Source organism: Salvelinus alpinus, chromosome 36 (assembly GCF_045679555.1).
Source record: "Salvelinus alpinus chromosome 36, SLU_Salpinus.1, whole genome shotgun sequence".
In the NCBI taxonomy this organism is placed as follows: domain Eukaryota; kingdom Metazoa; phylum Chordata; class Actinopteri; order Salmoniformes; family Salmonidae; genus Salvelinus; species Salvelinus alpinus.
The window spans coordinates 4,706,480-4,844,196 of record NC_092121.1 but is presented as its reverse complement, the minus strand read 5'-3'; the positions used below and the strand labels follow the sequence as shown (position 1 = coordinate 4,844,196).

Genomic DNA, 137,717 nt, shown 5'->3' with positions numbered 1-137,717 from the left:
CCTGGGCTTTTCACGCATGACAGTGTCTAGGGTTTACCGAGAATGGTGCGACAATCAAAAAACATCCAGTCAGCGGCAGTCCTGTGGGCGAAAACAGATTGTTGATGAGAGAAGTTGAAGGAGAATGGCAAGAATCCTGCCTAGTGTCAATGGTACAGGCTTGTGTCGGTGGTGTAATGATGTGGGAAATCTTTTCCCGGCACGACGTTAGGTCCCTTGATACCAACTGAGCAACATTTGAACGCCACACCTTGTAGAATCAATTTCCCAAAGAATTCAGGATGTTATGGTTCCAAAGCAGGGTCCGCCCCGGTACTAGATGGGTGTACCTAATAACCTGACCACTGAGTGTACATGTCATTAAGGCCCTAAACCATGGCAAGGAAGGTGCCCAACAAGGCCAATGCAGGCATCCCAGTAAAAACAGTGAATGGTGTACAGTAGAGTAGTGTCGGCTATATTCAGAGACTGCTACTAAAGATCACGTGAGAAGGCAATAAACCGTGTCAACATTATGGCCCATCTCCATGACAATCTGTGGGACCCCAGTTATGAATCAAATGGCAGCCTGGTTTTGTGGTTAAGATAATTGACTTTTGTAGTTATTCGAGTATTATGTGAAATGTTGTACTGAGAACTAAAGCCTTGGATGTAACTTACCCAGATAATACTGTGCAGTACATAGATTGTTGAAATGAGCCCCAGCCTCCTGAAAGTCGCAAGATTGCCAGGTCTGTTTTTTGTGGGTTGTGCTTCATGGGCCTACATGGTTTTAGGTGATGCCTTGCGCGGGCGGACACACACACACACACACGTATAAACACACACACCATCTAAGGTCTGAGTCCTAACTTTAGATGTGTAACTCTAATTTCCTCTCAACTCTCCCACAGACATCACTGCTGTATGATTTGAATGAGAGACCTAGTTACACATGCATGTTTGTTGGGTTAGGATTCCCTGACAGAGTAAAGGACATCCACTCATAATGAGGGGTCTATGCCTTATCTTAATTCTAAACATGTGCTTTTAGGGTAGTGTCCTGTTCCGTAGTTATGCTTCTTCCTGTACGATCAAAGCTTTTCTACAAGAAGTTATACTGTGTATTGTCTTGTAGCAACCATTTCCTGTTAGAATGAGTCAATCTTCTTTAGTGGACAGTTTTTCATCTGCTAGTTTGTTCTTACAGAATGCCATACTAATTACACACTTACTACCATATATCTTATGTTACCAGTCATATGTCAACTCTATCCACTTGTTATAACAGTTCCATTATAAATAGCAAAGAAGCACTTAAATTGGTATGGAACAAGACCCATGTTGAAATGAACTGGTTGAAAGGAAATGAACGGACACCACGCTGCAATGACACTCCACAGAACAGTGATAACCGCACATTCAAATGATCTCTGTTGTGGCTTTATGATTGTCAGAGTTATAAGGGTTGGTGCTAATGATCCGTTATGATTCCCTTCGAAGGAGCATGGTCATTTTCATAACATCTTTATGTGAATACAATGACAGGCTGCCTGTGTGTGACGCGTCACGCGACCCTTGTTGTTTTCATCATTGTCGATTATGCAACTTGAGACAGGGAACATCATTTAGAATACATTTTTGCCTCTGTAACTATTTTTGAAAGTTCTTCAAGTAGTTCCATATGGTGAAACAATTGGTAAGGGATCTGAAGATTATTCAAACTTTGTATCTAGGGCTAAAGCTCAAGAAAGCATGCACTCGTTTACCATTATTCCAACCATTTAATGGCGGTGCATTTGGAAGCAGTTAGAGGCATCTATGTAACCACATAATAGCCACTCTATCTTACTAAAGTGTTGTAACCCTCCACACTCTTGTCTTTGGTGCTGGCGGACATAAAGGACATTTGGAATGCATAGGCATCAGGCTACTGCCATTTCTTATATTTCACGACTTGATTTCATGTCAACTACTGCTCATGTTTACTCACTCAGTTTAACAAGCTCCATAACAGTAATTAAGTCATTTAGATGTTGTATTTTGTGTTATCATTGTGGCTATGATGATGATGTAGAGTTTTGGTTATTAAGGCTGTTAGTAAGTAGCACCAATAACCGTTTTACTTCAGTGCTGACGCATGGATTGGTTTCTTCAAACTTTCCCCACAATTTATTCTAGCTACAATTTGTTGACTATAGGGTTGATGCTGGGGCTGCTGCTGGTGATGATACTTGGTTGATACCTTTAGTGGTTTAAAACCTAATCTAGCTACATTAATTACTACAAGAGGCTGCGGTTATAATATTGCCTTTGTTCTGAGCCTGAAATATAGCCTGACTTCATGTTCATCGAAATGACCTTGGTCTGGTCCGTCAATTTGACCTTTTGACAACTGTTGTGTATTATTAACCACATGCTGCTTAACATTGTGTCGGAAATGATAGAAACGTGGTTGACGGGTGTTGATTCCAATTAACAGCAAGCGTCAAATGTGATAATATTTTCGATATTATTATTATTTTTCGAGTAGTTAATTATGCCACAGATCGAGTAAGATTAAACAGGCGTTTCTTCCCGTGCGTAAAACTCAAGATTAGAATGTAAGGGTTAAGTATTGACGTTAATGGCAGTGAAGCGTGAAAATGGGAATCACACTTCTCCATGTAGTTCAAGGGGGGATTATTTACATTTACATTTAAGTCATTTAGCAGACGCTCTTATCCAGAGCGACTTACAATTATGCCCAATCTCACGTTTTTTTGTACAAACAAATAAAAACATGTATTTTTTTCACGCATGTCAGACCAGCTCTTTGAAATGTAATTTAAAAACTCAACCAAAATCTACTGTCAAAAATATAGATTATTCTACTAATTTACTATACAGGAAAATGTATGTTTGCCTCCCTATTATATTCATTCCTCTATAATGGTGACTCAGCATGCAAGGTCCATATCTGGACAATGTTTCATGTGCAGAAAATATCAATATGGTGAAGATATATTTACACGGAAAATAGAAAACAAGGTGAAAATGCCTAGTGTCCAAGAAGTGTAGGCTAGTACAATACTGCAACCATGTCTGCTGTAAATTAAAGCATGTTGCTTGCATCTGCGCAAATATTCAGTTCACAAAATGTAGGCCTAGAACACCTTTTCAACAATGGACGAGGTTACTTTGTTTAGCATGTATTGTGCTCCACGAATCCACTTTAGAAAACATAAATAGCCTACCATTACGTCATTGAATGTTGTTTTTCATAAGAAAAATGTATCCGAAAGCCTCATTGAGGACTTAGACCTCATTGCGAAAGAGTGGCCCCTCAAATAAAACTGTTCAGCCTCAGGTCCTGAAGTAGTGACTTGAGGTGAAACGCCCAACCTGTCCCCTTGCAACAAATGGTGGTACTTTAGAGATTGCAAATACTGTACAAGGCTGCTTTGACGTCTGGTTCATATTTCAAGAAACTGTTAGTTAGTATATGGAAAGTATTCGTCGATAATTCAGTTTTTAGTGTCTTGTTTTCAGTATGCTGATGCCATATTTATGTCCATTGTTCACATAAATGTAATCTAATGTGTCGGGGATCCGGCATTTTCATCAGGAAGAAAAGCTATAGGCTACGTATCTTCTCAGTACAGAGGGTTGGAAATATTTGAGAACCAAGCCAAATGGGTCAGGCGCAGAAACACACAAGGGTGTAAATGTGAGGCCATGGCAACACGCCATCTCTGCCAAGTGCTCAGGGAACAATGGGAAATTACATGACATTTGCAGAGTTAAGTATGCTGAATAATTGGCATTTATTTGTGTATTAGGAATTATTTTGAGTTTTTAAATATTTGTAGCATACATGATCAGACAGTTCTTGGGTGTAAATAAATAAATAGCGGCATGTGTACACACACAACCATATTGTGTTGGGCTGTTGGCTACTACTTTCATCACACTTTTAAGGCCTTATCATTCTCAAATGTTGAATATAGAACTCTTAAATTCCATGATATGGTTTTGGTAAAACAAAAAAAAAATGGTACACATTTCAAAACGCCCAGGGTTGTTACCTTAATAGTCCACACACACAAGACCGATTTTTGCCTGACTACATTCACCTTTTTTTTGTGCATTTTTTTTTACTGAGACCTATTCATGTTTGGTGATGCATTATAATTACGCACGACACGTTCTCCTCAATAACTTTAGAACCTGCATGATATCATACTTATTCCACAATGTAGCCTAATAGTCTAATGTATTATTTCCAAACGGTATAGCCTACTGTATTCCAAAGTAATTCATACTAAATAACGCTAGTTATTGTAAAGATTTTTGTTTTGAATATGTTTTATGGACAAGTCGTTAGAAATTGAATATATTATCGTTTTCAAAGCATTGGTAGTACATTTTCTTTTTCCCCCTAGGAAATATTTCACCTGAGTTTATTTGCACGTGTACACCACTCTTTCTATTGTTGTCTGTCCCGCGAGGCATTCCCCTTGTCAGTTGCACAATTACGCATAGTTAATATTACTTAAGTTACAAATCAGTTTTGAAACTTACCATTCCTTATTCCTGGATTTGGGTATAGGAAAATGCCTTTTATTTTCGTGGAGAGCGAGAGAACCGTGAAATGCACCGACCCTTTTGTGAAGTCATTATGAGCCTCGACAACTGGGCAGGAAGTTTGACAATAAGTGTTATTAAGGCATTTCCTGCGTACAGTAGCTCTGTGCGCAAGTACAGCGTGTGCCATTAGGCGAAGGCTTTGCACCTTCAGGAGCCAAGGCGCGTGGCATCGACGCGGTAAGCATGAGACATGACATAGCAGACAAACGCGCCAAATACAGCATAACATACTGCAATCGCATCCTGCACTATTGCACAATTATTCAAGAGTAGTCTTAATATACGTTTGTAAACCGTAGAGGCACGATTACATTCTTAATAAATGATCGTATAAATCATGTATTAATTGAGCATATATAGGCTAGCCTAGTCACTTGCCCTGTGGACTGTAGGTCTATCTTTGATTCAAATGAAAGAAAGGTGCTGGTTACAAACGTTATATGCTATTTTTGTGCCTTGTGTGTCTGTGATGATGACACACAGACAGAGGCAGCCTTGAACTTGAGCATTTGCTCAGGCATGGGCGGGTCTGGTCGGTGGCGGCCTAAACAGAGCCTTCAGGGAGGGCCAGACTCACTTTAAACTTGGCCTTGACCTTGAGGGCCTATTCTGATCCCTATGTAAAGACTACTGTCTGGGGGCTGTGTGCGTGCGGGTGTGTTTGTGTGTGTGTGCGCGCGTGCGCGCGCGCGTGTGTGTGGTGAGGGTTGGAATGAGTGAGGGGAGGGGGCTGTTGCATTAAAATAATCTGGGTAAAGGCTAAAGATGATGGAGATAGTCTTTTTACCTATCCCATTTAAACACTAGTTTTTGCCTATTTTTATTGCTTGAAACATTTTCCTTATAGTTGTTATTGTTTGAAACATTGTCCGTATCGGTGGACTTTTTGCGTCTCTCGCTGACGCAGGGCAACCATTAGATGCATAACTGCGCCATTGAGCTGAAATGTACATTTCGTTACCTGATAGCAATTCCAGAAGCAGATTGACATATGTTTTCATAGAACTAGATAACACCAGTCCTACCTTCAACATGGCAGAGTCGGAGAGGTAAAGGATTTTCCATTGCAGCATAAGGACATTTCAGATAAAACACCACTTTTACGCACACGCCCATAAGCATTTGCCCACTTATTCAATTTCGCTCAACACATTTGTGAACATGCGATAGCTTTGAAAAAGCTATACGAGCAACCAGTAACAATTTACTTATTCATTGTGTTTTCCATGTCGTTCTCTAAAAACTAGGTGTAGCATTTGACGTATGGGCATAGCCTACACAGATTTTCCGAACTAAGACCCACTTCATGGCAGAATGAAAGGGTACTTTGCTTTTTTCAACCACTTCATTTCAAGTTTGACACGTTTGTGATATAACATTTATTTATTTATTTATTTATTTAGAACCTTTATTTAACTTGGCAAGTCAGTTAAGAACAAATTATTATTTACAATAACGGCCTAACCCGGCCAACCCCTATCGCGGACAACGCTGGACCAATTGTGCACCGCCCTATGGGACTCCCAATCACGGCCGGTTGTGATACAGCCTGGAATCGAACCAGGGTCTGTAGTGACGCCTCTAGCACTGAAATGCAGCGCCACTCGGGAGTCCCAACATAACACAAAACATTTACTTTAGATACGTTTAGCTATATCTCGAATAAGGACAATAGGCCTATGCATTTCAGTATAAAATACTTAAATTCATAACTACAGTCATAACCACAGAAATAATGATTACACAAAGAATATTACTCTGGAGTGCCTCAAAACCCCAATAAATCTATTTGAAATTCATCCGTATTTTAGAAATCTTAAGACCTCCAATCCCGTTCATAAATTATCTTTACGATTCCTTCAGTAATATGTTTTTAGCCATGAAACATTGATCATGATATATTAAAAAAGCGCACATAATTTACTATTAAACGTCCAAAGCAGTTATTTTATGAAACCCCCCCCCCAAAAAAAAAAAAATTGTGGCAGGTATGTAATCTCATGTTATGCTTAAAGAATATTTTTATGACAACGATAAACTTTCTTCATGCATTTGGCAAGGACGATTATAAGTCTTTAAATATGTCCATAACCATTGGGAAATATTCAGCATTTTACATTAGCTAATTAAAGCCGAACCAAAAAGGCAAACGGTGTAACATAATCTGTTGGGTTTTGTGGTAAAATCCACATTAATAGTCATTTTGTGTGAAAGTTTAAAAAAAAACTCTACATGTCTTAACAGTGTTCATTTTGAATTACCATTTCCCTATGTGAAGCCTATATTATTTTTATGCAATTATTTAAAGAAAAAAAGCTAACAGTATTTTTCAAAGTAGGTTACATTATTACTGGTCTTTTGATGGAGTGATTGCCAAAGTGATTCATTCCCAGATTTTCTGCGCATTCAAAAGATGTCATAGGTAAAATAGCCCTCCCTTTTCACGGTATTTGATTTAGATAGAGATCATTTGAATGGCTACATGCTCGTTGGTCTGCTTCCATTGGCCTTTGGAGAGGTAGACGCATGGAGCTTTGGGAAGCTTTATTCACCCTACAAATCCAGTAGGAAATGCACGTAGAAAGCCTTTTGTACACCGTTTTTATTGTTGTGCTTCAGAATTGTAGTCAGAGGTTGAATTGTGTTATTTATTCGAGACAGTGTGTTTATGGAACCCGCAGAAAACACAACAATTGGGGAATAGAAAATGACAAAACAATACGCTGAACAGCATCTCGTGACATTTCTCCAAAGCAATAAAAATAATGAATTTGACTGACAGCCCCAACAAGGGTTTGTTTTATTTATCACGTGGTAAGCTTTTCATCCAATGGCGATGCGCCATTCCATGTCTTGGTCAGTTGCGTCAATCCAGCTGTGGATGTAACCTGGTGTCCTACTCTGGACTTGGGTCTTTGAAACAGAATTCTCCGTCCGAATGGTGAACGTGACATGACCACCTCCTTGCTCCTGAATCCTCGCTGGGCGGACACGGTTATGTTTGTGTATGACAACAATTTGGATGAGTTAAACAAGAACATGGAGGGTCTGGTTGGTAGCGGCAATTTCGCGGCCAACCAATGCAGGAATCTGATGGCCCACTCCGCTCTGGGGGGTCACCCCTCTAGCTTGGTGCACGGCTCCGGCTACTCCGCGTTGGATGTATCGGGCTCAAGCTCCGGGGAACCAGGCAAACAGTGCACACCATGCCCCGCGGTCCCTCAAGGCTCCTCCACAGGTCCCTTACCCTATGGGTACTTTGGCAACGGCTATTATCCCTGCAGAATGGGGCGGGGTTCGCTCAAGTCCTGCACCCAGCCCAGCGCGCTCAGCTACTCTGCGGAAAAATACATGGACACCCCGGTCACGTCTGAAGAATACCCGAGCCGGGCTAAAGAATTCGCGTTTTACCACGGGTACCCAAGCCCCTACCAGTCCATGGCGAGCTACCTGGACGTGTCGGTGGTGCAGACTCTCGGGGCAGGAGAGCCCCGTCACGAAACGCTGCTTCCAATGGACAGCTATCAGCCGTGGGCACTGACGAATGGCTGGGGCGGTCAGATGTACTGCTCAAAGGACCAGAGTCAAGCCGGACACCTTTGGAAATCTGCGTTGGCAGGTAAAAACATATGCTCTGAACACTGTCTTAGTACATTATTAGATTACTGTAATGGGACACATTGTGACATGGGTTGAATAGCCTGTATAAGGCAAATTAATTCACGCTTTTTCTAATGCATGATTTCGCAATATAAGTACCCTTCATTTTGTGCATTAATCGCAAACCATCATGATGATTTTCAATCCCTTATTCTATCACATGTTTGGGCTGAATATTGGATGTTAATGTGTCTCTGTATAGGCACGCACGTTTATATGAGCGACCATTTTGGTCGTTGTAGTCTTCCTGGTTTTCTGAGTTTATGAATACCTCATTGTAGTGTTAATGCATCAACGTGTAGGCAGTTATACACTGCCGTTTCCCGAAAAACGCAACGTGGGTTATCCCTGTCAATGAGAAAGACTGAATTGTAGAATTAAATGCACATTTTCCAGACTCCAGTTTCTCTTTGTTGTCCATTACAGATGTAGTGGCCCACCAACACGATGGCAACTCCTTTCGTCGCGGTAGAAAGAAAAGAATACCGTACACCAAGATGCAGCTAAAGGAACTGGAAAAAGAGTATGCCGCCAACAAATTCATCACGAAAGATAAGAGGAGAAAGATTTCAACAGGAACCAACTTGTCAGAAAGGCAGATTACGATCTGGTTTCAAAACAGGAGAGTTAAAGAGAAGAAGTTCGTGGCCAAAGTCAAGACCAGTGCGCCGTAGCCAGCCAGGCTTGAGCTAGACGATTTGGACGAGGGACATTGTTTTTGGTGTATGAACAAAGAAATGAAGGAAAGAAAACGTCGACGTGGTGCTTTTTTTGGATTGGGATTTGGTTTGCTATTTTGCCTGCGCAATTGCATCTCCAATTCGTCTTTTGAAAAGAATAAATAAAACAAGAACCAAGCCCTCTAAAGACAATGTTTTAGAGGCCTGTAAATACAGCACTTGCCTGCTTTAATGTAACACTTAAATCTGCTTAACTGTTTAACTCGTGCTATACATGCAGGTATATATAGGCTATATGTCAATGTTGTTACTGCAGTAGACTAGGAAACGTATTATGCAATCATATTCCCAATATATACTGTTTATAACGCTTGTAAAACAGTACTTATAAAAAATATAGCGTAATGCTTAATAAATTGTTTTAATCCCAGTATGTTGTATAAATTAAATGTTACTTCGTGGAATATATGTGTTATATATGTGATTCTGTTTGCAAACCCTGTTTATATAGGGATAGTTCAAGATAAAATAGAATAATGATCGGTAGAAGTACACATTGAAATGAGGATGGTCTACGACCAAGAAATGGAGTTCAGAAATTTCAATGTAATGTAAAGTTACATTCAAACCGTTTATAATATATTTTAAATATGAGTTTTACGCATTAAGTTAGTGATGCATTTGACATATTATGCTCCATCATGAAAGCTGCATCAAAACTTAAAAAAAAAAAAATACAACTTTTAAAGTGTCCGTACCCTTTATAAATAATCTCGTGCTTTTCATGCCGAATAACAGTCTTTCCGGGGCTCATGATTTTGGTGATGGGTAAAAGCTACTGTGCCGTTCGTGCCAAATATATGATTTATAATGAACTGTGTGGTTCGAGCTCTGAATGCTGATTGGCTGACAGCCGTGGTATATCAGACAGTATACCACGGGTATGACAGAACATGTATTTCTACTGTTCTAATTACGTTGGTAACCAGTTTATAATAGCAATAAGGCACCGCTGGGGTTTATGGTATATGGTCAATATACCACGGCTAAGGACTGTGTCCAGACACGCCGCATTGTGTCGTGCGTAAAAACAGCCCGTAGCCGTGGTATATTGGCCATATACCACACCCCTCGGGCCTTATTGCTTAAATATACTTTGAAAGTTGAAGGCCTGCAAACACAGCCATATTTGAAATGGCTAGCTATGACGTGTTGTATGTTAATACTTAGCCTTACTTGTATCACCTACTGATGCTCTTATTACTCATTAATACTCTTGGAACCCTTGGACGTTTACGCAGGCCTAGGCCAATAGGCTACTTCAAAATATATATGAATGGTTTAGACAGGATTGTGTTAATTTGGTAGGCCTATTTAAAATGAGCATAATTACTAGCCTATTCAATACGAAATCAGTCAAATACGGCTACAAAGGTTAAACTGACTTCAGCTATAGGCCTTTATATGCAAACTAAAACAAATTAAATTCACTTCAAGCGTCAATAAATGAGTTGCATATTCAATATCGGTTGTTAGTCTATATATCCTGTTCTGGGTGGATACGAGGAATGTTTTGATGTTCAAGAAGAAAACAGAGCATGAGGCAAATGCAGACTTCCTTAATCCGGCCTTGACCTTGAGTGTCACGTGGTCCCCATCTTCAGTTGTTCATATCTCGGTAATATACAGTAAATCTCACAACGTTAACATTATTTTGTGTCAATCTTGGCAGGTAGCCTAGTGGTTAGAGCCTTGTACTAGTAACCGAAAGGTTGCAAGATCAAATCCCCGAGCTGACAAGGTACACATTTGTCGTTCTGTCCCTGAACAAGGCAGTTAACCCACTGTTCCTAGGTCTTCATTGAAAATAAGAATTTGTTCTTAACTGAATTGCCTAGTTAAATAAAGGAAGGAAATTATGGAAAATACTATTTTAAAGTAGTTTCTAGCCTTGGTTCCCCACACATGCTTCCATTCGTGTTGAGAGGACCTCATAGTGGCTATCGTCCTGCGTAACTATGAAATAATATTCTCCGAATGTTCGCTCGTTTGAATATCAATTTTACGCACTATAATCTGTTTTACAGTCTTTTGAGACGTGATTTACGTATCTGTCCGGTTCCGAACAGTTTAATTGTTGGATAGTGAGCAGAGCTAAGGCGCGCTCCGGCTGCATACTACTCTTAACGCCGGTCTAGATTAGTCAGGGTGTAAAAGGTGCGTCGTCATTCAAACGCTTTACATCATCACCTTTGCATCGTCCTGTTGCTTTCTTTTTGCTGTGCTCTGTTTTAAAGTCAGTTGACACACCACATAGGCATGTACTTCTCTCGTTGGTGAAATATAGACACTTTTGGGGAATGTTGCCAATGGAAAAATTTAGCAGAGCGAGATTTCGGATTAAAGCATATACTACCGACGCATTGATGAAGACGTAGGCGTACCATAATATGTGCCATATGTATCCTAGGCAACGCTGCATAAAGTAATGTAATAATAATAAACTACTACTAGCCACATAGTCAGAACAGTGTTCATTTTCAGAATGTAGGTTATTTCCCTTTTCCATTGATAAATGCAACAAATACAAAGACGAGCTGAAGCACTAGTTTTACGGTCCAACCTGGATTGGTGACGTTTGTGTTTGGTATGGATTCTGACAGAATTTGAGAGGAACGATATCAAAGCCTAGTCCACACTGTAGATAATGATGCCAACGCTTCAGGTCATACGTTTCTTCTGCAGCTTTACTCATAGCGAGAGACGTTTGGAAACCCGTCTGAGTTTTTTGGTATTCCAACCCAAACCCACAAATGTTATTATATTATCCTGGTGCTACTCTCAGAACCAGACATCACTTGACGTACGAGACCAAAATATGACGATAAAAACATGTGAAGCTATTACACCTCATAGGCCCATTTCAACACAGCTTAAGGCGCTTGTATCACTTTTTTTTGCTGACGTAGAAACACATGGGCCTGACTGTTCAGCTGTATGTGCCCCATAGCATTTCTATTCAAGTAAGCCTCAGTAAATAGCAATGCCTGCCATTTGAAACATTATTTGTAATGTTGTTATTTCAGTTCCATTGTGTTAAATACAATTGCATGATGTATTTTCCCCCAGTATATCTAATTAAGTTTGGGCATTATACTAAATGATTATAAACATGGCCTATAGCCAATTCATGGCGATTTTGAATTGGACGGGTCATTTCTCAATCCAGATTTCACGGCATGTGCAGTGCTGCTTTTCAGACCAGATGTGTCTTGCACCGAACTGTGCTAGGCAATAAATGCAGAACAACATTCCTTCCACCGCCGGTTAACATTGAACTTGACAAAAGCATTCTAACAAACGGCGCGTCTGCTTTGTGTTTACGTTGTGGTTTAATGGTAGTTCCTTCTCCTCCTTTAGAAAACGCACAATGTGAGCATCAAGCACGGAAGTAGGTTTCCACCAGCAATACAATAAAGCTGCAATTTTCCCTGAGTTGAAATACCAGACCCTATCATTAATTGTTTTACTCTTGAATAGTAAATTGTAATTGGTCGATATTTTTTATCAATGTATAGGAAATATAGCCATTTCCCATTTCGTATGGCCTGCATCCACTTCAAGGACTTTAACGTGCATCTGGACCTATCCCACTCGGGAGTGACGGATGATTGACGCTGTAGCCTTTAGTGCCGCAGTACTGACGCAATAGTGTGGTTTTTGTTGAACGTTGTCTTCACTGTTATCCTCATTTTGCTTTTGCCAATTTAAGATATTCTCATAACTCAAACGCTCCGAGACTTGAGTGTGCTTTATACCCAAATACCAATACAATATTAAGTTTAGGAGTATAGCCTATATCTTTGCTCAAGATTCACCGAGGTGTAACTTTAAACATAACCGTAAAGAATAGCATGTCGTGGCTTTTTGAAGTAGGCAACAGATCTTCTCATCATCACACAGCATTCCAACTCTGAAGAAAGTGCCATTTCAAAGTGTGACGCTCAAAACGAATTCATTTTATTACTGCTCTATTAATACTCTTGGAACCCTTGGACGTTTACGCAGGCCTAAGCCAATAGGCTACTTCAAAATATATATGAATGGTTTAGACAGGATTGTGTTAATTGGTAGGCCTATTTAATTTAAAAATTAAAATCAGTCAGATACGGCTACAAAGGTTAAACTGACTTCAGCTATAGGCCTTTATATGCAAACTAAAACAATTGAAATTCACTTCAAGCGTCAAGAAGTGAGTTGCATATTCAATATCGGTTGTTAGTCTATATATCCTGTTCTGGGTGGATACGAGGAATGTTTTGACGTTCAAGAAGGAAACAGAGCATGAGGCAAATGCAGACTTCCTTAATCCGGCCTTGACCTTGAGTGTCACGCGCTCACCAGATCAGCAATACCGTTTGTCTCACGCTGATCATGCATATTTATACGGGGAACGGGAGTTTCTATGTCCCTATGAATAGCCTATAGCCACCGTTATGCTAGATCTGATTATCTTCGGTTGTCCATATCTCGGATATACAGTAAATCTCACAACGTAAACAATATGTTGTGTCAATCTTGTCATGGAAAAGGCTCTCAAAGTAGATTATAGCCTTGGTTCCCCACACATGCTACCATTCGTGTTGAGAGGACCTCATAGTGACTATCGTCCTGCGTAACTATGAAATAATATTCTCCGAATGTTCGCTCGTTTGGATAATAATTTTACGCACTATAATCTGTTTTAAAGTCTTTTGAGACGCGATTTGCGTATCTGTCCGGTTCCGAACAGTTTAATTGTTGGATAGTGAGCAGAGCTAAGGCGCGCTCCGGCTGCATACTACTCTTAACGCCGGTCTAGATGAGTCAGGGTGTAAAAGGTGCGTCGTTATTCAAACGCTTTACATCATCACCTTTGCATCGTCCTGTTGCTTTCTCTTTGCTGTGCTCTGTTTTAAAGTCAGTTGACACACCACATAGGCATGTACTTCTCTCGTTGGTGAAATATAGACACTTTTCCAACTTGTAAGTCGCTCTGGATAAGAGCGTCTGCTAAATGACTTAAATGTAATGTAAATGTTTTAGGGAATTCTCATAATATTCTCATAACTCAAACGCTCAGGGACTTGAGTGTGCTTTATACCCAAATACCAATACAATATTAATGTTAGGAGTATAGCCTATATCTTTGCTCAAGATTCACCGAGGTGTAACTTTAAACATAACTGTAAAGAATAGCATGTCGTGGCTTTTTGAAGTAGGCAACAGATCTTATCATCATCACACAGCATTCCAACTCTGAAGAAAGCGCCATTTCAAAGTGTGACGCTCAAAACGAATTTATGGATAGGACAGGCTATGTCACATATTGGCTATACATGTATGCTTTAATATCATAGTTAGGCCTACTTTACTTTATTCGATTTATTTGACAGGGACAATGTTTATGTCTGTGAAAATTGACGGGTATTTGGACCCAAATGTAAAATATATATTTTAATACGCCTATTTTCCATTTGATTATTTTGTCTGAAAATATGAACTACTGCGATAGAACAGTTATACAAAGTTAAATGGAGTAAAGCAGTTTAATAATTGTTAACCTATTGAAACGACTTAATTATATTAAATGTTTTTGGACATGGTAACGTTAGGCCTATTTTAGATTTGAGACATTCTGCCACTCAGGCTAATCTTTGAACCTCCTGAGTGTGCTTTAAACTACTTCATTTTTAAACAAGGCAGATGGCAAATTATTATGTCAATCTGTCGATGTTAAAATATGAATGTTTTGACAGTGTTTTTGGTGTTTTGGTGGCTGGCTTGAAGACAAGAAAGAGAGTCCAAGCTCTATCCCGCGATGACTTCCATGTCAATATCCCTCCAACTGGCCGTCCCAAGAGCATGCTTCATTTCTAGAATGCCAGACTCTTCCCTCTCAAGTTCACGTCCAGCCAAACTCCCCCCCCCCCACCAGTTTACTACACTCTTTCACTTTTGCAGACTCCTCCTCCCCCTAGTCTGCATGGCGGACAGTCTTTTGTTACACGGTGGACTTTGCAGTTGAACTTGAGACATCTTGTAAACAATAAGTAGTCTGGCCCTTGTCTGGACAGAGGTGGTCAATGGACGTGAGGCTCAAAAGGTGTCCGCTGCATGCAGGAGGAAGAGGAAATGACTCTACACACCAGGCCTCCAACAATGCACCTAGAAATAGTGATGAGCTCAGTCTGAGCTCCCTGAGCTGCAAGGTGACACATAGGCCTACATGGTTTAATGAATTGAGAATAGGACCTGCATTCCCATATAGGCAAAAATGGGGACAAGGTCAAAACCACATAAAAACATTGACGATATCTATATATTTGGGGCGGCAGGTAGCCTAGTGGTTAGAGCGTTGGGCCAGTAAGCGAAAGGTTGCTGGATTGAATCCCCGAGCTGACAAGGTAAAAATCTGCCGTTCTGCCCCTGAACAAATGAGTTAACCCACTGTTCCCCGGTAGGCCGTCATTGTAAATAAGAATTTGTTCTTAACTGACTTGCCTAGTTAAATAAAGGTTAAATAAATAAATGTACAATATTTACAAAGATAAACATTATATATATGTAAGAAGATATTGTGGGTCAAGATCATGGATGTAAATCACCACCTAACGACCCGTTTAAAACGGCACAACACTAATAGTCTGTAGCTAAACTGTAGCTGAGCTAGAATTTCCCCACATGTGTGCTTTAATAAAGAGCCTATAGATTGTAGAAACAAAGTGATGTTTCTTACAACCACATCAGCTGGTGCCAACACTAGTCCAATAGGGTATGAACTCAACTGCAAATATTTTCTGGCGGTGCACGTGCTAAAGTTTACTGGCCATACAAGTGGTGCTATTTTGAACGTCTCACTAGAATTTGGCTACACCAAATTTTAGGATTGAAATGTCTTTTTTTGTTGCTGAGCAAAACAAATTGTTGGCCTAGCACTGTGTAGACGCTCAAAAGTCACATGCGCCTATCGTTTTCAACAATGTATCTGTTTACCCTATATGTATCCAACATAGTTTTATTATTATTAGGCATGTAATAATTATTTAAAAATAAAAACCTAAAAAGCGTAGGGCAATTCTAATGTTTATTGTAGGTCTGTATCTTGAATTAATGATATGTAAGTAACAGTGATAGTTAACCATTAACTCTGTTTTAAAACTATTTTATGTATTTGTTTTATGTCACATACGCCCGCCACATATTACCATTAAGCTGCCAAACTCCTAGCCAATAGCTGGATACAATTGCTGGATACTTACTTACTGACATTACATTTGGAAAGGAGAGTCATTAAGATTCATTGATAAGCCTCTCATCATGTTAGGTATGTATTCGTATGCCATTATTTACCTTCCTTGCATAGTGTCATGCCAAAGGTTATTGATAGGACCATACGCCAGCAAAGGGACTTTTGGATAGACACATTCAACCAGGCCTAGACTATTATATTTTCAGCTACCGGATATGGCTGAAAAAATGGGGCTCTGGAAGACAAGGCTAGGCTACTTACAGGGAAAGAAATTAACAATATTTAAGATGAATAAAGACTATACTGAAAATAGTTTGACAGGAAATTATACGTGTGACAGCATGGACTTGGCCTGCCTTTTGGCCATGCGCTAGGCTACTCAGTGTATATCTTGAATCTGGTTAGGTTTGTGCTTTCTTTTCTTATGTCGCCAGGGGATCTGTGAGCAGCGGGAAAGGTGTTGGTGTTGACAAACAGGAACACGAGTTGGAACTCTCGTGCGCGCTAATGATCACCAGCCCACCCCCGCGCAACGGAACCACATCATAGCATCGTTCGGACTGAGAGGAAAAGCCCGCCTACTTAAACCGAGATCAACATAACTTTAAGACTACGCAGTAAAATAACCAATTGTATTGGCATGCAACACACAACTCATCTGTGAGATTTTACGGGGCACTACAATTATGTGGACCTTATAAATCGGAGTTGGTTTAGGAAGAAAGTGAGGCAACGTTCTGCATTGTACTGGGCTATTGAAATTATTGCAATTGAAAATCATTGAAATCATTGAAATTATTTACGCACTGACCTCCAGTTTTAGAACCTAGTTATTATGTTATAACTGTTAGCTACATTTGGATGTATTTAGCCCACCAATAATTAATTTCAATAACATTATGCTGAATGTATTGTCAATAATCATATATGGCTTTACAGGTTAACTCATGGCCTACAATTGCGAAAATAATTTTAAACCTTTCGTGTATCGGAACCGAATACACAAATATAGCTATATCTACCATATTAATTAGGTAATTGTAAGCAACAAACTCCATCTTTCACCTTGACCTGTTGTGTGGAGATCTCCTTAAAAGGAACAGTTCACCCTAATTACAAAATTACACGTTGGTTTCCTTACATATGACAGCAATCCATGCTTTGGTTTAGTTTCCCGTGCGAATGTTTTAGCATTTGTGGCACGAATCCCTATCAAGTCATGGGACGGATATTAGCATTTTGTTCAAAACGTCTAAAAGTGACTTTGTTGAGCTTCACGAATAATTCGAGATACTTTGGATGCTTTGGACATGATGAAATGCTAATATCGGTCCCATGACTTGAATGGGATTTGTGCCACGAATTCAAAAACATTAGCATGTGGAAACAGTGCCAGGGAAACTAAACCGAAGCACGGATTGCTCTCATACCTTGCCCATTGACTGCTTACAGGGTAAGGAAACCAAGGTGTAATTTTGTAACTTGGATAAACTATCCCTTTAACCTTGCTCCATGTCTCGCACACGAATTAAAATCTGACTCAGTACATCTGGATGAGTTGTGTAACTAGAATCGTAATGAAAGGCGTGGATGTTTTTAGTAGCCCAGTGCACTAGCCCGCTGGCACGGCGTGGATGTGGTCCAGATGTGTTGGGCCGCGCCAGAGTGCAGAGGTGCCCTACCCGAATCAGCAGCGTGTTAGAAGCCGAGGCCAAATTGACCTTACTCGCATTTTCTGGTCGCCGATTCCATATTTCGATGGCCAGTAAAAAAGGGAATTTTGTATCATGACGTGGGTGGTTTGTCAACACCTCACGCCAGACATTGCTCTCCGGGGCCGCGGTGTAGGCATAGCCTATAATGGACAAGTGTTGATGCCAGGTGTTGGAGTGTATCAGCGAAACCGCAGTTCACAAAATAGCCTGATATATTTATCGTGGTTTTTGCAGGCCGTTGTGTATTTTAACGTTTTTCCAAAACAATAACACACAAAATCGTTAATAACCTGTAATTCGGTTAATTCATTCCCTACAGCCATAATTGATCACAGTTTCTTTCGGTAGACAATAGCTTCCCGGGTTATAAACCCTTAAAAATTAGCCTAAATTGGGATACAAATTGTTGTACAACTTCAGAATTGTGCAGGTTTAAGATATATAGACAACGTTATATTAATGTTGTAACCTGTATGGGTACATATAGCCTAAGTAACAGCTGGTGAACAAAGTAAACGGACAAAGTAAACGAATGCAATATTTTTAATCCGAATTGTGTTACATGTTTGATCGACTAATCTATTGCATTCCCATTTGGAGATATGAATCAGGCCTGGTGTGTTTGACCTCTGATACTATTTAAAACGTTTAGTGGTTCTGTGATATAAATTCTAAACGTAATATGCTACAAATGTCTTTATTTCGATAAGTGCGTAAACAAAGACTCATTTAGCCGTATTAGTTCTAGAGAGAGAGAAACTCGCAAATGCAGGCTTCAATATGACCAATCGATTACAATTGGAAGTTGTTGAACTGTTAATACATTTAGCCTGAATGTAGAAAGGGATAGGCCACAGTGAGCAGTAAAATGATAAATGATCAATAACTACTGCACACACACTTCTTATAATGAAAAATCTAGGCTACTGAAAGAGCTACTGCCTAAAATACTGCAATGCGGGATCTTATGCATCCGTCGGATTGTGCAATTTTTTTGTTATGCATAGGCATATGCTGTGTCATATCAAATACCTCAGATTTAGCTGGAAAACATTTAAATACTGGGTTGTAATTTTGCATTCTAAAAAATATTTGCTCTTATTGTCGTATGAAGTATCTCTTGAGGCTTTGATAGCGGTTCAAACACAATAGCTGTTTGTTTATCCTATTGCTTTTTAACCAAGACAACAATATGCATTGTATACAATTACGATTTTGAGTTTTGCTATTCATCTATGCCTTATCTTTTCAAATATTGATTAAAATGTTTGTATTTGATCCTACGTGAACTTTTCGGAACAATACAAGAGGATCAGATGAAAATGGTTAAAACGTATTTATGTATGGTCCAAATTGTTCTTGAGTCGACTTGCCTCGAGCTGAATTTCTCTCTTCCCTGTTCACCTTGTAAAAAGTACTTTCCAACAATAATATATATCGAAAAAAGTATACAGCAGAAGCTTCCTTATTTTATGGATGTTTCATTGTCCTTTTATGAAATAGGATTTTGCAATTGAATACTCAAATAAATGGGCATATTTTGTGCTCCCAGACACAGAGCTTAGGCCTACATTTTCTGACATTCAACAAGTTATCATTAGCTTCACGCACGTACCGATTAATCTTCATGAATCATGAATACTTTTTTGGGACTTGAAGAACGTCAGTGGTTTCTCTTTTTTTTCAGTATGTAAAATTGCAATTTTGTGCTAGCCTCGTTATGAGTTAGCCTACTCGTGATTTTTTGCTACGTGATGCTTGATGATTGACATGATAAAGTAAATAATGTATTCAAAATGTATTCATATTTGATTAATAGCCGATTCCCCAGTCGCTTAGTAAAACAGGAAGGCATACTTTGAACTTCCTGTCGGGGTAGCCTAACTATTTAAAAATGGTTTATGCACTTCTAGGCTGCACTATAAACTTGTAGAATATAGTTGTGTTAAAATATGATTGGTACATTTGATATGAATTCGTATGCATTGTCAGAGAGACAGGCACTTTTGTGCAACGTCCTTCTCTTCAGTAAATCGGCTCTCTTCTGCCATCTTGCGTCGTTTTGAGTGACATGCAACCAGATAGTTGCATTAAACGTCCACTAGTAGGCTACCCATGAGGTCGGTGGAATAATTTTCCTTCAAGGGAATTGTGCACAGACCGCACTCACAAACCAAATATACAAATCTTTAGATCTGGATTTGACATCAAATAGAATAAGGAGAGTTATAGAAACGATACTTTACACAGACAGAAGAGAATTTCTTGGTTTTGTCCGCTTTCACGGTCACTCAAGGTCAAACGAGATCTTGAAGCGAGAGCCTCTGATTAGAGAACGGGCTTGTGTTTTACGATTTCTTCCCAGTGACGACATAGGCAGCTCGTTTTACAGGAAGGCTCTTTATTGAATTGTTCTCGCTCTGATAGGCACCCGGGACATTGAGCGTGTGTTCCCCATCTTAATTGTCTGTCGGAGGCAACAGAGCCACTGAAATACACAACTATAAAATACTTCACCCGTGTCCAATGATCTAGATTGGCTGTCACCGAATATATATGAATGAAAAATAAAACTCAGGAGGTATTGGAAAATACTTCTTCGCATTGTGCAGTTTTGCTTCCATTTTGAGAAGTATGACCTACATGCGTTTTGCATGATTTTGAATGAATCAACTGGCTTAGTGGTTTAATTATAAGTATCAATGTTAGTCAGTCCCAGAAGTTGGTAATTCATCCATCATGAGATCACGGGTTGCCTATCATCATCTTTACATGTCGATGTTTGATTGCTTATCACAGGTGCTGGTAGGGCCTACTGTAGGCCATGCAATACACTGTGTAATTCTTCATAATGTTTCATTGATGTTTAAGTGTGATGTACATTTGATGCACAGAGACAACAATCTGCCCAACAGGCTAAACATGACTAAAACACAGTTTCCATTCAGAATGCAGTTTATTAGATATTGGGCCTTTGTTAAAAATGAATAACATGTACATGTAATATACTGCATGCATGACAAGTAGGCAGAGTGGAAACCAAGGGAAATACTTTATGAATATGCTCTTATCCTTGTAAAACGGAATATCCTACCGATCCTTGACTTCGGTGATGTCATTTACAAAATAGCCCCCAACACTCTACTCAGAAAACTGGATGTAGTCTATCACAGTGCCATCCGTTTTATCACCAAAGCCCCATATACTACCCACCACTGCGACCTCTATGCTGTCGTTGGCTGGCCCTCGCTACATATCCGTCGCCAAACCCACTGGCTCCAGGTCATCTATAAGTCTTTGCTAGGTAAAGCCCCGCCTTATCTCAGCTCACTGGTCAAAGCCAACACTTACTTTGGCCGCCTTTCCTTCCAGTTCTCTGCTGCCAATGACTGGAACGAATTGCAAGAATCTCTGAAGCTGGAGACTTTTATCTCCCTCTCTAACGTTAAGCATCAGCTGTCAGAGCAGCTTACCGATCACTGTACCTGTACACAGCCAATCTGTAAATAGCACACCCGACTACCTCATCCCCATATTATTACTTACCCTCTTGCTCTTTTGCACCCCAGTATCTCTACTTGCACATCATCATCTGCACATATATCACTCCAGTATTAATGCTAAGTTATAATTATTTTTGCCTCGATGGCCTATTTTTTGCCTTACCTTCCTACTCTTCTACATTTGCACACGCTGTACATAGATTCTTTATATTATTATTTTATTTTGTGTTATTGACTGTACGTTTGTTCACGTGTAACTCTGTGTTGTTGTTTTTGTCGCACTGCTTTGCTTTATCTGGGCCAGGTCGCAGTTGTAAATGAGAACTTGTTCTCAACTGGCCTACCTGGTTAAATAAAGGTGAAATATATATATATTTATCAGCATGTTTATTTCATCACAGGCTTTTTCAGGCTGAAGTAACAACCAATCAATGTCTCCGTCCTCCTGGATTCCAGAGAGATTGTGAATGATGGTTCATAGTGGACCCATCATTGGATCTTTCTCTCCCACTGTAGAGGGGCACACCAGAACAGTACATCTAAGGGCTGTGGACTGATAGAAAGAATGGAACAATGATGGAAAGAGTTAGATTTTTGGATGACATTGAAAGTGCTCTTGATATAATTGTGGGTTGAATTGAAAACCACGTCTATTGTGGTCTGATATATCAACATGTTGGAAGAGAGTCTCTGCACAGGGTGTCATTGTTAAGCAAGATTTTGGCCATATTAATTGGATTAATATGCTAAATGTAAGCACACCATCCAAATCATAAATGTTTGGGCCAAAAGTGTGCAAGCTAGTCAGATCGAAATGTGGTTTTGCACCAGCAGTTTTTCTCTTGTTTTGTCAGTCACTGACAGTCACTCAGTTAGCCATGTCAGCTTCCATTTTTTTACATTTACATTGGTAAGTTAGTACACACCGGGCATGCAGTGCACGTGCCCAAGGGCCCTGACCTCCAGGGGGCCCCGGTGATTTTGTTAGTCACTCTCACACATGGCATAAGTCATGACAAATTGTATAGAATTGCAGGCAATTAGCTTTAAAACGGCAACATTTTCTCTACGCTCCATGGCAAAATTTGTAGAATTGCAGGAAATTAACTTCAAAACATACATTTTGTATCTTCTGTCACAAAAAATGTTGCCCGCTTGGAAGGGGGACCCCACAACCAAATATTGCTTAGGGCCCCAAAAAGCTAGAGCCGGCCCTGGATGGAGTAGACAAACACATCTGTGATGAGTCTGCTTTTCACATTTGTTCTTGTGTAAAACAATGTTTGGATGTTAATCTCCATGGACAGTCTGTTTCCTATGTCCGTCATAGGCCTCATGTATATACAGATGCTGCAGTGAAACTTAAATATCTATATCTGGGTATTTGTGATTAAACCTAGTATCCTTAGTTGCTACATCCATTTTGGACTTATAAATTGACAATATATACCCATTGATTCTTGAAGAATACAACTTAAATGCCTCATGAGCTTATTTCAATGGTTGTATCCCATCAGAACCCAAAATATAAGCTTGTTTTACTCCAATGTTTGTAAACAATGTAAATGTAAATAAACACCGTATAGCTTTAAAGCATGGTTAACACGACCATTTTGATATCATGGATGGCCCTTGCATCCATACCTCTGTCTATGAATTTGATAGTGGTTACATTTCTCCATGCCCATTCCTGAGTTTTTTTTCCAAAACAGAGGCGGGGTGTTGGCTTTGTTATTGTTTCAATTAATTAGGTTTAAAGAGTGCAAAATATATCAGTAATGTCGAATGAAAAGAGAGTAGATTTTCACTGCCTTCTTGTTTTCGAGCAGACACCAGTACTTTCCACTGCAAACCTTTGCATACATAAATCAGCTTTTAGTTTTCTTGCACCTTATTTGTGGAACAATCTTCAAAATGTTCTTACATGTGATGTTTTGGTGCCTCTGGGGCAATTCAGAAAGCTGATTGAGGACCTTATTACTGATGACTGTGTTTGTTTTTTATGACCTTGTTTTTCGTTCTGCTTGCATTTTTGTATTTACATTGATTTGTGTATTTTCTGTAATTTATGTCATTCAGGGCTCATCTGTAAAAGAGACCTTGGTCTAAGTATGACTCCCTGATAAAAATGAATGTTAAATTTAAAATAAATACAGGAGTCAAAGTTAGGCAACACTGTCACCTTCTGGTCATAGTATAGTACTGCACACCGAAGGCAGACGTTCTCTCTAACAGTCAAGTCTCGTTTATTGGGCTTAGTTAACAGTATTTCAACTCAAAGTATTAATGCAAAAGCATAGCTCTTGCAGATTTTCAAATGTCCATATATTCTTGGGATAAATAAGATGGTTCCTACAAAATCTAAAGTACGGAGCAATTTTGAAATACATAGCATATTAACGGGAACTACTTTTAGATTGCGTCCATGTCTTTTTGATTGTGCTAATGGATGTCGTCAATGCAAATGATATAGAATTAACCCATTGACATTTGAAAGGACAACTCATCACGCAATACAAATGATTTAAAGCATGCTGTTCTGAAATCTATTTATAGACATTCAATTAAAATAAACAAAAGCAGTCTTCTACACAATGAACACCCCACTACTAAGAAGCAAGCACCTTAATAATAAATAAATAACAATAACAAATAACAATCAAATAACAATACTTGTCTTCTTCTCTCGCCTCTCCTCGTTTTCGAGTTATGACGATAGTAATAATGATAATAATAGTAATAGTAATGATAACAATAATAACGATGATCCTTAAAATAACAGACAACAATACTACAAACAACACTACTATTATTGTTGTTTTTAAATAGTAATATCTACCACAACAATACAAGTATTAACAATACTAATGGGTATATATTTGTAAAGATTGGTGAAATGTAAAGGTAGGCTTACACGCCTGCTTCATGCTTTAAAACCTATTGGTGACTAGATGCAGGATATTGAAATATCTCGGTCCTTGCAGAATGTTGATACTTTGTTGAAGTTATGTCAGAAAATGATTAAATACATAGTACTATAGTATACAATATACTGTTCTTAGTGTGTGAAACGCCCTGCATTACGCACAAGACAATCTATTCCGTGTTGTTTAGTTTTCACCCTCTTATTTCAGCTTTTTAAATATAAAATGAGGATTTCATATTGAACGACTAATCTGCACTTCCAATCATGCGTTAGATGCCAAAATTGTAATCTGCCAGATTAGACTTGTTAAAGTTAAAATGTGCCATTCTATTTCTGGTTTACGGCACAGGAAACTTGTAATTGTTAGCAGAACTTGCATGTGGGTTTGTCCATGGCCGTATGTCCCAAAGTCAACCACTTACTGTAGTTCACACTGCGCACAGACGTCCGTTTAACGTGTAATTTTCATTTACATTTGGTTGAGTTGTCAACTAACTCGAATTTATCGTGAAATCAACCAAACATCTCACCGTGTCATTGGATTTAGGTTAAAAGTTGGGTGAAAAAAATAAATAATTCCCTTACATTGATGACTTTTTGCAAATCCAATCAGTTTCCCACGTTGATCCAACGTCATCACATTGTTTTAGTTTTTTTAAATGACGTGAAACAACGTTGATTCTACCAGTTTTTGCCTAGTGGGTTGTTTCTCTTGTCTTTTGCACAGAGGATGCTAGATCTATTTCCAGATAGTCTTTCAAAAGTGTGCACGGCTAAAGATTTTTACAGTATTGAACGTAAACTTTCAGTTCCAATAGCCTCGTTTTTTTGTACCAATTGCGTAACTAGTCGTAATGAAGAAAAACTGAGGAGATTCCGAATTTGGAAAAATTGTGAGGTAGGTAAGCACACTGGAAAATATTTTTAACTCCTATTGTCATTATTTGCCATAGCCTGGCAATGGGCCTAGCCTACTAACGTTATGCTATTGGAATTTTTGTTCAACCCTAGACTAATAGGCTACTGATTTCGTCAACACCAGACAAACAGGTATATCAATACCTGTGTCGGTAATTTGGCAAAGGCCCCATGCTGGAAAACATTGACTCGTTTTCTGTTGAGGAATTTAGTTAAAGCCAAGTGAGTAGCACATAGCCTACGAATAGCCATTTCCAGTAATGTAGCCCATGCACTCAACTCTAGTGGGGGTGCTCGACCTTCCAACCTCAAGGTTAGACTTTCGCGTTGTGCTGATTATAAGATATGCAAAACAGCTCGTTATAATATGGTTTAATTCTACTAATGCACTATTCTACTATTCTCAGCAAGTAATGCACTCACAATTCTATTTTCATTTTAAAAAACTATCGTTTTTTATATAGATAACACTCATGCATGGATTCGTCTTTAAAAAAAAAACAGCCTTTGAGAGGAAATATCTGCATAAGATCGATTCCATTACCTTCCAGAGCAGTGGCATAGTATTTAGAGCCTTTCTCAGTTGTAAAACTTTATAGCAATCTGGGGGCTCCGTAGTCATGGATACAGTTAAAGGAGTTTCACCGATGTTCCTCTCAGCATTTGGAGAGCAATTCTTTGTGATTATGAAAAAGGAATGTTAGGAATATAGAAATTGTCGTGCCTTCGTTGCACAAAATAAGTTGGGGCTTAAATCGTGCTTTGCCTGTAGGATAGTCTTCTATCTGGGCTTCTAGGACATGGCCGTCATTCCAAGTTCCCCCACAAATGTTTATTTGCTTTAGTCCAGCCCGCCAGACAAAAAGTAACAGCCGGGTTAGAGTGGTGTTGTCAACGTCAAAACTGTAGTGTCTGGGAACCTATTGGTTTATCTTTTGTAAAGGAAGATACAAATTCGTTTGGTTTAGCATCAAGAGGCCTATAGCTTTAATACAATAATGTTTGTCATACGTCAACATCCTCGAAGTCTAGTAAGCTTAGGTTACTTTTTTGAGTGTAGTTTTACTGTAGTCTAATACGTCTTCCCATAGCTTATTGTTGTTATTGACTACCTACTTGCACCATGCCATATGCATCAACGTTCATCCCACGATGCTACGTGTGCAGTGCAAGTTAAAGCTACATTGAATGATGTAGCGTAGGCCTACTGTAGAATAGTTATAAATTATATAGAATATAAACAATTTAAACATAGGTGATGCTTCTAAAGTTGTATAGACAGACCCTATGTTATGGACACATTTTGCAGGCCTACGCAATACTTACGCGGTAGCAGTAGCAATGGTCGTTCTGCGGCCATGCAAACGTTTTATACAACCTTTTACGTCTTTCTCGGTTGAACGTTTTTTCTCCTTCTAATATAGGACATATTTTCCCTCAGACACGGTTCTTATTTATTCTTCTGTCGAAGTCTGATCTTAACACGTGTAGGCTAATAGCCTAATATTTATGATAAAAATCTATCAGTTTTGCAATAGTGCTTTTGTTGACCAACGTGCGTTTTAAGCAAAACGATTACCTCCAACGAATCTAAAGTTACTATCAAATGGACAGCCGCGAGGGCCTATTGGTTGACGAGAAAGAAAATGAGGTGTTACTCGATTGGCTAGTTAGGCTAGTGACGTTTCTTAGCTATGTGTTTCATACGTACGAAATATGGTTATAGCACATGGACCTTTTAGTTTTGATCAGTTGGCTAATCTATACAATTTAGTGAACTGTAAGAATTAGGCTACATATTTATGTATTAGTTGCACGCAGTCTTAATTGTCTGTCCAATGCCAACACATGTTATTAGTTAGCCTGTAAACGCAGAGCATCAATAAAGGTGTATAAACCTTTTAGGCCCTACAAATTCACAATATTATATCTGTATACAATATTATATCCCAATATACAACGTGTGCATTCAACGTGGCATGAGCCCTTCGATTGGTCCAACTGTACAGCGACATCTGGAGGCCACAAAGGATTTTAGCTCGGGGAGAATTTCCAAACCGTTCTAATTTCCCTTTGTTTTAGTAACCTCGGTTTTAACTATAACCGTCACATGCATTCAGCAGTATCTGTATTCTCTGCACAGTTTCCCTTAACTCTTTTTTTTCCATCAAACCTTTCACATCATTGCTGTAGACTACTCCATTGAGTGGGGGCCTTGTTGAACGAACGCTAGGCCTGCCTATTTAGGACACATATTTTGCGCATACTTGGGCACCAAAGACCACGTATAAGTCTATCGTTGAGAGACACAGATGTTTTCACTTGTTTCTAAATTCAGAATTTACGCACGTGTTTCGAAATGAAACATACCTGCTATGCCAGCTGTTTTCTTTGGCCACATTGCATTAAAATGTTGCCGCTCAAAAAATATATATTATTATTACAATTTGAGGCTTAATTGTAACCCTGATTATGGGCCATGACATTTAATTTCTTGTCATTTCAAACATGTAATACTAGATAGCCTGTATCGAAAATTATACAGTTAGTTTTTACTTCAGCTCGTTCGTGTGCCCACAATAGGCCTATCCTCTACCTGAATATGAAAGACAGTCCTGCATTACATTATTGTTTTCATTCCAAATTGAAGTGTCTATAGGTGTGACTGCAATAATACTTTACATAGATGAAGAAAGCAATTTCATCATTTTTTTAGGAATGTGTGTGACGGGTACTCTTCATTTATTAAAAAATGACAACAATTGTAGATTTGCAATGTGTCGCTAAGAAGGTAAGAACGTTATAACTATTGCTGTTATAGCTATAGGCTTTAGTTGTTACTATTGTTATCATTATTGTATCATTACTAAACAATACAGCGTTAAAAATACATTTACAAGATGAATGTAGAGTCCTTATATATTTTATCCATAGTTGGAAAAATTCAAGATTGACTTTAAAGCTGGGGGGGTTTAAGTACAAATAATTAACAACGTTTACAGAATATAAATAAGCAACAGCAATGACTCATTAGGTTATAAGGAGCCATGGCTAAGGTACTGTATATAACCTGTACTAAAACACAAATAAGTGTGTGATTGTACAAAGTGTGAAGTAATCATCCATTTATAATAAGATGGTCATAATATTTGTGCGTAACGTAGCAATGTCTGTGCGTAATGATGTAAGTGATAGGCTATTGCTAGGCGTGCATTTGAGCTAATAACTATTGTAATGTGTATGACATTGCTGCACATTTCGTCGAATTTATAGGCATAAATCTGACTGATAAATTTGCCATTTTAACAAGGGATTGTAGCCGACACGAAACGCTGCTTAATTTTGACAACAGGTTTGAAAGCGTTAATTCTATAAAATCATACACGTTAGGAACGCACATGAATATGCTCATACAGCTTGGAATAGTCAAGCCAGGTGTATATATATTATTAAACGGAGTGAGTGAATTACATTTGTGTGCAAAATATAATTTAATGCAGATGTTCCATCTAGCAGTAAATAACATGTCAATCTCTGCCATTTTGAAGCCATTTTGAAAACAACTCCGCTACTTGCATTGACACATTGGCGATATGCATTTAATTTAATTAAAGATAGATAAGATAAGAAATGGATAAGAAATGAATTAAACAGGAAGTTCTGGGAATAGGAGATTTAGGCACTTGAATCAACCAGCGCCGCAAGGGGAGGAGCCTGCCGGTGAACCCCAGACGCTATTGGGTCCCTTGCAGGAAGCTGCTCGCCAGACTTTTCGTCAAAATATGTCCTAGCAATGTCATGCTCTGAGAGATTCGTTTTCACGGCGTCCTTGGTTAACTCTTTCGTGGACTGCCGTCCAAAGGAGCCCCCCTCTGTTGCCCACCCTCACCAGCACGCCGCCCGCTCTGACCCTGACTGCAGTGTCCAAAATAACTGTGGTTCCGTGCCAAACACGGCCATACCCGGGACAATGAACCAGCACCAGCCGTTGCAGCCGCCAGAAGCAATGGCCCAGCCTCGATACCAATACCACCAGGGAATACTGAACTGGGACGTGCCACACTTGAGCCCGGTCCGGGTGCCACAGGTCAGTGCGTGCCCTTACAGCGCGTCAAACAGAAAAGACAACTCCTCCTATTTGCTTCTGGAACCTGACGACCACTCAAAACCGTCACCGGACGTGTCTGCCTTCACCAGACTAATGTCAGAGATGGGCTCCATGACGGGCGGTTCTGGTCCAATTCAGGGCTACTTCCGCCCGGAGCAGTCATACTCGGGGATCAAAGTCCAGGAGTACAACAACTGCGTGCACAGCTTGCCCACGACCAATCCACCGCGCTCTCCCCACTCAGACTCGCGCCATTTGTGCAACTTGAGCTTCCCGGTGCTGCCATATCCAGACAATGACTTCAAGCGCGTTATTGATGACTTAGCGCTGGGCAGCAGTGAGTGTCAAGCCCAAAGAGGCGATAGCAGCAGCATCACCCTGGCCAGTCAGACCAACACGGAAGACTTGGTCATAGGTTTACGGCGAGACAAGCCCTCATCAGTCTTACCCGAGGGCGATAAAAGTCCCAGACAGGAGACGCAAGGTGGGTAAATGGAATGAAAAGGCAAAAAGCCTTGAAAGATAGAACGCGACCATGGCAATAGCCACAGGAAAACATGATCCGGTCAATCGAGACATGGTGCTTTTTTTTTACTAAGGCTGTTAATTAAAGGGAAGAGAGAGGAGAGGACAAAGGGAGCCATTGCTCAAAATGTATTTATTGCACGGAACTACCCTCACCAGGCTAAATGGCACTCAATTTTACTGTGCGCTCTTTTGAACATCAAAACAGCGGAAGTCTCCTTTGTGTTTCGGGACAGTTAGCTAGGTGTAGCATACAATTGATTGTGGGCCCAGGTTTATGTGAGAGTAGGCTATAAGCGACTGACTCAGTCTCACAATAAAATGTAGGCTAAAGCTAATGCTAGCTTCTATTAGCCTGTTGCAATGCTAGATGCTATAGCTAACATTAATATAGTTTCGTAAAATGAGCACTGAGAGATGCCGTAAAATCTCTAATTTAAAAAAGGTATCATATAACACGAACGTTAACCAATGAACCAAATATTGACATATTTCAACTCAGGTTGTAAAGTCATCACGCATGCCAATATTTGACATTGAGTGTTCAAATATTACGCAATTTTGTTCAAAATAATATTTTTATGTACAACTATACCATGCTTGTCAATAGTAAATATCGAAATAAGTTGTCCAACGGCATTTGGCATATTAAAAATTAAATTGTCATTATAGGCCTAGTGCAACAGATTAATGGATCAACAATAACTGATTTATTTTATGTGAAATCTTCTGATTTCTATAGCCTAATCAGAATAGAGCTTTGTCACATAAGGATTTATTGAGTAGGCTAGCATCATTTAGCGTAACAATAGCCAATGCCTCGCTGTAAGGCTACACACCATTCACATCATCTTCTACATTCAGATAGACTACTACTTAGCTTTTTGTCCATTTACAATTTAAACATAGGAACATATTTAGATTCGTTAAAGATTTGATCCAAACATGGGGCCTAGCTACGTTTTTATGTTTGACGCATGGGTTTCTCGACAAATGGATTTGACTCCAGTAGGCACGGCACGACAGTCGTTCAATTCAATACCAGAATTGTGAGACCTATTCCTATTCCTCTCCTATGCATGTGTAGTCCTACATATTTCAATTTGTCCTTTTGATAATAGTTTGTTCTTTTGATAATAACCTATTCACGCCCAAGTAGAATGTAAGTCGTGTTAGCTAAGGCCTACATGATAACAAACCTTGCATTTCAGAGAACTACCAGAGAACTAGCAAACAGTGAATTAGAGGAGAAAATAGAACACAAAACAAGTGTACTATCACACACACACACACACAGGGGAGAGAGGCATGTCACGTGACATTATATCCCGTCATAAACTGAAATTATCAGCCAGGTATGCGAGAGCATTTTAGAAATGTGCATATCCTAAAACAAAGAATTCGCGCTCTGCCAGTCTATCACTAAATAAATGTTTTGTCTTGTTTTGACAGAGGACGCAACATTCGAAAATGATGCGTCCTGCGGATGGCTGTGGGCGAAGGCGGGGAGGAAGAAGCGCTCTCCTTACACCAAATACCAAACCCTGGAGCTGGAAAAGGAGTTCCTCTTCAACATGTATCTGACTCGCGATCGCCGCCTGGAGATCGCTCGCAGTGTCAACCTCACTGACCGCCAAGTCAAAATCTGGTTCCAGAACCGCCGCATGAAGTTGAAGAAGATGACACGGGAACACAGAACCAGGGACACGGTCACACATTTCCCCATCTGATTCCTCACAAACATGGTGCGCAGAGACAGGCCTACATGGACAGGAGCACGGGATGATGCAAAGTCAATAATAGGATGGACCATATACTGAAGGATGTGGAGATAGAGGTTCTGATCTGAAGGATGGCCTGGATGAAAGTACTGTCTATGTCCTATACACTTTGCATGAGGATATGGTGGCTCTTACCGGTTACACTTGAGTTTTTCCATGATGGAGAAATATCGGGAAGCTTTTTCTTTCTCCATACCCCTGTCCCGCAACACTCTTCATAAAAGCACTTTATTTTATCATTATTTAAACAACTGTCTTGTAGTTGTTTCTTGATAGCTCAATAGAATGATTGCAACGTTGCTTAATTGGTATTTTTTGCCAGACATAGTTGTTTACAGTTCATGCAGTTCATGCTATTGTTTACAGTTCATGCTAGGCTATGGGAAGCCAATTTTAAAGGATGACTTTATTTATGACGCGAGCACTATTTTATTTATTTTCGGACGCAATGTATTTGTAAGCGCTGGAAAATGTGCACCAATAAGCACAATATGTTGAACTTTTGTAACGGATTTTAAACATGATTTCTTGTTTATACGGAGTCCTTTTTCAGCTTGACTTGAAACAAAGGATGTGTCGATTACAATAATGAATGATTTGATTATATATAAAAAGACCTCTTTGTTTTCTAAATGAGAGCATTTGAATTAAAGGTTACGCTTTCGGTGATATAGGGAAACGTGTTCCTACGCACATGAGCCCTTTGAGGTTCCAAAAGGCAAGCCTGGGATATAATATATACTTTTGTCTTGTATTATTAATTTCTAGGCTAATATTTGTTTTGATATAGTTTCGCCTATCACTTCTGCTTGAATAAATATTCCCCAGTTCCCATATTTCTTCATTTGCAACTTCGATATGTATAGATAGATGGAGAAAAACTGACAGAATAGTTTGATTTGAGGACATCCCATTGCAACAACTTAGGGTTCTAGACACCTATTACCACCCTTGGCCAATTCCTCTTCCTAGGAGCCTTCTCCTACCAGGTCATATGAGCTCCAGTAATGTGATTATTTTATCCTGTAGTGATGATTGTAATTGCTGTAACTATGATTATTAGGCTAGTATTTGTGGTTTGCAGTAGCATAGTTGTATGTTGTCATTTCCTTATCATAACAAGCAATGCCAGTGCATATATTTGGTTTATACAAGGCCTATTTTAAAACAATTTAATCTGATTTAGGAGTGATTCCTTGTAATAACTAATAATGGATATAATATACTTTTACAAGGTTAGCCTACATCTATCGTGTCCCTTTAACCTTCTTTCCCTTGTTCACTAGCTGCGTTCAGTGGCCACCATTTTTTGTAGCCTACCTTCTGAATTCAAAATATGTATATATATTTTTTTCAAAAGCCAAGTTGCAGATGCCAGAGTTTCCGCTGCTGATTTGCGGGTTGTTAGCCAACATACAGGACGGTCTTTAACGTCCTCTGGGAACAGTGTAGGCTTACATGCATTCCACATAGAATTCCTTCTTTTTTTTTGTTGTCTTCCAGATTGTTAGAGATTGGTCGAGCTGGAATTATGATCTGGTCTGTGACATTTATAGCCTTTTACCAGATCATCATGATAACCACGGCACGTAAAAAATAATAATAACGTGCGTGTATTTAGTGTGTGCATATGATTATTTAGTCCCCATTGAATCCATTGGTATCTAGATTTATGGATTCATTCGACGTTATCTATCGTTTCATTCTGCATGGACTTTCTCTGATATTGTTTGAATATGAAGATTTGATGGAAAACACATGCCGCAACTTCCCCACACTGGATACTGGATATGATCGTTTTGTCTGTTGGCCTTTTGTCTTAAAAGGAAACTGTGTAGCGTCTCCTGCTAGCATCGCCATATTGAAGAGCGCACGATTTTAGTGACGCTGTCTGGGGCATCCAGGTTTTATCAGGGGCAATTGACAGGGCATTTATTGTAGACTCAGGAAGTCAGGGTAGCGGATGTGTCACAGGGATTCTAGTACTGTACTTTTCACTACAATAGTATTGCCTGCTATTGTGGTTAACAAAGACGTCTTAACGTGCGTTATAGGCCTTTATGTGCATGATTGAAATGGCATGGGCATGCTACTTCCTCTCATATTCTTCATTCCTGCTGTATTGCAGTTTGTATCTTGTCTCGTTTTATAACTGCTGATCACTTTAGTAGGCTAGTATATATGGAATAAAGGCTACATTTAAAAAAAAAAAATATTCATCTAGCGGAACCAAGAATAACGTTTATGGATGGTCACCCACGTTTATAAGGTATGGGAACTTGTCCAGTGGCTCAATCAGGTTCTCTGAAGGTCTTTGAAGAGAATATGAGACAAAGCTGTTGTGTGATTTAGGTAGTTTCAAGTTGTTGGGCTGGACGCTTATCACAGGAACCTGAAACTACCTGAATTACTCCAGTACTGCACATCAACGCCCGTGCGTAATGGACGAATGCAACAACAACGAGAATGAGCCGTTTCCACACGTCTGCGCACTACCCTCCATTTTGTAATTGCACACTAAAAATGTATTCAATATGATCTAGAAAAGTTGTTATTGTTGACATGTATTTCCCTCCCAATAGTCAACTTACTGCACATGGGCTTGTGGAGAGTTAAACGGCTAATTTAAGCCTCCCCCAAAATACCTGTGTACACTTGGGTGTGATGAACGCTTCTTCAAATATAATAAATACATTGTATGAAGTACAGCACGCCCAGACGCCGTAAATTATCTACATTAAAAACACCAGCACCGGCTCTACCTCATATTCACACCAGCTTGTTTTTTACTTTGCGTCAGGGGCAATGCTCATATATAATTTGCAGGCAATGTAATAACACATTAACATTTACCGTCTACAATACATTTTCTAACTTCTATCTTGTTTCAACTTTGTAATACAAGACAAATATCATTCACAATTTTTTTGTTCTAATTTTCTGCATTGTGATCACGAACTTTTCAATAAACTTCAATGAACAAAATCAAACTCAGAAGCCATATATGCTTTTGATAAATGTGTTTATTTCTTACAGATAAATGTTACAGCATTACTGTTGATACCTTCACAACGTATTCATTACCCTTCACTTATACCACATTTTGTTGAATTCAAAATGGATGAAATGTATATTTTTTTCTCACCCATCTAAACACAATGCCCCATAATCACAAAGTAAAATCATGCTTTTCAAAATGTATGGTAGATTTATTGAAAATTAAATACAGAAATATCTCATTTATATGAGTATTCACACCCCTGAGTCAATACATGTTTACGATTACAGCTGTGAGTCTTTCTGGGTAAGTCTCTAAGAGCTTTGCACACCTGGATTGTACAATATTTGCACATTATTTATTTATTTTATTCCTAAAGCTCCATCAAGTTGGTTGTTGATCATTGCTAGACAGCCATTTTCAAGTCTTGCCATAGATTTTCGAGGGTAATTTAAGTCAAAACTGTAACACGGTCAGTCAGGATCATTCAGTGCTGTCTTGGTAAGCAACCTCAGTGTATGTTTGGCCTTGTGTTATAGGTTATTGTCATGCTGAAAGGTGAATTTGTCTCCCAGTGTTTGTTGGAAAGCAGACTGAACAAGGTTTTCCTCTAGGATTTTTCATGTGCTTAGCTCTATTCCGTTTATTTTAATTTAAAAAAACTCCCTAATCTTAGTCGATGACAAGCATACCAATAACATGATGCAGCCACCACTGTGCTTGAAAATATGAAGTGGTACTCAGGACATAAAGTACATTTTTAGCCACATTTTTCACAGTTTTACTTTAATCCCTTATTGCAAAACGGATGCATGTTTTGGAATATTTGTGTTCTCTAGAGGCTTCCTTTTCAATCTGTCATTTAGGTTATTATTGTAGAGTAAGTACAATGTTGATCCATCCTCAGTTTTCTCCTATCCTTAAGCGGTTTCCTTTCTCTCCGGCAACTGAATTGGGAACAACGCCTGTATCTTTGTAGTGACTGGGTGTATTGATACACCATCCAAAGTGTAATTAATAATATTCAATGTTTGCTTTTTTTTTTTTTAACAGGGTTTTTTGCGAGGCATTGGAAAACCTCCCTGGTCTTTGTGGTTGAATCTGAGGGACCTTACAGAAAATTGTATGTGTGGGGTACAGAGATGAGCTAGTCATTCAAAAATCATGTTAAACACTATTATTGCCCACAGTGAGTCCATGCAACTTATTACGTGACTTGTTAAGGAAATGTTTACCCCTGAACTTATTTAGGCTTGTCGTAACAAAGGGGTTGAATACTTATTGACTCAAGACATTTCAGCTTTTCATTTGATATTAACTTGTAAACATTTCTAAAAACATAATTCCACTCTGACATTATAGGTTATTGTGTGTAGGCAGGTGACACAAAATCTCAATTTAACCGTTTTAAATTTCAGGCTGTAACACAACAAAATGTGGGAAAAGTAAAGGGGTGTGAATACTTTCTGAAGGCACTGTACATCTTCATATATAACCCAAGGGTTACCATGAATTTTACCACAGGGATGTCTCTATTGGGAAAATGACAGTTACACGTGAATGGTTGACACACTTTCTCTTGTTTGTTTTGATGATTTCATGTGAAAGAGTATAGACTTTTTGGACTGGTATGAAGAGCGAGGCCCTTAGGGGTGTGTGTGTGAGTTGTGTGTTGTGAGTGTGTTTGAGAGAGAGATCTGTCATCATGAAACCTAACAAATTCATTAACTTGGTCTGAAGGTGGATTCTTACACGTTCAATGGCAATGAATGTAAAACAGCTTAGCCCCGATCTGCCATTGTATTCTGCATTTCAGTTGGCAAAGAAGCATATTACCTACTTCCCCACAGTTAGATAAACTCATGGATGCTATTTGTATTTCTCTGCATCCATTATGAAGGAAGTTAGAGGTAGTTTCGCGAGCCAATGCTAACTAGCGTTAGCGCAATGACTGAAAGTCTATGGTATCGAGTAGCATGCTAGCAGTTACCACATGCTTCCAGTCATTGCGCTGTTTCTACTAATATGCTCGCAGTTAGTATAGACTTCCAGTCATTGTGCTAATGCTAGTTAGCAATTGCACTAACACTACTTAGCAACTTCCTTCAAACTCTACGCAGAGACATAAAATGGTATCCATGATTTAATCAGACTCTGGGGAAGTAGATAAAGAGTTTCATTGCCAAAATCCTGAAGTATCCCTTTAAGGCTTATCCAGAGGGGGCTCACAGAAAGATGACAGAGCGTAACACATATTCATGTCAGAACGGTAATTAACAGACATAGTAAGTTTGTATGCAGTCATGTCAAACTTTCAAACTTCAATGTCTGTCATTTTATTTCAGCAGTGTTCACGAAAACATGACCCTTATTTAGACGCTAGCCGAAAAAGCTAAAGGTCAATTCATTTGCATTTCAGCAACAACTTCATGACACTGCGTTCGATATGTATATATATATTTTTTCATTATATTTTATCTGATCAGGATAGATAATGCAATGCATACGAATAGCATATGTTATATAGTACACAGAGAGCAAGCATATGTGTTAACTATTTCCCACATACAATCATGTCTTGATTATTAATATCTTAAAGGCTGATTTATTGTGACTAGTTACTGCTCAAATGTGTAGGTTACTGTTTACTGCTTTAGGCTAGCAGCAACAATCACCGAAAGAACTGCAGACTGCATACTATTTAGCATATAGGCTAATATTAGCTACATGCTATACTAATGCTGAAGCTTCTACTACTAACCTATACAGGCCTGCTGCTGCTACTATTACTACTACTACTTTCTTACAACGCACTGTTATGTAAAATGTGTTATATTTAGTAAATATCCTATTATAGTTGTGTAGTCCCAAGTGCAAGCAGGCTAGCTTTAGTAAGAGCATCAGAACCTTTAAAATCAAGCATTTACTGTCAACAAAGGAGGATACAAATTGATTAGGCCTACTTGGAGATGGGGTTGGTAACATAATCATAGTTGACATGAGTTTCCTAATATCATAATCACTTAAGGAATTAGACTGAATACCATTATATAGTGGTATTAACAAACGAATATTATTCACATAAGACAGGAGAGCAACAAAATATTATTCACATTATTTGAACGTTGTAAAACACACCAATATCCCGTCCCTCTTTTTTTGCGGACAAATTAAGCTACATAGCATATAAAGGCATGTAGCCAAAGTTAATTAACAACATTTAGGATAAAAACGTTTCTGTATAGAACCAAAAAGTGTTATATACTTGCTTCATATATGGCACCCCGTAAGGTTCTATATTGAACTGAAATTGGTTCCATATAGAACCCTTTATGGGATGGAACCCAATGGTTCTAAATGGAACCTTACGTGGTTCTACATATAATCTTTAGGGGTGCCATATATGAAGCAAGCAATAGAACCCTTTTTGGTTCTATCCGGAACCTTTTTTCCTCGAGTGTAGGCTACTCACAAAACGTATTTTATTGGCTCTCTTGTGCAGAAATCCACTTAAGAGACTTTCTGAGTGTCTTTAAACAGTTCTAAAGAACCTGAGCATAATCATAAGATATTTCATTTTGCACGTCACTAGTGTTGCCCATAGCTTTGGAGAGGCGATGTGATAGTTATTGTAACTCCTGGCAATATTAAGTTTCTTATTGAAAAGTGGAGGCTCTTGTAGTCGGAAGAAATATCTGATGATGAATTATAAGTATAGATACATGTGCTTGTTTCATGGTTTGTTTTACGTTGATTTAACAATGAGGTGTTATCAAACCCTTATTATTGTAACTTGTAGGCCTATCTCCTTACCAGTGATTACATTTTGTTACGATAATTACGATACGATAGTCTACCACATTTAATTAAACGTTGCTCTTGACATTTTTTTTAAACATTTCGTGCGGTTGGCAGATAATGTTTTCAATGTTTACTACTCCAATGTATCTAATTAAGTTGTTGGCACTTTGCACAGCGGGTATTGGGTGGAGTGTATTCAATTACCAATGCAACATTCAAGCCAGTGGAAGGCTACACGCAATGTTATGTAGGGAAAAACATTCAAATGGCCTTACAGATGAATCTCATCTACCCAATTCCCTTTCGCATGTTATCGTGCTTTGGAATTAGTCTATATATTTTTTAACATAACAGCTGCTAGGCTATTTAGTGCTCAATAACCCTGCAGATTTATTCGAGTGCAAACACAGCGCAAAGTCTTCTCAGCCGTAGGTATTCCTATATTGCTGTTCTTTTTGCACTTGATAGAAGTTGTTCTGAAGCTGAAATGCATTAGATGCTAGCACGAGAGCCAGTGGAAGGCAGAGAGATCATTGAAGGCCGAGGCCAAAGCTTTGACCCGCTTGAATGTGACAAGTCATGCACAATACCTGGAAAGCTGCCAGAAATAAATATGAACTGTCTCCAAACCGTTAACTTATGAGTCTTCTTCGCTTCCCCCTGTATCAGTAAAATGGTCATCATCCTCTGGGTTTTCGAATATCCTGGTGTAGTCTCACTTCTGCGGTGTTTACTTTTTGTGTCTGAGTGTGAAGTGAGCGTTTTTGTCAGTGGCAGGAATGCTACAGCAGAGTCGTTTACGGTCCCCGCCACAGGCGATATATCAAGTCTATAAAAATCAAAGCTGCCTGATGTAGTATTTTATTATAGTATTAAACGACCAAAAAAGTTCAAGTAGTTCCTTCCATAAAGACAGGGGATTGGCACGCAGTAGTGTTTAATGCGCTCGTTAAGAAACATTACTCTTAATCTTCCAATAAAGCATGAACATAGACATTTCCTACACCAGAGGAAACTCAGACGCAAGTTTAAAGAAAACAAACCAATAAACGTCTAAAAACCTGAAGATTTGAAACATAAAAACGTTATCCGTGATAGACATCCAGAGATGAACGTGGTAGAGAAATAATGGCGCCTTAATAGTATTCCGATGTTAGTTAGATTCTGATGATGTATTGGGCATTCATACACGTAATATATTGGATAAGGCTTATTGTATTCAACGGCCTTGTTCCATGAGACGCATGCATGTTTATCACTTTGATAAAGAAAATAATGTGGTCGCTTATTTTGTCGACCACTGTTTCCAATATGCATGTATAGTGTCGTTGGGATGCATAATTCAGCTGGATGTTTCTACGACAGCCTACAGATACCCACATATATATGGACGCATTCACATTTTGCATATTGCATAAACAAGACAATTTATTTAGAGAGGAAAATTTGTACAGTGCTAGGAGAGGTGCAGCCCCCTTGGCGGATTGATTTACGCCCCATTGACGCTTTATCAGGCTCGTGAAAAAAAGTCTGACCAATCATTTCGCTCCGAGCGCACAGCCCCAGCAACCTAGCTCTACTTTGTTCGTAGGCTAGTAGAAGGCTAGTAAAAAAAAGACTTCTGTCCTATATGTTTTCAATTCAATGAACCGTGAATTGTATAATGTCCGAGAATGTCAATTTCTGGAACGCTGAGCAACTATTATGTGGACTCTATAATAAGTCACGAGAGCGAAGATCCGACTTCAGTCAGGTTTTCCAATGTACAGTATTCCAACTCCAGGCAACCGGGGGGACATGGCGAGCATCCCGAATTCCCCTCTTGTAGCTTCCAGCCTAAACCTCCAGTTTTTAGCTCGTCCTGGAGCCCGTTCAGCCCCCATGCCTCAAATGGCTTACCAGCGGTTTACCATCCATACATCCCGACTCAGCCCGTGCCTTCCACGGACACCCGATACATACGCACTTGGCTCGACTGCGCTCCGCGCTCGGAGTCCCTCCCCGGGCAGGGGCAGGTCAAGATGGAGCCGCTACTGGGACACCTCGGGGAACCCCCCAAAATCGGTGGACACGAGTACATTTTGGAATCCTCTTCGGCAAGAGAGATGAATTCCAGCCAGGGCTCCGGATTCGAGGACAATAAGGATATCTGTGAAGGTAGCGAAGACAAAGACGGGCCAGATCAAAGTAAGTTATAAAACGAGGAAGTGAACAGTCTGTAAAGCTTTTAATGCTGTCATAAAACAGGAACAAAGAGATAGCGAGCCATAGAGGCTCACTACCAAATATGGTCCGTAGTGTGCGTCTAATTTACTATGTATGTTTACGTTAGAATTATTATCATATATTTATACATACATCAGGTCAGGGTATGGATGGTACTCTGTTTTGGAGCTTGCGACATTTCACGTGCGCGGTTTTCTGCGCTGTCCTGCCTTAGTTTTGGGGACCAACTGGTATTGAATATAATTTGACTGCAGTAAGTTTTGGCACACAGTCTCTGAGAACAGGTTATCTGCGCTCAGTTGCACTTTAGTGCAGTTCGTTTTGTCAGCAGCTTGTTTTAATCTAGTAATAACTGAACAGCACCTCAAGAAAAACGTCCCTCTATTGAACTATGTGCCAAGAGCCTCTCCAGTGCAAATGTAGGGTTTACCAGGGCAAGGCCCCCTTAACTCTAGTCAATATTTTAGTGTAAATATCCTCTCTAAGGGAAAACGAGCCTTTGTTTCATTCACGTCTGATGACAGTAGTCTATTTATAGACATTTCATGTAATTTAGAAGGTGGAGTGTGGGGGATTGGGCTATATGTTCGTTTCTGCAATAATTATTATTCTGGCAAAGAAACCGCATTGACGACATTTTCTGGAAATAAAGTTTTATTGATGCCTTTAGCGCTGTTGAGTGTGCAAGAGTCTCTCTTTAACACCACCAAATAAATCTGAAACATTTTCCAAGTGAGACTCACAGTTGGGTTTTTTACAAGCAGACTCATCTGTCTGAGCTATATGACATTATGTGGAGGATGTTGGTCACTGCACTCTCAGTTGACTCGCTGTTCTAGCCATGCCTATGGTTGCCTTGACAGAATAAAATTAATTTTCTCTCCTTTACCAACACTGCCTCATAAGATCAGGCTGGCTATTAATCAGGCCTGGAGCCGAGCCGGAGTGGAAACCTATATATTTGTGTTACTCCGCACAGCACAGTCTTGTTGAAATAGGCTTTGCGTGCTCGCCCGGTAACGTTTTGGTGCGCCGGGACACATAGAGATATATCATACATCTGAGGCCTAACCTACATTGGGTGGGTCAAGGTTCTGACAGATGGTCATTTTCGAGTAGCATGGACTGACGGTGGAGACGAACGTCGATTTGAATCCACAAAATGGGTTCACGCACTACGTGAACTCTCTAATGGATGGTGCGCAACAGAATTCCCCTTTGTGTTGCCCTGGGCGGCATTCCAGAATAAACTACGGGCAAAGGCAATGAAGTTGGGAATTACACGTCCCTCTTTGTGCTAGCAGCGGATTGTGAGTGAAAAAAAGTGATTGCCCCTGAAGTTTATTAAGTTATAAGACCAGCCAACATCACTATTAATTGTAGTATGTTGGCTCCCTGGGACAGTTGGGGAAAAACATATAAAATACGATGCAATCTTATTGTAGAGAAATGCAATAACGAATCTCTCTAGGCATATACGAAAGGTCAATTTCTCAGACTATTAAGGTAAAATTGCGAAGAGACATGATGGTATAATAACGGTCTGTAGCCATTATGTGTTTCCATCCCAACATTCGTCACAAAACAGACCATGATCATCCAACGACAATACCCTCTTAAACGTGCATTGTTGCAGATCATGTCTCGGAGCTCATAAGTATTTAGATGGCACACCTCTATCTCCGACGTGTCCGCCGGCAACGGATAGCTTTACAGGGTTATCAATCATCCCCGAGGGATTATTTCCTTTCATGATAACAATAGGATTGCGTCATAAGATTTAGGATATTGGAGACAGTTGATGTGGAATGAAAGTGCGTGTCTAGGGGCATGGGCCGATTGGATTTCTCTGCGTTGGTTACATGTATGTAGCCTAAGAGAAATGGCCATGGGCTTCAATGAGCCCAGATTTTTTTTCATCTGTAGAAATGCACGGATCCATTGGCCAAAGCTATAACCCTTCACATATCCGTACGCGTTATGGGATAGCACTGGATGGTTTGTCATGCAGTGACAGGAAAAGCCCTGACTTTGCACGGGATGAATGTCACTAGGTGATTATGTACTTGGGGAATGCGAAGCACCACTTTGCGTGTCACAAAGCCCACTTCTACCTCCAGTGCCTCGGAACAGGCATTTGTGTCCACTTGCAGATGCAATCGATCCAATGCCATGCCTGGGAGATTTATATCCCCACGGCCTTTTGAGTAATCAAGGTATTCTCAGTTTAAGCTTTTCAAGGCCGTTTGAATGCCATGGTAGCCCAACATGCACAGTGATGGTATACCAAAAGCAACTGTGAGGAAATGTAGATGGGCCTACATGAAAATACATAGCATGCATTCCCGAGAAAGCCACCAGAGAGGAAAGGCGTCTCCACGGAGACAGCAAGAATTATTTCCCCTGGAACATATCCCATAAAAAGGAGATAATCCACTTTCCAAAGCAACCGCATTTCAGGGGGACTGCATTTTTGTTTGGGTTAGGCTCTGTTGCTCACTATAGGTCTCTCATAGTTCCAATGCTTTTGGCTCTGTTGGGGGAGGATAGCTTCTCCTCATAACCATGCTGCGCTTTCTTCACTAATTGCATTCGGCTGAGGCCTGCTAACCAAGCTGAAGGGTGGAGTGCATTGCCATGATTGGAGGTTCTGACAAAAAAAAATAAGGAGAATCGTAGTTTACGAGATATCATCACATCCAAGTGTTCCACCCATTTAGAGTGCACTTCTCACAAACAGGGTGATTTTCAAGGTCTAGTGGGGTGAAGGACACGAGTACTTTTTCCATTATCTTTGTGTTTCCCATTTATGACGTTGTTATGGTAACATGAAAAGACACCTTGTGGTCCAGGAAGTACTTTCATGGTAAACATGTACATTGAAGGAACTGCCTGTCCTCTAAACCCATTTACAATACCAACCAAGATCACCTTCGGCCTGAGGGGAGGTGAGGAACTACTTTCCTCTCTCCTCTACATTACCGAACACGGTTCCATTTGGAGCAATATGAGCCTTGGCTTTTGATATCACTTTAACTCAATTATATAACGCATGGGCATGGATATCTTGTTATTACGCACGCATGTTTGTATTTAGTTATGTTATGAGGCTTGCTAGTCTAGGGCCTATTCTGGTCTGTGTTTGTTAGCCATTTACTAAAGGTCTTTGTCTGACTTTCCCTTGTAGATGACCCCTCTGTCAACTGGTTGCATGCCCGGTCTTCCCGGAAGAAGCGGTGCCCTTACACGAAATACCAAACCCTCGAGCTCGAGAAAGAGTTCCTCTTCAACATGTACCTCACCCGGGACAGAAGGCACGAGGTAGCGCGCTCCCTGAACTTGACCGAGAGACAAGTCAAAATATGGTTCCAAAACCGACGGATGAAAATGAAGAAAATGAATAAGGACCAACCCAAGGATTAAGAAAAAAGGGGAGTGCTATTAAAAAACACCACCATCACAAAGAGTCTGCTTTCTCGTTACTTTTCCCTTAAATAGGCATACATGGACTGTAATGGGTAAAGTAGGGGTACAGGAAGCTTGTTTTTGTTATTTTCCATATCGATGTGAAATACCCTCTGACGTTATAGAAGCACAGACCAATAGAGAAAACCCTTATGGTCCATTGTAGCTGAGTTGGTATAGCATGGCGCTTGTGACGCCAGGGTAGTTGGTTTGTTTCCCGGGATCACCCGTACATAAAATGTATGCACGCATGACTGTAAGTCGCTTTGGATAAAAGCGTCTGCTAAATGGCATATATTATACTATACAGTAGAAAGGAGGGTGGATTCACGCGGGTCTTTCTCAAGCACTGCTTTTACCACGTATTTATTGCTTTACGCATGACGCCAACGCTCATCAGGAGAGGCGCGGAGGTGCTGAAACGTCGGTTTCATGTGGTCATTAATACATAAGAGAAACGGTTGTAGTTAAAGGGTGTGTGCAACCTGCATTTATTCTTATCTTTTAGTTTTTTGTTCGCTCCATTCCTCTGTTCAACTCCATAGATGCGTCTTACGTAATGACGGTGCTAGGCCTGTAACTGATCCTTCACGAAAAATACATCATTTTATTTTCCGAGCAGCAGTTCCCCAATTCAGTTCCCCGATGATGTTATGTTTTAAATCGATGAATAACCTAGTGTGGCGTCACATCCCCCAGAGCCCCTTTGACTGGGTCGCATTTACCAAAATATCAGGGTTCCAGGTATTTGTTGTAATCCCTTTAAATACTAACTCAACAGGTATATGCACACTCTTATATGTATCTAATTTTTCTACATAATACTTTCACATTCAAGTTCCTTGTGCGTAAAAAGTGCGTAATAACCTAATAAGGGTTTCATATGGAAAGGTCTATGACATGGCTCTCCAACCCTGTTCCCGGAGAGGTACTGTCCTGTAGGTTTTCACTCCAACTCCAGGTTGTAATGAACCTGATTCAGCTTATCAACCAGACAAATATTAGAATCAGGTACGCTAGATTAGGGTTGGAGTGAAAAGCTACAGGACAGTAGCTTTCCAGGAACAGGATTGGAGAACCCTGGTCTATGGGGTATTTATCCGTTAACATTTCCTTGAGACCAATGTTACTATTTCGTTGTGTAATTGCTAAAAAGTATTTTAGACTACTTGATGTGGAAATTAATCAGGAATACGTGTTTTCGGGTAGATAGCGCGACATGGTATATTTCATTGAAGTATCATATGCAACAATGATAGATCACATTCAAGATGGAACCTTGTTCGTGACTGGGATTAATCCTAGTTTTATATAGTTCGGTCTGCCAATATAAGGTCAGTAGATCCAGTGGCCCTTAGCCTACTTGCTTTGATCTAATGACTGTGCAGTCTAACAGTGGGACGTTTCGAACATTTACGTGGAAGTAAAAGGACCTACAATAACCCGCCCTTTTACGCTCTCTCTCATTTTGATATATGCCATAAAAAGATTTACTCCTACGCGCTTAAATACAGGATATAACATATGTCGAAGAAAAACAAGCCTACATTGTCTAAGAATAAAATGTTTACATTGTTAGCGCATGCCTAATATCATAATGAAATGTAATTTATTTCTTTATGTTTGTGTGTTTTGGAAATGAAAATCTATCTAAAGAAAATGCGCCATGCTATAGCAGTTTTTGGATGGTAATATTTCTAATTAATTGTAAATAGGCCTAGGTGAATAACCTCGATTGTTTTTATTGGAATGAGTTGAATATGTTCAAAATTGGTGTTTTGGGAAATGACATCGGAGTTGAATGAGCAGACGTCGTTTCTCCAGTTTTAGATATTGTTTACATGTTCTTGTCCAGAATGTATTGAGCATTAACTGATTTAACCGTGTTGTCAATACAATAAGGAATGACGTACTTATTTGGTGTACATGTATTTTTGTTTGTTTGTTTGTTTGTGTGAGTACTTACAAACATCCTGGGAGACTCTTAGGATGCATTTTCAGTGAGATATGAAATGGGTGGCGTTTCTGGAGTCGCGCGCACGGCTGACCTTCATTCTGAATATTAAGGAGCATTAGACTCCATTGTGTCTCCATGCGCTCGAAGCCTCGCATATTCATTGCAGATGCATATTCATTGCAGGCCTTCAGGTCATCTCAGTTGGACTCTTCATTTTTAATAACAACAACGCTGTAAGGACCGACTCCAGAAACTACCAACCCCCTCTGTCTTTTTTTAATTTTTATATCACATTAATCTCTTGTGTCCCTTATGTAAATTGTATTCAGTCCTGTGTTGTTTATCTGTGAGATAGAACTGCTGATGCTGGATTCGTATTAAAAAAATAGTTTACATTAGAACAACGTCTCTGCACTTTTTTACTGCTGTTGATAACTTCATGGAATTGATATGAGATTCAAATGAAAGTAAAGCAGTTGTATTTATGATAGCCAATTCATTTTAGACAGTGGGAAGGTCTCAAGAGCGCGCGTAATAGGGCGCATATGCGCCTTCTCTCTGCGTGTGAGTGACAACAAAACAAGTTTGAGGCTTTTTATATTTCCAATTCCACTTCATCTTTTAGGAGGAGCATGTGTTCGAAATATGTCTCGTGCGCCGGAGCATTTGTCTTGAATTGTACTTGAAGGAAAGGAGTCAATTTGGCCAAGTATGCGCATAGTTCCCTGAAGAAGATAGCCCCAGACCCTAACATTCATTAAGATGACTCTATGGCAGAGTTTATCTTGACGTTTTCATTTAATACGCTTATGACAATACAAGTTTGGGTTTTGTGTATTTAAAATGTCCCACTCGTGTAGAACCCGAGAAGGGGATAGAGAAGGACGTGGAATGAAACCAATCTGCTGTGCTGTACTGTGCGTGGAAAATACTATTCATGGGGCCTGTGGCACATGACTAGTGAGGTAGGTTATGATTCTAAGGCCCATGTTCGCTTTTTTCCAAAGAGGAACGCAAAGAAAACTGCATGATTTTTTAATAGGTCTTTCCAAAAATGGCACGCCCAGCAAATGCCCACCCCTTTGCATAATGAGTCCATATATTATATTTAACTAAAAAGCAGTCTATTCATGAACTTGGATTAAATAGTTTTATAGATTTATTGCCGTATTTTGGTACAATGTGGCGCATAATGGTACAATTCATACCCTATATCCTCCTGTAACATCCCATAATAAACAATGATGCTAATGTTTCATCGATTTATTTTTCAGAAATGGAAAATAACAACATGGGCGTGGAACTCTGGAGACTGAATATAGGCTACATGAGGTTGAATGTACAATAACATTGTTGGGTGTTATTATCTGAATCCCTGCAGCCTATAGTAATTAAAATATGTCTTGAAGTTCGGGCCAACCAGAACTACTGGCTTGCAGATGTACAACTGAGACGTTACCGTTTTTTGCGTCGCCAAGCATATGGGAATAAAAAGCCTATTTCTTGTTAGGGTCAGTATTGGTTATTATGGCTCTGTACCACCCAATCCTGGGCCTGTTATGGTATTTTTTTCAGGAGGAAACAAACAGCAAAAACGATGTGGGCTTTCGTTTGGGGAGGAGGAGATGGGGAAGCCGACTGTCATAAAAGAGAGAAAGAAAATTCAATGCGGTGTGCCGCAATAAAATAATATGACTGCAATAAAACTTAATAGGGTATACCTTTCTGAAGGTTAAGAACTAAACGGCTGTAAAGCAAACACTGGGAGAAGGAAAAGTTTCAAGTCCTCCTTAATAACTGTTTCGAGGTGTCGTGTGGTAGGCCTAATCCACGTTCCTAGACTGGGGATTTACGTTGTTCCTTTGCGTTTTTGTCGTTTATTGTTTGCTGCGTTTGTTGTTTTCGGATTCCACTAGGAGTGGGGGGCTTGCGTGGCGAGGTCTGGACTTCCAGATGAACCGCCGGAGTCCAGTGTTCGCGAAGCATCCCTTTGTTTCACTTCCGAGCGCATCCTGGCCGCCCTATAGCAGTGCCATAAAACGCCACAAAAAGATTCTGGCGAGACGTCTGACATAGGGGAACCTTAATCTGTTAACAACCTCGCCCCCAGGCTAGGCTGGCCATTTTGTGGCAGAACCTTCGATTGTTAGGTCATGGAATAGGTTCTAATAGGTGGTCAGAGTGCATCTCTTTCTTTTAAAAACTCTGTTTTCCCCATGTTCTCATTTTCAGTTTGCAATTCTGTTGTATGACAGTATGCTGTGATTTTGCATACATTCATTGAGTAAAAAGACAAACTCCTGGACAGAGTAAATTCAATTTATCATGGCAATTTTATCATACACCAGATTATCATACCAAATCTGAAATGACAACAAACGTTGCAACCTCTTTTTGACAATCATTACCACTCTTGTCAGTACTTGCTACCACTATGAGGCACACTACGACCCTTTTCAAAGAAATTACCATAATTATAGGCTACAATTAGGCCCCACAACAATAACCAGAGATGAACGAATAGTAATAACCAACATGTATATTATACGTTGTAAGTTGTTTTGACATTTAAACCTCAATGAATGTTTCTATTCATATTGTTTTTTATTGTGATCAAGTTATTAGTTTTTTGGTTGTCAGGACAAACAAAAAACACATGCCAACAGAAATTACACAATTTTTTTTTACACATAAGTGTGTAATTAAACAAAATTACACACTTATCCCTCCCCCTCTGCTTCCAACCCGCAGGGTTGAGTACATATATTAAAATAATGGACTTTATACTACCAAGTGTTGTAGTCCATAAGTGAATATTCTCTAATGTTGCACCATGTAGAGATCATATGAGTAAATGTGCCAGGAGTACCCAGGGGTCAGAGCATACAGACAGGGGTTGAGTTTGTCTTCAACTGGAAAGTTTTTTTGGAGTCGCATAACTCATATGGGCAAAATTAATAAATAGCTTTGACTTCTAAATCTCTACAAGCTAGACTTCTCAAATATGTGCACAGAAAATGAATGTTTCTAACGCATATTGTTGATTATGTTTTTCCATCAACTTTGGCAAAAGTTATGTAAATGATCATTTCCTAACATGAGCTTGATTCAAAGTTCTTAAAATAAATATTCTGATCATTCTTATTTTCGTTTGAACCATGCACGAGAGGTCGACGAATAAGGTTGAAGCATAATTTACCCTCGTGTTAACACGTCATTCGTTTTTAGAAACAATTAAAAACCTCACTTGCAAATTACAAAGTTTCTTTAAATATTTTAACAATTTCGTGTTCTTTTTTTTTTTTTACATTATTCAGGTTATTCATCTTACATGATTCATCTCAAATGATATGTTTAATTTGTTGTCTGCATATAATCAAATACAATAAGGTATGCTTTCTATTAGGTAGGCAGCTATTAGAGTAACAACTTAAATGAAACAAATATGTATTATATTCTTTCCAACAATATGTAGGCCCATGTACGGCAGCTAATTATTTCTTACAAAAATAAGTTTGTAGGCTACATATAGAAATGACTCGATTGATATTATGTTGTCAATTAAATAGGCCTAAATAATTACACATTTTTAGCAATATTAATTAAACTAGACGGGATTAGGCATATGTATAGACTAACATGTCTTCAGAACAGAAGAGGAACAGCTCTTGTAGCCTATGTGTTTTCTCATTTCGAAATAAGGCCTATCCTTGCACTGTTTAGCTATGAAATAGCGTCATTATGTGGGTTTATGGGTCGTGTTCATAGAATCATAAACTGGTATTAACTTGAAATCCCTGCGTCACACCTAAAAACGGCCTCTTGGTGGCGATGTTGGTCCACGAAAGAAAGCCTCCACTGTGTTGTCTGCCTATCCGGAAGTCCTTAGAAAACTCAGACAGGCCACTTTACACCACCCAAACTTGGGAGAAGAGAACCTCTTGCATCACTTAAAGAGATTTTGAAGTGCGGCAAGAAGATTAATATAGGCCTATATGTTTCTCCTGTATTAGGGTAAGATTTCAAATTAGGCCTATATATTTGAATAGTCAAACAGAAGCGCATTGACAATGATTTGGGCTATTTGTTTGCTTCCTCAGAAACGTTATTAGCCTGCAAATAATGTTTTCACCCTAAAGCACTTATATAAAGGGCACAGCTCTTCTGAGAGGATTATATAGCCTACTAATTTGTAATAATTGATATTCTGTTGGTTTAAAGGTGTTGTCCATGACTTTGGGAATAATTACTAAAAACAAACTGAATGTTGTGAAGGTTTTTATGATTTATTGTTATTCGATTGCAATGTGTTTAACTTTGTAGTACAACTATTATATTCATTATTCGGATCGAAAAACGCTGTTCATATTTATGTTTTTTTTTACAATGTAACGAAATATGGAAATAAGTGACTCTTGCTGTAAACCGTCATGTTAGAAGTAAAATGCCGCTAAATTGGGTAACACTCTACATTGGTAACGCTTTTAGCGCTGTGAAATATGTTTGAATTTACATTAGAACTCCCTGATATGTAAAGGACAACAGTTAATTCAGTGTAGCTAATTCGAAAGTTTGGTATACTTCCAATAGATAGCTAACTAATTTGGGTTAGAACATTTATTAAAATTGCAGTAACCTCCTTAACGTAGCCTAATATGAATGCACACGCTATAAAGTATGACAAAATGGCAGACAAATTGTCCTACTGTAAATTGGACATTCACATGACATATGTTTGAAAGTTTTCCAAAAACACGGTTAATATTATTGTTTAAAAAAATTGCAACGGTTACATTTGACAGTAGCCTAGCAGGGCAAATACTTGCATACGCACACTGGGAATAAAATAATGCACGCAAAATGGATATTTTCTCACTTAATTTCAACAATGAACATATAGGCAACAACAACAATTTCAACAATGAACATATAGGCCTATATCTTACATAATATCGGAAAACTGCATAAAACAAGAATAACAAAAAGTTATTATTCGTTTGGCTCCTATACTACAATGTAAGTCATATATTGGCCAATACAACGTAACTAAGACGTTATCATAATCTTAATTATCTAGGCTAGTTGTCCTAATACTAGAATTCGGATTAAATGCTTGACGACACTCCTCCTTGGCTTCATTTTGTAAATGCAAACTACGCTCGGCCTATTTTTCAAAGCAATCACGTATAGACAGGCCTATATTCCCTTTAAAACGTATTGTAGTCCCAATCCTAACAACCGTTTCGTTTTTATGAGGTCATTAACGAACACAACCTTTCCACAAGTTAACCCCTCATTTGTTATTCCAGAAAATAAGTCTAGGGGTTAAAATATCAGCTTCTATAATGACAGTCCGTATGGAAAACACAACTAAAATGACAATTAAATACTTGAATATTTCTGTATAGGTGAAATTGCTCCAAGTGAAGCATTTATGGCGTTGGTCGTGGAACCTCATAAAATCTTAACAGCTTTTTTGATGCTAGGTGTAAACAACAAACAGCCTCAGCGTTTATTGCATTTTATAGTTTGTTAAACCATTTACAACCACTTTCTCCATTACACCACGAGTGGCGCTCCTTTCAGACATCTTCATATCTTTATGAATATCATATTTATAAAAATACTATCATCAATATGTTAAATCTGACTACCTCGTTTGTTCTCAACAAGCCTCAGACGCTGGTGCCGAGGCTTTGACAAGTTGTTTTAGAACTGCAATTACATTTATAGGACTTGTTAAAACTGATACCAATTACATCGTGTGCTTTCACAATTTGCCAGGGCGACCCTGACATTTTCGAAAAAGAGGATCCCACCTCATTATAATTTAGAAATGAATGAGTAGGCTATATGTGCATCCCTTTAGGTTGACCATTAGCTAGGCTACATGCTAAAAATCCATCTCTCCAAGAGAGGTTTTTAGAGTGGGTAAGTTGTGGTGGGTGGGGGGCGCTCTCTATTTGATCTGATGCAAAGCGGCAGATTTCTCATTAACTTACCCGCTTGAATATATTAATGCGCATATTCTCCCCTCCTCTCTCCCTCGACCCCCCTCTCTTTCCCCTAGTCCATTGCTCCCTCTCCCTTTCTCTTTTTCTCTCTTTTTCATTCTCTCACTCCTTCCATATCAGAAGCCCGCAGAGTAGAGCAGTGTCCGTGTGGGATGCGAGAAGCCAATGAGATGAGGACCCGATAATAGATGCAAATTATCGTGAAAAGACACCGCAAAATATGAAACAACTCATTTGCAGCGGAGTAAATCACAGAAAACTGTTTGTGAACTGGCACCTCATACCAGAATTGTGATGCAGGAGCACTTCAGTGCAGACGATTTTATGGAATCGGCATGATTGTGGCTTCGGCTATTTAGATTGGGTGTTTTGAAATCCAACATCAGTCCATATATTGCGAACCAGCTTGGGTTCTTTTTTTTTTTACCCAATAACTCTTCAATTGCCTTCCTCTCGAGCGCTTGAGTCTTGATAATCACAAACAACAACAAAACCAACAACAACAAAAGATGAGTTCATATTTTGTCAACTCTCTCTTCTCCAAATACAAGAGTGGAGACTCTTTACGTCCCAATTATTACGAGTGCGGGTTCGCGCAGGACCTTGGGAGTAGACCCACAGTAGTGTATGGACCAGGCACTGGAGCAACTTTCCAACATCCCCCTCAAATCCAGGAATTTTACCACCACGGAGCGTCCACGCTCTCCAGTGCCCCTTACCAACAGAGTCCCTGCGCCGTAACATGCCATGGAGAGCCGGGCAACTTCTACGGGTACGACGCTCTCCAGAGGCAAACCCTTTTTGGACCCCAGGACGCAGATTTGGTCCAGTACAACGACTGCAAGCTAGCCGCTGGTGGTATCGGGGATGAGACGGAGAGCACGGAACAGAGCCCCTCTCCAACGCAGTTATTCCCGTGGATGCGACCGCAATGTAAGTCATATCTAAAACTGGAACATTGCTTGTGGGTATGAATGAATAGCGGGAAAGGGGTAGAATATTAAACCTCAAACCATTCGCAATTAGGGCTGAGGTGCGTTTCCTGTGTTCAAAAGGAGAGACAAAGTGCTTTTATTGTTTTATGGTGTCCAAAACTTTACAGTTGAATGACCCCGCCATATACAAGAGAGAGGGGAATAGAGAAGAGAGCAAAGCTTTTCTCTCCATGTGCGAGCCGGACCGCAGCTGATTCTCTTACTTCTCACCCAGGTTAAAGTTTTACTACTCGCTTTTACGACTTAAAGTGGTCTCGGCGATTATTTCGCTACAAGGTGGTCATTTCCCACAGGTTAGGCGCTTTATGGCTTCACCCAATGCGTTGAGTAGCCTATGTGTGGGCGTCAGACATGATTTGCTTTGGATTTTATTTAATATCCCATGAATGTGTGGACATTGAACATCCAATCATTTGAATTGTATTGCAATGCTGATAAATCACTTGGAAGTCAATCTAGGTTTAAGTAACCTCGGATATATATATATATAAAAATGAGTGGATTATATAATTGATAGCTTCACTCTGTAGGCCTAGACAATAATAATTGCTTGTGGGGATATTGGGGATGGAGGTAAGGGGATTGCATTTGTGAACTTGTATAGGCTATTCGTTATGGCTATTTGTATGTTTTCCTCAAACATGTCCTCTCATTTTGCCAACAGCTGCCGGACGAAGGCGAGGCCGACAGACCTACAGCCGTTACCAGACACTGGAGCTGGAGAAAGAGTTCCTATTCAATCCCTACCTGACCCGCAAGCGGCGAATCGAGGTATCGCACGCCCTGGGACTGACCGAGAGGCAGGTCAAAATCTGGTTTCAGAACAGGAGGATGAAATGGAAAAAGGAAAACAACAAGGACAAATTCCCCAGCAGTAAGACAGAGCAGGAAGAGATCGAGAAGGAGAAACGACAGAAGGAGCAGGGCGCGGGGACACACTCGTCCGGGGAAGACTGCGACAAAGCCAAGCAAATGTAAGCTATAGGGAGATTGGGGGGGGGGGGGGGGGGGGGGTCGAAATCAGCACCGCGGAAAAGGCAGCGAGAACGATAAGGGAAGTGGGGTCAGCATGTGGTTTTGTCTCGGAACATGGCAGTCTTTGGCTAGTCGTTCCAGGTTTGAGTCATTCGAAGGGAACGTCTCCTGACGGCGACAAAGGACAGGACCATTCGCATTGTGGTTGTTGGGAGACAAAACGAAACATTTGAACGGGAAATGAAGCATTTGTACTTTTTATCTGATGTTGGAAATTATTATTGTGTTAAAAATAGAGTCCTTTCATTGTGGAACAATTATCGTGAGAAAAAAAAACACATTTATATTGTTAGAATTTTGTCATTAACATTTATCTTGGCAGCTGTATAGTTTTTAAGTTAAATTGTGCACTTTTTACTGTTCTCATTTCAATGTTATGCCCACGTGGCGAATAATGAATTCCAACAACATGAAACTGCCTATTTATGCTGTAGGCTTTCCTATTTTTACACTTGTCCTTCCTTAGTTCGTTTTGATTGATGGTATTTTGTTGTCTTCCTTATTTGGGTAAGCATGCGCACAGTGCAAAAATGAATAAAAATACAATGGAAATTAAAAAGGATGTCATGTGACCCCTTGTTTAAACAGAATGTGTACTGTATGTGTACTGGCTACTCGTGAATTAGTTTATGGGGACTTCATGATATGCTTTATTGTTCTTCATCACTTTGTTCTATTGTCTAAACCTGGAAGCGGTGGAAGACAGAGGACACAATAAAGTTTACAAGCGAGAATCTGTGACATCATTGCTGCTTAATTTCCTCTCAAGGTGTGAATCCCAATAGTCACCGTCATCACACAGACTGACTCAACCAATTAGTAATCTTACCCAAATTACACAAGTGCATTAAAACCTTCACCAAACCAATGAGTATGTATGGCTACTGGGTGCACACTTCTAACAATGTAGGGATTGACGCATGGTTAGAATTGTGTCGTACGTGTTAATCTCCACACAAGCATGACATAGATAAGGCCATGATGGCATGTGGAACCACACTGTAAAGTCTGGCTAAATCATATGACTATTAACAGTAACAACACACACCCCTCATTCAGAAAAAAACGTGATAATATTTCACTTCCCATAACAGTCACATTCATGTTGAGTCTTATTTGAGAGTGGGGAAAGAAAAAAAAGGCGCCTAAAAGCACCTGTGCGCCAGGTAAATCTTGTCAAACACTGGGAGAGCGTGGTACGTGGCACTAGGCGACTCGAGACAGCTACTGGCCTCCCTGTTCCGTAAAAACAAAAGTGCTTGTGTTGTCCAGAGCTTCTCTGTCGTGCTGGAGATGGAAGCTGTGGAAAGAGGGATGCTCTAAAGCAGAAAGTCTCCCAGAGTGGGCTCCACTGGTCCCTGGACATAGTACAGGCATCGTGCGCAGAGACCACAATAACAGACAGAGGAACTTGCTGAGAGATCCCACCACTGACAAGGATAAGTAAAATCGATATGGAAACTAATAGGTTTTTCTTATTTGTGTGGTGTCCAACGAGAAGTCGAGGACATTTTAAGATCTGTCTGTATACATTCAGTTGGATATTTGTAAGCATCAGCCCTTTTTATCACTGTGCAACGCGCTGGGTGATTAGATAATATATTATATTGACTATCGATTTGTTTGTGTTCTAGTTAGTTCCTTGATTGGAGGTAGGCCTACCTTTTGGCTTACAGTGAATAGACTGAAGTATTTTATGTGTATGGTCAGCGGTGCACTATTTTCCACATTAGCTGAGCTTGTAGGAAGCCCTGCTGTTATTGGACGAGTTTGTATCACATGGCCCTCGTCACGTGGCCCCTGAGGAAAAAGGGGTGATTTTTGGTGTAAATCTAGACTGTAATTCTGTAATATATCACAGTACCTCGTAAAACCGACAGTAAAACCTCCCGGCCTACAAATCACCGGTCAAATTATGAGTTCATTGTATTATGCGAACGCTTTGTTTTCCAAATATCAAGCTGCAAGTTCGGTTATTCCAAGTGGGGTCTTTCCCGAGCAAACTTCTTGCGCCTTTGCGTCCAGTTCACCGGGAGTCAGCAGCTATGTCTCGGGCTCCGGCGGCGCAGGCTTCTCCTCCTCTTCCTCCACACTGTCGGGACTGTACAATAACGCAGGGAACATGCCCACTCAAACCCGCAGCATGTATCCCTCTGCGTACGGGCTGGGCACCGGCTCTCTGAACATGCACTGCTCCCACTTTGAACACCCCAACCTCTCCATGATTTGCTCCGGTGGTGACCCGTCCAAGGTGTCCAGCTGCGGCAAGGCGGAGCAGAGACAGAACGAGGACAGTTTACGGATCTACCCCTGGATGAGAAGCTCAGGTATGTGAGCTTAAAATGTATGTTTTCAAAAGAAGAGGAGGGGAGAAAGGAATAGGGCTTTGCTCCGACCTAATAATTCTTGTAAACGGTCTTTAAACAGTGCGGGCTTCTACTTCCTGAACTATGCTTTACGCCGCTTTGCCTGCGCATCTTTTATTGCTATATGACCTCAATAAAACCATAATTTAAGACATCTGAATATTCATTAGGCGGTATTGTGTTAAAACAGAGAGAGAGAGGGCGTTGGATTGTTTTACTCCGTCCTCGGGTAGAAAGAAATAGCGCACATAGACTATTCCATCGCTTTCTGTTGTTTATGCTGTTTCGATAGGATCTCGTGGTAAGCGCACTCTACAACACAGCATGATTTCCAGATGCCTGGTCTCTGCCCCCTGTTCACTGGCTTATATTATTATCGCATAAATGCCTCCGAGTGTTGCAAACACTTAACACACTGTGATACTAATAGTTGGTTAGCGCTTGGTTTGCGATGTTAGGCTGTGTTGTTTTGTTATAGCAACGCCTTTGTCTGACATTCTGGACTGGCTTGTGGAATAGTGTGAGTGGGCCTTACAGCTGCCTACAGCCCACACAACAAACAAGTAAGTCTAGTCTGAGAAAATGATGCTTACAAAATAGCAATTCATGTTACGCCAGTGTTTGATTACGTGTACTGTCAAATAATGTCATGCGTAAAACGAGTGTGTGTGTGTGTGTGCATGTGTAGATGTGTAAGTGGCTGTGTAGCTGTGGTATGTGTCTGCGCGCGCCTGCCTGTGTTTGTGTGGTGTGCGTTTTATGCACGTTAGGAGGCTAAACAACTACACACCATCACCGAACAACCAATTTTAGTGCGCGCGGCTCATGTGAAATAGTGGCTGACAACAATTTTGTCTAATAATTTTCAGTAACCTCTCAAGGCCTTGGCTACTATTACCACAAAAATTCCTATCAGTCAATTGTCAATTTAGTGCTCCCTCCTCTTGTTAGCCTCTGGCGTAAAACGTACAACATCATAAATAGTTTTGAAACATATGTCCTCATTAGCAGGGCTTTTGACATCTACTAGCAGGTATTCGTTGCCACACGTTTTCTCATACATCTACGCTCGTCGTGTAAGTTGTGTGTAAGCTATTTATGTTCTTGTGTGAAATATGCATACTTTAAAAAAAAATCCTAATGGAAGCCTGCTCATGCCTGGCATGTCTTGTCTCTCTTTGCCAGCCTACCGCTTGCTAATTTGGTTATAGGAGCCACCAACTGACTTTGAAAACCTAATTTAGATTTTAAAGTGTAATTTTATCAGGCTAAGACTATTCATACACAAATAAATATAACAAATCGAGACATTGCTCAAATTGACTAGTAGGTACACACAGTGATGGACAAGCAGGCAGGCAGTCTATCTCCCCCTCTCTCTCTCTCTAATAACACACACACACAGTCTTGTACAGCTAACATTGTGGGGACACACAATTCACTCCCATTCAAAATCATATTTTCTCTAATCCTTACACCTAACTCTAACCCTAAGCCTAACCTTAACCCTAGCTGCTAACCCTTAACGTAATTCTAACCTTAACACTAATTCTAACCTTAACCCTAAACTACCTAGAAATAGCATTTGACCTCGTGGGGACTAACAACACGTCCACAGTTGGTCAATTTTTTGTTTGTTTACTATTCTTGTGGGGACTTAGATCCTCACAAGAATAGTTAAACACGTCCACACACACACACACACACACACACACACACACACACACACACAGAGAGAGAGAGAGAGAGAACCCTCTCTCTCACACAGACATTAACTTTCAGTGTCTTATACTCTGGGACGGGTGTGTTGTAGACTATGCGCGAGCGTACTAGAGGGTCTCTGAGAGCACAATGCTCGCTCTTGTTAAAACTCCTGACAAAACTGCGTTTCACGGAGAATAATTCCAGCCAAGCCGTTTCTCTCTGCTGAAACACAAATCACCGAGGACACCATAGGAGAGAAAAATATAATCAATAAGAATACCCCTCTTTCTCTCTCTCTCGCTCTCTTCCTCCCTCTCCCCTTCCTCGGCCTGGCTCCCCAGACCTCCAAACCTCCTCCTGTCTCATTTCGAGCCAGTTTCACCCAGAATGTGACACGTCGCCAGAGAGGAAATGAGAACCACACCAGTGACCACGGCGTGCAATAAAACCCCGCAGTGCTGCGGCTCAGCTCAGACTCCATTCGATGTCTGCCTTGAGCGGAAACGGGAGGAGACCCGTCCCATTCGCAACGTATGCGGAACTTTTGGAAGTAAAATCACTTGTGTATGTAAACACATCTTGTTTTGCTCCTCGCCTATATGCCATCGAGGATTATTCGAGAAGGCCCTACGCCCAATTAAGATAGGCATCCTGTTGTGTGGGAAAGGTTGTGTACACCAAAACTCCCATTTTATGTTCCAAGGAAATGGAATGTTAGGTATTTTGTGCAAAAGGAAAATGCATGAATATACAGCTGAGCATTTTCAGCTGCATTTTATGGTTTCATAGCCTACTTCTGTTGTATAAGCTAGGCTACCTGTTATGGAAGGAACTTGCGTGCCCTTTGCCACAATTGGTTTGAATCCTTGCCAATTGAATGATACTGCGTATCAGTCGATATAGCATTACAGGTAGATGTTATTTCTATTCATTGCATCAAGGATGTCAATGAAAAGTAAGTGGCCCTAAGTATAAGGCTAGTTTAGATACTTTACAAAAAATATTATGTATTATGCACACGATGGAATAGGAAACCTATAGATTACCTAAGCTTGTAATACAAGCATTTAAAGGCCTATAGTATCTCATTACAAATATTGCTTATTTATTACTTTTCTTTTCTTGTTATTTTCATGAAACGTTGCTGGATTGTAGGCCAAAATGACACTAAGGATTTGTGGTGGGCCTACAGTCAACGCTATCTGACCAGGAATACTAATGAACAAAAACACTGCAATTTATTTATATTTCTGATAAGTGATACTTTTTACTAGAATTCCATAACAAAATAACAGTGTGGAAATGACTATTACTTCCTTTCTGGCCTATACATCCGCTTCCCTCTTACTACCCCACGGTTATACCTGCGGGGATTATAAAACTATTTACTGTACACTTAAAATTAGTAGTGGAAACAGCTCGTAAAATGTAACTTTTATGTGTTTATATTTGCTCCGCAAGGCGTGTTTACAACATAGGCCACCACTGAGGTAGCACAACAGATGCAGTACATTTGGCCCAGCTAGATTCAGAAATGTAATTATTTCCAAACTATGAGAAAGTTGCCTTTTAACCTCCGAGAAGATAGTAAATAATAATATCCTCTCCACAACTAATTCTTCGAATCATATAATCTTCAGAAATATAACACAATTGTTGCATTTATTTCAGCAAATATCACAACATTTCCCTCTTCTGGACTTATGCTTTCTATGCACTTTTATCAAAGCTTTGTTATTTAAGTTGAAAAAATAACCCACAAGGTATAGCCTATAGGCCTACACGTTCACACGAACAAAAAAACAAAGTCAATCTAGAGCATTCGATTTTATACATTTTTTTACTACTTCAGTTTGTTGAGAAATATGAAAAATGAAATGGGTTTTCTCTCGATTTCTGTCTGTTCAGTATTTTCACACACGCTCTGTCTCTGTTATTTACAGGTGCAGACAGGAAGCGAGGGCGACAGACGTACACGCGTTACCAGACGCTGGAGCTTGAGAAGGAGTTCCACTTCAATCGCTACCTGACTCGCCGAAGACGCATAGAGATCGCTCACGCGCTGTGTCTCACCGAGAGGCAGATCAAAATCTGGTTCCAAAACCGGAGGATGAAGTGGAAGAAGGAAAACAAGACGCCCGGACGGAGCTCCCCTGTAGCCGAACCGCCGGGTGGCGAGGAGGACGAAGATGAAGAAGAGTAGCGACGGTGAAAGGACGGTGAAAAGACTAATAGGCACTACATGAGACAATTATTATATTAAAACCGTGGGGGGAAACCGTGTCCCCCCTATTCTTACACTGAGTTAAACATACAGTACTACCTATAAGATTAATGATTTATTCATGTAGTCTAAAGCCACGTCTTGTTTGGTTAAAAGTACAGTGAAATTGTATAAAGAAAAAAATTACATTGATATCTAATCAATACTAAATAAGCTATTGTTGCTTACATGTTGATTTAGATAAATGTTATCTCGTTTTTTTGGCATAGATCTGTAATATTGCAAAACCCTGGTTGGGAAAACTAGCCTAGAAAAGGGATCGGCTTTGCAGCAATTTTGCAACTCTACGATCATCGTTGTTATGTTATATATGTTCATTCTCTGTCATCTTGTGATCTTCGGGATGTGTATTTTATGACTTGTTGTAAGGGCTTTTACCCCTATGTCAATTGATTTGACGTATTTTGTTTTTATTCTCGACATGTAGGCCTACAGTGGACCACGAGATGTAGGAATTTGTATATTTTCGTGTTGTGAGGAACTATTTGTTATTCAATTGCACAAGTGTTCTGTTCATGCCAATAAAACAAAAAGTCATCAATTACAAATGATTTTGTTTTGGATTTCTCTTGGGTATATGCTACATTCCTAAATGCTTATATGTTTGTAATACATAGGCCTATGCGATGGGCGATGGCCTATCGACGAGGCTTAGGCTATTTGTCGAATATTACAAAAGAAAAAGACAAACGTTAACATGTATGATGTTTCAATGACTAGGTCTACAGGCTACATGTACAGTTGTAGGTGATATATCTCCATTTCATTTCACCAAATGAGCCTTCATTAAGGCTTTTGTTTAACAAAACTTGTGGAAGCATGATACTATCCACATTTCTTATCAGAATTTTTTCGCTAACTATCACATTTTGCTGATAGTAGGCTAGCCTTCCACTTGCAGGCTAGTCTGGTCCAACAAATAAATAGGCCCATTCATTTGTAGGCCTTATAGCAAAGTGTTCAAATTTTCATTGAATATTATTTTGAATCTGTGTTTACAAAGTCAAGATAGTCTAACCTGTTTTCATTTCTAATGTAGCCCAATGTTTAATATTGATTATAATAGGGATACTTGTATTGCTATAAACAGCCTATCAGTATCACGATTTCATCATCCTGTTTAGTTGATTGATGCAAGTGTTTGGGTTATTTTGAATATTTCGTTTATTGGTATATCTTTTAGGCTAAACTATGGATGTTAAATCTACCCGTTTGCCATGGAATTGTTGGCTATAGTCTCTGCCTTGGTTCTGTGCATACAACACTGACCAAAAGAAGGCTTATATTGGGGGTTGTAACTAATGCGTTTATTGCATCAATGAAAGACCGGAAACCACCATCAAAGTAACAAAAAATCAACAAAACGGGAAACAGGCGCTTACGAAAACGTCTGCTCATGTGACAGGATTGCAGGCCCAGCAACAATACCCGTCTTCAGAGTTTAGTCTTTCCTTTTTCATTTTCGTTAATAATCAACATATTTAATTTGCTTATAGGAAGCATCAAATTGCATCGTTTAGCTATTGTATATTAGACGAAAAAGAAACCAGGATGCAAATGCGTTTCATTCTCTTTAGGAGCTTCTTAGAAGACATCTTTATGATTTGGGCCTTGGCCACAATGCGGCGATTATATGCCGCAGTGCGAAACATTTTACGCACGCCTTTTTGTAGCATAGACATTCAGTTGAATGTTGATATTTGCATATTTCCATGGTTGTGTTGTTCCACAGGATTCGATGAAATCTTCTTTATCAAAGTATCTCCTATTAGACGTTTTGGTAGACCGGAATGCTTTGTTGTTTAACTCACACGCCTCAAAGTCTGTTTTTAATGCTATATGGTAGCCGTGCAAGACTTTCTGTTCTGAAAAGGGTTTTATTCTGAACATACACCACCAATACACCGTCAATAGATAAAGCTGGTCTCATACAAGCAATATTAAGGCAAATAATATATAACATCTGAACAAAGGCCTCGATAATGCATAGATAGCCTATCAGCAACGTAAATGGCTAACATTGATGTAATATGAGTATGCAACGATTCAATGAGATATGCTGGTTCATCATTAGCTCTTGATGTAAGTAATTGTTTTCATGTGTTTTTCTTTTCTTTTCAATTTCAACAATACAATGATAATACAACTAAACAACAGGAAAAAGGTCAACGTAAGCCTAGTCTTGTCCTCCAAGTTCTTGCTATCCATAATATTTACGCATTGCGCCAATAGCACACTGAGACATCCCTTTTCAAACATCTTTGGACAAAATAGATATGAAATATCTGAGCAATATAGTTGTATTAATCGCTTATAAGCGCACAAAAACACCCTCATAAGAAACGTTTATGTCCCACCGATCGGCCTACAACCTCTTTCATGTAAAACACAAGAGAAATCCTCCCTTTGCTTTTCCTTTTTGAGAGAAAAAGATGGCGATGGAGGAACCACTACTGCCAAAGCAGTTATGAAGAAATGCAATAAATTCCTTGTTGTTTTATGAAAATTTACAACTTTGTGATAGAACTTTATGAGTGCCTGGGTCCTGGGATTGGCCGAGGATGGTCATGTGGATGGGTAACCGTGAACATGAACTTTTTATGATTTCCCAAGTGGTTATATTGCAGCAATCTTTTGGACACCGCACCTTCTGAAGCAACACCGTGTTCCTTCAAGGTTCTAGGCTCTTCAATCGCATGTCGAAGTAAAACAATAACCTTGTCCCCGCGCAGTGTTTACAGAGAAACTGGAAGACCTGCCTCCTCATCCTGCGCTATGCTAATGTGGCCGACTGTGATTGGGATTTCCGCTGCGATGGAGAGAGTGACTGACTGTGAGAGATATGGACACACCGGAGGGTCTCGTCTCATTTTTCATACCGGGATGCTTCATTCCTGTTGACTAATGTAAACTAAACGGTATGGAGGCGGCCTGTAAAGCCACAGTGGTGACTTCGCGCGCTAATGGCGGTACGGAGCTGGGGCAACAGGACTGCTGTATGGCGAGCTGCAGACTCGCGGATGCTATCCAAGGATTTAGTGACGGATTATCAACAAAGGTAAGGCGTGCGTGTCTGTCATTACACTCACGCTGTTTCGTTTCACAGAAAGTTTGAAAACAATTATTCAAAACGCAATCATAGCTGCTCTCTCCAATGAAAATATTCAAATTTTAAGTGTGCATAAACCTTTAGTAAATATTAGATTATATGATGACTTTGTATAAGATGTCGTCACTTGAAAGTGCTTGTAAATGTTTACCATGTTATGTGTGCATGACGAATTTGTATTTGGTTCGGAGGCATATTAGAGAAATACATATCGATATCGATATGCTCATTTGTGGCTGGCTGAGGGTGTTTGTGATATAAGGATACCCGTGTCCGGGCTGCGAGGGCGAGGTTTGATGGAGCGGCTCCTATGCAAATATGATTTCTCATGTACAGTCTTGGGTCACCGCTTAAGAGGAATCCTTAATCAAAAAGAACGGGGCTATACAACATTCCTTCGCTCTCATACGACTCCCTAAACCGTGGAAACAAACAAGACGAGGCAAACAACATGCCGCTTTGTGGAGATAGCAGATTATCTTTTGAATATAGCATTGAGACTCGCCGTCTTTTTTTTCTAAATCCTCCATTACGCAAGGGCTTGTCAAGTAGTGGTGTAGCGTATCACTTCCAGATCACCGACGCGACGCTTCCAGGTTACTGGACAGTTGGTGGGTCTGTGCGGTGTAGAATGTTTTTTTGTATGTGTCTGCGGGGTGATCTCGCCCACTTTTATTGCTTAATTTCCCCTTTACATTCCTCCTTCTGTGCCATCATCTGGTATTTTTTTTAGACGCTAGACCCTTAGGTGTCCATTTGTTGTCTCCTCCTCAGTAAAAGGTCCCCCACACCCACCATCAAGGCTGCTTCCATAGTGCACTTGTTATGATATCTGTTTCAGCCTGTCTGTGCCTTAAACCAAACGTAGCCAACTATTTAGTGATTTTTAATGTACCACTATAATCATGATCACATAATAGGCTACCACTACTAGAACTACCACTAATATATTGTACTGACACAAATCATGCTTGCCAATCCTCATCCAATGTAATAACATGTTCTTTTTTCCTATGTATAATTAATGGTGGTATTATTATTAGTATATAATGCGTAATTGTGAGTGATAATATTCGCTTCTAGCTGTGTATCAAGGGTCTGGCAGTCTGTCTACCTATATATCTATCTGCAAGTATATCCATCTGTGTGTGTGCGTCTGTGTGTCTGTCTGTCTGCCTGTCTGGTTTGTCTGTCTACAGTTTATCACAATACTTCTAATATCAAAATCAATGTTCTTTATCATCTCACTTCAGTATTTGACATCCCAACAAACAACAGAGCAGTTCCTTATTCAGAGTTTATTCAGCAGTACTGCAAAATACAGACTAAAATCCAAGAAAAAAAATGACATGATAAAAACAAAGAACCACTGAATGATATGGTATTTAATTGCAACATGTTACAATATACAATTACTATGTTAGCATAGTATATTTTGTATTGTATGACATACTGTCAGCAAAATATGGAGCCTACCATAGAATTTCGTCCATGCAGATACAATAACTTTCAGGAAATAAAGGATAGCAGGCTAGTGCATATCCTATTCCACTTAATGATGAAAGAGACTTTGTTTTGGATTTCATTTCCAAATGTGATAAGCCTTCTTGGCAGTCTTGTAGCTTTGCAGTAATTCCAGTTGATTTGATCCTGCAGTGACGCAGGTCGCTGCAGACTCTGCTCGTTCCTAACTCTTTGGTGCCATCTAGCGTCCATTTTTCCATAATGCCCAAAAGCCTCCTAAATCAGGGTCTCCTGTCTGGTGTGTGTGTGTGTGCGTGTGAATTTCTGTGTGTCTCTGTGTCGTGCGTAATAGTATATAGTTGAAACGTACGTATTTTGCTCCTATGATTGTGCGGAAATGTGTTCGTCGCTAAGTGCGTGAGCTGTTGACAAACAGATGTGATCTTTCCAGTGTTGTTGGTCCCTCTTCTGAACTATTGCGTGTAACAAAGCGGTGAGGCCCTGGCTGGGGCAGGAGATAACAGGAAAGCTGTAAGGGGCGGGTTGGGCTCGGTGGCAGTGAAACGTAGAAGAATGCAGAGGTTGTAAATTCTCGAGCTGCTGTTGCCGCGCTTTGATGTGCCTGCGTTTGGGAGAGATTTGTGGCACACACGCAGATGCCCAAGCCTTAAGGCTCGATTTCGTGCATCCCCCCATTTCTCCCACTTGTAAAAAGCCCTTCTCCAAGACGTAAGCGGATGACCGCTCCAAGGTTATTGCATTGTGCAGTGAATGGAGCGTGTAGTGGCGGCCCCGTGTTAGAGTCAACCTGGACTCACTCAGTGTAACTTTCACTGTTATTACGCGGCTGACTTTAGTTGGTCATTTGGTGTATTAAGTGATGTTCTGGTGTTGTGTGCTCTCTCCCCAAGGAAACAACCGTGCTATAAATGTCATCTGGAACAATCTGAGGGTCGTGTTGAAGTGGAGATACAGTGAGACTGGTTGTGGATAAAGGGTAGGGTGTGTGTGTGTGTGTGTGTGTGTGTGTGTGTGTGTGTGTGTGTGTGTGTGTGTGTGTGTGTGTGTGTGTGTGTGTGTGTGTGCGTGTGTGTGTGTGCGTGTGTGTGTGTGTTGGAAGCATACAGGATTTGTCCTTGGTCACTGTTTTCATTTGGTTTAGTGGGGTCGTACACTCAAGGCAGTCATTTGTAAACACCTCAAGACATGTTTTCATACCGTGTGTTTGTGTGTGTGTGTGGGTACATGAATGCGTTTGTTTGTTGGTGCGTGCAAGCTTGTAAGTGTGTGTGAGCGTGTGTGTGTGTTACATTGAGCTGGCTAATTGTTTAGTTTTAATGTCAAATTAAATTTTACAGGTTTATTACCATCGACTGTTGTGTAGCCTGTGATACAACAAACAACATAATAATCTCCCTTGGAAAATGAAGTGTGTATTTTATTATAACAGAATAGAGCAATGACTAAATATCTATATTTTGACTGCCAACCATGATTAAAAGTTACAAAACATCAGAATATTAGCGATACAACGTTCGAAGTAATTAGGTCTACAGTAAGCCTATATGAAACTCTATGAGGCTAACGCTATTAAATATTTAATGAGTAACCTGCGTTCTAAGCTTTTGGCTGATCAGGTAACGGTCTAGTGACTTCACAAGAGTTGAAAGTCCGTGAAGGACTAGTCACTTTCTGGAGAACAATAATAAATATGTAAGGAAGGGTTTGCCCCGTCTATCATTAACCAGCACAGATTATTCACTTGATAGAACACCGTTGTAACAACGCGATTTAAAACCACACCATGCTGCATGGGCCTATATAGGCTACGGTAACAATATTTGCCAATGTTGATATAATAAGTTTGCTAATATTTGATTATAGCTCTAAACGTTAAACTATGCATTTCCAAGCTAAACTGTGCGGAAAAGCTTGGTTGTTATAGTCACCTTTAATTTATGCATTATTTACATAGGCAATCTACTTCCGTTTAATTCGATATTTCCACGCACTTTCATCCATGTAAAGACGTGCATAATGCCTTGTACAGAACTGGAGTGTCTTCAGAATGAAAGAGTTGTTGTGTAGGCAATGACAATCATAAGACTGGTGAATCCTTGGTTTAATATAATACCATTTACTAAAACGTTGAATATTTCAATCACAATAATCACTTTCAATCGTCAAAAAGGTTAAAACTAGGATTACTGTTTATGACAACTGTAGCGAACAAGTGTCAAAAGCAGATGATTCTTTTCGATAACCGAATGAATTAGGCTACGCACGCTAGTGCGCACTAAACCGGCTAGAAAAGTCAAATTGTTCTACATAATTCTGAATTGTTTCTTGTATTATGGTTAGGCTAAGTGCACTTATATAATAAACAATTAAAACAAAATTACAGTAAAGTAAGAGCTAAGCCAGGGGAATTTGTTATAACTTCTGTTGTCACCACTTGTTTTCAATTCCAATCGTGTCTGTGAATTTACAAGCCCCCATAAAGTCATAAAACACTAAAACACTTTCCCCAGTGAAATAAAACAAGCAGCTACAAAGAACAAGACACCACAACTCGTTTACAACTTTCTTATATTTTTATGATAGGTCTACATTATCACCAAGATTACAGATAGGCCAATGAAAAGCTACAATCAACAAAATTGGCCTTTTGACATGATATGCAGTTATTAACTTAGCAGAGCACAGTATTGATATGTTTAATCGTGCAAAATATACTTGTAAGTCAATTATTTCCATCAAAATGCTGCGCGTCAAACACATTTTATTCACAGTAGCAAATATAACATTTACAAGGAAATATAGGCCTATTACTACTTGACTTTGTTTCACACACATACTCGTATACATACACGTATTAATATATGATCAAATAAACAAATATACAGAACAATGCAGGATCATGAAAAGAGCACATACTTACATATGCATATGTCATGCGGAACTCGGGGTTCTATGAGGTAGTTCGGAGACACATGACAAAAAGTGACAGGCGCGTGTTTCCTCCCTGGTCTGTATAAACAAATCATCACTTTTTCTCTATACAGTCAGACTCATCTTCACTGGGATTTCCGGTAATAGTCCATAGATATTGTGTAATTTTAACTGAATTGGTATCCAGTGTGTTGCTCCCCATGCAATTTGTGGACAACCTTTCTGCAGTGCAGTTTTGTCCACAAAAGTTAACAAGAGAAGTTCAGCCGGCTTTACCTTGCTGTTCGAAAAGTTGTCAGGAGACCTGCAACGAGACAAAAAGCAAAATGAGAATTGGTTCAGAGGAACAGGCATTAAAGTTAGTTTTAACACAACAATAGCTCCATATCATCAGATCATTATGTTAAATTTGCTTAGTTAAGACTGAATAAAATTGACTTATGGTAGTTATTATTCATGAATTATTAACCGAGACTTAGACTGGCCCATTTCTCTCTGTACTTTAAGAAATAGTCACACAATGGACGTTTTCCGTTCACACAAAACGAAGCCAAACCAAAGGAAGCTCTGTGTCCTGGTTTGAAAGGGAACCAAACTGAAAGTAAAAATACACAGACTGCCGGCGCTACTGGACAGACACCACTTGTGTGAGGACCGGACTTATTTATGGGACTGGCTAATTTACGATTTTCTAAATGCCATTTGTAAATGAAAAACAGATCCAGACCTGACTTGACTCGTGGTAGAAAAGTCAGCGAAACATTTAAAGCATTACAACGCGTAATGACCTTCCCAGTCAATAATTTTGAAATAAAAACCGGTGCATGAAATGTGGTCAGGGCAGCATGCATGTAAATACACACTCAGACTAGACAAATGCGGTAATAAGGAACTTTTATGATACCGCAAAAATAGGCCAGAGCCGTTCAACAAACAACCAGTGGTAACATATCGACTCAAATGTATGGCAGCTAATTTGCTCTAAACATTGATAAAAGCCAGGGCTCTAAAAAATATTGTACCATATTCAACTAATATAGGAATATTGTTCAGTGAAGGCAACTGTTGTAATGCTGAATATTCCAATAAATATAATAAGCACGTGCATGTTGAAATATACATTAGGTACATTGTCAAATACCCGGATGGAAATCGCTATGGTGATGATAATGTGCTGTAAGAGGGGAGAAGACATATCTCATCACATATCTACTGTACTGAGCGAATAAATCAGACCTCGACAAATATAAACACAAAATATTTCAAATGCAGAAGACAACTCAAACCCCCATTGGTGCGTCTCTACTTGATTTACGTCTTCAAGTGCTTTTTAAGGTGGGGATTATTTGAAGGGTCATATTTGTTGTCTTGAGTGAATAGTGCCTTTACTGTATACGGGCTCACCAAATACCAAATCGAAGGGGGAGAAGTGTCGATGTATTCAATTTACCACTTTAAAATTCCAGTGTGATTCGTATTGTGCAATCTCATTGGAAGGAGAGAAAGGCGAAAGAGAAGCGAGAGAAAAAACGCCTGCTCTCGAGTTTGCGCTGGGGTCCCCCGACGCATGCAATCACAGCCCCCCCTCCAGGGTGCTATTTTGCAGGCACTGAAGAACGCTATTGGTCAGCGCCTGGTCAGATGGTACGGTTTCCCTCTGTCCCGCACTGGCACATCGCCACCCAGCGCCCCCCCTCAACTAAAACCCAATCTCCGATAAACTACTAATAGCTAAACCACTTGGACTATAAAACACAACAAATCATAAACCAAGGAAAAGAACCTGTACCCTCCCAATGAGTTCCTATTTTGTAAACTCAACTTTTCCAGTGACTCTGCCTGGAGGACAAGAGTCTTTCTTGGGACAGATACCGTTATACTCCTCCGGATACACTGATCCTTTAAGACACTATCCCGGTGCTGCCTATGGCGCTACCAGTGTTCAAGACAAGGCGTACCCATCCTCATATTACCAGCAGGCGAACGGTGCCTATGCCCGGGCCAGCGCCGCCGGTGCATGCGACTACGCAGCAGCCAGCTTTTACAGGGAAAAGGACCCCGCCTGCACCCTCGCCAGTAAAGAGGAACATTCGCTCGTCCTGAGCCAAGACCATCGCAAGACGGACTGCTCGGGGCAAAATAAAAGCATATTCGGGGACAGCGAGGACCAGAAGCCCTCGACTCCCGTTTATCCGTGGATGCAGAGGATGAACTCGTGTAACGGTGAGTCCACATTGTCATGTCATTTGTTTTTTCTTACGGTTTGTTTTGGTTTTTGCCTGTCTAGGCTGATACATAGAGCTTGCCTATTACATGTGACCTGCAGCTGCACTGTACAGCGCCGGAAGAGCATACCGTGGGGAATATTGTCTCTCTGGTTGTGTCTTAACACAGGCAGAAAGTAGAGGAAGCAAAGCATGCTATTAAAAATAAAAATGGACACTTTTGCGTCCTCAATAAGTTAAAAAAAATTATCCTCATAAACTGGTATTCGTATGGTTCCTATCGCCTCGAGGCTGACATTATTCAGGTTCTAGATTAAAATCGCACGGCACACGAACACATCCTTGGCAACAATGGAGCAGCAGTTCCAACAAAGATGGGTTCTTATCACAAAATGGCTCGTATTGTTATTCTGACAGGGTTCCAGCTATTGGTGCTTAGTTATTCACCACAAAAAGACTCTCGCTATCACAAAAGTTCAAAATGTATCACAAGGCAAATACATGTCTGTGCTATGGGTTACAGTTAGAAATGATGTCCGAGACATGAAATATGATAGGGAAGCGTACTACACAACAACAGAGGAATAAATTAGCACCATAAATTCCACTCGAGGAAATCCGTTTCGACACAAAAAAATAGCTAAAATAACTCTTAATAGACAGTGAGAGAGAGCTACACTTCCTTGACTGTTGGATATTCTAATATTTGAATTATGATCATTTTAATTACACCCGCCATAATCTAAACGTTGATTGTCTTCTTCTACATAGGCATTTTATTGTTTTGTGTCTCCAAGCAGAAGCTGTGTGTGACTTGCTAGAAGCAGTGTGGGTCAATTAGTGAATGCTTAGAATTATGATGATCAATAAAGAGCTTCTTGTTCTTTAATGTTAGGGTGCGCCATGGTTTGCCCCTACTGCAGGCTAGAATGTGTTTATGAAGATAAAATAGGTAGTTATTAAACTTGCCAAAACTAACATCCCTTCTCTGAATAGCTTATCTTTTTGTATGTGTGGGAAAAAAACAACAGGAAATAGACATGATATTTCAGTTGCTTATTTATAAGGCTGGCGCTCATTGTTTGGCGCAAAAAAACACATGCATGATTCAAATATCGTGCATTTTATAAAAGTATTGCATAACCCTTTGCCATATGATGTAAACAGCACTTTTACGAACTAATTTGAGGGCAGCTTCCAGGACTATATAAACGATATAATTTTTTTTGCTACTCTACACAACATGTCTACCAGTAATGCGTAAATCTTCAGCAAAAGCTCACGAGTTCCAGTCATGCTCTTCGCCCTAAGCTCTTTCTCCTCGGACATAGCCTATCTATATCAGTCCTATAAACACAAAATGTTTGACTCTCTCTTCCCTTTCTTTTGACAGGGACCTTCGGTAACCCCGGTCGAAGGGGTCGTCAGACGTACACCCGCTACCAGACGCTCGAGCTGGAGAAAGAGTTTCATTTTAACAGGTACCTTACCCGTAGGCGCCGTATCGAGATCGCGCACGCACTGTGCCTAACAGAACGCCAGATCAAAATTTGGTTCCAGAACCGAAGGATGAAGTGGAAAAAAGAGAATAAACTGATCAACTCTTCTCAGACCAGCGGAGAGGAAGAGGAAGAGAAGAGGTCAGAGTAAAGAAAAGAAGAAGACAAAAAAAAAACGCATTAAATGGCTTATGGCGTCATCTTCGGATATCCTACAAATATGAAGATACTACTTTCATATGCCCAAAGTTCCCACCAGTGAAGTTGTGTTTGGTAAATTTGTTGTAGCATTCCAGAAGTTCACTTAACTGTCTATTTTTTTAATTGTCATTTTATGTTTCTCTAAAAAAAATCATAATTCGGGTTCCCGAATGGCAGGGTTTTTGTGCACTTGCCTCTTGATTTAGGATGTCCCCCCCCCCCCCCCCCAAAAAAATTGCCACGTATAACGACACTATTTGAAATATATGTCATATTCGTGTTCATATTTAAACTGTATAGAAATAAAATGAAATTCTCCTTGTATGGTGAATGAATGTATTTCTTTGGTAAGTTAAATACCCAGCCTTATCTATTTGTTTTGTTGACTTGTATAGTTTCATGGGGAGAACAAACTGATCTACTGATAATTCAAAACTACCAAAAGACTGGGACAAAAGTGTATATTTTATGGATTTTATACGTGGTTTATGTTTGTGGTTTTGTCACAAATAGGTATCTACTTACGAAATCCTTCAATAAAATGTAATAATTACTCAACCTGTCATGCACGGTCTGAGCGAGCATACTTTATAGGTCTTTGTGATTTTGTCACCTGCTTAGAACGCCATTTACAGTAAGTAGGCTAGAACACATTTGGCTCAGGAAGTGAAATAGGCCTAGGCCTATATACTTCATAATTATGGCCAGAACAAAACTTGTGGATAAGTATTTGAAACAGCAAATCACAGGAAAGCTACATTTCTCTCTTTGAAAACGTATTTTAATGAACTGTCTACCATTTGGCCCTGCATAAAAAAAGCGAGCACCGTCCATCTGCTGCAGTTATGAGCAAACAGTGACTTGGTCATAAACCAAGCGTCGCTCTTTCACAGGTGTATGAAACACACGAATTTAAGTTTATCTAAGGCTAGTGAATACTTACGGCCCAAACAGTGACAGCAAACTTTGCGAGGCTGATTGAATTAATGGGTGGGAGGGAAAGTTGACCTGTCCGCCTAGAGACTCACCCAAACGTCTCTCAATGGTCACGTTCCCTTTCCAGGTACCATCAGTGTGACATTTCATATGCAATAGAACCCTCGGGCCTGGTATTCCCTAGTAGATAATTACACACAAATGATTTGGAAATTGTCAACCGACAACCTCCCCAGTGTACATGACACATAAAGTAGCCAAGCCATTACAGTGTTGTCGTTTGGAGTTAAACCGCATAAATACATATGGGGATACTTGTTTTTATTTAATATAATATTTATTCAACTAGGCAAGTCAGTTTAGAACAAATTCTTATTTACAATGATGGCCTACACTGGCCAAACCCGGAGGACAATGGGCCAATTGTGCGCCGCCCTATGGGACTCCCAATCACGGCTGGATGTGATACAGCCTGGAATCGAACCAGAGTGTCTGTAGCGACGCCTCTAGCACTGAGATGCAGCGCCTTAGACCGCTGCGCCACTCGAGAGCCCCATACATACTTGTGAACTACAGCAAAATGTATAGAAGTGTTTATTGCTTGGAGTAGACTGATATTCTCCAGGCTTCATGTTACAGAAGTAGCACACACACTTAGAATAGCCTCATGTGTGATATGTGGATACGTAGAATGCATACGTATCAATCTGTGTCTCCCCTTGGAGATAGTCTGGACTATTTCAACTATCCTTTTCCGGTCTATATGTAAGCACACATGCATGTTCTGTATAGGGGGGGTTTACATATCATGGTACACATAGCCTACATGAAATAACTTGCGCCTTTCAATCAACAAACCATAAATCAATCATTACCGTAGATCGTGACTTTGCATTCCTCTTGTGAACAGCAATAGTTTCCAGTCAATAGCTTTGCATGAATGGTGCCTCAGAGAAGAGCATAAAATACAAAAGACAAATTATGCGACGTCGGAACAACACCTTTATTTCCTTTCACGGCTAGGCCTACTCACCGACGACATTTTACTTACATGTAAGACATTAGCAGGTGTGCCATTACCTTAGACTGGGGGTTTACTATTCGCGTTCGAGTCTAGACCTATTGTACGCTATATTCTAAATACAAACCTTTCAGACATCCTAAAAATAATCTCGTAACCTCAAATTAATAATACAAAAAGGAATTATATTTAGGTATTATTATTATTATTATGATATATGACGGAGAGCCAGTGTGACTAAAATCTTACGAGAAACTTCCCCTGGGCATGGTAGAATGAACAGGACTCGGCATCATAGCTATTAACGTTATTAGCTGTAGTGTGTGTGTTTCCCTACTGTATTAATATTCAGTTATTAATGGTGCATTTATTGCCATGAGCCCACTTCCCACGGAAAAGGTTAGTAAAGACGCAAAATTATACTGCAATCCCAACAACCGACAAAGAAAGTTAGGGGGGAACAAATCAATTTGATTCTTTCCGAAAAGAGACCTAAATCCTAACTAAAACTCATTCTCCTAAGTCCTTCTTTACTGCATTAAATTAAATTCCCAGTAGGTGACGCTCTCTGCCAACACCGAGCACAACCCTGCAATGGGGAGGCACACGTTGACTTGAGTCTAACGACTCCAATCTCGTCATCATTTGTAACCATAGAGCATGAATTACCTCTTGAAGTCATCAGTGAGAATTTACGACTGGTCAACAAAAGCACGTGATTCTCAAACGCACCCCCACCCCCATATTTGGCCGCATACATAGCAAAAACCAAGTACAGTGCATTGCTATAATTCATTAATACATCATAAATCGTGAAGCACAGCGTTATAACGACCAAGATCTACAAATCAAGCCCTCTAAAACAACCTAAATGAGCTCTTACTTTGTAAACTCGTTCTCAGGGCGCTACCCAAATGGCCCCGACTATCAGTTACTAAATTATGGAACTAGCAGCAGCGCTATGAACGCCTCGTACAGGGACTCCAGCACCATGCATTCGGGCTCTTACGGCTACAACTACAATGGGATGGACCTGACCGTCAATCGTTCATCCAATACTGGCCACTTTGGGGCTGTTGGGGATAACTCCCGGGGTTTCCAGTCTCCCGCTCCGGAGACGCGGTTCAGGCAGCCGTCAAGCTGCTCGCTGGCGTCCCCGGAGCCGCTGCCGTGCTCCAACAGCGAGAGCCTGGGACCCAAATGCTCCTCGCCTCTTTCCGACCAGAGCGCCTGCACGACGGGAAGTAACCTCACCAACACCACACATTTCACTGAAATAGACGAGGCGAGCGCTTCCTCCGAGACCGAGGAGGGCACCCATAGAGCCAGCGGCAACCCCGACGCCCGGACGCAGCAGAAGCAAGAGTCCACAGCAACCTCCACCACCACGGCATCGAGCGATGGCCAAGCACCACAGATATTCCCCTGGATGCGGAAACTGCACATTAGCCATGGTATATAGCCTACGTGACGTCTATCATTCCTTATTTTGATATCAGAAAGGTTGTGTTTTGTGTGTTCGCTTTATTCGTTAGCGTTTCCTCTGTTGGCCCTGATGGTGCCTTTATTTTCGCAAATTCCACAAAAGCGCCATAAATCTGTCAAGAGGGCAAGCCTCGCAAACTGAGGGCTAGAGAATGGAACGGGGTGGGAGAGAGTGAGGGCAAAACCGCAGGAAGACTTAGAAGTTGTTGTTCCTTTGAAAAGTTAAGCTTTATTACGTGTGGGAACTTTATTACTGTAGGGGGGGAGAAGAACGGCAATAAAATGTGGAGAATGGAGAAAGCCAGTAGAGAAAAGAAGAGCGCAAGAAGTTGAAGGATGTGTAGAGGACAGTGTCTATTCAGGAAAATAAAATACTCATGTTGTAACTTTGGAATGGGGAATAAATGCCCAGTGAAAGGAATGCATTGATAGCCTAAAAAAATACACACAAATACCCCAATACAGCCGAATGAGGCGTATAACACCATTTGGCGTAGTTTTATGTGCATTGATAGCCGTAGCCTATATCGTTGGTCTTGGTCGTGTGTTTGTGTTTACAAACGTGTGCTGGCCAAAGTTATTGAGTATTTGCTTGTGTAATGCTTTTGGTGGTCCTTTCTCGCTAATGTTTATCCCCTATGCGTTTTGTCCATGCTATTCAGATATGACTGGACCAGACGGCAAAAGGGCCCGAACAGCATATACTCGCTATCAGACGCTAGAGCTGGAAAAGGAGTTCCATTTCAATAGGTACCTTACCCGAAGGAGGAGAATAGAGATAGCCCACGCGCTCTGCCTCTCAGAACGGCAAATTAAGATCTGGTTCCAAAACCGAAGAATGAAATGGAAAAAGGACAATAAACTGAAGAGCATGAGTCTGGCTACTGCAGGTAACGCTTTCCAGCCATAGACGTCACGCAAGTAAATAATACACTACGTGGGGTGAAAAGAATACACACATTCAAAATAGTTTTTAAAAACACTATAACTGAGTACTGTACAATGCGGCATCTTTTGGCATGTTGTTGATGTTTTAGGGCAACTTAACTTCTACTGTTGTACTGCTTCTATAAAAACAGTTCATGTTCATATGTTCTTGTCTTTTTAATACAACAGTGATTATTGTTTGGAGGTTAAAAAAAAAATAAGAAAAATAGCTATCTATACCGCCCGTTGTTATTGTTATAAATATCGTTTTCGTGTCAAGTGCTATGTTACTGCTTTCTTGAAAGTTGGCATGTGAGCCCTTAAATGTTATAACTTATTAACAAACTATAACGAATATACTTTTGAGTTTACAGCTTTAGAGACTCCTCTGCCCAAATATGAAGTTAAGCTATATTAAACAGGCCCCTGTATTGCTTTAGCAGGAGTCTCGGTGAGTTATATATGGTGATCTTCATGTTTTCATACCATTGTTTGAATCATATCTTTGGATTTTGTCATGTGTTTAAATTACTCATTTATTTTTTGAAAAAAAGGAAACTTGTATAAAAACAAAAACAAATCTTAACTAGAATTCCTGTATCCGTTCATACGTTTGTATAGTTATATTCAACATGTAATTGTATATTATTGGATCATGCTTATGTTCCAGAAAGGATGTATATATTAGACATTTTTAATGTGACCAATTGGCTATTTGTATATGGCAGAGTGAATGACAAGTGTGTGGGGGAAAATGACAATTGTCATGTCGGACTGCCTGTAAGCATTTTGCCAATAAGCTTTTTGTATTTGTTTGTAGCTTACCTTGGAGTACAAAATAAAGTTCCTCATACTCAGACCTAACCCCTCGAGCACACTGCTTGTAATTCTGTACCCCCTGCCCCTACCTCACAAACGACCCACCTGGGGTCAAACACGCATCAAACTCCCAGAACCTCGTGTACCCACTGTCCAAACCTGGTAGACGTATATCAATCATTCTTTGTACGACATCAGCTGTCAATTCGTCTCAAAACCGTATCAAAATACTTCGGGAATACGTCTAAGTCTTCCACAAATGCAGTCGGACAAATGACAGGCCCGAGTTATATCTTAAATGGAACAATCGCAGTCACGCATTACGCACAAGAACATAGCCGCTACTGCAGTCATTTCCATTGTTTTTTTTTATGCAACCAAAGGGACATGTGACAATCAAAGCGGCAAAAACTACTGAAACTCAACTAAAATACACACTGAGCACACACTCTTGGCCCATCTCTTGTTGACAAACTTTGACAGCCAAAACATGAACGAATTGGGCACTTTTCTGTAATGATTTCCTCACTGTTAAACGGCGCCCCTCCTGTACAAATTAGTTTACGTCTCACTTTCAGTAAACAAGCACTGAACTTTCAAACTTACCGGTGGGTCCTCAACCGTTCTTTCTGGTCCTACGCTACTTTTTAGAGCCGAGTAAAGGTCCTGCCAAAAATCCCCATCTGCCCGGCGCTGCCTGGCCCATTGCGTTTTGAAAATTTGCTTTCCCCTTTGGCCAAACTATACAAAAAGAAGCTATGACATTTACATGTCAAACGGATGAGGGTTTTATCTTGAAGTTAGACCGTAAAAATCGCCCAGGCCACGGACAGATACCCCTTACTGGCTCTCAAAAGTCACGTGGGGTCCATAAAGTTAGTTTTATGGTTTTGGGGAGTTGACAATATATATTTCACATTCTAGAATGCAAGTGGCGGGTTTAACTGCTTCGGAGGGATTCTAAAGGGTCAGTAGTTAGACAAGAGCTATGCAGTAGGCCACTGCCATGCCCTTGTCTGGTACACACAATGTCTGCGCTTCAGTTCGAACCATTTCAAGGCAGAAATGTAACCCGTGGACTGTATGACTGCACCAACTGCACAGTAAGTCCAGTTTTAAGGCTTATTTGGCTGGTGGCTAGGCCTAGGGGCAAGGGAGGTAGGAGAGGGGAGGCATTGTTTGTACATTGTTTGTACTGTGTCATTTATTTGACTCTCAACAGTGGTATTAATATGATACTGAGTCTCTGGACCCACATATATTTCGGGTATTTTAATTAGGACTATCTGCTATGTGTGGGGACATGTGATACAGGCGTTGTAGACACATGTGTTTATGTGTGCTTGTTTATATGCTTTAATTGTGTATTTGTGGATGTAACTACACACACCGTGACCTCCGCCTCCGAGGGAATTCATGTAGACTCAACTGTTGAGGGAAGTTACTTAGACATATATATATAGCCTGTCGTTTTCTATTGTCATTTTGCATCAATGAAATAAAGTTTTGTTGTGGTATACACTTTGACATCTTGATTTGGAAGTATTGTGATTAGATATTCAAAATTATTTTATTTTTTAAATGCTAAGGCGCTTGGTAACCTGGAGTGGAGTTGCTTCAGCCACAAACAGATTGCAGCATAGGCTACTCGACGGTCATGGGGATGGGTCCTTACACAGTATAGTATAGAGCTGTGATCAGCAGATAAACAAGTTCAAAGTGATTATGAATATGAGCGTGGTATGCGTGATTGTGGTTGCACATTGTTTCTACCTGTCTGATTTGACGATCAGATATGCTATTGTGATTATAGATAGATTACTTTTACGCACACTTTTACGCACACTGCTTTAGTGTATGGAATGGATATCAACACCAACAATCAGAAAATGTCACCAAAGTGCGCAATGCCAAATGCTAAATGCCATGATTTTTCCTAGAAAGACCACACACACACAAACACGAACTCACACACACACTATAATGATATGCGTCCTAGAGATACAAGCAAATCTTTGTTTGTACCCTGCCCAAGTATTTTCAGGCAGGGAGGGTGTGAATAACAAAACTGGAGACGAACGTTCACATTCGACCCCTGTATCAAAATCTCCATGTAGGCAGGACTATTTCGAGGAACAAAGCCTTGAATGAAAATCCTTGAGATATATCCAATACCATGGAAATGGCACCTCTGTATGACGTATGATTAAATCCCTCGTGTAAATTGTTTAATAGTTGTGTCAAAGCGACACTTACATTTGAGACCAACTGTAGTTGAAGTCAGTTGTAAACTTTAAACTCTAAATCATTACATGGCCTTGTGTAAAGATCTTTATCGTGGAATCTCTGGCAGTTACTGTCGATCAAAAAAACAGAGGATACAGACGTCATTATTTGAACAATTAATAACTATGTAGTCTACCCAAAGCAGGGGGCAACCGCAACAGAGATAGGCTAGCGAATGGCTGCTAATAGGGAGGGATTTTATTTCGGAAGTTCCTCAGAACTCGTCTACAGAACTCCAACTGTCATTAATTATTTTCTCTCAGATCTATGCCAATGTATTTGCAATATGGCGACGACTGACCCTCTTTCTCTTCTAGTATTTTCAACCGTTTGAACAGTTCGTGTTTGTAAGGAGAGTTGTGCGTATCACAATGCAACATATTCAGAAAAAACGACTTTACACAGTGGAATATTTACCATAAAAAGTTATTCAGAATCAACAGGTTTGTTTAGCATTATTCATATTCATGACAGGCCAAAATTAATTCACAAGGATATGAGGTTTTATATTTCTAATGGCAACTTTTGCATTTGATATTCAGGAAAATGGTAGACAATTTGAGAATCCAATATTGTCCAGTGGGATCTTAGACCTAGTTCATGTTTTTTTTTTTAAACATTGAATCCTACAGCGTCCTATTTATTTGAGAAAAAAAAATGAATATTGAGTTTCCGGTGTGATTTACTCTTGGCTCGTTGTGTGTGTGTGTGTGTGAGCGCGTAACAGAGTGAGGAAGTTCCAGCCAGTAAACAGGAAGGAGAAAATCTGGTTGGGAGGCGAGGTTAGGGCTTCCATTTCATTTTTCATCGGCTGCCTTTTGATAATGATAGCCTACATTCGGAAGGGCTCTGGCCAGAGGCCTCAGCCCGTCACAGAAGTAGTGCGCGACATTCATTCTAACCTCTTCAAAGTTGTCCAACGGGTTCACCGACCTAGACCCCCACGAAGTCGACCACTTTGTTTTTCATCATCCGTTTCCCGTTTATGTAGGCTGCATGTACTTTTTGACAGTCAGAGGCTTAGCACGAGCATACAAGTGTGTAGATCTGTGGGTGAGTAACTAGGCGACAGCTTTTTCATTGCAAGGTGTGTGTGCTTTTACGTGTGGGTGTGTTTTGGTGATGTGTTGGCACAACATGAGAGAGCAGAGAGAAGCTTATCCATAAATGGGTATGAAAAACTGTATTGTGGTTTTAACAGAAATTACAAGATGTGTGTCACAAGTCTTGGTCTTATACAGTGCTTTCAATTTGAGACGTGTTGATAGCCAATTTAATTTGAGTTTGAAGATAACATGACTGATTTAAATAATCTTGAATTATGACAAACTTGTTAATGCAATTTGGAGTTGCTGTTGCTTATGAACACGACTTTCCCTTTTGTCTGGGTCTCTACGATTATTTGGTATCACAAAAACCTCAAAATCTTTCCGGTGTTTTCGATGGAGGACCTGGCACATTCGAACGCCACAATTTCGAACGTTTAAATTGCCATTTCAACAGCGTAATGTGTTTTGCATATTGATAGAGGTAATCTGGGCGCATATCTCATCCATAATGCATAGGGTGTCACCGCGAGGTCAGCAGACGAGCGATGCAAAGCGAGCTCTATCTGAGTGCGCAGGCGCAACCACAATACAGCAAGCCCATCAAGCGCAGCCACGTGCCATGTTTACCCACCGACAGGGGGAAAATGAATTAACTAAGTTGTTTTTATTTACCTATTGTTTACCCGCTTCTGTATCCGATTCTCGAGGTGAAATGAGGGGGAGGGGGGGTAAAGGCAACGAAAATATCCTAAATGTGTCCTGCACGTGGCCCATGTAGTGTCCACGTTTGAGAGGATTTCAACGGAAACGCGCTGAATACTCCAAAAAATCTGATATTCCTTGCGTTGAGATAAGAACTTGATAACGCCAATTCCTTGTTAATATTCGCTAAGATTTATGATAAGGGGATCACCCTCCTGCATATATTTGAAGTTGTACATCACCTATATTAGATGTGTATTCCATGCATGTTTAAGGTTAGTGATAACTGGAGGAAAGGGAATCTGTACATAATTTCATTACCTCAACATATTCCCTTCGAAGGGCTATTAATTCATTCCAGAAACAGCTATTTATATTTGTGAAACTTTTCAAATTATTATGTGATTTTTTTTTCATATTGCAGATTCTTAACATTTCCTTCACTTCTAAACTATTTGTTAATGGCTTTCGTCTTTCAATTCTATCTACACAATAATAATAATAATAGTTTAACAATGAAATTGGGCCATTGCTGATCAAAATGTCTTGTGTGAAAGAAACTGACTGTTTCATGTGAATACATATCGAATCTCACACTTACCAATTGATGTCAGCATTACAAAGCATTTGTATTTTCCAAAAAAGTTTAGTTAACTTTGGTGATCTTATTCATCCTCAAAAACCACTTTACCATAATCCAACCATACACCACTAAGTAGGCCTACCTATTTTCACAAATATTTATACAACGAAATATGTTTTATGTCCTATTTCTCTCCCAATTTTACTCATGCTGCATACCTTTATCAGGCTAAATTATTTTCTGGAGTAGGCCTTAAACCTAAAAGTATTTCTCCACAAACACAAAAAGCTGGATGTCTTCCCATGTAGTTATGTTTACACAATTAGATCTGTGCCAAGAAATATTCACTTTAAATGCAACTCTCTCCCGTCGCCAGCAGAGCCCGCTTTAGACCAAGTTCATAGCCACAAGAGAGAGTTGTAAGCCCGCTTATCTTCCACCCACCCAGCGCTTCGACCATTTGAAACATAACAGTCGATAACCTAAACACTGTTCTTTACTAAAATAGCCATCTCAACTACGTAAAATTGTACTTTGATTCCACAGAGTGGAGACCACGAGTCGAAACAGCCTTACTAAAATACAGCCAGGCGCACATGACAAACAATTCACGTTAGACTGTCTTATCTCCCTGTTTTTCGTCGCTTTGTTGACTACACGAAAGGCAACCAGAAAATAACCCTGCAGCGTCTGCTAAAAGCAGTTCTGAGATAAGAGAGTTAGCATCGTACACTCCCGGTCTTTCTCTTCTCCCCTGAAGCTAATAAAGGAAGGTGAATCCAGTATTGGTCGATTGGTTGTATAACTGCATGGGGTCAAACAGTTGAGGGGTCAAAAGTTTACGTCGTGCGTGACTCTGCCGTCGGCTGTCGACTCTGTATTCTAGACCAATTGCTGGGTGTCAATGGCAAAGTGGGAGAGGAGAGGGAGGGAAAATAGAGAAGGGGGCGCGAGGGAGGGGGCTACAGAGATGAGAGAAATTATAGGGAGAGGAGAGGTGAAGGGCTGACCTTCGTGGTAACAAAGCAACCCCCAGCGCGCGATGGAGAGAAAAATGGACGCTTAAATTGAGGGAAGACACGGAAAGATTTGGTGACATTGGGGGTCTCTCACGCACATTACAGGTGTTTGCTCTCCCCAAATGTCCTGTCACAGGGACAGCGGGAAATACCTGATGGCTCGTGCAATAAAATCGTATTTATTTTAAACAGAAGCATTACGAAGAGAACGAGAGTAAATTGCCCATACATAAAATGCAGGATGAGGAATTCTGATAATTTACTCTAAAATAGCTCACGTCTCTTCATCATATTGCAATTAAATGTTACGCTACATGTGTGCTTCAATCTTAGTGGTGTGTGTGTGTTTAAAAACCTCAACATATAGGCCTAGAATTATATAGTTTTCCCCTTTCCAGCATTGGATAATCAAAATAATGATAGGCCTATCAATGAGGCACTCTTCGTTGACACTAGCGAATATATTTCCGTTTTTGTTGCGTTATTTTAGTGTCAGACATTTAGCTAATTGGCCTGTATGAGGACACTTCTTGTCTGTTTAAATAACATGGGAGAGGACAAACTAAAACGAATGATTTGCTTTATTGTTATTAATTCTACTCTTCCACGACTACAACAACTACAACTATTATTGTTTTATTATTACAATTATTATTAGTAGCTGGCAGTAGTGGTGTGCAGTAAAGAATGATGGTGCAAGTGTTACTGCCATGGTGGAGGTCAAACTATAAAGGTAATAGGCTATAGTATAGGGCTAATATCTGAAATCCCTGTATGCTACCTGCGATTGTGAACCCCAGAGCCCTCCCTTCCTCTCTCTGTGCTTATCAGCATAACGCCGTCAAAAAAAAAACCCATCTTTATCTTGCTTACCATCTTCAAAATCACTCACCTTATCTGATTGCCCGCTTAAAAATAATGTGCACGGAGACAGAACCAACATCTTGAAAAATGAGTCTTTAGGCATCCTAAATAAGGTTAAGGTTAAGGGGATACACTCAAGCTATAGACTACACTTATACTGGTATGTAAAAAAAAAAAAAAAACGTTTAAAAAAACGTCTGTTTGTTCCTATCCTTCGCCAATGGTCTCCATACTAACTCTAAGCATATTCAAATGATGTTAAGGCTGGAATCATTATGGAGCAGGTTCATTCTATTTCTAGACGCTACAGTTGCATATGACGGTTTCCCCCTCACAAATGTGTTGGGTTGTTTTTGTTTACGTCTATTTTATGAGAAAGTATTTTGTAACCCCTGGAACCATTTTTTTTAAACACAACAAAGTCTGTAGGCTACGAAAGGCGTATTGCAATGCACATCATTTCAATACTCAAAAGAAGGAAATCACCCTCTGTTGAAAATGTCAATTTGTCACTTCCACAAAGCACTGCGGTAAACAGTGAAAATACAAGGAAAACATCCCGTGCCCCCACCCTGAAGAGAACAACAGTTTTCATTTCACTGTGAAAGGATGGGTAAAGGATAGTGGTTGGCAGAAAAGGGATGTTTAGACAACGTTTTGTCCACATGGTGACAACTTTCCCAAGTAAGAATATCAAAGTAGCATACCTGGTATAAGGCTATATCATGCAACCTGGTTGCCAGTCGGAACCCTATAACACCGTCCTTCGGCAAATTCATCAACAAATAGGCCTCCATTTTTCTTTACGTAAACCTCTTTATCAACGTCGAGAAGTTGAATTGGTGACTTTGGACGTGCATTATTGAGGTATGCTTAATGTTCGGTGGAGAAAAGAGATGGGAGAAACGAGAAAATTGATAATTCAGTAAATAAATAATTTCGTTATTGACAGAAACATTTGGCCTAATGGTAGAGTTTAGGATGATATAATTCTGGTTGGTCGGTATTTTGCCAAACAAATAAGTGCATAAGTGGTGAATAATTGTATTAGAGAACATGTCCCTATTGGAGTTCATCCGGAGTTCACTGAATTAATTTCAATTCCATTGTAGCTTGTGCGGTTGCCTGGCAGGGTATTGCAGCGAATTTTAATATCTGCAGTTTGCACACGGCTAGAGAAAAACAAGAATGAATTTATCTATCGTAGCTTTACACTTTTCAGTACGTCAAAGGAATGAGCATCGAATGATAGCAAAGATGATCTCATTTATTTTGAGCCCACACACGATGCGTGCGTCCCTAAAATGTTCAACGTAGGCCTATTATACATATAGATGAAAATAAGACAAAAAGTGAGCAGACATGTTAGATCCACAATACACAATAAATCTACTGTAAGGAAAGGGTATCGAATATCCTCAACTGCATTTACTTGATACCCTTAAATCGACAAGTAGCCTATGTGGTGATATATAGGCTATCAACTATCAATCAATTGAATAATTTACAAAATGTTATACAAAATATATATATATATATTTTTTAAACAAGATAGATTTCTAAATTTGATTCTACATCAACAATATTGTATATCGCGGTTTGTTAACTGCACATTTGGTTCCCCCATTGTGCACGGGACATTTTACATACGCAACAAAGAAAATGAAAATCACTATGCTTGAGTTGTTTTTCGGGCTTGGAAAGCCTTTTTGAATGAGCCCCCTTCCTAGTCCATTTTTCTTCAAAGTAATGACCTGGGCACAATTCAATATGACCGAGCAAGCTATGCATACATTACTATAGAAGTTGCGAGTGGGAGAGACCCAAAGAAGGGGTGAAATACAGGTCAGCACGTCTAACAAATATTAAAATGTCCTCGGACTCTTGACACGCCTTGCTGTTTAACAAAGACTGCCAAACTGCGAGATTAATACGAAAACTTGAGTCCACAACAAAAATGCATTAAAGCACCCGGTGGTTTGTCCCGTTCACAACAGTAGAGGGGTAATGTGCATTTTATTTTTTAGATGTATTAGGTGGCATACGGTGGTGTTGCGCGGGGGATAGACTAGCCCTCTCTTGTCGCTCACCGCAAGGTTAAAGCGAATATGTCGCATTCGTTCGACTGATGAAGTTGGTTTCCTGCTGTTTTATCGTATTTCTTTTCTTCCTCTTATAGTGTGTGGTCTACGCGTCGGAGATTGGCTTTCGCCCTTTGGATAGTTTAATGTCCGCCTGCCCATTGTTGCCCTATGCTACCGGAGTGAAGTTTAGGAGAACATCGCGGAAATGAGAGGGAGTTTCACGCAGAAAGGTATCACGGAGAGGTCACGGGCTAAACCTGTGGCGTTAGAGAAAGGTAAAGGGCGCTTCAGGGCTCATGGTATGGCGAAACGGAAAGAAAGGCTTGGAGAATCGACAATAACCGGAGCAAGACCGCGTCCTGTGTGCAGCAGGAGAGATGGGGAAAGGGGGGAATCGAAGACGAGATGAAATGTGCCAAGGAGCGAAGTAAGTAAGAAATTGTCGCTTAATTTACATATTGCGGTGTTCTCTGTTGAGCAGGTGCTTGCCTGGGCGGACCACGTGCTTTGCACTGCGGTGAGTGGCAATGTTCCCCCTCCTTTCATATTTGGAGTAGTTATGACTTTAATTCAGCTCATTGGGGCGCAGTACCCTGAGCACCGTGTGGGGTTTTGGGGTGAATATTTACCTTGGCTATAGTTTGTGGATGCTCTCCTTGAATGCCTGTCGGTGTACACATTCACCCCGAAGGGGCAGATGGCTCAGGGGTCCCTATGCCGTTCAGAGGGGGTAGTTAAGGGGGTGAAGGCGAGGTCGTGGACTCCAGGGGGTGAAATGGCTAGGGTGGACACTAGGGCTGGACTTTCTCCCTTATGCTATGAAAACATATTGGTCCTATTTTTGTGCGTTAGAATTTAGTCGCGTGACATATGTTTCTTATACAGGTATGATTAGGACTAGCTGGATTAATTTGTTCATATTGTCCACATTGTATATTGATTAATTCAGCCGTGATATAAAGAATGCCAGTTGTTTTGAGGGGTAAGATAGAAGAATAGACAGACAATGCAAGAAAGGGACGATTTGAGTGTTCAGGACATTGTTAAGGCCTATTTTTGAATGAACGAATATGTAAACGCTAGGGGTGCTAAAGATTTCGTAATATAGATTTGGTTTGTTGTTTTCCTCATTACAAAGTATGAAACGAACAAAGAGATTTCTGGTATAGAGAGGTTCACTTCGATTCCATCTCCATTTTTTAGTTTTTCTGAAATGACAGTAATAGTTTCTTTAATTGAATTTGGTCCCAAATTCCATTTAAAAAAAAGAACCGTTGCGATTTCTAAACAAAGACCCATCCAAAGAATAACCTATACCCATTGATATAGGAACACTTTGAGATAAATATATTTAGACTAAAATGGACACATGGGATTAATAAATATCTATAGGCCTACTTTTTGCTTGTTTTACTACTCTAATTTATTGGTAGCCTATTAAATAATGGCACAATATAAGATATTTCAAAATATTTTAATTCTCCATCATAGGAGTCGACTATCACAGGTATCATGTTCGATTATTAAATAATATGTCCTCATTAAATTAATAGCCTATTTGAAGATGGAAAAATATATTTTCCTAGTCAATATTTCAATTTATTTAAAACAAAAAAATGTGTATAATAATCTAATTGCAAATGTCTCTTATAGAGGATGGTTTGAGAAACATGCCTTGATGTTGATTAGAGGTGAAGGCCTTTGTTGAATGTGTGTGTGCATTGTTTTATTTTTGGACAGCAAAAGCTATACTCGGAGGCTATTTGACACGTAGCCTGGGCCAATCATTATCAGAGTTTATCCGGAATATTTCGACGTAGTTTGTTATGCATTTTAATATAACTCTGTAAGTCATTTACAGATATTAAATGCCAACGCAACCTATTCTTATTAGGTATTGTTCACAACACGTTAAACATTTAGCTCTCACAATGAAGTCGATATCAAATGGTCTACTCTGTAGAAGATTATTGTGGTTCTAAATGCTGTCGTACACAGGTCTTACCTCGATAGTATGGGTGATATTTTAGCCTTTTGTATATGGTCAATATGCTTGCTTCTTCGTCAGGTTGTAGTCTTGAGTAGTCAGACTGAGTATATGTGCTTTTTTCCCAGGACGTTTAAAATCGAAATGAGAGACTCTGGGCTTGTTGTGAGGGGGGAAACTTGTTAAAAAGGTCGTAAATTCTGCTGTGCTGCTTTAAGGATGTGAGAGGAGTTGGCCACTTCTTCCTTCGTGCATATTTTATTGTTTTATATACCCTACCTCCGGATATCGCCGTTTGAGTGGTGTTTGCCGGCGACTTGTAAACAAAAATGACCTGACATAAAAAACTAATGTTTTAATACAGCCTGGGCTCGAGCTTCGGTTGACCTTTCTGCAGTTTGACTCACTTGATCTTTCTTACTATGTGTATCGTTGCTTGTCAATATTGTGTACAGTAGTCGATAAGGAGCTGGCTATCTTATCATCCCGTACACCCTCAAGTTTATTCACTTGGCGTTTGTTCGCTCTGCATTGTCAGATAGATTGCTGGCTTCGGTTATAAACGAGCTACTCCCTCTCTTTTAAGTGTAGAAGTGTGAGCTAAGCTTCAGTCTCCCCTGAATAGTAATATTTTTTAAACCCTATTATTTACACTGATTTGCTCTTACTGTTCTTTTGTGGTTACCGAAAATCACTGTGCCATTCACCTATTGTGCAATATATTTTGGTGAGTCATGCTGTCTTTTTCAAAGCATTAAATGCATGGCAGAAACAAATGCGAATGTGTAAAGTTGGTCCCTACACATCACGAGCTATGTTTGCGAGCAAAGCACCTTTCATTAAGTAGTGCTGTAGCACATTGCTGACACACTTGAAGGAAGCCTGCTTTGGGCGTAGCACCTTGATACCTCACATGACGCAGTCAAGGTGAGAAGCCCCTTTCAATACCTGTCCGGAGAATACCTGTCATCTATATATACCCTGTAGATCCGGATTTGTGTGAACAGACTCACGGTCACAAATTCGTGTCTAAGGGAGTATGTAGTTGACGTATACACTACGCGCCATCGATGGATACAGACGACTGCCAGTTGATCTTTATTTGAATTGTGTTGTACCATTAGGCTCTATTATCCCAATGTAGGCTAATGGGGTGAGACATTTTGATATTGTTTTTCAACGTTGATAATTTCAGTAGAAAAGGTAACCGAAAGTTATAATGGGTTTTATTTGCCATGATAATCTGTCAAGTGCTGTGATTTGCTTGTCTTCCACTGAAAATTGATTGAGAAACAGTCAATTTGGACAACAAAGGAGGTTTATCGCATGATCACCCACCATGCATGGAGCCTTATTCCAACGATAACATTGCATGGGTTAGGATAATGCAATCCTGATAAGGACCAAAACTATTATTCGGTTAGCAATGCAAGGGGCGCATGGTCTCAATTACTATGCAAGGTAGGTGTGTAAATTGGTGTGCAGGATAAACGTGGTGTTTAGGGGGGGACTGATGGTGACTCGCTTTAACGCAAAGGTCTAGCTGTGATTTAGGAGGCTTTGTAACCTGAATTAGTTGATGAATTTTCTATCGATCCTAAACAAGCCTAGATTCATCTCTGACAGGCTTCTGCTGCACGCAGCGCACGCCAGGGCATTCTCTCACCATTATTAGCGAGTGCATTTAAAAGCCTGGCAAGAACGAGCACGCGGCATCACTTTCCCAGCCCTTGTTTTCAAACGCTCCAGCATAAAGAAGAAGAAAAAATCGTTCAAATGGATATAGCTTGACTATCAAGTTTGGGACGCAACACTTTTCTTGTTTATGTACTGTATAGCGAATTGGGCAGGTGAGGGGGTTGGCTAGTTGATCTGCTCTGTAGACCGTTTGAAAACTCCGGTGGTATGTATTTCTGGCGTGTCTGCTTCGGGTTGTTATTGTTTTGATTCGTGCTTATCGCGGAGCGGGCCAGTGTGTAAAAAAGTATGCAACATTCGAATGCCACAAACTATGCCAGGATGATGTGCGGGTTCTGCTATGCCTAATCCTATTTCCTTATCCGGGAATCGTCAGGATCCACGCCATTGGCTCTCGCTGTCACATGGATTCTTAACTTTGTTCACTTGACAGAAAGTAGGAGGGTTCTACGAAACAGGAAAACGAGTAAAGCGATAGATATAAATTTTAGTATATTTTGTGTGCAATTCAAAGAAATTAATGGCCATGAGTTCCTATTTGATCAACTCCAACTATGTCGACCCCAAGTTTCCACCCTGCGAGGAATATTCCCAGAATGACTACCTACCCAGCCACTCTCCGGACTACTACAGCGCCCAGAGGCGAGAGCCTGCGTTTCAGAATGATTCGATCTACCACCCGCGGTCGGGCTGCGCCGACCCGCCGTACACGACGTGCCAGGGTCCGGGGCAGCCCGCGGTGGTGATGTCTCCACGGGGTCACGTCCTCCCCCCAGCCGGACTCTCAACCCCTCTCCCGGAGCCTAGCCACCATTGCGACTCCGTAACTCCAAGCCCTCCACCCGCGTGTGGCCAGAATCCCCTCAACCATAGCCCTTCCACGGACGGCTCTCGCAAGGATCCCGTGGTTTACCCCTGGATGAAAAAAGTGCACGTAAACATCGGTAAGTGCTGCTGACTTCTCCCTACTCTGCGTCTTTGTGAGCCTGAATCAGTTTACCTAAGGTGGGAAGCTTAGTGTTCGGTGCTAAATCTCTCCCCTCGTGAAGTAGCCCCTGGTCTAGATTTACGATCGGCTGTTTGCAGGGCAATATAATTACATCCTCCATAAAATTTGAGTGCACTTGTTCGCCAAGTACCTTTGAAGTCTATGTAACCTAGCCCTTCGCGTTTCTTCCCAAGATTGGTTTTAAGACGACTCGACTATCCCATAAGTTAAGTTTTATGCTTTGGTAATTTGATTTTAAGTGGTTGGATGTACAAACGTGTACTTTCCTCTGTCACCTCTCTATTGTTCATGGGAAAGTTTTATGTAAGCGAAAACATTCATATTTATGGAGACTACAATAAAAAACTAATGGTAAGGCAAAGAGTTGAACTCTATTGTAGACCCACACAACTATTCTGCAATGATGAGAGTGTGTGCTTTGAGAACTAGAGCATGCGTTCAGACAACGACAAAATGCTACTATTGTAAAGTCGTCGTTTAAAGACACAGCGTCATTCGCCAGAAATTCAAAATTAAGGAGTTAGGGCCTTACTTTTAGATAGGTTATTAGGTATTTTATTAGGCTTTTTGTGGATACTATCCACTGTGTTTTGTCTATTTTTGAATTAGTTGAATCATTATCCAGCACCCATTCAGGCTCTAATAACACCCTCATTCACAGTGAACGTATATAAAATACTACGAGCATCCATGGATGTAGGCTTACTTGTAGAATTTTGCATAACATAATCCAGCAAGGTTATGTCTATATAGGCCTACTTCGTGACACGTTCTGAGGCAGATTTAATATAATATTCAAATGTATTGATCTGTGTATTAATAATGGCCTACAAATGCAATACATGTGTGTTTTGGGGATGGCCTGTAATATATTGCTCTCTGTCCCACAGTGAATCCAAATTACAACGGGGTGGGTGAGCCCAAGCGCTCGCGGACAGCCTACACGCGACAGCAAGTCCTGGAGCTGGAGAAGGAGTTCCACTTCAACCGCTATCTGACCCGGAGACGCAGAGTGGAGATCGCCCACACCCTGGTTCTGTCCGAGCGCCAGATCAAAATCTGGTTCCAGAACCGGCGGATGAAATGGAAGAAGGACCACAAGCTTCCCAACACCAAGATCCGCTCCAACAGTAACTCCAACAACACAAACTCGCAAAGCAGCGGGCTCGCGCTGGGGAGCTCTCAGAACCGAACCAGCGGGCCTCCACCGAGCCTATAGCCTCCCCCCTTCTCCTACCCATCCACCACCCACCCACCATGCACTTTGAAACCTCCGTTTCTGGAGTGGGATACATGGATTCCACCATGTTTTTACCTCCCCTCTTCAATTCAATTACAGGGATATAACATGTGGGGGGAAAGAGAAGGGGGAGTAAAAAACGAAGAGAAAATGTGTATCTTAAAAAATGTAAAAGGGGAGAAGATTCAAACACAAACACTTCCAATGATGTGTTCACAACCTGATCCAGTTCCCTTTTTTTATCCCGTGCCCCTCTCCTTCTCTCTCTCCTTCTCTCTCGTCCCCCCCCTCCATTAGGACAGAAGGCGGCAGATACTTTTCAGATTTGGTGAAGATGGATCCGTGTTTCATCTTTAATCATGCCAAACTCGGCCCCATTTGTCATGTTTACTCTGCAGTACAAAGGGTGAACCGTGGGGCCTGCCCATTACCTCGACGTCCAACGTTCTGTTTAATACATAGCCCCCTTGTTTCGTCAAGAGCCGTTGTCTTACTCCTTTTTCTCTCCTCAATACTAAAAAACACACCGAATAGGTTCTCCGAACATGAAGGTTTTTTGTAAGAGAAAATATAGCTGATTCTCAGTTGTATTCTATGTTTATCAAATGCAATTAAATTAAGACTGACAACGATTGTGAGGTCCGTTGCTAGTTCATTTTTACAGGGACTCATTTTCCCTTCTTTGTTTCTAGCAGAGACAGGGTGCGTTTGAAAAAAAGAAAATTGGTAAATCACGGTATTAACATAGGATAGTCGTCGCAGTGGAATGATAAAGCTGGACTTAGAGAAGCATATATGAACCAAAATCTGGTACAAACCTACCTAAGGAAAATAAAAACAGCACTACAATGTACTACCTTGCTATTATAATTACCTCAGTTGTACTTATGTTCATTATTTTCTTGCCTTGTGTTATGAAGTGACAGGTTAAGCTCATTTGAATTTTGTGGCAAGTATCTGCAATACGAACGTACTCATTTCTTGTAAGTGAAATATAATTTAAGCAATTTTGTTGGCCAGGGTTGTAAAGAGAAAAAAAGGTGCGTATATTGCATGACTGAATACACATTAATTTGATCTTTTATCTTTCTCTATCTGGTATCCTTTCTTGGCACATAAACATGCGCACACACTCCCTCCCTCCTCCCTTTCGCTCTCTCTCTCTCTCTCTCTCTCTCTCTCACGCTTTCTTCTCACCATGTGCCATTTTCGGTATTTTATTTGTACGTGTTCCTTTTATTTACATTCCAAAGATCAGTCCTGTCGCTGATAATGTCGAACTGTTATTTTTTTCTTCCTCTATATTTGAATGTTGCTCTTTTTCTGCTCTTTCTCCTCAGTGTCTACCTTTTTATTTGTAAATAGCTATAGAAATGTAATAAATGCTTGAAAAAGCGTCCATCTATCCTCTTTGTGTCCTCCTTTCCCTCTGCCGCTGTTTCCCCAATGCTATGGGTCCAAAAGATACAGAGATAAGTCGCTCTCGTCAGACCAGCTCCTTTAATAGCAAGGGATGTGTAAAAAAAAACTAAAATAATTCAATTTAATTTTGCCCTCCCCATGGTGGGTTTTCGTTTGCCTTTCTATGTAGCCTGTCTTTAAAAAATCACTGAATATCTCCGTGGTGATTTATATCTTGTGGTCATGAGTGATCCTGGTACATTATGCCTTGTAATCTCGTTTTAAATCACAAACCCCTTCGTTTCACTCTCTTCTCTCGTTAATTTAACGGTGCTCACACACCCGCTGCTCGCTGGTGCTGAAAACAGCCTGAAAATATGGATCCTCGTTTTGAAAAAAAATGTTAAATAGGTTCTCGGCTCGTGGGCTTTTAATGCTTTAATGAGTCTAATTTTTGCACAACAGTTTCTCTGTGTTTGCTGGCTCGATGTGGGGTTTTTTATATTACAAAGGAGCGGGCCGGTGCCATAGCTCAAACCTTGACAACCAAATAGATAATCAGGAAGACAAATGGCTTCTTTTGTAAGGCGCGGCTCTTGTATTAATTTTCATTTTCTTCTCTTAGAGCAGGTATCGAAAATATAGAGCAGGAGAAAATAACATTCTGTTTGGGTGTTGAACTTTAAACAAAAGTGTGGGCTCAAATTGGTCTTCTAGCATTCCGTGGAACAGAGCTTTTCTATTACTTGTTGGTTGATGTAAGCCCGTGCGCCATAAAGCCTCTTCCAATCCATTTATATGATTTTTTTCTCACCATATATTCCTGAAATGCCTTTTCAAAACCTCCAGCTTCCTACAGGCCTATGCTATGCCTCAAGACATTGAAGCAAGTCCAGTCAAATATACACACACGGTACCATTGAAATACATACAATGTGATAGGCCTACTATCGAATTCGTTCACAGTATTCTTGAATGTGCTCCTTTTTAAGTCTATAACTCACACACATAGGGCCCTTAGGCAGTGTCTCTATACTTTTCAGATGGCAAGTGATATTATGTCCAAATGTTGTGATATTCACAACAGTTCAAACGTCGTTTATTTGAATAGACACCATTGGTCCCCACGCATATGTGTCTTCACACAAAAAAGCTCCCAAGCACTTGCATAGTAAAATAAATGAATTTGCGTGTGACATCACATACAATATGCACCTTAGAATTCTATTCTTATCCTTTATTTTTTTTAAAGAAGCCTTCTGCCTTCGGAGGGTGAATAGGAGCGAACAGATTTCTATGGGGGCCCCAAAAGTTCACCACCATTATTAGCGGACAGAGCCAAGAAAAATGTGAGAATTATACAGAAAAATCATTAATCACTTCTTCTCTTTAAACACTTCTTCTCCCCTCTATTGTCATTCAGCGGCACAACTGCACGGACCTTCTGCTAGGAGGGGAGAGGAGTCTTGGAAGACACTTGAAGATACACCCCCCCCCCTTCTCAACCCACTACCTTCTTTTTTACCAAGTCTTGCACACAAGAAAACTTTTTTTTCTTGAAGGAAAATCATCATAGAATTCCAACGACATTGAGAATCTTCGCATTACCGAGGATGGCAGCGACGAAGGTAATGACTTTTTGTTTCGTTGGTTTGCTTTGGTTGGAGTTTTATTGCTTTATAGCCCTTGCTTTCACAGCCGGGTAGCAGGCGCATTTGTTGCGGTGGGGGGGGGGGGCTATGTAGGTTTTATGGTCGCTTTGATATAGTGTGGGGACTTCTGGATTCCCGCTGTTGTGTATCCATGATCGGTGTGGAGGGTAGAAAGGAAGTTGCGTTTTCCTGAGAATTTGTGCAACTGTTTACTTCTCTTGGGCTCCAAGCGTCACCTCTGAAATGGTATTAACATGTCAAATGTCTCTCTCGCTCACTCTCTTCCTCTCTCGCTCTCTCTATGTGTTGCTTGTTTCAATAGGCCTATGTTTATAGCGCATTATATATATATATGGATATGGGTATATAGGCTTTGTAATAGGCCTACACACCCATGCGTAAGGTTGCCTTTTGGAGTGGACAACGTCCTTGTCTTCAACGCTTGACTATGCACTGCATTCTTCCAGGATTGGGATATTTACATTCTTAGAATAATGTGCTATAATTGGCCTATTTTTCTTCCTGAAGATACTTGCTTAGTGCTACTGGCAGTTCGATTTGAATTTGAATATGAAGCCTAAGTCCTATCGTTTTTATACAGGTGCGTAAATGCAACAGAGGCTTGGCTATGAGTAATTCGATGATCAATTGGTCAAACCAAAATTAAAAGAACGAGTAATGGGGGGGATACCGATCGCAAAAAAAAATAATTGACCTCGAAATAAACGACTTGTAGCACATCTCTGCAACGCAATTGCATTTAGTAGTTTGCTTACATGAGCACGAATGCCTCAGAAGTGCATTCACTGCCGCTTGACCCCTCCAAATCAATCTCTGCGGGTATAAAAAAAAAAGGCCAGAGGTTCTGCGCCATGGCTTCTGCTCCCTCTGCGGGCCTGCGTGGCATGATGCGTGTTAAAGTAACAGAAACAAATGGTAAAAAATATAGGGACTGTTATCGAAGGGAGAGGCAGAGAGAGAAAAAAACCAATGGGTGGAATTGCCAACAGAATGGCCTGGCCGAGCGCGAGTTCAACCAGGGGACACGTTTTCTGACCGATTAGGTCCGTTGCGAAGTCACAGACTGACCCGTGGCACCCCTTGACCCCTCGCAGACTGCACAGTGCTCCATGTTACATTTCCAAGAAAGACCCCGGGCGAGTTAGTCATAACACCGCGGCCAGGTGACTGTAACCTCGGGGCACGGTGCTATCTCCTCTCAGACACCCACGTAAACCAAACAGGGCCTTAAGAAAACAGACAGCCGTACCCTTCTCCAGAGCTAGAGCTTTTTTCTCTCTCTCGTTCCCCTCAGATTCACAAATGTATAGGCTAAGCCTCTGGTTGCTATAGGAGACGTATGGGTTGTGTCCCACATCTCGTTGATAGGCCTCGATATGAGTGAGACTGTACATTTCAGCAGCTTCAGCTTAACACAGGAAGTCATGGGGCTTTTTACCCCCCCCCCCCCCCAGATATGACTACTATATGGTATGCCAACGCCTTGCATTGTATCATTCTCCCTCAGTCCCCCTCCAGCCCCGTTCCCTCCCTCCTTGGACCTAAAACCCCTCCAAGATTTGTTGGAAGCCTCTGCCGCTTGGCCTGGAGAGCTGCGGTGGTGCGGTGTCTGTTTCAGATCACCCCGCTAATTGCGAAACAAATAGCCTCCGCGCATTGATGAATTATTATTGTGGAAAGCCACTGAGCGGAGGTCAGCGCCGTGTCGTCACAGAGATATATAGCGAACGCACGCGCACTTTGTGTGCAAAAGCTGGAAGCGTTTTTCTTTTTTTCCCCTTTTTTTAAAGGAGATATTAAGTAAAGCAAAGCACGGTTGTTACTGCTGCCAGCAACGACCCTCCCCCCATTCTAACCCACTGTCCACTAATACATAGTACAGTATATCATTTTACTTTATTACCTGTGTAGGGTGTTGTTTTTGTGTACACGAATGCCTCCGAAATAGCTTACATTCCCTGTGCATAAATGTTTGCATGCAATAACTTGCACAAGCTGCCTAGAATAGTGATGGTTCTCTTTGGAGTCTTTTTCCTTTTCTTTGTGGACCCATGGGCTATGTCTGAATGTGTGGCTCAGTATGATGCTGTTTCATCATATAATCACCAAATGCGGAATGTGAAAATAAACAGAAAGTTCCATGTTACTATTTTAGCGAATAAGTTTCGGTTTCAAGGGTAGTGATGCATGATAACTAATGGATAATGCAATGAATAATAGCACTGCTCCTATCTATAGCGTACTTCTAGCTGGCCTCTTTGCTACTCTTTATTACTTAGCCTACTACTATTATTATTAGAGCCTACTACTACTACTACAATTTCTACTACTAGTACTTTAATGATACTACTGTTATTATTATAGCCTACTACTACTACTACAACAACTACTACTACTACTTTAATGATACTACTACTATTATTATAGCCTACTACTACTAGCTACAACAACTACTACTACTACTACTTTAATGATACTACTACTATTATTATAGCCTACTACTACTAGCTACAACAACTACTACTAGCTACTACTTTAATGATACTACTATTATTATTATAGCCTATTACTACTACTACTACTACTTTAATTATACTACTAATGATAATAGCACAAATAATGATAGGCCTACATTCAGACAAACAGTACATACATACATACATACATACATACATGTATAAGCTATATAGTACATAAATACAATACAAAGGCTACTGTACATACACTAACAGCATCCATAATTCATCTTTATAATTATTATCGCAACGCCAATAGCTTGATACCGTTCATCATGTATGCCTACCTTCATGTTTTATCATATTTCAGACTGGCGTCCATAGATTTAGATTTTTTATCAGAAGCTTACAGTATTGATTGAAACATACCTAAAACAACTAAAGTGTAATGTCAGGTTATGTTACATGGTGGCTGGATGTTGAATGTTGTCCTATGGAGTCCATGTCCTTCGCAGAATATTTTTTTTTTTAAAGGCTGTGTGTGTCCTGCCGGATCTGACAGATTTACGATCCCCAATAAAGTCCGGGATGTTGGGCTTCGTAAATCAATCTCTGCTACCCCATATAAACCTAGCCTTTAGCATAACGTTGTGTTTACATAGCCAAACTCCAGCTTTGAGTTTCATGGACTGCTGTTTGATTTTTGTTTCTGGTGAGAGTATTTATTGTTTATTGACCATTTACTTCTATTATGATGATGATGATGACTAGTATTATTGTTATTATTATTATTGTTATGTCTTCTGTAAGCAAAAGTAAGCCACAGATAGGCTATTCTTTATTTACACAGTATTCCAATAGGTTTTTTTAATGGACACTTCAGTTTTTAAGTGCAGTTTTATTCAATTCTAGAGTGATTAGGTTAATCATTTACAAGGATAAGGCTTTTGGGTGTTCCCATCGATCACGGATTTTTCTTAGACCTTTTCTTGCAATGTATTTCGTCCAAAAATAAAAAAATAGTATATTATTAGGCCTGTCCAATCATCACTATTATGCTCATTAAGTTATTGGTGTTGTTGGTGGTGGTAATATTACTATTATATTTAGCCTACAGAATATGGTGTCATTCTTTTGTGAGTAGTATTCGTTTGTTGTTCTTATTGTGGTCATCTATGTTGCGATTATATGGGCCTACTGTGATTAGTATACTTTATAGCCATCATTAATAGTGCTATCACCCCTGCAAATATTTGATTTCAATTATGTGTGAAATCTTTAGCAACTCCTTGAAATGTGTTGTTAGTTTTGGATTTCTGTGTTTCCCAGTCGTCCCTTTGCGTCTCCCCTATGCTTTTATCGAAGAGAGTAAAGCTACAATAATGATACAATAACGATTTTATCTGACATGCACAATTGTGTTGTTCTACTCTGCCATCCGCATATAGGCCTATCTTGCGTGCATTGTTCACATTTTCCCCCGACCGCAAATATTTCCAAAGAACCTGCTGGGCAAAGCTATAACCGCAAAATAGCTATACTATACAGCGTTGATTTCTTTCCTAAATTCCTCGGGGTAATTACATTTGATATCAAACACTTTTGTGCCGTTTTCCCTTCAAGCTGTTTATTTTCTTGTGTACGATATTCCTGGGGAAAAGGGAAGCAGCTTCAGTGTTCTGTTGTTCTCTGCTACTCCCAGGCACAGCACCAAGTCCTGCTATTGTTTGACCTTCAGGATTCTCCTTTAGACATAGCTGCATGGGTCTGTTGGACACAGCCCCAGGTCTATTGTTCTGAGAGAGTGCAATGGCAGAGCACACCAAAGGATTGGTACCATTGTTGCCAAGTGCTTGCGGCAGGGTCTCTCCCCATTACAACTCTCTCCTATCTGCCGCGTGCTACCTGTCTTTAATTCGCTCCACAACGGTTCCCTGCAAAAAAATGAATCACCCTCGTGCCACGGGCTTCCACAAAATTTGTTCATAATTAGATGGTTGCTAATTTAGAGATCTCGTCGGCACAGCTTTGTGTGCTATCACCTCACAACTCCTGTCGAAGTCATTCGAAAATAAGGATACCTCAAAAGGTCGTTGTTTTCTTTGATCTTTTAGCAATTGTGTCATATTGAATCACCACCAGTAACAACAGTGTTATTATGAAATTGACCGTGGGTGAAAGAGTCGTATGCATCGTTTTCATTTCTTCCAGAATGGCCAAAAATGTATTTAATTATTGTGTGAACAAAAGATTTGTGCCAACCAACAAGGACTTCAACGAATAATAGGACATAAATAATCTCAACAAACAAGTTTAGCTATTACAAAAGTGGCTTTTAGTCTACGCCTTCTGTGCATAAATCTATATCTAAATAAGGATTGCTTGTTTTTCAAGCGAAAGAAAAACACCCTTATCTCGAAATACATAAACAGAGGTGATAAGGAATAAAGACAAAACGAACGCACCCAAGAGTTTCACTATCCTCCTCTATTCGTACCATGTCATCTCTCTCGTATTGCCACTTAACATAACTTATTTCAGTAGCCTACATAGCACACACGTAGCCTAAGACGTATTTCTCCCATTCACAAAGAGCTGTAGAGTAAACGGTGTAGGCCTATAGGCCAGTCTTTATTGTATATTTCTGTAAAAGATTTAAGTTGGAACGTGGGCTCTGGAGTGTTGGGTCAGAGTGGTCCCGCGAGCGTGCAGGGAGAGGTACCCCATCCCCCTCCTGGTCACGTGATTCATTAAATAATTAATGCAGAGGTTGCAGAATAGATATGTATTCGTCAGGAATATCGCAGACATGGTCTCCCTGTGTCTGACGTGAAATTCAACTGTCCTTTTAAAAACAAGACCTATAGCGGAGAAAAAAAAGAGAGGGGAGAGACACACAGAGGCTGCAATAAAACAAATTTGGACGGGAGCCTCTCGTGGTGTGGACATTGTGAGTATAGCGGAAACGGGGACGCCACTTCCACGCAAGTGCATTGCTGCGCTGTTGGCTTACCCGAGTCAATGAATTATATGCTGTTTGTTATATTGTGGTAAATATGTCAAAAATACTCATCTTGCCGTACTTTGACATCATGCATGTGTTTGCACCCATCATCCCATCGTTTGACTTCAGCCTTGGTTACATGAACGATACTAGCCGTTACATGTCATAGTACTGCACTGTATTGCAATGCAATGATAGCGATGTATATATTTTAAAAGCAGTCGTATTACTATTCTCATCCGCCCCCATCTCATCTCGGTCTTCCTCATGTCTGCATGTCTCTCTCTCTCCCTCTCTCTTCTTTTCAGCCAGCTTCTTCGCTTGATTTATAGTGATATGTGTGTCAGCGGCAGCGGGCTGCCATTGTGTGTTTGTGAGGGAGTTGTGTTGTTTATGGCCGTCTCCACGATAAATCATTTCTCGGGGAAAATGATTGGCGAGTGATGATACGCGGGAATGAGGAAGAGATTCCTGGATCCTCGTTTCTCACTCTGGCTTTTTTGGTTGCTTCTTGTCTCTCGCCGGTCGAGAACAGCTTCAGCCTTTTTCACACTCCTCTCTCCCTCCGCAGTTGATTATCGCGGGCGATTTACGGCAATGGATCAGCAAACTAATATGAAGGCTAAGTAGCTCGAGATCTTGAGTTACTACATATGCGATTACCAATTCAGGGAAGATTTGTTTAAATTTGGCAAAACGGGAACGCCTCGTCGCCATTTGAATCTCATAAAAGCGCCGGAGCTCGCCAGCATAGGCCTATTCATAGCCAGAGGTGTAATACCTGAGCTTCAGACGTTTTTTGGACAAGATATACAACTTAATTGGAATACAAACTTAGAAGAAGAGTAGGCTATAATTCAGCTAGATGGGAAGTGTTGTATCAGAGGGGTGGCGTGACGAGCATAGTATCGACTCACTGTAGCTAAAGGGACTGGAGGATTTCTTTTAGAATATTTTTCGACAGATTTCTTTCGTTTAAATTTCTGTACATTTTCTTCGACCTTGAAATGATGCAACATTTGATGACTTATGTCAGTAGCTTATATTTCTGAATTTAGTAAACAGCAGATAGTATTGTTTATTATTTGGTGTACTGTTAGTATACTGTACTATTGTGTCATATAGCACTGGCACCCTTTTTATTGGTTGTGGTGGCAATTGGGGGGGGGGGGGGGGGGTATGTTATTTTCTGGGCTAACCGTAGTAAATGTTGTATATGACGCGTTAACGTTGTTTTGGTGTGGATATAACATTTGTATGGTGCATTGATGCGATTGAAAGAGGAAACTATAAAGACAGACAAAGACTGCAACAGTTTCCCACTTGAAAATGTTTTACTCACATTTTGGTGTGAAAAGGATGACAATACAGATAATAAAATCAGTATTTTGTAGGATAATAATAATAATAATAGGCGTAATAATAATACATATTTATTATACAGTGCTTCCTTTTATTCATGAATACAAAAGCAGCTTAAATGTCATTCCCATGGCTGGCTCCTTCCACAATCCTCCCCTTCGCCTCGCTAGTGTAAACCTTTGTGTAACAAAATTAGAACAACTCGGTGGCTCCCATCAAATATTAATGGGCATAGCAGCGAGGGGCAGCACTTTTCAAAATGTCTATTCCAGCGGCGCTCCTTGTTGTCGGGCGCTGTGTCAAAAACAATATTCCAGCTCATTTCGGTGGACGCTCAGGAGGCAATGAGAAGGGGGACATTGTGCGCGTAAGAGATCACCGTTGTTCACTGAAACCGCCTCATGTCTGATTTCAATGACAGCCCAGCGTTGGAAAAATTATTCCAAATGCCAGTCAGATGGGTAGCTAGGCTGGGTGCTCAGATTATGTTGGAAACAATTGTGCATCATAATCATGGTGCCAAGACAAATGCTAATAGCATATAGTAAAAAACGAACTATTAGCATTACGCACAGGTCTAATACACGTAAATAGGCTACAAATAGATTATTAGTAACACTTGTAAGTAGCATGTAATGGTAGCAACAGTGGGATATGAGGCTTCTATAATAGCGTCAGTATAATACTATTACAAATGGTCTATATTCCCCTCCCTGCCATAACTAGAGGTTGAAAGCTGAAAGTGGGCCCTTTATTTGAATGGCTCTTTGGTTCGATTCTATAGGATAGGCTATTGCACTTCAAAACCTTTTCAGCAACCTGCAACTGATTTACGGCGTCCAGATTGTTTATGTATATCTCTATATGGCTCTATGTATGTATGCGTAAGTGTGTCTGATTATTGTTTATCATTTGTGTCCCAGACAAGGTCGTTAGAATCCCACGCGTAAGAAACAAGGCAGCACGAGCGCATCTTCCCGCTCAACAGCAGTGGGAACAATACAAATATATGGCAGCCATATTGAGCCCTTCTCTCACAAAAAGGCGCGACCCTCCAAGAATACACCATTCATAAGCATAGCCCCTTCTCTCCAGAATATTCTCTCGCTTACCTCAACGTATTCGTTTTGTTGTGCTACAGCAAACACATCGAGATAAATGTATTTCCATCCGTTTTTTTTGTGCAATTTGTTTATATAAAGAAAATGGTGGCTCTATAATAATAGTATTTTGGAGGTAGCTTAAATTCGATTGTTGCACTTCCTTTTTACAATTATAGATAGACTACGACGACACTGCTTGCTTCACTCATTGTAGTATAAAAACAATAACGGAATGTATGGTACATAACACTGCAGGCGACAAAAGATTCACTAGAACACAAAACTTTTCCTGTGGACAAAAAACAAAAGACGTACCATTAATCATTAATTTACGCGTAAATAAGTAACACATGTATCTACCACATAATAACCAGGACAAGAGGTACACAAAAAGCAATGGGATTGTTTTAATATATCCAAACAAGAGAGAACTGTTCATTCTAAAGCCTGTCCTAACCTCGATCTAACTTAGCTCTATAATTGCAATATTTGTCATTGTAAACAAATATCGAAAGCTTTAGTTTAAGTTTTATGCAATGAAAATCTAACTATCTAACATGTCTTGCATTTATCCACTAAAACATAAGCGTAATATGTATCCTCTTTATTTCAGTCACATTGACCACCCTTAGCCATAATATTAAGCCGAAATTTGACATAATAGATTACACGAAGCCTAATACAGTTTCGATGTAATGTTACTCAACGACTTGCTCAAAAGCTACACAATAATTTAGCTCCCCAAACCATCTATTAAAAGCAGGTGAAAACACAGCTAAAATATCCATCGAGTGGTCAGATTAGTCTTAAACTTGAGTCTTAAACTTGAAAATAATAGCTGTTATTTCCCCTAAGTTATATTACCAGTATTATTATTATCCTTGTGAGTAGTCTATTTCAATCTCCTAATTCTTTTCAGAGGGCCATGTAGATATTGGTTGGCCAGGTAGGTATTTCCCCGGCCTCCAGTAATGCAGGAATGATTACCCCTTCGGAAATAAATCAATATGAAGCCCCGCGCTAATTTATAATGATCTACAAGAGCAGCAATTCAAAAGCGCATGAAAAATGACCGGTGAAACCGTATCCAGAGGCTGCAAGGAGAATTTTCACTCGGTTGAAGAGCATGCAGGGGAGCGATAAGAGTACTAAGCCGGAAATGTTCAGAAGAAAGGCAAGGTTTTTCATGCAGGACTCAAAATAACTCGGATACTATCGTGGTACATTTGCATCAGTATAATTGAACTTCCCTCTCCATACCTTGTATCTCTTTCTCTCTCCCCTTTCTTTCTATCCCCCTCTCTCCATTTCTGTCTCTCTCTCTCTCTCTCTCTCTGTGTTTCTGTGTGTGTGTGTTTCTGTGTGTGTGTGTGTGTTTCTGTGTGTGTGTTTGTGTTGTCTGAGCGTAGGCAGATAACACTCAGACGCAAAAAAGGATCAGCCAAGAAACAAAGCCAAGTGCATCCGACATAGTCACAAATTCTAAAACGTAATGATCTTTACAAAATGTACAAACGTTAGTGCAATAAAAACAATCACAGGGTGAGAGCTTTACAGAACATCAAGATAGAGGTCATGTATTTTTATATCCCCCGCTATAATGCACGCCTATTTCATTCGTGAAGAACATACTATCCGTTATCCGCCAACCACCCCCAGCCTAAAAATGAATATAACTCTGGCAACAAAATGGCAGTATCGGAATGAGGTTGACCACGTTCACCCCTGCAGAAGCCCGCAGGTTGTAATCGCCATATGGCCCGCGTGTCGGCCTCGCAGCCGTGCAGTCAGATCCCTATTGGACAGACGAACCCCTTTGCCTTCTCCACCCTGTGTCCTGTCAGTCCACTGGTTCAGTAGTTCACCGTGTCAATCCACCCCGCTCCACGCAAGCAGCTATAGGCGGGAAAAAAGAGGGAGAGGGTAGAGGTGGAATCTATCGCCTGCTGCTGACTGCTAAGCCCGAAGGAATCGCATGCAGGGTTCCAAGAGTTCGGAAGTGCAAAGGGTGCTCCATGTTCGGGAGCACTCGGGCTCGGAAGACCCCGTCGTGTTGATGGGTGCGCGCGCGCATGTGTGTTGTGAGCAGTCCGTCCTGCTCGCGGTTGAGGATTTATAGCTTTCCAAAGCTGCCATGTAAACTCTCTTATTTTGTTTTGTTTAGTGGAAAGATACCATTACCAAATTACGCACAACGCATCCAAGGTCACCAAAAAGCAAAAAACGATATATTCCAGGCGCGTTTACAGTAGATAATCCCGCAAACGCTGGTCAAGCTGGGCTCGAGAGACCCAGAGAAGTGCTGGAAGTCAGGTAAGGTTTTCAGGCATCGACTGACGCCGGATGCTTGGGCTCTTCCCAGTGTCCTATGCTCCTCTGTAGACAAGTCATTAATTATCCGTTGTGTGACCCATCTTTGGGTGTGCCTGAGCTCGCAAACTTTTGTGTTTTCGAATAGCCGAAGACAGATGCCTTCGAATAGGTAACCGAGGAGGGCTAAAGGGCGACTCGCTCCCCTCTCTCTCTTTTCCCTCACCCGCTCTCCATTCTCTCCCTTTCAGTGCATTTTTTTACCTCTCCCTGCCTGTCGCCCTTCTTCTTCTTTCTACTTCTCTGTCAAGCATTAATATCTGGGCTCCCACACCCCCATTTAAAAGTTTACTCATTGCGTAAAGTGTGGTGCATCTAATGTTTAGAGAGTGGAGTGGGGGGACTCGCGGTGTAGGGTGAGCCGTGAATGGATCTGATGGCTAGCTGTAAAAAGAAGATGCATGTGCTCCTGATTTATGACCGTGTGAAAGGATTGCTTACTCTAGCTGCTCCCAATTTAGCCTCGGCATTTCTGTCTCCCTAGGAATCCAAATGTACTATCAAGCCCATCACGACGGGCTCTCTTTGTTATTATTTTCATTGTTGCTGTTTGTGGAACAACCTGTGCGCCACACAAACCTACAAATGGCGTTTTAGACTATGTGAAGTAACGTAGATTAGCGCTATTAATTCGAACACGACCTGGAGGGTTCATGGGCAATTGAGAGATATTGTCTTTCATACTGTAACTGCTAACCTCTAGGCGTGTAAAATAGAAGGTGTTCTAGTAAAATAGAACATGTTGACTTCAGAGTACCTCGAGAGCTCACTGATAATAGTAAGATAGGCATTTAGAGGCCCCTCTGTGAGCCTATACCGCAATTGCTCATTTGGCTTCCCATGCGTCTCGGTCTGAACATCTGCAAACACCAAATACTTCGAGTCGATTAAATATATTGTTTCTGTTCTAAATTACCCATCCGCGAAATATTGAGATAGCTAAAGGCATATGGCGCACAACCTCACTAACAACATGTGCTAATGTTACAAGAATATGAAAATAAATGGTGTTAGAGAACTTAGTACAGCAAGAGATACAGTAAATTAAATCATACTGTTACATGCAATGTCAACTTTGCGCAATGTAAAACCATTGTAAACCGATGATCTGCAACTGCCATTTTACAAGTACACTGTTGTAAACACATTATCTATGCACGCGTTATCTAGACTACCCTCGAGATAAACACGAGCAAGGTGTCAGTGAAAGACATCTACAAGGCACGTGGACTTGCAACTATATAGGAAGCAATGACGCTACACGAACACCACGCCAACTATAGCTTCTTTAACCTACGAGAAGTAGTTGCGCGTAAAGGAAAGCCAGACAATAGCCACCCACATGTGTGGGACACCTGTGTTGTTGTTGTTGTTTGTTTGATACTTCTATAAAACACATTTACTTCTATAGACTCACTTTGTCTATAGGCTCTACTGCATATCAACCATTAGTTGGATAGCTCGGGTGGAAATCATGACCTGGCAGTTTGTGCGTCATGGGATGGAAAACTGAATGAAACCACAAAAGTCTAAGTGGCCATGATTTAATTGATTTTATCATACATCACTGACAATATAGGGTAAGCTCCAATGGAAAAAGGGACAGTAAAACTACTGTGTGTCAGTATATAATATCTGACAGCTGTGGACAGCGTCCATATGACCTTTATGCAAGTTATTTGCTATAGTGGCATCTGCTTAAGACGCCTTGGATCACTCTGCAACACAACAATCATTAGCATCTTCTCTGAAGCATATTAAATGTCAAAAAGGTACTATGAAAATCTAAACGTTTAATTGAAGTCGTTTTTATATTGAATTATAGGTCCAGGTTCCAGTAAAACCTTGTAGGACTAAATCTAACCATTCATTCACTAAAAACCTGGTCACACCACCCCATCCTCACATGTCATATTGGTGAGGTTGGCACTTTTTAGTTCCCTGGAGCAGAAAGGGTCCTGTGACCTATAAAGGCCCCCAACCCCAACCGTCTCCAAGTCAGTGTCCTCTTTGAATTCTCGGTTAAAGATTACCACCTAGAGCCCTTCTCTCATAAAGATTAACCCCGATCTCTCAATGAAACTAGCTGATGGAAGGGATTCCTGGTTGAGCATTTAGAACATGAAGATGTTCTATGCTCTGCAACCAAAAGACAATAAGCTAAAGTCCCTCATATGCAGAGAAGTCAGTGGCACTGATGCCATAGCAAGGCATCCATTTCTTCACTCCCCATTGGCACCTCTCTCTCTCCATTCGCACCTTCAACAAATGAGGTGATCAAATGAAATAAACACTTAGTAAATGTAGCTATAACACCACCATCAAAACGTAACCTAATGCCATTCACTCTAAAAGCACAACGAGCTCATCTTGCATAAACATATTTGCCCGTGTTTCTTATTCAAACACTAGCACACCACTTCTGAACTTGCGTAGGTTCCCTTGCGCAATCACAACTAGCTCCACGGGATACAGACGTAACGCTCAGGTCACCGGGCCTCAAATGGGAGTTGAATTGTAATCCGGAGATCTTTAGTAGAGCGCTATCTGCGTGGGTGTAAAACCATGCCCCCTTGCTCCACCAGTCGCCCAGTGAGCGGTGCAGAAACCCTTTTTATCACCCAAAGATTCATCCCCACCGGTCTCTCTCACCAAGTCCATGGTGTTGAAAGTCTCATGTCATCCGGCAGAATGGGAGAGAAAATAAGATGTATCATGTCTCTCTTCGTTTAGAACAATTTGTCATTTGCCATTTCGGAAGCCAGTCGTTAGACCTCATTGCATTTCAAGGTGGCAGAATTCGGCGAATGGACCCGATGAAAACTACACCCTCCCAGAGATTGGGAGAAAATTATAATTTTGGGGGTGGGTGGTGCCTTGCAAAATGAGGCAAAAGTCAGAGAAGCAACCAATCCGGAAAATGTGAAGGAAAATATATTTCTCCGTCGTTTTGGAGGCATCAAACAAGGGGGAAGAGTAGCCACAATTCGATGAAAACTAGAGTATGTTGAGCTACGCGCATCACGTGAGCGCAAGATATCGGGGCATTATTTTGGATTTGGAAAGGACCTTATTGTTGCTTGCTGGCTGTGTTTTCGCTCAGTCACTAACTCTGCTGTTAACAACTGCCTGGTAATTACACAACAAATGGGATGTCGGCGTTTCGCTGACTTCCAGAAGCCCATGCGGGCTCTTTGAAAGCCTTGGACAGCAAGGCCCGGATTAATACATAAATATAATACATTAAGAGAGGACTCCAAAGTAGACTTCTTCCGGTGATTGATCATTAATCTGGTGAGTTATTGCTCTTCAACGCAAAGGTCACTTGGAAAACCGAACGCCAATCCGTCACATCGAGATGTAGCCCCGCTGCATGCCTGTTAATTTCGGGTGTTTTGCACCCAGCTCGTGTTCATTAACATGGTGCACGTAGAAGTGATGGTGGAGAACCGTTTTTCGGTAAACGAATGGCCACGGAGGGTGTGAGGGAAACATGGCCAGACGCAGGCTGGTGAAAGGACCGCTAACGGAGTGTTGAGAGGGGAGAGAGATGGGGGGGGGGGAGAAAAAAATACTTGATAATAAAGTTGGAGAGAAACTATTTGTGTACTGGGGCACTAGTGTGGAGCTACAGGGCTGTGGGATTTGATCATTGGCGTAGATTTGATATAAAATTACCAAGTAGGCAAGCATTCCCCATTCCCCTAATGCCTGTGCATCCACTTAATATGCATTTTGACCAATTATGCAGGAGCCCTTTGTTGCAACCCGTGCAGAAACGAACCAGCCAAATCGCTATGTTGTTTGTCTCCGTTATTCTGATATCCCTTAGCACATGCCAGGCTTTTTGGATGATTTTCGTTGAATTAGTGCTTGGTTAGTCGTCATTTCTTCTGAATTTCCTCGCCCCGTGGCTTCTTTCAACCCTTTTCCACAAAAAAATTGGCTCATCAGCTCTTCTGCTTGTAGCTGCCTCCTCCCTTTGTTCTGAGCGTGCAGCATTGCTGGCTGCGGGGGCTGTAGCACCCTGCACTTTGTAGGTAACTTTAGGTTAGTCCAGTAGGGCTCCGGGTCGAGCGAGCTATCGGTGCTGAAAATCTTCAAAACTACCAGGGTAGCAGTGGAGTAAAAACCGGGGCAACGGGAATGGAAGCGAGCCAATGCTGTGCGTGAGTGCGGGGATGCAATAAATAACTTTATATCGCTATAGGCCGCAAAGTCGGGGAGGTCGGGGAATCCTCGTTTTGATTTATGTGTTTGGGTTAGCTGTCAGGAGCCGGCGAACGAGAGCGTCCAACGTTTTTATTCCACTTTTAATAAGAGCTACTATGCAGACCATCATGGCCATTTGATTTCATTTCTGCTCCGGCCCTGTCTCTGGATAAAGCCATTTTCTGTCTACTTTTACTCTGGAACTGGATATAGTGCTACATTTACCTAGACTTTGGGATTATTTTCCCAGAATGGTGGGGCTTTTATTTACGGTGTTTCTCAATGGACGCTACACTTTCGTTTATTTTCGATTTCATTCGTTGAACTATTTCGTTTATTGGGACTTTGTAAGCTATTTCTCACCTTTAAAGCTATCTTTATTATAATAATTATACTTTTCCCCCCTATTATTATTGTGTTCATTATTTTCCTTATTATTAGCCTATGGATATTATTGCTGTTGTTATTAGGCTATTAGAATGTGATTGTCATTAGAACTTACTTTGATCCCTTTTGCCTTGATTGGTAGGCTATTATTTAATTGCTACATTTATAATAAATGAGTAATTGTCAACATAGCAACAACTAGGCTACTTATTATGGATGATTTTTTGATGTATTCTTCATTCATGCTTGCTACACGAGCAACCGTGAAGGAAAATAACATTACATCAATATCCACACAATTGCTTTTCCACGTATTAACATTGCGGGAACATTTTTGTTTATATTATTCAACATGAACCTTTTGATTGATTAACTTGCTCCATATGTAGGCCCAGTGCGCGAGATGACAGAATCTCCAAAATAAATAATGGGAAATATGTTATGTAATCTGATAGATAATTGAAATCAATACAATGGGCTCATGAGAACACTCTGGATTATATCCTTTGGTTTTGCATTCATTCCGTGGTTCCACGAGAATAATTTAAGGTTAACGATATCTGTCACCTGTGGTAAACTCTCAGGTTGCCTGTGTGTTCGATTTGTAGACAAGAGGTCATATGCACTGTATTGGATTTTTTACGACCTCCTTTGATTGCATATTTCTCTTTTTCCCCCCTCTGCAGTTCCCTCAAGCCTTCAGGAAGCTATATTCTTGCATACAATTCAGTTATAAGAAACAACATAATCCCGGTAAGTCACCCTATTACAAGTATATAAGCATTGCAAATGATTATTTGTTCGTTATTATGAATAGGAATGAATAACGGATGTGCTATTGAATGTCATCTATTCGATGAATATTTTCATTATCCCATTGAAATAATCATATTTTTTTAACATAAGAAAACGTACTTTGAAATATTTGAAAGTAAATATGTTTTATTGGAATGGAGTATGCACACATTGCATACATTCAACAGTGATGATTTAGTCTGCATATGACATTCACATAATCGGTAAACATTTCCTAGGCCAAGAGTGTGTATCATAATATTCTCTAATATGGCATACATCTAGCCCGTGAGAATGGCCTGTGATATGTTTTTGAGGCATTGGAATATAAGTATGAGCTTTTCAATTGAGCTTTTAAAAAAATATATATAAATACAAAATAAACATCTCTTTGCCTATATGCATAAAGCACCACATATTAATCGAAATCATTGTCAAAATGGTGGTGCCTGTTTGTGTGTGTCCTTGTGCTCTCTTCTTTCGATGATGCAATGAATGCCATAGTGTAATATCTGGGGGAATATATGATGGATATTATGGATGATGAATGTATGGGTGTGTATGGGTGTGTGGCGTTATGTAGATTAGCCATCTAACAGCATTCTTCTTACAGCATATGTGTGACAGAAGAATCATAGGATAACTCAAATAGGCAAATAGGCAAAGAGGTGGCAATGTCCTATTGTCCCAAATGGAAAACGTACACTGTCAATATATATACATAGATAGGCTATGTATTTCAGTGTAAGGGGTCTGTCATATGAATACAGTGGACAACACGCAATACATTTTAAATGAAATATATTCACACTCAATGGCATATTCACCACACAATCACAAGCATTTACCCTTGAAAAAACCATACCCAACATTCAAAACACTTTCCACCTAAAAAGCTATCCTTCTCATGAACAAAATAGGAAATCCCGACGAAATGTATCATTGAGTTTGTGGTCTCTTTATGTAATATGTTGGTTGCAATGTTCACTGCGGGAAAAAAAAGAAAACCTTGCATCCCAAAATCTGTCCACATATTCCACCGTTGAAATAGTATATCCATGACTCAGCCAACTCCAATGTATCAGGAAGGCGACGCATCTCTGTCATCCTATGGAAATGACGAAAATACTCTTCCTCAATCTTCTAACAAGCACCGGCATGTTGTAATCCCAAAAATCATGTTGGTATAGACCCTTCTCTTGCCATAACTCTGAAATAATAATAACTTCCCACGGTATGTGCTTAGTCGTGAAAATAATTCCAGTTGTAAATACAAAATACTGGAGCGTTTGGGTTTTTAGTTCATTAGTAATCTTTTAAGTGGGTTGCATTTGTCCATTTAGCAGTAGTTGCAAATCCAGAACAATGTCAGGGAGATAAAAGTTGCAGACACCTACATTTTTGTCTCCTACCTTCTTCCTACCCCGTTGGTGATCCTCTCTATTCCAGTTCCCACACGAAATGCATCTTTTTAAAGTAGCTGTTTACAGCTAGTCCTGTGTGGTAGAAGTCATAAATCTTACGTAGCCATAAACGAAGGGGGTAGTGTCCTGAATAATAAAAAATAGAGAGAGAGGGAGAGAAGATAGTGAAACATTGAGAGAGTGAGAGAAAGAGGGAGGGGGGGAGAGATGGTGAGAGGTAGTGAAGAGAGAATATAAAACCTGTAAAACACCTTCGGCTGCGTGTTTTCATTTCCATGTTGATCTCTCCTCGTTTCCTTCTCAGTTTTCCTTCTTGCTGATTTACTTTTCTCTTTCCGTTGGGTGTTAAAGTCCTACATAGCCTACAGTAAAAACACAGGAAGCCCTTTCTTCTATTTTTAACATGGACTCGCTATCGAAGTTTTTCTAAAAAGTTTCTGTAGCACCGGTTCGTCCTAGCTGTTAAATATCACAGATTTTCTATTCTTTTTCCCCTTTTACTGATTTGTTTTTACACCCCTCCCTCGTTTTTTTTAAGTGCGCCTGTTGACTGTTCCCTGAGCCCCCCACCAGCCTCCATTTCTCGCATTAGTTATTACACTAGTTGGGTGTGTTGGGAGAGATGTGTTGAAACATTAACAATTATAGGCAGAATTCGGTTTCTGCCTCGAGCCAAGCGAGAGACGGCTGAGGAAACCCACTTCCTGGTCATTTAATATAGGCTGCACCAGTGGAGTAAAAAACAGAGGCTCCTCGCATATACTTAACAATATTACCATGGCTTGACACCTAACCAGGAAACACGTGAATCAAAAAGTACTGGCGCTGTCTCTCCGCTTGTAGGCCCCTGTCCTGTCCGGCACGTCTGCAATTAGCATAATTTTTCACTGGTGATGCTGCTTGATGGGGATTAACAGCCGCGACTGGCGCTCCAAGTCAACCCCACTATATACAAATAGCTGCACCAAGGCCTTGTGTTGACAATACAATAACCCACCGAAAGAGCTACGAAGAACGAGAATAACCACCGAGAGAAACACACGCATTGGGGGAAATGCAATGGAGGAAAATTCGCGGCGAGCCGCGGCTCTGCTCGGATTATGATGTTAAGGTTTGCGCTGTGAGAGAAAGGGAAATCTGAGGCCATTGTTATCAGCGAGCAGGGCGTACCAGTCGACAGGGCAGCCAGGCGCTTGCTGCCTGTCCATTCGCAGCCCCCCTAGCATTCCTCAGATCTTTCATGCCAGACCGTCTCCCCCCTTCCCAAGCCGAGGGGATCCGTGCAGGAGCGCCCGGACTCAGGCTCGGGGCAGCAGTCCTCGAGATACCGGCGGATTTACATTCGCTGCGAGTTTTTGAAGGGAAGGGGAGAGCTCCCGTTTTATTGATTGCATCGAGGCCGAATGTGAAAAATATATGATGCCTGCCCGTGCTTCCTTCGTCAGAGGCTAAGGTAAGCTGGTCTGAAATGGGCTATCAGTTTGTGAATGGCGGAGAGTGTGTCCCGGTGATTTATGACCATATGACTCCAATCGCGGTTCAAGAAGAGTTCACAATGCTTTATGCTTCCTTCCACGACGCCCCCCTTTTTCCTTTAGAATCTCTCTCCAACGGATTCATTTTCCCCTCTGATATTTATTTACAAAGCAGCGGGGAAATCATTTTTGGGCTATCTGTTTTCGTGGGCTTTGATGTTCAGACATGGGTACGCGCTTATTTTCAGCTAGTACTTAGGCATGGATCCCCATGTTATTGGACTGCCGTGCTAAACTAATCTCAGATTGTATTCTATCTGGCCATCTTTCTAAATGTTTTGATAAAGTGTTTTTCGTATGACATGTCATTCAGACGTATAAGGCCTATTGTTTTTAATTGAAGGAAGGCAATGGGCGAATGACGACGGCTCTACATGAGAGACCATTGCACTACTCATTTGTTGTTTTGGTGGAATAATTGCCATTTTTCAATCTGTAAATGGGCTCACACATGTCTCGATACATAATGTCTTTATGTGTGTGTATTACCGGCGCCATTTGTAATTTTACCCATGCTAAAATACAAATTGGACACCCAAACTGATGTCTAGCTCGTCTCCATGTTGTTGTTGTTAACGTCCTTGTGTGGGATCGCTTTTTATCCAGCCCCCATTCGCTCTGGACCCCATAATTGTATTAGAGCGAATCTATAGGAAAGTTCGTTATTGCGTTAGTGTTACAAGCAGGCCAGGACATTACGTGTGCCATTTAATGGCATTGCGATATGATTTAATATCTATTATTCCTGTAACCATTTTTCCCCCTTCTTTCTCTCTGTCTCTCCCTCGAACAATGCCTTAGAGAAAATAATTAGGATTCCAGCCGTCTACTGGAAAGATAAATGAGCGACATTTGTGACGTGGTGAGAGTTGGTGTCGTAAAGCTGTAGCCCAGGATCCCCTTCCTTCTCTCAGACATAGCACTGCTCTCCTCTCATTTAGCCTATTCCTTACCTCTTACAAATCTTTTTTATTCAAATTGAATTTTTTTGGTCGTTTTAGTGGGTAGGCCTATATAATTAGGATGAGCTATACGTCTCACAAAGGATATACATACAATAAGATTCATTATTTCTTTATGAACACAAGCTTTGTATTTTCTTGGAATAGCATGTAAGCATTATCTTGTTTTTATGGGTAACTGATTTTAGCCTTAAAAATGTGTATAATGGTTATTATGTGGATTATTCAGGTTGTCTTTTTTATTTTTAGGCAATAGTATTGTTTTATTGTTGTCCAGGGATTTTCTAGTGATTATATCATTTCAATTTTCGTCATCAGTTTACCATTTTTGTAATTGTAGGCTATTGGGTAACTTATAACATATATTAATAGGTAATACCATAAAATATGTCCATATTATTATGCAAAAATCCTAATAATAGAACAATTCCATTGATACAACTACATTCAATGTTTGACTGTGTTTAATTGTGGGAATTTGCCATCATAATACCAAGTGTAACCACAAACACAAAGCATGTGTTTTTGTTTTGACTTATATGTAAGTGAACCTGCTAGTTGGCTTTCTAACTGAAGGCTGCCTGTTACAAAAAAAAATAAAAAATCCTCAAAGTTTCCACGGTCCTTTCAAACCTATTTTCCAACGTTTTATCTTGGTCTTCAAGGGTCCAAACGAAATTAATCCCAGATGCATTATGGTGCTTGGCAGGACCACGCAAACTGCCCTTTGGGCCACCCCAGCAGTTAGCACATATACGGTCTCGAGCTTTTTTTAGGGGCTATAGTCCTCTATGGCCGAGCTACGGTTATGAATCAAACTCGCCTGAAGCTTCCGGGGACCCTATCTCATTCTTCTTCTATTTGGGCGTGCAGCAACGCTCACAACAGAGTCTCAAGTGCCGGTTTTTCTGGGTTTTAATGGTTGCCCAAATACAATATTGTGTAACCTGAGAAATCCTGACAGGAAATTGAACTAAGAGCGACATATGCACTGATTTCCCTCCAACAACATGGCAAAGGCCCATTCATAGCGTTCTACTACATTTTACATTTTACAGACAGCATTTTATGAAGACAATTCTTTAAAAAAAACATCACTAATTGTATATTGCTCGTTTTCATTCATAATAAAGGCAAACAAGAAGAAAAGCCATTATATAGCCTAGCTTGTTTTTAACACCGAAATGCACCTTCTTTACGCAGAAGGTTTCTGTCTTTATCTTTCAATTGTGAAAATAAATATGACTTTTCTATTACAACCATAACACAAGACATGTTAGGATAGTATTGTAATACAAACAACCTTGCAACCTGCGTATGAAAACGAACACATCGCTCTATAGCAATTCAAACGACTTTCAATGTATGAAAAAACAATTATAACGAAAACACGTTTTATTATCGTAGAAATAACAAAGGCCAACGCTGAAACATTATTCAAAATGTTCTAATGTGAAAATCCGGACAATATGCACAAATCATGGGTTATACCTCCCCAAACAATGCAATCACCACACATTTGGGAGGTTATATTCGTTATTTATTCAAGGACAACATCTTGAAGACAATCGTGTCCTTGCTCCCAGGTGCGAGTAAAGAGAGACTGGCTGGATGTTGTTTGTGTTCGTGTGCAGTTGCGTGTATGTGTGTGAGAGAGGGAGAGAGAGAGAGAGTTAGGAGAGGGGGAGTGCTGCTCATAGTGAGATAGAGTAGGCCCAGTGCACCGTGGCCTGACATGGCATCTGCAAGCAGTGTTGTGGGAAAGCGCTATTCATGTCATGGCGCCTTTCAGCGGTAGAAGATGGATTTATTTTGCGCCTTTCTTATTATGTGCTTCTTATAACCTTTCAGGTCAGCTTCCAAGAGTCCTTTGGAAAGAGACCGTCACGTGACATCTGGTGCCAATGTTCTTCCAGAAGGTCGTCAGGACCCTGGTAGCCGGTAACTCCACTTTTGGAAATGCAGAAAACGACCTACTACGACAACTCGACGCTTTTCGGAGGTTACTCGTACCAAGGGGCCAACGGCTTCGGCTATGATGCTCCTCAACCGGCCTTCCAGTCCGCGGCTCACCTCGAAGGCGACTACCAGAGGTCCGCTTGCTCGCTGCAGTCCCTCGGTGGCAACAGCGCTCCTCCCCAGCAGCATGCCAAGACGAAAGAGCTGAATGGCAGCTGCATGCGGCCCAGCCTGCCACCTGAACACCAACCACCCCCCCAGGTGTCCCCTCCCGTCATCCCCGCCAACGCCACCAGCAGCAGTGCCACCGCCACCAGCAGCAGTGCCACCGCGCAGCAGCCGGGAGGCAGCGGTGGGGCCGCCAAATCAGCGCCCAAGACGTACACTCTGTCCACCAACCCCACCCTTAACAAGCAGATCTTCCCCTGGATGAAAGAGTCGAGGCAGAATACTAAGCAAAAAAACAGCTCGCCAAGTGCAAGTTCAGCTAACGGTGTGTGCCCCCCTCCCCAATTCCCCTTACCTTGTTCATGCCCCTTATATACACATTCAAAGCTGGATAGCTTAATTACAATACAGTCACAAAACATAATCATGGATTTGTATCTAATGACCTAACTTATTATTTATATATTTAAAGCCTGTGTTTTTTCCTAGTTAGGTTGTTAGGAAAAGCACTCTAGTCATGACCATATTAATTTGGTAACTGAGACCTCTATTAAAGCAGTCGTTCCCTTTATTGATGAGCATTTGAAACAATTACATTAAAACATGGCAGTGTTCGGCATATACTGTGTATCTTTTCATCAGACTGGAATCCGAATGTGCTTGTTCATTTGCAGCTAAGAGCAATGCTTAATCTAAACTGTAGGTTGTCAAATATTATTGATATGAAGATATTGACAGACAAACACACACGCACGCACGCACACACAAACACACCCAATGCATTTACATTTAATTGAACCTCAGATCTGTGTGACACAATTGAAGTGAAAACAGTTCATGTCCAGCTCCTTCAAATATAGAAGGCTACAGTTCTGGCTGTGGGCTTTGTCTATGATGCAATTTACGTACACGGTCAATGTAGGGTCTCGAGTCTCTTAATAAATGCCAAAGTTATGAAGTGTTGACAACTAATATCAAGGGGATAAGTTTCGTTTCCTGGCCTCTGCTTTATTAGGAAATGATGCATTCAATTTCCGCATGTAGTAATTATGTTTTATTTCATTCCCACCCCAGCGGAGAGCAGCGGAGGTGAAAAAAGCCCCCCGGGTTCCGCAGCCTCAAAGAGAGCGCGCACCGCGTACACGAGCGCGCAGCTGGTGGAACTAGAAAAGGAGTTCCATTTCAACCGTTACCTGTGTAGGCCTCGCCGCGTGGAAATGGCCAACTTGCTCAACCTCAGCGAGCGCCAGATCAAGATTTGGTTCCAGAACCGGCGTATGAAGTACAAAAAGGATCAGAAATGTAAAGGGCTGGGCTCTTCATCAGGGGGCCCCTCTCCAACCGGAAGCCCACCCCTACCCATGCAGTCCTCAGCTGGCTTCATGAACTCCATGCATTCCATGGCAGGCAACTACGACGCCCCCTCCCCGCCATCTTTTAACAAGTCCCATCAAAACGCCTATGCCATGTCCTCAGCCTACCAAAACCCCATGAAAAGCTGCCCCTCCCAACAGAAGTATGCCAACACAGCACCAGAATACGACCCGCACGGGCTACAGGGTAACAGTGGCAACTATGGAACTCCCAACATGCAGGGCAGCCCCGTGTATGTGGGAGGAAACTACGTGGAGTCGATGCCCACCTCTGGGCCTTCCATGTACGGCCTCAATCATCTACCACACCACCAGGCTGGGAACATGGACTACAACGGTGCCACGCAGATGTCAGCAAGCCAACACCACGGACCGTGCGACCCCCACCCGACATACACAGAGCTGGCAGCCCACCATCCTTCTCAGGGTAGAATCCAGGAAGCTCCCAAGTTAACTCATCTGTAGTAGCAGGTTTGGGGAAAAAACTAAATGACAACTACAAATAACTAACCCATGGGACGCTGCAATGGGGTTGAAAAAAAATATGATCCAGTGGTTTCTTGCCATGGCCAAAAAAGTATTGTCTGTTGTCTTTATCATTGTGCGTATTAGTAACATTCACTTGAATTGCGTTTTGGTTAACGTTTTATTTCCTTGAATATGGAGCTCTCCCTCGAAAACAAGTAATGAAATAGTAATAGTTGGGTTTAATGGAACAGCTAACACGGTAGGGGGTTTATTACTGTCAGACCTTTTTGACTCGGCGAAACACATGTTATGTCAACGTGGATTTATGTTTAGCCTGCGTCCTTGCAGTCAGCACAAATGGCTAAGCTTGACTGACGTCAATATGCATTCTTCAATTGGTGCAAGCAAACCACTGGATTGTTTTCGATTACTTCCCTTATTCATATTACCTCTCTTTGGAAATGTCTCACTAACCCACTGTGCAGTGACATTTTTTTTTTTTTAACATGTCCTCGCCAAACATTGTGGCTTCAAGGGAAGAGCTCCTTCAGCATCGCGCAGACGCATCGTAAGCCTACACCCCCCACTTATGGTGTTTAGGTTCACATTGCTATGCTATGCTAGCTAACGTCCATAAACAATCACAAACACACGCGCGAGGACATTAAATTGATATTTGTTACGTTGTTATATCATCATCACAGGGTAAAAAGGAGTTGAGAACTCTTTTGACAACTATGATAGGCTCACCCCCCCCCACCACTCTCTCTCCCTTTTCTCTATCGCTCCCTGCTCTCGCTCTCCCAACTCTCTATCACTCTCTCTCGTTCAATCTATAGGGTTCACTTACATTAGCCAAGACTAATGCGAAAGGCTCACAATTTCTCATGTCTTGACTTAACGTGGAAACAGGGTATATTTGAACAAAATGCATGTCCGGGAACCAAGCTGAAGTGTAGGTTTACACTAATGGTTTCTCGTCTGGGCATCATTGTTGCACTTAGAGTTTACATTTTGATGGTTAAGGGAAAAAATACATCTTATTTTGGAAACGGAAGACGTCCAATCAGCGTCTTTCTCAATGTATGTTCAAGTGAACATTCATAAATATATATTTATTTGTTATAGCCAGTTTAAATACTTTCTTTTTGTATTATTTATCCCCCATGTATTTATATCAAGAAAAAATGTAATTTTTTAGTATTTACCTGTTATAAAGACGTTGTGTTCTTGTCATTGTAACGAATACATTTTAGTTATTGTATTTTAGAAATAAATAGTTTTATGTTACCCTTGTACGTAAATAATGTCTTGACTTGTACAGGGGTCAGCGAGGACGGAATCAGACCGTTCCTGCATAGTCGAGAATTAGACGAAATATAGCTGAACACTTTTGGAGAACTTCCTTTGTCCTTTGTAGCTCCTTTTATTTCATTGTTAAGAGTTGTCTGTTGAACAATTCTTTAATAAAATGTTATGTTATTCAGTTCTATGTGGTCATTTCAAGTGTTCACCTGAGACAAAACGAGGGTCATACTTTTAAAGTTGTTAAAAAACGCAGAGGTATTCATTAGTATAGTAGACACGTGCACAAACTCTATTGGTCCCTCGCTGGCTCTATTCCCCTCTCTCTCTTTCAGTCACACACACGCACATACGCACGCACACAGCTTCTTGGGAGCATCTTTCCTCGTGCTAGTGCCAGACTACTGAAAGAGCCCTCGAGTATGCGCTTGGGTTGGTCACGTGGTCCAAGGCAACACAATCTTTGCCAAAAAGCTAAATAGTTTTGTACATCGTTTACACATAGATCGCCTCATATACTTAATCCTATTTTAACGAGAGTAGGCCTACTGTATAAAGACAATCAACGTATAGAAAATAAAATTTATTTTCATAGAAATCTAATTTATTGGCAAATAAGCAATCACAGATGTTGGAATATGCCTATACCTAAACGCAAGAACATATAGTTTAATAGCTTGGATTGCTACCGAAAATACTCATTATCATTGACATTTCCGTGCAATTAAGTTCCCTTTCAGATGCTGTTAAATATTGAAAGGCAACCAGCAAGACTAATACTCTTGCTAAAACTAACTGCAACTGAGGAAGTTGATTAATACAGCAGTACTAACACAAATAACACAAGTAGCACTAACAACAGAACAGCAATAATAATAATAGTAATAAAATACACTGTTTATTCTATGCTTCAAAACACATTTGGCTTGTCATAAAATGACCAAATCAACTTACACCTAATTATAAATGTGTGAAAACACTAATCACCCACCATGAATAATAAAAAGACAACATATAGCCTAGCTAATAGTCTGTTAAACAGTAGTTAAGTCTGTTAATCGTTTTTCGAATTGTTTGCTAAGCTGTAAAAAGGCAGTAAAAAGAGCACACTCCCATCACACTCCAAATATGAAAGAGCACATCCCCCCAAAATAAACATATATAAACAAATAACGTTTCAAGTCCATGTTCTGGCAAGCGTAAAGATATTTGTGGCACAAACAAACCACATTCAAAATTCCAAACAAATAGTCATAAAAAATGGAAATGAAATTCCTGATGGTGAGAAATACTCCTAAATTGTCCCAGTTTTTGCACAGTCAGCTCCAATATAAGCAAAGAGAACCCGTGCTTCTGACCTCCTTTCCATATTCTACAGCCTGCATGTATGGGAGAAACGCGGCCTACTCACTGCTTTGCATTTAGCTTTAAATGGGCCAAACACCCACGCACATTTCTCCCGTCTTTGTTTTTAAAACCTAGAGTCAAGTCAAATGGAGTCGAATAGTGCACTGCAATCTTGGGCCTTTTATTCTCTTTTGAGATAATGCTGATGCCTATTTCAGCACCAGGGTTTTATGCGCAATGGAAAACAATTCTAATGCCTGCGTTTGGGTTGTTAGACTACTGGCTTTTTCGTAAAAATCAGTAGGCCTAGATTCTGGGGGATAGAGAGAGCGTTTCTTTGTTGCGATCTTGAAGGAAAGAGAATCATTCTTGAGGCTGGTTGCTGTCAAGCGCTTTGCCTGGGAAAAGATTGATCACCGCAGTTCTTTTTTCTTCACTAATTCTACGTTTCCAAAAATATCCTAGCAGCTAGGCTACTTACTATCCGTTTTAAACTTCTACAACATCCTTCAAAATCAATACATGTAACCTAGACCTATACGCAATATACTATGTTATTGCTTATCAATAAAACAAATTCGTATAGGGCATTAGTGTTAACACAGCCTAAGTTTTTAGTTTTTAAGAAGCTAGGATTCGCAGTTGTACACGCGACCTCGCTGTGAACTTTAGTCAGTCGGCTCAGTAAACAAGCCGTCCGTTTTTTACACTGTGAGAGAAAACTCCTAGCTAGCAGTCAGTGGAAGGCCTTGCTGGGCTGCATATTTTTAGGACCATTTCACACACATACACACACACACACGCACAATATATAATTTAGTAGCATATCTCCCCGCAAGGTGATAAAGAGCTAGGCTAGCAGTTATAGAGAGATAACATAATGTAATTATACACTTACACACACCGACCTTTCTCTTCACTCTGTAGCTTCCCTTTATGAAAACAAAAATATAACAGTCTACCATTACACCATGCAGGCTGCTAACCTGCACTATGCTAGGCTCTAGGAAACCGTTCTTCAGTATTTTGCTAAGCGAATCTCAGCCTTCTGTTGAGACATCTCCCATCTAGGTTGGGTGGAGATATATTTTACCTTAAGTCTGCTTCTCCTGTCAAACTTTTAAGATTAATGGGCCTCTTTTGTATAAACACCCCGTTTGCCATATTGTAAATGTGCTCTTAACAATAACCACGTTTTGCTGGATTACATCACCAGGGTCCAGGCAGAATATCTGCATGCAAATCTCCATTGTTTGACATGAAGGGCCTCACATAACCTCCCACTCGAAACAGCGAGGTGAGACAGTTGGCAACCGAACACTTTTTTTTTCTTCGAATATAATACCCCCTGCTAACACAAACCAATATCTTATGGTATTTTTGAGCATTTGCTGAAAATAATGCTTTCTTTAGCCACCAGGCCCCGGCTTTCCATTGGTTGAATCTGGTCATGTGACCAGGAATTGGCTGCAATTTCGCCCATAGTCTTCAGTTTAGTAGACCAAGGTCCCCATACGCTAGTAATATCACCAATATACACAATTATTAAAGCCCGCAAATACGGGACAGCGGGGAGCTAATAATCACGCGTTTTTGTTTTTATTTTGCTCGTTTTGATCTCGCCGTCCGCCTGTGGACTAGGATAAGCTATGAATTTTGAATTTGAGAGGGAGATTGGGTTCATAAACAGTCAGCCTTCCCTTGCAGAGTGCCTGACGTCTTTTCCCGCTGTCCTGGAGTCATTTCAAACTTCATCAATCAAGGACTCGACAGTAATTCCTCCTCCTTTCGAGCACACCATCCCCAGCTTGAGTCCCTGCACAAGCAGCCAGGCGCGACCGAGGTGCCAAAAGCGAACCTCCAATGGCCTCCAGCTTCGGACGCCACAGCCGCAACAGGGCCCAGCCCCGCCGGCGAGTACGGCTGGCCCGCTGGCACACGAGTTCCCCTGGATGAAAGAGAAGAAATCCTCGAAAAAGGGACCCAAATCCGGGAATGCCACGGTAGCCTCCTCTTCTCCCTCTCCTGCATCCTCCGGGTACGCCACTGCAGGACTTGAATCACCGACAGGTCGGTACATGATGTAAAAGACAAGGCTATTCATTTGTTCTGCTGTTTCTTTTCTTTTCCATTTTCTTTATTTGCATGGTTCCATTGCATGTTGGTCTATGCTGCACCTCATAGCAACAGCTATGGAAGCCTAATCTTTCTCAATCGTTTTTGCAGGGCATTTGTCTCATGTTGATGTTAATAAAAGGACAAGAAGCATGCGTTTATTTCTGAAATATGAGTGCCCTTCTGCTCTGTGTCGTGTGCATGGAGGAGTCACAGAGACCTGCATTATGCTGCAGTGTTGCTTTGAATGAGCTATTTCCCGTCATAATCCTTATTATTACTAATCTATTACACAATTTTCGATTGTATTTCGCTGTAACATATCCATTTCTTGCATTGCGTGATTTGATGTCAGGCATCTAAACATTGATATATAGCCTACACATAATCGGCTATATGTTAGCTATATTGCAAAGTCTTTGTAATGCCTGTATGTGTCAGATATTCTATGCGTAATGCGGATGTGTGTGTGTGTGTGTGTGTGTGTGTGTGTGTGTGTATTCTTGCTGATAAAGTTGCTTTTCTCAAGATACAGATTGCAAATCTTGTCCTGGAATAACGATTTAATCGCAGTCAGTGTCAGTGCTGTCTTAATGATATATATTCATAACCATGTCTCGGGGTTTGGGGTAGCCATTTTGGATGTCAGTATATAATGTGGAGGCAATGGGACAAAACAAAATATGGGGTTTAGAGGAATAACGCGTGTTCTCTGCAAACCTGATACACTGACATCAGAGAAGCACTGCAGTCATTTGAAAACAATGCACGTGGGGTAGGCCTATTGAGATTTTGATACGCCTCGTTCATTTTTATGGTTTTCAGTAGCTGCGTGCCAAATGTCTAGGCTCAACCCTATTAGCTTGCTATTTTGGACTTATTTATGTTCTATTGTCTGGGCTTTTGCAGAGGCGCAGGGTGGACTGGATAGCGGCAGCGGATCCCGGAGGCTGAGGACTGCCTACACCAACACGCAGCTCCTGGAGCTGGAGAAGGAGTTCCACTTCAACAAATATCTCTGTCGGCCCCGGCGGGTGGAAATAGCTGCCCTTCTGGATCTAACCGAGAGACAGGTCAAAGTGTGGTTCCAGAACCGGAGGATGAAGCACAAGCGGCAAACGACACACCACAGGGAAGGCCAAGAGGGCGACCCCGGCGGGTTCGAGCCCCTGGAAGGTGCCGATGCTTCCTCGCCTTACTCGAGCCAGCCACTGGAAGCCTCGGGCTCGGCTGCGTCTGAGGGGGAGACGTGTAACTCGGCAGCCTCCTACACGAACAGCAGTGACAATAACCAGCCCACGCCTGAGGAGGGCCAGCTGAGCTGCCAGGAGCCCACATCAGTCTCTGACACAACTGTGCGGTCGACCCGGTTCCCAACGCCCACTGCAGATAACCCCGCAACAATGGGCGACGGTGGCGCATCTGGCCCGGATCATTCGTTTTCAGAGCAGCAGGACGCATCCTCCCTGCCCGATTTGAATTTCTTTTCTGCTGATTCCTGCCTCCAGATTTCTGACGCTTTATCGCCCAGCTTGCAGAGCTCGCTCGACAGCCCGGTAGATTTCTCCGAGGCGGAATTTGACTTATTTACAAGCACACTTTGTACAATAGATTTACAACATTTACAGTTCTAACGACAACAACAACAATACAGAACAATCGAATTAAGGAGAATGTCCCACCGTATTACAATGGTATGAATGCTTCTCGGCAACATTCCTGAAACACATTTATGAAAAAGATTCCTGGGTTTATTTTGAAGATAACATAGAACCTGAGATAGCAAAGGAGCGATTATGTCCTTTCCTGGCATTATAATTTTGGTTTACTCCATCGAAATCACATACGGATTTCCCCTTGTTGAAATTTCAGGTATTTATTGCCTTCTTTTTTTCTGACAGTATTAATTGGCAGTTACAGTAAAATACTATACTGTCTCCTTAATGTTTCAAAACTGTTCAATGCAGCTCAATCGCTTAATTCTCAGGAAATGAAGGCCTATCAGATATATAGGCCTAAAGGATAGTTGGACTGCTTTTAGAAATTCTCTCGAGACGGGCGTTGATCCTGTTGATGAGGTTTAGAACTAGTTTATTTATTGAGATTCTTTAATAGTAAATTTCAAATTATTTATTGTACATTATTTTCATAGTTGAAATAAAAACAAACTTTTATAATGTGGCCTAAGTGTTTTTGATTATGTAGTTACTAGTAAATGAAAAGTGCAATTATTTTTGATAGATGATAATTCAAACAGTTATTTCAGATAAGAAAAATACAGAAATATTGCAAATAGGGATTGTTTGAGATGTATTGGTCTACCAAATATCTGTTACTGGTCTTGGAAAATGCATCATTTGCTATTGCACAGTTTATATGTTCAAAATGCAGCGTGTTATAATAATAATAATAAGTAATATTATTATTGTCGTTAATATTATTTCCACACAATTATGTTGTGATGGTTTCATCTATTATAGGGCAACACATGAAATCTCCAAAGGTTGTATAGGCCGTTGGTTTCAGATTTTGGGGTACTACAGATACAAAAACGAATCATTTGCGATTTTAAATTTCATTGACATGTTTTCATTATCTTCCAATAAGCTATTGCTGGGGCAAATGCATTCTTACTGTGAATTAATTCTGTGCAAAAATAAACACAACACATATGATAAAACGTTTTGGGTGAAGACGTTTGGCAAGATAAATCGTCATAATCAAGAGCTGATAAAGAACACAATGTGTTGGCCAAGTTATTGTTTTTGTCTAGCCTAGCCTGGTGGGAATTTGGTGCATGGTAGGCTAGCCGACCTAGCTTAGCTTACTTTAGCTAGCATTGTAGCATGAGGGAATGACTGAGGTAACGGCGCTCATGGCTGCTGTCATGCTGATGCAAAATGGCGCTGAGAACACAATGGGCGATATGAACAATAATGCAGCAGCCATTGTAGGACATTTGGTGTATGTGGCTTCACAGCCCAGCCTCTTGCAACACGTTCAATGGTAATTGGGTAATACATAGGCCTATAGCCAAATTGATAAAAATAAACCAGTTATGTAATTGAACCGTCCCTTATGTTAATGAGATAGGCCAGGAGTATTGACAATTTATACCTTTTTGTTGTTGTTGCTACTCCCTCAGTTATTAACATGGTCAGAACCAAAACAATAACGTAATAAGAAGAAGAATGATTATAATACAAATAATTCTAATAATGTTTATTATGTGCATTGTTTTATGGTAGGCCTAATAGTCATGCATTATAGTAGGCCTAAAATTCACAATGAATAGTGTGTATTCCTAAGACATAAATGAAGCTCTTTTCTAAGCTCAGCCTGTCTACTGTACCCATCTATCTGAAATACATCTCCTGGATCGGTGTTCCAATAAGCACTATTCCTCCTTGTCACCTTTACCACTGCCTGTCTACCCGCCTCTCCATAATCACATAGTCTACACACATACATGTTATCTTATCAAGCAGTATTACTACGCCATCACTACATAACTCACTAGCTAGTCCAATATTCCCTTTTATTATTTGACTTAGAGGGAGTTATTTTATTAAAGACATTGATATTAACTTCCTATATCAAACATGAATACTATCATTATTTCATACTGCAATTACTTAGCCTACTGTGTCTCTGCCAACGTAATGGCATTTACATTATACTCCTGGTGGGGAAACCAAATGTATAGTGTGCACCAGCTAGACCCAGAATGGCTTCCTAGTGTGCATGGAATCAAGTTTAAGGAGAGGAAACTGAGAACTAGAAGCGGGTCACAGACCTCTGGAGTCACCAGACTCAGGGGGCCTTGAGGGAAAAAAAGTGGAGTGGGCCAGACAGGGTTCAGCCAAGACGAGTGTGTGTGGCTGTGGCAGGAATCGTCACTTACCTATCAGCAGTCAGCCTCCACTACACCCCCCCCCCCCACCCCCACCCCCACCCCCCAATGAAAAACAAAGACACCTGATCGATCCCAACTTCAGAGGTCCCTATCTGCCTGGTCAATGGCAGAGCACACTCACAACCCTGGGACCCTAGCAGTGACAGGTATGAATCAATTGAACATTCAAATAACCACCGGAATGAATGGGGTCAGTTCAGTTCACTGGTGTACCTTGGTGTGTGTGTATGTGGCGGAGATAGAGGAGAGTGGGATGAGGGGTGTGGGGGTTGAGGTGGTGTGCGTTCATATTTGAAGAGGGTGAGAATCACTTGATCCCTTCTATGATATATCAGCTGATCAACATACATTGTGAAGGCCATTGAAACACGGGTTGAGACAAAGTGAGATGTTATTAACAGAAGGAGCATTAGTAAACTTCACATTAGCATTAGTGGAAGGCGAAGAATTACGATTAATGTCAAGTTTAAGGTTGAAAAGGGCAACTGGGGTGTCTTATCGACCAAAAGAAAGACCATCTAAACTGTCCAAACTTGTATCCTCAGTGCTGCATCTCAGCAGAGAGTCGCTTCTTGGCTCAAGTTCAGCTAGCTCAAGCTAGCACTTCCCAACCTCCTGAAGTGAGTCGCTATGGGAATGGACATGTTCATTCAGCTTCTCATGTGAAACATCAGTTGGTACTTCTAGTCCACTCTACCTGGGACCAGACCATAACGCAGACATAAGCACGAGGAAGACGCCAGCCATTGTTTAGACAACAGAAGTCATGCCCTGAAGCCCTTACTAGATCAGTAAACACAGGAGCAGGAAGTAATGGCCCGACTGATGTGGTTTATGTGCGTGATCATTTGAGGTGTGGTGCCTGTGTCTATGCTTATCCATCTGTATTTGCTTTCTTTGGACTCCTGCCACTACTAAGAGAGAGAGTTTTTCAGTCGGGTTCCCTCACAATCAGCGAGAATCAAGACGTTTGTTTATTTCCCTCTTAGAGAGTGGCCATTGCTGTGATGTTTTTGCGAGGTGTTTCTCTTGGACGGTGCAGGCTAGTAAGGTGGAGCAAGGAAGATATTTATTTCATGAAGAGGAATGTCACTGCCCAAGATTTTCCAGTATGATATTAACATAGTTATGTTTACACATAAAAGTGGGATGTGTAAGTGTTCGCTATAGCCAATCACATTTGAATGAGCCTAATGAGTGTTGGCTATACATTGTCTGATTGGCTATAAGGCCTCACATGACTGTGTAGGAGAGGAGGTAGGCCAGGAAAATCAGCAGCTGCATGCACAAACTGTCTTCACATTGGAAACCTGACTAGGTTGACCTGTATGTACAGTGCCTTCAGAAAGTATTCATACCCCTTGACTTATTCCACATTTTGTTGCGTTACAGCCTGAATTCAAAATTGATTAAATATATTTTCTCTCACCCATCTACACACAATACCCCATAATGACAAAGTGAAAAATGTTTTTCAAAAAAAAACAACAAAAAAACGAATATATTTCATTTACATAAGTATTCACACCTTCGAGTCAATATGTTAGAATCACTTTTGGCAGAGATTACATCTGTGAGTCTTTCTGGGTAAGTCTCTAAGAGATTTGCACACCTGGATTGTAAGATATTTTTACATTATTCTTTTTAAATTCTTCAAGCTCTGTCAAGTTGATTGTCGATCATTGCTAGACAGCTCTTTTCAAGTCTTACCATAGATGTTCAAGCCGATGTAAGTCAAAACTGTAACTAGGCCACTCAGAAACAAACATTCAGTGTCATCTTGGTAAGCAACTCCATTGGATATGTGGTCTTGTGTTTTAGTTTATTGTCCTGCTGAAAGGTGAATTTCTCTCCCAGTGTATGTTGAAAGCAAACTGAACCATGTTTTGGATTTTGCCTGTGCTTAGCTCTATTCCGTTTATTTTTATTCTAATAGAAACTCCCTAGTCCTTGCCGATGACAAGCATACCCATAACAGGATGCAGCCACCACCATGCTTGAAAATAGGAAGAGTGGTACTCAGTGATGTGTTGTGTTAGATTTGCCCCAAACATAACACTTTCTATTCAGGACATGAAGTTCAGTTCTTTGACACATTTCTCCAGTTTTGGAATATTTTTATTCTGTACAGGCTTCCTTCTTTTCACTCTGTCATTTAGGTTAGTATTGTGGAGTAACTACGATGTTGTTCATCCACCCTCAGTTTTCTCCTATCACAGCCATTAAACTATAACTGTTTTAAAGTCACCATTGGCCTCATGGTGAAATCCCTGAGCGGTTTCCTTCCTCTCTGGCAACTGAGTTAGGAAGGATACCTTTACTTTGTAGTGACAGGGTGTATTGATTCACCATCAAAAGTGTAATTAATAACTTCACCATGCTCAAAGGGGTACTCAATGTCTGCTTTTTTATTTCTACCCATCTACCAATAGGTGCCCTTCTTATCAAGGCATTGGAAAAACCTCCCTGGTCTTTGTTTGAAATTCACTGCTCGACTGAGGGACCTTACAGATGATTGTATGTGTGGGGTATAGACATGAGGTAGTCATTCAAAAATCATGTTAAACACTATTATTGCACACAGTCCTCCAACTTATTAAGCAAATTTTAAGTACTGAACGTATTTAGGCTTGCCGTAACAAAGACTCAAGACACTTCAGCTTTTATTTGAATTAATTTGTAAAAATTCATAAAAACATAATTCCACGTTGACAGTGTGGGGTATTGTGTGTAGGCCAGCGACACAAAATCTACATTTAATCAATTTTAAATTCAGGCTTTAACAACAAAATGTGGAAAAAGTCAAGGGGTGTGAATGCTTTCCGAAGGCACTGTAGCTAAAGGTAACGGTGTAAAAGGTATCGAACTCTGACCTTGTTCATCACTTTGTTCATCACTTTGTTCTTTGATTCGCATGGATCATTATGACCACAACATTGTTGTTATAGTAGATATGCAGTTGAAATATCATATTAGGATCATCGCAACATACATTTCATATTTTACACTAAAGTATGATGCAGGGATTAACATAATCTCACACAAGAATGGAATAAAGAGTAACTGAAAAGTGGAGAACTCATCCCATTTCTTCTCGTATTGCCTGAATTAAACAAAGGGATTACTGATGGGAAATGAGCGACACCAAGACTTTGGCTGGTACTTTTTACGGTTTGATCCTAGAAGCAAGCGACATCAAAGAGCTATTTCCAGGATGAGACAGGTCCTGTGAGCTGCTCCTGACACATCAGAGAGAATGGTAGGCAACAGCCTCAAGTGATGCCGTGGAGTCACGTAATGTCATATGTGTACGGTGTACACTTTGTGGAACTACACTGAGACCCTCCTTGACACAATAGGACAGGTAACGCCTCACATGTAGTTCTCCTTCTATTATGTGGTTACTCGATGACATCTTTGATAGACAGAATACGGTCACTCAGAATTACATTATATCTGCTAAGAAAGTAGGCCTAACATGTAATAATACATCATCATTAGGCCTACACACATGTTACACTCCACTCCATATTACTACTCCATGTAGTTTGTAATATAATAGGTATTTACACAATTATTACCAAATAAATTGAAATTCTATGTGAAGTTTGGGCAACTTTCTCATAAAAAGTGACCTAGGTTATAATGGTATGGAACATAAAGTCTAACCTTATAAAGCACGCTGTATATGAACATGATGTCACCATCGCTCCTCCTGGAATTTCCCTGTGTTTTCCCAGGTGGCAATCTGAGGTGACAACATTGGTCGACAGCCAGATAACTTTTGAACCTTATCATCGATGGTTTCACAAAGATAAGACAAATCCAATGTGGCATTGAACCAATATGCCTGCGGACACATTGTCTCAGCCCACGACTGCTGATGTCCTTCAAACACAACTGGGCCAATCCATATAGAAAAAGGCGCAAAAGCAAAGAAACAAACAAGCTGTGTTTGAGAGCCATGTAAATATGGCTATGAATTATGCCACATGTTTTGACTAGCTAGAGACAATACTGATTCAGTAGTTCTCCATTGTTCCGTAACAGTCTTTCGTGTCTCATCGTTCCATAGCCTCACAGCTGTGCCAGACTCCCATACACATTCACTCTTTCACGTGTATCAGGTCAGAGTTCAGAGGATAGTACAACTGAAGTTTCTGCCACCATTTAAATAGGAATTTCTCAATATACAGTAAAGACGGTGACAAACATTGGTAACACTTGACACCGTACATTACATTGCCCTCAGTTACTCTATAACCACTACAGTAACCTCTGATCTGTAACTGCTCAGCATTACACACACAGTAACCGAAGAGAAGTAACAGGCAACGAGACTTGACAACTTGACATTTGATTTGGCAACCGACCCGATTCTGTTACTACCAGCATCGTTTCCATGTAGTTACATTAAAAAAAGCATGTTGCAACTAATAAGCATGCATATATCTCTATCCTGCATGTGGCACCCCACCCCACCCCCACCTCACACACACACAAATTGACTGTGTTGGAATTATACTGTAGATTCCTCACATTTAGTCTTTCTCAACATATCAAGTTGAGAACTTCAACAGCCTACAGCTGAGTGCATTGTGACCAAATGTAATATGTCTGACTATAACATAACCAGCCTGGAGGGGCCTATAGAAAGGGGGGTTGTGGGAGGGGGATTTGGGGAGGGTCATATCCTGTGGTCTAGAACATGGGCGGAGAACCGTGCTGCTGGTGAGCCAGGATAGTCCCCTCCGTCAGCACCTCATTCAGAACCTGAGCAGCCATACGAGATGACCTCATCCAAACTAAGGCTTCCATATGGCCATCCACATCATCTGAGGGAGAAAACTAACCAATCAAGTTTGTTTTTGTGTCATACTTTGACGTGATTATGAAACACACAAAGACAATGGGGAGTTTAAACCAAGAATCTGTGACACTTGAGAATATCACTATATACCGACCCTTTTCTCTCTCCTCTAGTCTTGTTTGTTTCCTGGTTCCTGGTTGGAGAGTGATTCTACATTCTACATTGCGGCAGTGTTAACGTAATAGGCTGCCTACTCAGCAGTCGAGAGGGAAATCTCCTCATCCAGTTGCCTATCACATTCCACGCTTTTCGGGAAAGACAGGGCCTGCTTCCAGGAACGCTGTAATGGGGCCGGAGGGTCATGTGACTGTCTAAAAGCCCAGAGCGCGCTCAGTGGTTCTCAGACCGCCCTCTGTATAACGGAAGGATCCGATGACACAGCGCTTAGGGAATAGGTCGGCGACAAGCCGCACCCTTCAGCAGTATGGCAATACGGTACAGGGGCATTGTTTATCAAAATCAGTAGGTCTAGGTGTCATGATATGGCCCATACACTGTCAGTAAGTAGAAGGACTCACACTCACAGAAGCTGACAGGCTCTTTGAGGAGTGTGTCTCACACCAAGTGGGCTTAGTCAAATGACGGAGCTCTAACCAGGTTGAATCAAACTGTTAATATTTACGATGGAGAGAAGATGGCATAGCAGGTTATTGCACTGAAGACACTGACTTGCAATAAAGCAGTAGATCAACATAAATATTTTTTTAACCTGATATTGCACTAATTAAATCAGCCAATTTGACACATATCTGTTTGTTATATTCAATATTCAAATTTGGAAAATATAGAACTAAATACATAATGGTATTATCAGAGCCATATACACTGAGTGTACAAACATAAGGAACCCCTTCTCTTTCCATGACATACACTGGCCAGGTGAAAGCTATGATCCCTTATTGACGTCACTTGTTAAATCCACATCAAATCAGTGTAGATGAAGGGGAGGAGACAGGTTAAAGAAGGATTTTTAAGCCTTGAGACAACTGAGACATGGATTGTGTGTGCGATGTGTGCCATTCAGAGCGTGAAGCGGCAAGACAAAATATTTAAGTGCCTTTGAACTGGGTATGGTAGTTGGTGCCTGGTGCACCGGTTTGAGTGTGTCAAGAACTGTAACACTGCTGGGGTTTTTCAAGCTCGATAGTGTCCCGTGTGTATCAAGAATGGTCCACCACTCAAAGGACATCCAATGTGGGAAGCATTGGAGTCAACATGTGCCAGAATCCCTGTGGAACGCTTTCGACACCTTGTAGAGTCCATGAGCTGACAAATTGAGACAGTTCTGAGGGAGAAATGAGGTGCAACTCAATATTATAGGAAGGTGATAATAATGTTTTGTACACTCAGTGTATAGCGATGTAGTCTATGTAGCGCTGGTTATAATGTGTTATGACATCACAATATTCGAATGTGTTTTATTACCTGTTGATGGATGTCATTTTCTCCCCTGAGATACTGCAACACCCATGACAATGGTGATGCCACCAGGAACTGTACAAATTGTTACATTGAGTGGCTGGATAGACAATAACTGTGGTGACAGCAGTTGACTAATCATCCCTGAGAAATACCTTACTCTGAAGTATTGACACAGTGTGACAGGTACCATTATGAAATGAAGAACTAGCTGTCACAACTGACTTTATCCTCGCTTTGTGAAGATTTTTATTTTTGCTTCAATGTCTTACCATCTGGTTTAACTACAGTAAATCAAGTCAACATAAGCCACAGTCAATTGATACAAAGGCCGGAATAACTATGTTTGCTGTTATGTCTATCTTTTTTTAAAGACATAATGAAGGACAAAGAACAAAATAAGATACATATCTATCTGAAGGGTAAGTTAAGAAGAGGGTGTGGAGGGAAATAATGTATGAGAAATACAAGAACGCCCTTCCCACAATAAAACAATTAGGACATTAGGGAATACGGGTATTATGATGTCATAGAACAGTGGCAGCCGCCGGTTGGCTGAAAACCCGGGGAGCGAGGTGGTTGGAGTTGTCAATAAAGCAGCATGACAGAAATATGATGCCATGTTTTCAAACCACCGGTAGTTTCTTTGAGAAGATGTATAAAGCGATCTCTGCATTTCAACAACAGCATAAATACACCTATTTAACTTTTGCATGTAAAAAAATGAATGATCACTGCTGCACATGCGGACACTGTTTTGAACAGATTCGATCATACTATTCAGAATGAGCGACCAGCTCACGAACGAAGGAGTACACGATGGAGTACTCAACAAGCATGCAGATGCACTAAGTGAAAACACAATATCCCTAACTTGGGATAGCTAGCTAACATAATGTCACAAAGCATGACGCGCTAGCAAGTTAACTTCTACTCTGAAATAACGTCATATTTTTGAGTAACTGAAATATTACTTTAGAAAGACTTGAAATTGGCATGGGAGCTCACTAGCTAGCAAAGCTACGAACTAGCTAGCTGCTTATCAAAGGTCAACTCGTTAATTTGAAGAAAAAAAATTACTGAACTATTTCTCAATGTTTCTCAAAATTACTGGAGCTGGCTAATTAATTTGATCATCCTTTGCGCTACAACGGTTTTATGCTGTTTTAGTCGACACAACATGTTGACCTGTCACCCACAGTAGAACCTGATGAATAATAAAATTGACCAGCCACCGTCATGCTTTTTTGTCCTCCCAGACCTGCGATGAGAAAGTTCTAGCTAGTGTATCCCTCTCTCCTTCGACTCTTGTCGGTTGTAGATGTCCGGTTTATCATGTCCCAGGCTCTCATGACTGTTATTATTGTTTATTTACAAGTTAATTACAATTAGCTTTTTGGTTTAGCGCCGTCTGTACCTGATAGAGCAGATCTAGTCTCACAAGTCATTTGGTGCAAGAGGCTTCTTGGGAGGGAGAGCAGACCCAGAAGCTCTGACGGGACTCACATTTGAGCGACCCAGGACAGTCCATTTACTTTGTGCTATCACAATTTGTGCTATAAAATTCTGTGATTTTCAGTTCCCCCTCATAGCAAATAGCTGGCAACACAATCCAAGCAATGTTTGCATGGCCTATGCACCTGCAGAGCTGCTGGCAGTCACTGAGGGGTAGAGTAGTAAGTAACTGAACAGCTTGTTTTGATCAAACAGGAAAATATACACATTTACCACACTTCTATGAGCATTTTAAACATAATCAATGAATGATGTAATATACAGTACCAGCCAAAAGTTTGAACACACCTACTCATTCAAGGATTTTACTTTCATTTTTACTATGTTCTACATTGTAGAATAATAGTGAAGACATCAAAACTATGAAATAACACATATGGAGTCATGTAGTTAGCAAAAAAGTGTTAAAGAAAATCAAAATATATTTTATATTTGAGATTCTTCAAAGTAGCCACCCTTTGCGTTGATGACAGTCGACACAACAGTCGTCCTTTGGTCTGATGAGTCCAAATTTGAGATTTTTGGTTCCAACCACCGTGTCTTTGTGAGGCGCAGAGTAGGTGAACGGGTGACCTCCACATGTGTGGTTCACCAAACCTCAACCCAAATGAGATGGTTTGGGATGAGTTGGACCGCAGAGTGAAGGAAAAGCAGCCAACAAGTGCTCAGCATATGTGGGAACTCCTTCAAGACTGTTTGGAAAAGCATTCCAGGTGAAGCTGGTTGAAAGAATGCCAAGAGTGTGCAAAGCTGTCATCAAGGCAAAGGGTGGCTACTTTGAAGAATCTCAAATAGAAAATACATTTTGATTTGTTTAACACTTTTTTGGCTACTACATGATTCTACAATGTAGAAAATAGTAAAGATAACGAAAAACCCTGGAATGAGTAGGTGTCCAAACTTTTGACTGGTACTCTACATATTTTTATGCAAAAATGTGTTTACTTATTTTTTTGGACCACCCCAATGGGCAGGGGTGGGCCACTGTCGTAGAATCAAAAACACCAAGCAACCACTAGCTATCAAAACATGACCCTTTGCAGTACCAGATCTAGCCAATGGTGGAGACAACTATATGGATTCCATAGTGACAGGATGCCTGGCCACATTCCTCCAACATGTTCATCAATCAACCACAGCTTGTTAGGGTAAATGAATAGTATAATAGTGCCTTCAGAAAGTATACCCCTTGACTTATTCCACATTTTGTTGTGAAAACAGCCTGAATTCAAAATGGATTAAATAGATTTTTTCCTCAGCCATCTACACACACAATACCCCATAATGACAAAGTGAAAACGTTTTTAGAAATTGTAGCAAATGTATTGAAAATAAAATACAGAAATATCTCATTTACATAGGTATTCACACCCCTGAGTCAATACTTTGTAGAAACCCGTTTAGTGGTGATTAAAGCTTTGAGTCTTCTTGGGTATGTCTGTATCAGCTTTGCACATCTGGATTTGTGAATTTTCTCCCATTCTTCCTTGCAGATTTTTCTCAAGTTCCGTTAAGTTAGATAGGGAGCAGCGGTGAACATCAGTCTTCAGTCTTTCCACGGATTTTCAATCGGATTCAAGTCTAGGCTTTGGCTGGGCCGCTCAAGGACTTTCACATTCTTGTTCTGAAGCCATTCCAAATCAAATCAAAGTTTATTTTTCATGTGTGCCAAAGACAACAGGTGTAGTAGACCTTACAGTGAAATGCTTACTTACAGGCTCTAACCAACAGTGCAAAAAGGTATTAGGTGAACAAAAGGTAAGTAAAGAAATAAAAAACAACAGTAAAAAGACAGTGATGCTTTGGCTGTATGCTTGGGGTCATTGTCCTGTTAAAACATAACAATTCCCCCCAATCTGAGGTCTTAGCACTCTGAAGCAAGTTCTCATCAAACATTGGCCTGTATTTAGCTCCATTCGTTGTTCCCTTTATCCTTACCAGTCTCCCAGTCACTGCAGCTGAAAAGTATCCCCCATAGCATGATGCTGCCACCACCATGCTTAACAGTGGGGATGGTGTTAGACAGGTGATGAGCTGTGCCTGGTTTTACATTTTTTTTCTCATCGGACCACAGAATGTTTAGCTTTATTATCTCAGAGTCTTTCATGTCTTTTTTCAAGCTCCAGGCTTGCCGTCATGTGCCTTTTCCTCAGGATTGGCTTCTGTGTGGCCACTCTCCCATAAAGCCCAGATTGGGGAAGTGCTGGAGAGATTGTTGTCCTGGCAGGTTCTCCCATCTCAGTCAAGGAACTCTGTAGTTCTGTCAAAGTGGTTATTGGGTTCTAAGTTACCTCCCTGACCAAGGTCGTTCGTGCACTGTTGTTTAGTTTGGTTGGACGGCCAGCTCTAGGCAGAGTCTGGGTAGTTCCATATTTTTTACCACTTCAAAATGATGGAGACCACTATGCTCTTGGAAACTTTCAACACTCTAGAAATGGTTTAATTAACACCCTTCCACAGATACATGCCTCATCACAATTATATCTCGTAGATATACGCACAGTTCCTTGGACTTCATGGGTTCGTTTCTGCTCTGACATGCTCTGTCAACTGTGCGACCTTACATAGACAGGTGTGTTTCTTTCGAAATAATTTCCAAACAATTTAATTGGCCACAGCCGGACTCCAATCAAGTTGTAGTGACATCTCAAGGATGATCAAAGGAAATTGGATGCACTTGAGCTCCATTTGGAGTTTCATTGCAAAGGGATGCGAATACTTATGTAAATGAGATATTTCTCTGTTTCATTTTCACTTTGTCATTATGAGGTATTGTGTGTAGATCGGTGAGAAAAAAAACATATTTTATTTATTTTGAATTCAGGCTGTAACACAACAAAATGTGGACAAGGTCAAGGG

General features: G+C 40.6%; 9 protein-coding genes and 2 long non-coding RNA genes across 22 annotated transcripts; 9 read left to right on the top strand and 2 right to left on the bottom strand.

The window, feature by feature from the left end:
• The first annotated feature begins 7,492 nt into the window (after positions 1–7,492).
• On the top strand, positions 7,493–9,414 carry LOC139564802 (homeobox protein Hox-B13a-like). Its single transcript, XM_071384638.1, has 2 exons — positions 7,493–8,227; positions 8,695–9,414. The coding sequence occupies exons 1-2, from the start codon at positions 7,561–7,563 to the stop codon at positions 8,940–8,942; spliced, it is 915 nt and encodes a 304-aa protein (XP_071240739.1). The 5' UTR covers positions 7,493–7,560; the 3' UTR covers positions 8,943–9,414.
• A 19,461-nt stretch (positions 9,415–28,875) lies between these two features.
• On the top strand, positions 28,876–34,421 carry LOC139565195 (homeobox protein Hox-B10a-like). The gene is made up of 2 exons (XM_071385346.1): positions 28,876–29,893; positions 31,387–34,421. Exons 1-2 carry the CDS (start codon positions 29,095–29,097, stop codon positions 31,662–31,664), a joined length of 1,077 nt encoding a protein of 358 aa, XP_071241447.1. The 5' UTR covers positions 28,876–29,094; the 3' UTR covers positions 31,665–34,421.
• A 5,595-nt stretch (positions 34,422–40,016) lies between these two features.
• On the top strand, positions 40,017–46,121 carry LOC139565125 (homeobox protein Hox-B9a). The gene is made up of 2 exons (XM_071385225.1): positions 40,017–40,701; positions 43,928–46,121. The coding sequence occupies exons 1-2, from the start codon at positions 40,188–40,190 to the stop codon at positions 44,161–44,163; spliced, it is 750 nt and encodes a 249-aa protein (XP_071241326.1). The 5' UTR covers positions 40,017–40,187; the 3' UTR covers positions 44,164–46,121.
• A 6,114-nt stretch (positions 46,122–52,235) lies between these two features.
• LOC139565085 (homeobox protein Hox-B8a-like) lies at positions 52,236–60,424 on the top strand. The gene is made up of 3 exons (XM_071385147.1): positions 52,236–53,109; positions 53,836–54,145; positions 60,220–60,424. The coding sequence occupies exons 1-3, from the start codon at positions 52,686–52,688 to the stop codon at positions 60,275–60,277; spliced, it is 792 nt and encodes a 263-aa protein (XP_071241248.1). The 5' UTR covers positions 52,236–52,685; the 3' UTR covers positions 60,278–60,424.
• Positions 60,425–63,194: 2,770 nt separating this feature from the next.
• On the top strand, positions 63,195–119,857 carry LOC139565403 (homeobox protein Hox-B3a). Of its 11 annotated transcripts, XM_071385712.1 has the most exons (6): positions 77,390–78,301; positions 85,881–86,212; positions 94,544–94,748; positions 110,374–110,440; positions 116,255–116,855; positions 117,605–119,857. In XM_071385712.1, the coding sequence occupies exons 5-6, from the start codon at positions 116,363–116,365 to the stop codon at positions 118,366–118,368; spliced, it is 1,257 nt and encodes a 418-aa protein (XP_071241813.1). In that variant the 5' UTR covers positions 77,390–78,301; positions 85,881–86,212; positions 94,544–94,748; positions 110,374–110,440; positions 116,255–116,362; the 3' UTR covers positions 118,369–119,857. The 11 variants fall into 11 exon arrangements, with proteins under 11 accessions (XP_071241814.1, XP_071241813.1, XP_071241815.1 ...); XM_071385713.1 differs by lacking the exons at positions 77,390–78,301; positions 85,881–86,212 and adding an exon at positions 63,195–63,618; XM_071385714.1 differs by lacking the exon at positions 85,881–86,212.
• Positions 67,706–77,928, bottom strand: LOC139565409 (uncharacterized). The gene is made up of 2 exons (XR_011672898.1): positions 77,805–77,928; positions 67,706–68,389 (listed from the first exon to the last, which is right to left on the bottom strand). It is a non-coding gene; the product is annotated as an uncharacterized lncRNA (long non-coding RNA).
• On the top strand, positions 68,417–72,573 carry LOC139565407 (homeobox protein Hox-B6a-like). The gene is made up of 2 exons (XM_071385728.1): positions 68,417–70,308; positions 71,704–72,573. The coding sequence occupies exons 1-2, from the start codon at positions 69,882–69,884 to the stop codon at positions 71,958–71,960; spliced, it is 684 nt and encodes a 227-aa protein (XP_071241829.1). The 5' UTR covers positions 68,417–69,881; the 3' UTR covers positions 71,961–72,573.
• Positions 74,357–77,243, top strand: LOC139565405 (homeobox protein Hox-B5a-like). Its single transcript, XM_071385725.1, has 2 exons — positions 74,357–75,421; positions 76,115–77,243. Exons 1-2 carry the CDS (start codon positions 74,839–74,841, stop codon positions 76,360–76,362), a joined length of 831 nt encoding a protein of 276 aa, XP_071241826.1. The 5' UTR covers positions 74,357–74,838; the 3' UTR covers positions 76,363–77,243.
• Positions 88,825–93,124, top strand: LOC139565406 (homeobox protein Hox-B4a-like). The gene is made up of 2 exons (XM_071385727.1): positions 88,825–90,414; positions 91,370–93,124. Exons 1-2 carry the CDS (start codon positions 89,991–89,993, stop codon positions 91,696–91,698), a joined length of 753 nt encoding a protein of 250 aa, XP_071241828.1. The 5' UTR covers positions 88,825–89,990; the 3' UTR covers positions 91,699–93,124.
• On the bottom strand, positions 110,610–112,619 carry LOC139565408 (uncharacterized). 2 transcript variants are annotated; one of them, XR_011672897.1, is made up of 2 exons: positions 112,147–112,619; positions 110,610–112,032 (listed from the first exon to the last, which is right to left on the bottom strand). It is a non-coding gene; the product is annotated as an uncharacterized lncRNA (long non-coding RNA). The 2 variants fall into 2 exon arrangements; XR_011672896.1 differs by having other exon boundaries at positions 112,158–112,619.
• A 2,709-nt stretch (positions 119,858–122,566) lies between the features above and the next one.
• On the top strand, positions 122,567–125,319 carry LOC139565404 (homeobox protein Hox-B2a-like). Its single transcript, XM_071385724.1, has 2 exons — positions 122,567–123,093; positions 124,048–125,319. Exons 1-2 carry the CDS (start codon positions 122,673–122,675, stop codon positions 124,770–124,772), a joined length of 1,146 nt encoding a protein of 381 aa, XP_071241825.1. The 5' UTR covers positions 122,567–122,672; the 3' UTR covers positions 124,773–125,319.
• The last annotated feature ends 12,398 nt before the right edge of the window (positions 125,320–137,717 follow it).

Excerpts from the sequence above, each read along its gene's own strand:
- LOC139564802 (XM_071384638.1), top strand. The coding sequence starts at position 7,561 with ATGACCACCTCCTTGCTCCTGAATCCTCGCTGGGCGGACACGGTTATG. Across the intron at positions 8,228-8,694 it reads TTGGAAATCTGCGTTGGCAG|ATGTAGTGGCCCACCAACAC; the intron begins GTAAAAACATAT and ends TGTCCATTACAG.
- LOC139565195 (XM_071385346.1), top strand. The coding sequence starts at position 29,095 with ATGTCATGCTCTGAGAGATTCGTTTTCACGGCGTCCTTGGTTAACTCT. Across the intron at positions 29,894-31,386 it reads TCCCAGACAGGAGACGCAAG|AGGACGCAACATTCGAAAAT; the intron begins GTGGGTAAATGG and ends TTGTTTTGACAG.
- LOC139565125 (XM_071385225.1), top strand. The coding sequence starts at position 40,188 with ATGTCAATTTCTGGAACGCTGAGCAACTATTATGTGGACTCTATAATA. Across the intron at positions 40,702-43,927 it reads CAAAGACGGGCCAGATCAAA|ATGACCCCTCTGTCAACTGG; the intron begins GTAAGTTATAAA and ends TTTCCCTTGTAG.
- LOC139565085 (XM_071385147.1), top strand. The coding sequence starts at position 52,686 with ATGAGTTCATATTTTGTCAACTCTCTCTTCTCCAAATACAAGAGTGGA. Across the intron at positions 53,110-53,835 it reads CCCGTGGATGCGACCGCAAT|CTGCCGGACGAAGGCGAGGC; the intron begins GTAAGTCATATC and ends TTTTGCCAACAG. Across the intron at positions 54,146-60,219 it reads TGCGACAAAGCCAAGCAAAT|GTGCAGACAGGAAGCGAGGG; the intron begins GTAAGCTATAGG and ends TGTTATTTACAG.
- LOC139565407 (XM_071385728.1), top strand. The coding sequence starts at position 69,882 with ATGAGTTCCTATTTTGTAAACTCAACTTTTCCAGTGACTCTGCCTGGA. Across the intron at positions 70,309-71,703 it reads GAGGATGAACTCGTGTAACG|GGACCTTCGGTAACCCCGGT; the intron begins GTGAGTCCACAT and ends TTCTTTTGACAG.
- LOC139565405 (XM_071385725.1), top strand. The coding sequence starts at position 74,839 with ATGAGCTCTTACTTTGTAAACTCGTTCTCAGGGCGCTACCCAAATGGC. Across the intron at positions 75,422-76,114 it reads GAAACTGCACATTAGCCATG|ATATGACTGGACCAGACGGC; the intron begins GTATATAGCCTA and ends CATGCTATTCAG.
- LOC139565406 (XM_071385727.1), top strand. The coding sequence starts at position 89,991 with ATGGCCATGAGTTCCTATTTGATCAACTCCAACTATGTCGACCCCAAG. Across the intron at positions 90,415-91,369 it reads AAAAGTGCACGTAAACATCG|TGAATCCAAATTACAACGGG; the intron begins GTAAGTGCTGCT and ends TCTGTCCCACAG.
- LOC139565403 (XM_071385713.1), top strand. The coding sequence starts at position 116,363 with ATGCAGAAAACGACCTACTACGACAACTCGACGCTTTTCGGAGGTTAC. Across the intron at positions 116,856-117,604 it reads AAGTGCAAGTTCAGCTAACG|CGGAGAGCAGCGGAGGTGAA; the intron begins GTGTGTGCCCCC and ends TTCCCACCCCAG.
- LOC139565404 (XM_071385724.1), top strand. The coding sequence starts at position 122,673 with ATGAATTTTGAATTTGAGAGGGAGATTGGGTTCATAAACAGTCAGCCT. Across the intron at positions 123,094-124,047 it reads AGGACTTGAATCACCGACAG|AGGCGCAGGGTGGACTGGAT; the intron begins GTCGGTACATGA and ends GGGCTTTTGCAG.